The sequence below is a fragment of the Oncorhynchus keta genome, chromosome 26, assembly GCF_023373465.1.
Source record: "Oncorhynchus keta strain PuntledgeMale-10-30-2019 chromosome 26, Oket_V2, whole genome shotgun sequence".
NCBI lineage: Eukaryota > Metazoa > Chordata > Actinopteri > Salmoniformes > Salmonidae > Oncorhynchus > Oncorhynchus keta.
In genome coordinates this window covers 39,244,539-39,388,717 of record NC_068446.1, presented here as the reverse complement: position 1 = coordinate 39,388,717, position 144,179 = coordinate 39,244,539, and the positions used below count along the sequence as shown (strand labels likewise).

Here is a 144,179-nt window from a genome sequence, read left to right as displayed (position 1 = left end):
CATTATCCTCCGGGTTGTGCCATTATCCTTAGGGTCATGTCATTATCCTCAGGGTTGTGGTTATTATCCTCAGGGTCGTGAATATTATCCTCAGGGTTGTGGTCATTATCCTCAGGGTTGTGGTCATTATCCTCAGGGTCGTCGTTATTATCCTCAGGGTCGTCGTTATTATCCTCAGCGTCATGAATATTATCCTCAGGGTTGTGGTTATTATCCTCAGGGTCATCGTTATTATCCTCAGGGTCATCGTTATTATTCTCAGGGTTGTCGTTATTATCCTCAGGGTCATCGTTATTATCCTCCGGGTTGTCGTTATTATCCTCAGGGTCGTCGTTATTATCCTCAGGGTCATCGTTATTATCCTCAGGGTCATCGTTATTATTCTCAGGGTTGTCGTTATTATCCTCAGGGTCATTGTTATTATCCTCAGGGTCATTGTTATTATCCTCAGGGTCGTCGTTATTATCCTCAGGGTCATCGTTATTATCCTCAGGGTCATCGTTATTATCCTCAGGGTCATCGTTATTATTCTCAGGGTGGTCGTTATTATCCTCAGGGTCATCGTTATTATCCTCAGGGTCATTGTTATTATCCTCAGGGTCGTCGTTATTATCCTCAGGGTCATCGTTATTATCCTCAGGGTCATCGTTATTATTCTCAGGGTTGTCGTCATTATCCTCAGGGTTGTCGTTATTATCCTCAGGGTCATCGTTATTATCCTCAGGGTTGTCGTTATTATCCTCAGGGTCGTCGTTATTATCCTCAGGGTTGTCGTTATTATCCTCAGGGTCATCGTTATTATCCTCAGGGTTGTGGTTATTATCCTCAGGGTCATCGTTATTATCCTCAGGGTCGTTGTTATTATCCTCAGGGTCATCGTTATTATCCTCAGGGTCATCGTTATTATCCTCAGGGTCATCGTTATTATCCTCAGGGTTGTCGTTATTATCCTCAGGGTCGTTGTTATTATCCTCAGGGTCATTGTTATTATCCTCAGGGTCATTGTTATTATCCTCAGGGTCATCGTTATTATCCTCAGGGTCATTGTTATTATCCTCAGGGTCGTTGTTATTATCCTCAGGGTCGTCGTTATTATCCTCAGGGTCGTCGTTATTATCCTCAGGGTTGTCGTTATTATCCTCAGGGTGGTCGTTATTATCCTCACGGTGGTCGTTATTATCCTCAGGGTCGTTGTTATTATCCTCAGGGTTGTCGTCATTATCCTCAGGGTTTTGGTTATTATCCTCAGGGTCATTGTTATTATCCTCAGGGTGGTCTTTATTATCCTCAGGGTCATCGTTATTATTCTCAGGGTCATCGTTATTATTCTCAGGGTTGTCGTTATTATCCTCAGGGTTGTCGTTATTATCCTCAGGGTTGTCGTTATTATCCTCAGGGTTGTGGTTATTATCCTCAGGGTCATCGTTATTATCCTCAGGGTCGTTGTTATTATCCTCAGGGTCATTGTTATTATCCTCAGGGTCATCGTTATTATCCTCAGGGTCATCGTTATTATCCTCAGGGTCATCGTTATTATCCTCAGGGTCATCGTTATTATTCTCAGGGTTGTCGTTATTATCCTCAGGGTTGTGGTTATTATCCTCAGGGTCATCGTTATTATCCTCAGGGTCATCGTTATTATCCTCAGGGTCATTGTTATTATTCTCAGGGTTGTCGTTATTATCCTCAGGGTTGTCGTTATTATCCTCAGGGTTGTCGTTATTATCCTCAGGGTTGTGGTTATTATCCTCAGGGTCGTCGTTATTATCCTCAGGGTTGTCGTTATTATCCTCAGGGTCGTGAATATTATCCTCAGGGTCGTCGTTATTATCCTCAGGGTCGTCGTTATTATCCTCAGGGTTGTCGTTATTATCCTCAGGGTCGTCGTTATTATCCTCAGGGTCGTCATTATTATCCTCATGGTTGTCGTTATTTTCCTCAGGGTTGTGGTTATTATCCTCAGGGTTGTCGTTATTATCCTCAGGGTTGTGGTCGTTATCCTCAGGGTCTTCGTTATTATCCTCAGGGTCGCGGTTAATATACTCAGGGTGGTAGTCATAATCCCCAGGGTCGTAACAGCAGTAAGGATACTGGATGTAAATGGCACAAAAGATTCACAAAGTAGCTTGGGAGTTAAAACCTATTTAGTATCCATCCTCAGCACGCACATTTTGTGGAAGGTTGTCCTCTATCCTATCTCCACCCTGGACATAAAATAGGCAGGGTCACATATGAAGACCTCGTCTGATGTATAAATTCAAGAAAAATATATATTTTTGCACCAAGAACCTTTCCTGTGCCAGGGACAGAGGGGTTTTATTCCTTGAGGAACATGTGTGTGGTATTTGAGAAAAGGGAGAGTGACATTTGACATCATGTTTCCACTTTTCCCAAGGGGCTGGTATCACACAGTACACAACCAGCCTATACTGATTTACAAGGGGCTGGTATCACACAGTACACAACCAGCCTATACTGATTTACAAGGGGCTGGTATCACACAGTACACAACCAGCCTATACTGATTTACAAGGGGCTGGTATCACACAGTACACAACCAGCCTATACTGATTTACAAGGGGCTGGTATCACACAGTACACAACCAGCCTATACTGATTTACAAGGGGCTGGTATCACACAGTACACAACCAGCCTATACTGATTTACAAGGGGCTGGTATCACACAGTACACAACCAGCCTATACTGATTTACAAGGGGCTGGTATCACACAGTACACAACCAGCCTATACTGATTTACAAGGGGCTGGTATCACACAGTACACAACCAGCCTATACTGATTTACAAGGGGCTGGTATCACACAGTACACAACCAGCCTATACTGATATACAAGGGGCTGGTATCACACAGTACACAACCAGCCTATACTGATTTACAAGGGGCTGGTATCACACAGTACACAACCAGCCTATACTGATTTACAAGGGGCTGGTATCACACAGTACACAACCAGCCTATACTGATATACAAGGGGCTGGTATCACACAGTACACAACCAGCCTATACTAATTTACAAGGGGCTGGTATCACACAGTACACAACCAGCCTATACTGATTTACAAGGGGCTGGTATCACACAGTACACAACCAGCCTATACTGATTTACAAGGGGCTGGTATCACACAGTACACAACCAGCCTATACTGATTTACAAGGGGCTGGTATCACACAGTACACAACCAGCCTATACTGATTTACAAGGGGCTGGTATCACACAGTACACAACAAGCCTACCTCTCCCGAGTGGCGCAGCGGTCTAAGGCACAGCTATCTCAGTGCAAGAGGCATCAATCACTACAGTCCCTGGTTCCAATTCAGGCTGTGTCACATCCGGCAGTGATTGGGAGTCTCATAGGGCGGCGCACAATTGGCCCAGCGTCGTTGGCCGTCATTGTAAATAAGAATTTGTTCATAACTGACTTGCCTAGTTAATTAAAGGTTACATTTTTTTTAAATACTGATATACAAGGGGTTGGTATCACACAGTACACATCCAGCCTGTACTGATATACAGTAGACTTTTGCCTGTGTGAATATAGTGGGACTTAAGGGGGAAAGGAGTTGTGGTGTATGGGAGCATGAATAAACTCTGCTAAAACTCTTCCCACCAGACCAGCTGGAATCATTCAATCAAATGTATTTATAAAGCCCCTTTTTTTTTTTTTACATCAGCAGAGGTCACACAGTGCTTATGCAGAAACCCAGCCTAAAACTTCAAATAGCAAGCAATGCAGATGTAGAAGCACGGTGGCCAAGAAAAACAACAAATTTTTCATTCATTTGCTTCATTAATTTATTGAAAATTTAATTTCAGTCAACCAATCAACCATTTCAGACAACCAATCAACCATTTCAGTCAACCAATCAACATTTCAGTCAACCAATCAACCATTTCAGACAACCAATCAACCATTTCAGTCAACCAATCAACCATTTCAGTCAACCAATCAACCATTTCAGTCAACCAATCAACCATTTCAGTCAACCAATCAACCATTTCAGTCAACCAATCAACCATTTCAGTCAACCAATCAACCATTTCAGACAACCAATCAACCATTTCAGACAACCAGTCAGCCATTTCAGACAACCAGTCAACCATTTCAGACAACCAGTCAGCCATTTCAGACAACCAATCAACCATTTCAGACAACCAGTCAACCATTTCAGTCAACCAATCAACCATTTCAGTCAACCAATCAACCATTTCAGACAACCAATCAACCATTTCAGACAACCAATCAACATTTCAGTCAACCAATCAACCATTTCAGTCAACCAATCAACCATTTCAGTCAACCAATCAACCATTTCAGACAACCAGTCAACCATTTCAGACAACCAGTCAACCATTTCAGACAACCAATCAACCATTTCAGACAACCAGTCAACCATTTCAGACAACCAATCAACCATTTCAGTCAACCAATCAACCATTTCAGTCAACCAATCAACCATTTCAGTCAACCAATCAACATTTCAGTCAACCAATCAACCATTTCAGTCAACCAGTCAACCATTTCAGACAACCAATCAACCATTTCATACAACCAATCAACCATTTCATACAACCAATCAACCATTTCAGACAACCAATCAACCATTTCATACAACCATTTGTTTTACTGACAGTTCTTTCTTCCATAACAGGTCAACCATGATCACCTTGCTCCTACTGTGTGTGTGTCTTCCCTTCATCACTTCAACTATATCATTTGAAGACCCCGGCGGTAGGTGCAATCTGACATCACTATTATTGATCCCTGATCAAACACAGATAGATGGGTGTAAGAAAGGTTTCGCAATCCCACTGCTTTCGTCCAATCAGATCCAATCCACATCCAGGAAGGAACCAATGGAAGGATGCCTTTGCATTCAAACAGGGGAAGGTTGCAGTTCTAGCTATTCAAGCGGAGCTCCTGTTATATAATGTATGTGTACTGGCCACCGCCGACGGCAAAAAAGGTTTTTTAGACTCTCCGGGATAGGGTTTGGAATAATGCAGGCAGATGACATGACTCTACGGCAGGGGTGTCAAACTCATTTCGCATCGTGGGCCACATACGGCCTAGGGAGATGTCAAGGGGCCGGACCATTAAAATTATACCATATCTGCTATAAATAACCAAAATATCATGTCTTTCCTTTGTTTTGGTGTAAAGAAGCACAAGAACATTAGGAAAATATTGAAATTTAATGAACTATCCTTTTACAAAACATTTCATGAAACACCTCATATTTCCTTAGACAAATGTGCAATTTACTTTTATCATTCACAAATATGCATTGCAACTGATCCCACTGATTGTACAAAGGCACAAAACTTTAATTGGTACTGAAAAATATAGTAATGCACTTTAAGATTAAATGAGACTTTTAAAGAAAGGAATTTTTAAACCACTTACACATACGCATATAAAATCTAAATGTAATCCCTGGACACCTTTGGAACTAAGGAGAGTGATTTTAAATGTGTAATGAAGAAAGTGTTCGCCTGTCCTGTAAATCTGTAAACTTCATACATGAAACATACATACACATACAATACATACTGAAAATGTATGGAGTTGTATGAACAGTAGATGACATCACACAACTTTTGTTTTGAAGCTGCTGACTAACATTAAAGTGCACATTTTTTGCAAATCACCACAGTAAGGGTTCATCTTCACAGAGCTGTATTCTTTCAATGCAAACAGTATCTAAGGCAGCATTTTAAAGGTGTTAGTCTAGTCTGGACTTGTATTTGTACCTGAAACTTGGCATCTTTTGGCCTGTACAAGTGCATCAACACCAGGTGTCATGTCCTGACTAGCTGTCACTTTCAGAATGTCATTTAAGTGCTTGTTTGTGAGCCTTGAACGGGATTTTTGTTTTATTGATATTCATCACTGAGAAATTTGTTCACAAAGGTAGGTTGTCCCAAACATGCAGGCAAAATTTTAGCAGCCAGGGCTGTTAATTTGGGGTACCCTGGTAGTAGATACTGATAAAATCTGTCCAGACCTAGAGGCAAATTTGCTCTTCAAATCTGGTTTCCTCGTCAGGCTAATATTGGCAAAAGCTTGTCTCTCGGGACATAGGGTTCAGCCGCCTTCATCATGCATCGTTTAACAAAGTCACCGTCGGAATACGGTTTGATGCTAATGCTATTTTGGAATAATGCTAGCAATTAGGTAGCTGGCTTTTACCGCTGCTTCACTGACTTTGGCTCTGGATGAAAGTTGACTGCTGTTTCTCAGACCCGCCAGCAATTGTTAATCTTATCTCTTCTCAGTTGTCCTTGCAAGCCGTCATATTTTTGCAGCTGTGATGAGTCTCGAGTGGCTCGAATATTATATTCCTTCAATACCGGCAACTTGTTGCAAACACACCAAGCACAAAGGTTTTCCGTGCATCTCTGTAAATAAATAGGACGTGGTCCATTTTTCTTTGAAAATTCTACACTCATCTACTTTTCTCCGTTTGGATAACGTTTTGGCTAATGATATTAACAACGTCGTAACAAGCAGCAGATGGCGCATTGATACCGTCTGCTGTTTTCAGTCTGTCTCAGTGATGCGGCTTGTCTTCTAGGCTCTGATGGAAAGAGTGACTCTCCGGGATAGCGGATAATCCATGAATTGCAGCGAATTAAAAATATTAATTCCATGTCTTTTATGCATTTTTTCCACTTTCAAATTATCCTGGCAGGCCTGATGAACCTCCTTGGGATAGGGTTTGGAATAATGCAGGCAGATGACACCCCTGCTCTACGGGATAGGGTTTGGAATAATGCAGGCAGATGACATGACTCTACGGGATAGGGTTTGGAATAATGCAGGCAGATGACATGACTCTACGGGATAGGGTTTGGAATAATGCAGGCAGATGACATGACTCTACGGGATAGGGTTTGGAATAATGCAGGCAGATGACATGACTCTACGGCAGGGGTGTCAAACTCATTTCAAGCATCGTGGGCCACATACGGCCTAGGGAGATGTCAAGTGGGCCGGACCATTAAAAGATACCATACTCTGCTATAAATAACCAAAATATCATGTCTTTCCTTTGTTTTGGTGTAAAGAAGCACAGAACATTAGGAAAATATTGAAATTTAATGAACTATCCTTTTACAAAACATTTCATGAAACACCTCATATTTCCTTAGACAAATGTGCAATTTACTTTTATCATTCACAAATATGCATTGCAACTGATCCCACTGATTGTACAAAGGCACAAAACTTTAATTGGTTTGAAAAATATAGTAATGCACTTTAAGATTAAATGAGACTTTTAAAGAAAGGAATTTTTAAACCACTTACACATACGCATATAAAATCTAAATGTAATCCCGGGTATACCTTTGGAACTAAGGAGAGTGATTTTAAATGTGTAATGAAGAAAGTGTTCGCCTGTCCTGTAAATCTGTAAACTTCATACATGAAACATACATACACATACAATACATACTGAAAATGTATGGAGTTGTATGAACAGTAGAATTCCATCACACAACTTTTGTTTTGAAGCTGCTGACTAACATTAAAGTGCACATTTTTTAAATCACCACAGTAAGGATTCATCTTCACAGAGCTGTATTCTTTCAATGCAAACAGTATCTAAGGCAGCATTTTAAAGGTGTTAGTCTAGTCTGACTTGTATTTGTACCTGAAACTTGGCATCTTTTGGCCTGTACAAGTGCATCAACACCAGGTGTCATGTCCTGACTAGCTGTCACTTTCAGAATGTCATTTAAGTGCTTGTTTGTGAGCCTTGAACGCATTTTTGTTTTATTGATATTCATCACTGAGAAAATTTGTTCACAAAGGTAGGTTGTCCCAAACATGCAAAAATTTTAGCAGCCAGGGCTGTTAATTTGGGGTACCCTGGTAGTAGATACTGATAAAATCTGTCCAGACAGAGGCAAATTTGACTTCAAATCTGCCGGTATTCCTCGTTTGGCTAATATTGGCAAAATGCTTGTCGCTCTCGGGACATACAAGTTCAGCCGCCTTCATCATGCATCGTTTAACAAAGTCACCGTCGGAATACGGTTTGGATGCTAATGCTATTTCGCTAGCAATTAGGTAGCTGGCTTTTACCGCTCTTCACTGACTTCTCGGCTCTGGATGAAAGTTGACTGCTGTTTCCTCAGACCCGCCAGCATAGGGTTAATCTTATCTCTTCTCAGTTGTCCTTGCAAGCCGTCATATTTTTCGGGATGAGTCTCGTAGTGGCGGCAATATTATATTCCTTCAATACCGGGAAGGGTTTGCAAACACACCAAGCACAAAGGTTTCTCCGTGCATCTCTGTAAATAAATAGGACGTGGTCCATTTTTCTTTGAAAATTCTACACTCTTATCTACTTTTCTCCGTTTGGATAACGACATTTTGGCTAATGATATTAACAACGTCGTAACAAGCAGCAGATGGCGCATTGATACCGTCTGCTGTTTTCAGTCTGTCTCAGTGATGCGGCTTGTCTTCTACTCTGATGGAAAGAGTGCGCCCCTTAGCGGATAATCCATGAATAATGCAGCGAATTAAAAATATTAATTCCATGTCTTTTATGCATTTTTTCCACTTTCAAATTATCCTGCGGGCCTGATGAACCTCCTTGGGGGCGGTTTGGAATAATGCAGGCAGATGTTTGACACCCCTGCTCTACGGGATAGGGTTTGGAATAATGCAGGCAGATGACATGACTCTACGGGATAGGGTTTGGAATAATGCAGGCAGATGACATGACTCTACGGGATAGGGTTTGGAATAATGCAGGCAGATGACATGACTCTACGGGATAGGGTTTGGAATAATGCAGGCAGATGACATGACTCTACGGCAGGGGTGTCAAACTCATTTCGCATCGTGGGCCACATACGGCCTAGGGAGATGTCAAGTGGGCCGGACCATTAAAATTATACCATACTCTGCTATAAATAACCAAAATATCATGTCTTTCCTTTGTTTTGGTGTAAAGAATGCACAAGAACATTAGGAAAATATTGAAATTTAATGAACTATCCTTTTACAAAACATTTCATGAAACACCTCATATTTCCTTAGACAAATGTGCAATTTACTTTTATCATTCACAAATATGCATTGCAACTGATCCCACTGATTGCATACAAAGGCACAAAACTTTAATTGGTACTGAAAAATATAGTAATGCACTTTAAGATTAAATGAGACTTTTAAAGAAAGGAATTTTTAAACCACTTACACATACGCATATAAAATCTAAATGTAATCCCTGCGTACACCTTACAAACTAAGGAGAGTGATTTTAAATGTGTAATGAAGAAAGTGTTCGCCTGTCCTGTAAATCTGTAAACTTCATACATGAAACATACATACACATACAATACATACTGAAAATGTATGGAGTTGTATGAACAGTAGAATTCCATCACACAACTTTTGTTTTGAAGCTGCTGACTAACATTAAAGTGCACATTTTTAAATCACCACAGTAAGGATTCATCTTCACAGAGCTGTATTCTTTCAATGCAAACAGTATCTAAGGCAGCATTTTAAAGGTGTTAGTCTAGTCTGGACTTGTATTTGTACCTGAAACTTGGCATCTTTTGGCCTGTACAAGTGCATCAACACCAGGTGTCATGTCCTGACTAGCTGTCACTTTCAGAATGTCATTTAAGTGCTTGTTTGTGAGCCTTGAACGCATTTTTGTTTTATTGATATTCATCACTGAGAAAATTTGTTCACAAAGGTAGGTTGTCCCAAACATGCACAAAATTTTAGCAGCCAGGGCTGTTAATTTGGGGTACCCTGGTAGTAGATACTGATAAAATCTGTCCAGACCTAGAGGCAAATTTGCCCTTCAAATCTGCCGAGTATTCCTCGTCAGGCTAATATTGGCAAAAGCTTGTCGCTTCTCGGGACATACAAGTTCAGCCGCCTTCATCATGCATCGTTTAACAAAGTCACCGTCGGAATACGGCTTCGATGCTAATGCTATTTCAGCTAGCAATTAGGTAGCTGGCTTTTACCGCTGCTTCACTGACTTCTCGGCTCTGGATGAAAGTTGACTGCTGTTTCCTCAGACCCGCCAGCAATTCGTTAATCTTATCTCTTCTCAGTTGTCCTTGCAAGCCGTCATATTTTTCGCTGTGATGAGTCTCGTAGTGGCGTCGAATATTATATTCCTTCAATACCGAAACTTGTTGCAAACACACCAAGCACAAAGGTTTTCCGTGCATCTCTGTAAATAAATAGGACGTGGTCCATTTTTCTTTGAAAATTCTACACTCCTTATCTACTTTTCTCCGTTTGGATAACGACATTTTGGCTAATGATATTAACAACGTCGTAACAAGCAGCAGATGGCGCATTGATACCGTCTGCTGTTTTCAGTCTGTCTCAGTGATGCGGCTTGTCTTCTACTCTGATGGAAAGAGTGCGCCCCTTAGCGGATAATCCATGAATTGCAGCGAATTAAAAATATTAATTCCATGTCTTTTATGCATTTTTTCCACTTTCAAATTATCCTGCGGGCCTGATCGAACCTCCTTGGGGGCCGGTTCCGGCCCGCGGGCCGTATGTTTGACACCCCTGCTCTACGGGATAGGGTTTGGAATAATGCAGGCAGATGACATGACTCTACGGGATAGGGTTTGGAATAATGCAGGCAGATGACATGACTCTACGGGATAGGGTTTGGAATAATGCAGGCAGATGACATGACTCTACGGGATAGGGTTTGGAATAATGCAGGCAGATGACATGACTCTACGTTACTGAAACAGAAACAGCCACTACGTCCACCATATTACTTCACTTCGTCAAACATCTTCCTGCGTGTGCTACTCATAAGCAGTGTGACAGTTAGAAAGTATCTTCCAGCCAAGTAGATCCAAATATGTTGTAAAAAAAAAAAATAAAGTGTCTCATACTCTCCTCCCCAGATCTCGACAGTAACCTGAGTGTCAGCATTCCCGTGGAGGTGCCGCTGCGCCCTCTGATGGGCACCAAGGTGGTTGTGCCCTGCTACTTCCAGGACAACATGGTCAACGACCCCGGCGCACCCACTGTCACCCCCCTGTCCCACCGCATCAAGTGGACCTACGTCACCAAGGGCAAGGCCACCCTCATACTGCTGGCGTCAGAGGGCAAAGTTCACGTGGAGACGGAGTACCTAGACCGGGTCACCATGGTCAACTACCCGCTGGTGCCCACCGACGTCACCATGGAGATCACAGAACTGCATGCCAAGGACTCGGGCACTTATCGCTGTGAGGTCATGCACGGCATCGAGAATAACTATGACTGGGTGGACATCCAGGTTCAAGGTATGCACCTAAACCAAATATCAAATCAAATCAAATCAAATCAAATGTATTTATATAGCCCTTCGTACATCAGCTGATATCTCAAAGTGCTGTACAGAAACCCAGCCTAAAACCCCCAACAGCAAACAATGCAGGTGTAAAAGCACGGTGGCTAGGAAAAACTCCCTAGAAAGGCCAAAACCTAGAGAGGAACCGGGCTATGTGGGGTGGCCAGTCCTCTTCTGGCTGTGCCGGGTAGAGATTATAACAGAACATGACCAAGATGTTCAAATGTTCATAAATGACCATCATGGTCGAATAATAATAAGGCAGAACAGTTGAAACTGGAGCAGCAGCACAGTCAGGTGGACTGGGGACAGCAAGGAGCCATCATGTCAGGTAGTCCTGGGGCACGGTCCTAGGGCTTAGGTCCTCCGAGAGAGAGAAAGAAAGAGAGAATTAGAGAGAGCATATGTGGGGTGGCCAGTCCTCTTCTGGCTGTGCCGGGTGGAGATTATAACAGAACGTGGCCAAGATGTTCAAATGTTCATAAATGACCATCATGGTCGAATAATAATAAGGCAGAACAGTTGAAACTGGAGCAGCAGCATGGCCAGGTGGACTGGGGACAGCAAGGAGTCATCATGTCAGGTAGTCCTGGGACATGGTCCTAGGGCCCAGGCCAGTTGAAACTGGAGCAGCAGCATGGCCAGGTGGACTGGGGACAGCAAGGAGTCATCATGTCAGGTAGTCCTGGGACATGGTCCTAGGGCCCAGGCCAGTTGAAACTGGAGCAGCAGCATGGCCAGGTGGACTGGGGACAGCAAGGAGTCATCATGTCAGGTAGTTCTGGGGCATGGTCCTAGGGCTCAGGTCCTCCGAGAGAGAGAAAGAAAGAGAGAAGGAGAGAATTAGAGAACGCACACTTAGATTCACACAGGACACCGAATAGGACAGGAGAAGTACTCCAGATATAACAAACTGACCCTAGCCCCCCGACACATAAACTACTGCAGCATAAATACTGGAGGCTGAGACAGGAGGGGTCAGGAGACACTGTGGCCCCATCCGAGGACACCCCCGGACAGGGCCAAACAGGAAGGATATATCAGGGTTATCGGGGTCAATTCTCTTTCGATTCAGTCCACTCTGGAAGTAAACAGATATTCAAATTCCATGGTTTGCTTAATTATTATTATTATTTATTTATTATATTATATGGGGAAGAGTATTGTATAATTAAGCAATAATGCAAGAGGAGGTGTGATATATGGCCAAAGTACCATGGCTAAGGGCTTTTCCACGGCTGTCAGCCAATAAGCATTTAGGGCTCGAACCACCAAGTGTATAATGTGATATGAATGTGTGTGAAACTCCTCCACAGTGAGTACACATCTTATGTAAATCAGTAGAAAATGATTTTGACACAGTTGGGGTCAATTCCTTTTCAATTCAGGAAGTTTTATTTGATTTATTTTACCTTTATTTTACTAGGCAAGTCAGTTAAGAACAGATTCTTATTTTCAATGACGGCCTAGGAACAGTGGGTTAACTGCCTGTTCAGGGGCAGAACAACAGATTTGTACCTTGTCAGCTCGGGGATTTGAACTTGCAACCTTCCGGTTACTAGTCCAACGCTCTAACCACTAGGCTACCCTGCCGCCTCTACACTCTAACCACTAGGCTACCTGCCGCCTCTACACTCTAACCACTATGCTACCCTGCCGCCTCTACACTCTAACCACTAGGCTACCCTGCCGCCTCTACACTCTAACCACTAGGCTACCCTGCCGTAAACTGTTTCCAATTCCAAATCATTGAGAAAAATTAGAATTTGAATTTCAGTTTACTTCCAGAATTGATTGAATCCAAATGGAATTGATCCCAGCCGTGTCAAACATCCTCTTACTCGTCCTGTTATACACAAAGCCAATCCTCTGAAATGGAATAATACTCAGTACAACATGACGGTGAGGGCGATGTGTTCTCTCTTCTCCAGGTATTGTGTTCCACTACCGAGCCATCTCGACGCGCTACACTCTGAACTTTGAGAGGGCAAAGGCTGCCTGTATCCAGAACAGTGCCACCATCGCCGCCCCGGCACAACTACAGGCTGCCTTTGACGATGGCTTCCACCAATGTGACGCCGGGTGGCTCTCTGACCAAACAGTCAGGTCAATTGTGATATACTAAATTGTGTACTGTCGTTACTGTTTTAGGGAAACCATCTTCGATGTGTTGGCACCCAGTGTGGATATCCAGTACAGTAAAAATGAAGAAATTAGTACAGCCCTGAAGGGTTTTGTGGGGAAAGTTATTCTAGAGCATGGGTTGGCATTGAGCAAAGACATGTTATAACCATTTGGGATTCAAAATAAACTAATTGACGGCCTGACGTGTATGCATTTTTTTCTTCCTTTGCCATCTTACGTGATCTACTCAAGGTACCCCATCCATGAGCCTCGTGAAGGTTGCTTTGGAGACAAGGATGAGTTCCCGGGAGTGCGAACCTATGGCTTGAGAGAGGTCAACGAGACCTATGACGTGTACTGCTTTGCACAGGAGATGTCAGGTACACTACACTGTAGCTGGTCATGGTCATTATACAAGCTGTTTTGTGGTGTACATAGATAAACATCACTGTTAAAGTAGAACTGACAGCATTTTAGCAACATGAGAACTTATTCAAATCTGTTCCTATATACCCCGAGGAAGATTATGACACTTAAAAGAATCTAACCAGCAAGCACTTAGATAATCATTTTTCATACTTTCATAGAATGCTTGCCAATGACATAGAGTAAGGCATTTGTGAAAATTCTATCGCAATATAGAGTGGGAAAGCGGCCGTGCGTTTGGACAAATAATAGACACTGCAGTAAATAAAACCTAATAAAAACGTCTGTCTTGTCCAGGACCAGTGTCTACGCAGACTGGTGCGCCATAGCCAATCAGAGCTAGTAGGCCTATATGCAAATGAGCTATTATTAAAGGCATACATGTTTCTCTGTTACAGGTTTTATTTTATTTGATAAATTATGAATTAATTGTCACGCTTTAATAACCGAAGCTAGACCGCAACATTTTAGCAGCCTAGCTAGGACTGTGGCATGTGTCTGTAAACTTTCCCTCCACTATGGGCTGAAAACGGGACACATGAAGGCAGCGCAATTGAAGTTGAATTCACTGATGCAAGCGCATCAGACTGTCCTTTCATAAAGTGGATGACCAAGTGTTGACTCATTTAGACTCCTTTGTGTGTCCTTGCTTGACACATAGCCTACTAGCCAAGTTATTACTAGCCTATTATTACGTAAGCTAGCCTATTAGCCATGTTATTACTAGCCTATTATTACGTAAGCTAGCCAATTAGCTACGTTATTACTAGCCTATTATTACGTAAGCTAGCCTATTAGCCATGTTATTACTAGCCTATTATTACGTAAGCTAGCCTATTAGCCATGTTATTACTAGCCTATTATTACGTAAGCTAGCCTATTAGCCATGTTATTACTAGCCTATTATTACGTAAGCTAGCCTATTAGCCATGTTATTACTAGCCTATTATTACGTAAGCTAGCCTATTAGCCATGTTATTACTAGCCTATTATTACGTAAGCTAGCCTATTAGCCATGTTATGACTAGCCTATTATTACGTAAGCTAGCCTATTAGCCATGTTATTACTTGCCTATTATTACGTAAGCTAGCCTATTAGCCACGTTATGACTAGCCTATTATTACGTAAGCTAGCCTATTAGCCACGTTATTACTAGCCTATTATTACGTAAGCTAGCCTATTAGCCATGTTATTACTAGCCTATTATTACGTAAGCTAGCCTATTAGCATGATATTACTAGCCTATTATTACGTAAGATAGCCTATTAGCCATGTTATTACTAGCCTATTATTACGTAAGCTAGCCTATTAGCCATGTTATGACTAGCCTATTATTACGTAAGCTAGCCTATAAGCCACGTTATGACTAGCCTATTATTACGTAAGCTAGCCTATTAGCCACGTTATTACTAGCCTATTATTACATAAGCTCGCCTATTAGCCATGTTATGACTAGCCTATTATTACGTAAGATAGCCTATTAGCCACGTTATTACTAGCCTATTATTACGTAAGCCTATTAGCCAAGTTATGACTGACTTGTGATCATTTCCCTTGCTAGTTCGATTGTATTGACATTCCCAGCCTTAGTTAAACAGTTATATTGAGTCATTGAAACTGAAACAGTGCATCCCGAATGGGTTGTGGCAGCAAACAATGTTCCAGGCCAGCTGTGATTTACAACCTGATAGCAATATTTTGGGACTATGAAGAAATCTATTGGTGAATTATATTAATCATGCTGTAACGGTTTTCTTCCTGGGAAGGAGAGGAGGACCAAAATGCAGCGTGGTTATTTACATTTACATTTAAGTCATTTAGCAGACGCTCTTATTTATAAACATCTTTAATGAAAGATGAAAACGTGAACACTATACAAAATAGAAAACGTGGAAAAACCGAAACAGTCCTAACTGGTGCAAAACACAGAGACAGGAACAATCACCCACAAGATACCTAAAGAATATGGCTGCCTAAATATGGTTCCCAATCAGAGACAACGATAAACACCTGCCTCTGATTGAGAGCCACTCCAGGCAACCATAGACTTACCTAGAACACTCAACTGAACACAACCCCATAGACTACAAAACCCCTAGACAAAACAAGACACATAAATCCCCCATGTCACACCTTGGCCTAGCCAACATAGAAAGAAAACACAGAATACTAAGGCCAGGGCGTGACACATGCATTGAACGGCATCCATCTATTCTGCCAACAATCACAGCATTTTTGTCAAACCTTAATAAAAGTTCATTTTGAAAAATAAACTGGGAATTTCTTATATTTTTTTACTGATATTATGAATAACTGATAGTTTCATGTCAGTTCCACTTTAAGTGATTTATAACAGCTATAGTCAATAGGTGGACAGCAGTCCCGCTCCTCACCCACAACATGGTCAAAACGAGAAAAATACAAAAACAATAGGACTGTTTCATATATACTGAACAAAAATATAAATGCAACATGTAAAGTGTTGATCTCATGTTTCTTGAGCTGAAATAAAAGATAATTGATCCGAGAAATTGTCCATACGCACAAAATCCTTATTTTGCTTAAATTCTGTTTACATCCCCGTTATTAAGCATTATCCATCCACTTGATAGGTGTGGCATATCAAGAAGCTGATTAAATAGCATGATCATTACATTCAAATGCAGACTGCAGGAATGTACACCGGAGGTCTTGCCAGAGAATTGAATGTTAATTTCTCTACCATAAGTCGCCTACAAAGTCATTTTAGAGAATTTGGCAGTCAGTGGATGACTCTGCAGTTAAATGGGGATGAATTTTGCTTCTGCTCAGTGTCAAGACAGCTCCCTCAGCTTTGAAGAACAGAGTACATAGTCTACTCTCCTCAATTCGTTATCTGTTTCTGAAATGATTTTACATTGACATGTTATTCCTTTAGCATATTCTCTTATTCAGAGAGATTTACAGGAGCAATTAGGATTAAGTGCCTTGCTCAAGTGCACATTGACCGATTTGAACCTCTTCCCCTAAAAACAAGTATTTTTACTGGCATTAGTTACTGCAAGGACAATTGTTGCACTTTCATATCTATCTGTTTGACCGCCTGAGTCTGTGTTTCTCACTCTTTGCCTTCCCCAGGCAGAGTGTTCTACTCCATGTCCGTGGAGAAGTTCACCTTCTACCAGGCAATGGACCAGTGTGCCAAACTAGGGGCCAAGCTGGCCACCACAGGGCAGCTGTACCTGGCCTGGAAGTCTGGCATGGACGTGTGTAACGCGGGCTGGCTGGCAGACGGAAGCGTCCGCTACCCCATCAACATTGTCAGGCCCCAGTGTGGTGGAGGACTACTGGGAGTGAGGACCGTGTACCTGTTCCCTAACCAGACAGGCTACCCCTACCCGGACTCCCACTATGATGCTATCTGCTACCAAGGTAACCCAGCCACCAGATTATATCTGAAGACTGCATATCAAATCAAATCAAGTGTATTCATATAGCCCTTCTTACATCAGCTGATATCTCAAAGTGCTGTACAGAAACCCAGCCTAAAACCCCAAACAGCAAGCAATGCAGGTGTAGAAGCACCTATCCCACAATGCACCACTGTTGCTGTCGATCTCTTCAAGCTTGAACTACTGTACTTGGTCAAGGCACCAAAAATAGTTTAAAAAAGAGGTCACAAGTATATTGTTATAGTGTTAGAAAAGGAATCACTTCCTTATACAGCAAAAAGGCCCTGTGGATTACATGTGTTGTGTTAAAAAAACAGAGTGATTTCCAGTATGACAGAGTGTGGCTTTAACTTTATCTGCTGCCAATGATCTAATTCATTAGAGGACGACGGTGCAGTCAAGACCACCCCGTTCCCAGAGGTGGCCACCATCACAGCCAGTCCTATGGTCTATCCAGGGCTAACCACCGCCCCTGAAACTGAGGCAAGGGGGGAGGTGCTGACCCAAGCCCCCCTGGACACCATCACCATGGCATTACCCGTCCCACCCAGTGTGACTGACACGGTTACGAAGGTTACCCCGGTCGTTGGGGAAGAGATCATTAGCAGGGTGACAGCTAATCCTGATGTGGGCTTCGAGTTCCCTCATGACAATGACACTGCCATGGCTCCTACAGGTTAGTGTATTGTGCCCCCCAGGTGCACGTTTTGGCTTTTTTCCCTAGCACTACACAGCTGATTCAAATAACCAACTCATTATTTGAATCAGCTGTGTAGTTCTAGGGCAAAAACCAAAACAGGCCCCAGCTTATCCAGATCAATTTATAAGTACCATTACAATTAAGTGCCTTGCTCAAGGGAACCTAGTCAGCTCTGGGGTTCAAACCAGAAACCTTTTGGTTATTGGCCTAACACTCTTAACCACTAGGCTACCTGCCAGCAGTAGTTGCCATTTTCATTTTCAAGTGTAATAACTTAAATTCTGTCTTTGGTTCGGTCTGTCTCTTCCCTGCCTTCTCTCCCCCTCCTTCTCTCCGTACTCCTCCCTCCCTCCCTCCTTCTGTCCCTCTCTAAAGGTGTGGTGTTTCACTACCGTGCTGACTCCAGTCGCTATGCCATGTCCTTCGTGGAAGCCCAGATGGCTTGTCAGAGTGTGGGTGCGGTCATCGCCAGCTCCCAGCAGCTACAGGCAGCCTACGAGGCAGGCCTCCACCACTGTGATGCAGGCTGGCTCAGGGACCAGACTGTCAGGTGAGATAGATAGTGTGAATCTCAGTAGTCAAAAGGTGGCCCTCTCAGTAGGGTTACAACATTCTGCAAACTTTATTCACGGTCCTGGATTTTTCAGAAATCCCTGTTGGAGGATTCCTTGGAGAATTCCTTGGAGGATTCCTTAGAGAATTCCTTGGAGGATTCCGTGGAGAATTCCTTGGAGGATTCCTTGGAGAATTCCTTGGAGGATTCCTTGAAGATTCCTTGGAGAATTCCTTGGAGAATTCCTTGGAGGATTCCTTGGAGAATTCATTGGAGGATTCCTTGGAGGATTCCTTGGAGAATTCCTTGGAGGATTCCTTGGAGGATTCCTTGGAGGATTCCTTGGAGAATTCCTTGGAGGATTCCTTGGAGGATTCCTTGGAGAATTCCTTGGAGGATTCCTTGGAGGATTCCTTGGAGGATTCCTTGGAGAATTCCTTGGAGGATTCCTTGGAGAATTCCTTGGAGGATTCCTTGGAGAATTCCTTGGAGAATTCCTTGGAAGATTCCTTTGAGGATTCCTTGGAGAATTCATTGGAGGATTCCTTGGAAGATTCCTTGGAGAATTCCTTGGAGGATTCCGTGGAGAATTCCTTGGAGGATTCGGTGGAGAATTCCTTTGAGAATTCCTTGGAGGATTCCTTGGAGAATTCCTGCATATTCCCTTATGATTCCAGAAATCTTCTGACTGGGATATCTGAGAAATGTTGGAACTTTGGGAACACTTCCTGAATGATTAAACTCTACTTATAAGACTGCTTTTATTAAAGAGGACAGAAGTATGACTGTTTTCTAACCACACATTTACCACCAACCCTGACCTTCAGGTACCCCATCCTGTCTCCCAGAGATAAGTGTTCAGGCAACCTGGAGAATGTCCCAGGGGTGAGGTCCTATGGCCTGAGACCTGCTACTGAGCAATATGACGTCTACTGCTATGTGGACCGCCTCAAGGGTGAGAGACATGGCCCATGGACCCTATTCTTCTGCTGATTCTTCTTCTTCTGCTTATTCTTCATCATCATCTTCTTCATCTACAGACCTTAGCTTCAGATGTAGTGATTTTTTATTCTTCTTCTTCTACAGACCTTAGCTTAAGATGTAGAGTGACTTCTTCTTCTACAAACTTTAGCTTCAGATGTAAAGTGACTTCTTCTTCTACAAACCTTAGCTTCAGATGTAAAGTGACTTCTTCTTCTTCTACAAACCGTAGCTTCAGATGTAAAGTGACTTCTTCTTCTAGACCTTAGCTTCAGATGTAGTGATTTCTTCTTATTCTTCTTCTACGGACCTTAGCTTCAGATGTAAACTGACTTCTTCTTCTTCTACAGACCTTAGCTTCAGATGTAAAGTGACTTATTCTTCTTCTACAAACCTTAGCTTCAGAAGTGATTTTGTCTTCTTCTACAGACCATAGCAGAAGATGTAAAGTGAACCATCACTCCTGAGTAAAACAACCTGCTCTTTCTTCTCCCTCACTTTCCAGGGGAGCTGTTCTATTCCAGTGACTATGACAGCTTCTCCTATGAGGAGGCCGTAGCCCACTGCCAGAAGCTCAACACCACGCTAGCCACCACAGGGCAGCTCTATGCCGCCTGGAGACAGGGCTTCGACAAGTGCCGTCCAGGCTGGCTACAGGATCGCAGCGTCCGCTACCCCATCCATGTCCCAAGGCCCCACTGTGGAGGCGGCAAGGCCGGGGTACACACCATCTACGCCTTCCCCAACCAGACAGAAAACCCAGACCAGCACTCCAGATACGATGCATACTGCTTCAGAGGTATGAGTTTGGATCTGTTCAGAGTCATGGAGAGAGTTGCGAAAGCCACCAAAGCTTGTGATAATTACAATCTGTGACAATTAGAGGAATTCTTACCAGATTGTGTAATTTACTTAGAACTCTTGTTACCAAAATGGTTCCTGTTAAATCTCAACTGATTAAGCATACATTTATATAAGGCTCTGTGTTAATACATTGAGAAATAATATAGACAACCATTGAGCCATAAGCTTTAATAATGACAAATACAGCCACTGTTAAAAGTGTGAAAATGATATTGTGTTGGTTTTCTTTGTTTTGTAGCGGAACGTGTGATTATTCACACTGAAACCAGACTCAACGTTACTCTAGTTGTCAAGGAGGAAATGATCAACATGACAACCAGAATAGAAAGCCTGATGCCTGGTAATATATATTTTTATTACGAGGTCTACAGTATTTCTATATCCCCACAAGTATTTCCTGTACATGTTTTATTTTATTTTATTTCACCTTTATTTAACCAGGTAGGCTAGTTGAGAACAAGTTCTCATTTGCAACTGCGACCTGGCCAAGATAAAGCATAGCAGTGTGAACAGACAACACAGAGTTACACATGGAGTAAACAATTAGCAAGTCAATAACACAGTAGAAAAAATGGGCAGTCTATATACAATGTGTGCAAAAGGCATGAGGAGGTAGGCGAATAATACAATTTTGCAGATTAACACTGGAGTGATAAATGATCAGATGGGCATGTACAGGTAGAGATATTGGTGTGCAAAAGAGCAGAAAAGTAAATAAATAAAAACAGTATAAAAACAGTATGGGAATGAGGTAGGTGAAAAAGGGTGAGCTATTTACCTATAGACTATGTACAGCTGCAGCGATCGGTTAGCTGCTCGGATAGCTGATGTTTGAAGTTGGTGAGGGAGATAAAAGTCTCCAACTTCAGCGATTTTGCAATTCGTTCCAGTCACAGGCAGCAGAGTACTGGAACGAAAGGCGGCCAAATGAGGTGTTGGCTTTAGGGATGATCAGTGAGATACACCTGCTGGAGCGCGTGCTACGGATGGGTGTTGCCATCGTGACCAGTGAACTGAGATAAGGCGGAGCTTTACCTAGCATGGACTTGTAGATGACCTGGAGCCAGTGGGTCTGGCGACGAATATGTAGTGAGGGCCAGCCGACTAGAGCATACAAGTCGCAGTGGTGGGTGGTATAAGGTGCTTTAGTGACAAAACGGATGGCACTGTGATAGACTGCATCCAGTTTGCTGAGTAGAGTGTTGGAAGCCATTTTGTAGATGACATCGCCGTAGCCGAGGATCGGTAGGATAGTCAGTTTTACTAGGGTAAGCTTGGCAGCGTGAGTGAAGGAGGCTTTGTTGCGGAATAGAAAGCCGACTCTGGATTTGATTTTTGATTGGAGATGTTTGATGTGAGTCTGGAAGGAGAGTTTGCAGTCTAGCCAGACACCTAGGTACTTATAGATGTCCACATATTCAAGGTTGGAACCATCCAGGGTGGTGATGCTAGTCGGGAATGCGGGTGCAGGCAGCGATCGGTTGAAAAGCATGCATTTGGTTTTACTCGCGTTTAAGAGCAGTTGGAGGCCACGGAAGGAGTGCTGTATGGCATTGAATCTCGTTTGGAGGTTTGATAGCACAGTGTCCAATGACGGGCCGAAAGTATATAGAATGGTGTCGTCTGCGTAAAGGTGGATCAGGGAATCGCCCGCAGCAAGAGCAACATCATTGATATATACAGAGAAAAGAGTCGGCCCGAGAATTGAACCCTGTGGCACCCCCATAGAGACTGCCAGAGGACCGGACAGCATGCCCTCTGATTTGACACACTGAACTCTGTCTGCAAAGTAATTGGTGAACCAGGCAAGGCAGTCATCCGAAAAACCGAGGCTGTTGAGTCTGCCGATAAGAATTTGGTGATTGACAGAGTCGAAAGCCTTGGCGAGGTCGATGAAGACGGCTGCACAGTACTGTCTTTTATCGATGGCGGTTATGATATCATTTAGTACCTTGAGTGTGGCTGAGGTGCACCCGTGACCGGCTCGGAAACCAGATTGCACAGCGGAGAAGGTACGGTGGGATTCGAGATGGTCAGTGACCTGTTTGTTGACTTGGCTTTCGAAGACCTTAGATAGGCAGGGCAGGATGGATATAGGTCTATAGCAGTTTGGGTCCAGGGTGTCTCCCCCTTTGAAGAGGGGGATGACTGCGGCAGCTTTCCAATCCATGTATCCTGCCGACTACACTAAATTTAACAGTTTTGGTAGCCTAGGCAGCCAAAAGGTTACTGGCCCAACGACTCCCCGATTCGAATCCCCGACCTGACAAGGTAAAAAATCTGTCATTCTGCCCCTGAGCAAGGCAGTTAACCCACTGTTCCTCGGGCGCCGAAGACGTGGACGTCGATTAAGGTAGCCCCCCGCACCTCTCTGAATCAGAGGTGCGGTTGGGTTAAATGCGGACGACACATTTCAGTTGAAGGCCATTCCGTTGTACAACTGACTAGGTATCCCTCCTCTCAGTTTCCTTTTGCCTCTATTTCAATCAGAATGCACAAGCTGTATTGTAGTCAGTGTCTTACTATTACATGTTCTTCTTCCTCTGTGGTTTCTCAGTGAGCCCCGTCAAGCCACCTGTCTCTGTGGATGTGTCTGGTTCAGCCTCAGCTGATCATTCTGCCAGTGGTAGTGGCAGTGGAACGCCTGGCCATAGTGGATACACATCTGGTAGGGCAAGCGGCGAGGGCTCAGGGTCTGGCTTCCAAGTCACCTTCGAGGGCAGTGGACCTGTCTTGTCCGGCTCTGGCTCTGGAGATCCTCAGGAGGCGGGAGAGGGGAGTACCACTGTCACCTACCTCCCGAAAGTCGGGTCTGGGGATAGTGGGTCTGGGGTGGGAGAGTTCAGCGGGTCTGGGGATAGTGGGCCCGGGGTGGGAGAGTTCAGCGGGTCTGGGGATAGTGGGTCCGGGGTGGGAGAGTTCAGCGGGTCTGGGGATAGTGGGTCCGGGGTGGGAGAGTTCAGCGGGTCTGGGGATAGTGGATCCGGGGTGGGAGAGGTCACTGAGTCTGGGGATAGTGGATCCGGGGTGGGAGAGTTCAGCGTATCTGGGGATAGTGGATCCGGGGTGGGAGAGTTCAGTGAGTCTGGGGATAGTGGATCTGGAGTGGGAGAGTTCAGCGGGTCTGGGGATAGTGGATCCGGGGTGGGAGAGTTCAGTGAGTCTGGGGATAGTGGATCCGGGGTGGGAGAGTTCAGCGGGTCTGGGGATAATGGATCCGGGGTGGGAGAGTTCAGCAGGTCTGGGGATAGTGGATCCGGGGTGGGAGAGTTCAGCGGGTCTGGGGATAATGGATCCAGGGTGGAGGTGGGAGAGTTCAGCAGGTCTGGGGATAGTGGATCCGGGGTGGAAGAGTTCAGCGGGTCTGGGGATAGTGGGTCTGTAATGGGAGAGTTCAACGAGTCTGGGGATAGTGGGTCTGTAATGGGAGAGTTCAACGAGTCTGGGGATAGTGGATCTGGGGTGGGGTTGGGAGAGTTCAGCGGTGGGATACCGTCCAGTGTCCTTCCCCACTCGGGTAGTGGCAGCGGAGTATCTGGGGACCTGAGTGGTAGCGGGGACTCTGTCATCATCATTGTGGACGGAGAGATGGTGGACATCTCCAAACGGCAGCCTACCGGACAGGAGTTTGGAAAAGGAGGCGTGGACATCAGTGGCTCCGGAGGAATGTCTGGATTGTATAGCCTCTTCAGCGGGGATGTTACCAGCACCTCTGGTTCCGGAAGTCCTGACATATCTTTCACGCATTCAGGTCTCATCGACCTGACCGGTCAGCCCTCGGGAGAGCAGGAAGTCTCCGGCTACCAGACCTTCTCTTCTGGGTTTCCAAGCGGTTTCCCCTCCGGTTTTCACAGTGGCTCTGGATTCCCATCCAGCAGGGACAAATCCCATTCAGGCCACGAGGTCATCTTCCTGACAGATGACGTGATGATGGAGGTGACGGCACGTCAAGGGGAGCAGCGTCCGGAGCAGGGACGGGGTTACGTAGAGGTCAGTGGAGGCAGCAGTAGCCAACATGAAGGGAGCACCTCGGCCAGTGGGCTCTCCCTGGGGGAGTCACCATTTGCAGAGGGCCTGTCTGTGGTGCTGCTGCCTGGTTCAACCATGAGTTACCCAGAGAATATTGGCAGCCTTGGCAACATCGACAGAGGGGATGAGCTGGATGTTTTGGAGGAAGGCCAAGAGCAGAAAGGGCAGGGAGGTTCCACAGAGACAATCTATGTCACGGCACCATGGGCAGTCTTCCCTAGCATGACGACAGCATCTGCCGTCTCGATGGTGACCCCTGCTGTGGTGGAGGAGCCTGCTGTAGTGTACGGTATGTTGCTTACAGCAATATTTTATCACTTGGTCATATCTTACTTTAGAAGTGTTCTATAGGTCAATAGTTACAGCATGTATACTAAACAAAAATATAAACGCGACATGCAACAATTACAAAGTCTTTACTGAGTTACAGTTCATATAAGGAAAGAAGTGAATTTCAACTGAAATAAATTAATTAGGCCCTAATCTATGGATTTCACATGACTGGGCAGGGGTGCAGCCATAGCTGGGCCTGGGAGGGCATAGGCCCACCTACTTGGGAGCCAGGCCAAGCCAATCAGAAGCCGGATGTGGAGGACCTGAGCTGGAGTGGTGACACATGGTCTGTGGTTGTGAGGCCGGTTGCACATACTGCCAAATTCTCTAAAACAATGTTGGAGGCCGTTTATGGTAGGGAAATGAACATGAAATCATCTGGCAACAGCTCTGGTGGGCATTCCTGCAGTCACCATGCCAACTGCATGCTTCCTCAAATCTTGAGACATCTGTGGCTTTGTGTTGTGTGACAAAACTGCACATTTTTAGAGCGGCCTTTTATTGTCCCCAACACAAGGTGCACCTGTGTAATGATCATGCTGTTTAATCAGCGTCTTGATATGCCACACCTGTCAGGTGGATGGATTATCATGGCAAAGGAGAAATGCTCACTAACAGGGATATAAACACATTTCTGCACAAAATGTCAGTTCATGATACATGTTGTGTTTATATTTTTGTTCAGGATACCTGAAATGGCACAGTCCTAATGTATATAATAGGTCATGTAGTCTACATATTCTACCACAAGTTATTACTGTGATACTACTTTTTTCGTTACTTGTTCTATTTTTTATTTGACATTTCTTTATTATTGGGATATATTCTGCACTGTTGAGGAGAGCTTGCAGGTAGGCATTTCACTGTACTATTTATACCTGCTGTATCCTGTGTATGTGACAAATCAACTTTGATTTGATTCTCCCAGTAGGCTCCACTCCGTCTCAGTAAACTCCTTTAATAAGAAGGCAGGGAGAGTGGCTGGCTGCTGAGACACATCTAAGTTTCTAAAGTAAACTTGTTAATGTGTCGATCTGTCTGTCCGTGTGTGCAGCGGTGCAGGGCTGCGTCGAGGGCTGGGTAGAATTCATGGGGAGCTGCTACCTGCACTTTGCTGAGAGAGACACCTGGCCTGACGCTGAGCAGCGCTGCCAAGAGCTTAACGCCCACCTGGTCAGCATCACCTCCCAACAGGAGCAGGAGTTTGTCAACTGTGAGTAAAGAGATAGGATGTGTGTGGGGTGGAAGGGGGGGGGGATTACTGTTGAGAGTTAGAATAGTAGAATACAACAATGTCAAAATGTGTTTAGGCATCAGCAGATTTCCCTCCTATGCCAGTCACTCAATTAGCCATGTCGGCTAACATTTTAACATTAGTAAGTTAGTCTAGAAAAGTCTACTGACCGAGCATGCAAGGCACAAGCCAAGAGGCCCTGACCTCCAGGCGCCCTGACCTCCAGGAGCCCTGACCTCCAGGAGCCCTGACCTCCAGAGGGCCCTGGCCTCCAGGAGCCCTGATCTCCAGGGGGCCCCCCATTGATTTTGTTAGTCACTCTCACTCAGATACTAACATGGCATAAGTCATGGCAAAATGTGTAGAATTGCAGAAAGTCATGGCAAAATGTGTAGAATTGCATGAAGTTAGTTATACAATTGCGAAATGTTCTCTCCACAAAATGTGTAGAATTGGAGAAAAGGGTCTTCAAAACTGCAACATTTTCTCTACGCTCATGCATGGCAAAATGTGTAGAATTGCCGGAAATTTACGTAAAAACGTCAAAACTTTCCGCCATCGAGAGGGGCCACTAAAAATGTTTGCCTGCCAATCTCGCTTAGGGCCCCCAACAGGCTAGGGCTGGTCCTGTGTGTGTGTGTGTGTGTGTGTGTGTGTGTGTGTGTGTGTGTGTGTGTGTGTGTGTGTGTGTGTGTGTGTGTGTGTGTGTGTGTGTGTGTGTGTGTGTGTGTGTGTGTGTGTGTGTGTGTGTGTGTGTTTCAGTTATTTTAAGCACAGACATTAACATATCTGATACATACATGACAGTTCACTGCTCTCTTCTCCATCTAGCTAACGCTCAGGACTATCAGTGGATTGGACTCAATGACAAGGACGTGCAGAATGAGTTCCGCTGGACAGATGGCAGTCCATTGGTATGTTGTTTTTTAATCCAGTTCAGGTATCTCCCTACTCTTATCTCCGACTTTACTTTGATTTGATGGTGTGTGCATTGCAATGGGAAATGCTCTCTGCAAATGAAATAGAAGAACAAGAAGAAGAAGAAGAAGAAGAAGCATTTTAATTAGCATTTGACTTGTTAATTCCATTTGATCCTACTTTCTAATCAAACAGTCCTATTTTGATGTGTTCACATGCAGGAATTTGAGAACTGGAGGCCCAACCAGCCGGATAACTACTTTAACTCTTGGGAGGACTGTGTGGTGATGATCTGGCACGAGAACGGCCAGTGGAACTACGTGCCCTGCAACTACCACCTGCCCTTCACCTGCAAGAGTGGACCTGGTAGGAGCAGGGATTTGGGGCTGAGGTTCAGAGGGCACAGCACATTCTTTGAGTCAGCTGTCAGTCACTGAACCAACAGGACAGAGAAATAGAACTACGCTTTTTGACATATAGGGATGTCCGCAGGTGCTCGTCATCACTATGCACCAATCAGGGTTAATCAAGTGTTAAATGAAGTGTTATAGCTGCAATACAACCAAATTCACATAGAAATGTGAGTTATAGATCTGTCATTCTCGTTGAAAGCAAGTCTAAGGAGCGGTAGATCTGTTCTATGTGCTATATTTCTATGCTTCTCGTTTAAAAAAATATCTATGCTTCTTTTTCTTTTGGTTTTGTAAACCAGCTTCAAACTGTTGGAAATACAATATTTTTTGTTGGTTACTGAGGTTTGGATGGTACAGTGATTCTCTACACTGTCCATTGCTTGTTTTGTCATATAAACTGTAATTAGGAGAACCATTAAAAAAATTGCAACCAGGAAATGGTGGACCAATTTCTGCATATTGCACCTTTCAACGTGTTAAAAGTGTGTGTTAAACCTAATTGGTACCCCCCAAGAACCTTATTGTTGGCCCACTCACTATTTGTAGGAAACACATGATGATGATCTTGGCAAATTATTCTGGTTTCCCCTTCTCTTCCCAGTCATGTGCCACTCGCCCCCAGAGGTGGCCAACGCCAGGCCGATGGGCAGCAGAAGAGACCGTTACCCTGTCAACTCTATAGTCCGCTACCAGTGTGACGCAGGCTTCACACAGCGCCACCCGCCTGTTGTACGCTGCCGTCCCGACGGGCGGTGGGAGGAGCCCCAGGTGGAGTGTATAGAACGTGAGTCTGACCTGCTCCTTGTTAAGTCACCAGTGTCTCGTCCATAACCATGCAGATGACATCACACATACGGAGTAACAACACAGGAGACACAACGTCAACACGCGTGACAAATATAGACATCATGAGAAATAAACATCTCTAGGGAAACAAGTCAATAACATTACAGTAAAGTAGGCGAGTTGTGAGAAACTATCAATACCCCACTCACTATGTTCATGATGTCATCAAAATGCGCCTCTCTCTCCCTCAGCCGGTGCCACACCCAGCAACAAGCTACACAAGAGGTCCATCAGAAGACGGTCTAAAGCAGCCAACAGTCGGACATGGAGGAAGCTTCTCTAAGCAGGACTGAAGAGACACACCAAAAGAGAACCAAATGGAGCACTCTTGCATATAAACATTGATACTCAACATTCCCACCAGGGATGGAAATGGACCCCAATGGACCCCAAAAAGTTACCCCAAAAATCCTTGAAATCACCTAAAGCTATTTTTTTTTACATGTCAAAATGATTTCATTCCCCAATTTCCACCCCTGATTCCCACCATATGTGTGTATACATATATAGTACCAGTCAAAAGTTTGGACACACCTACTCATTCAAGGGTTTTCTTTATTTGTAATATTTTCTACATTGTAGAATAATAGTGAAGACATCAAAGCACAAGGAATCATGAAGTAACCAAAAAATGTCAAACAAATGAAAATATATTTTAGACTCTTCAATTTAGCCACCCTTTGCCTTGATGACATCTCTGCACACTCTTAACCAGCTTCATGAGGAATGCTTTTCCAACAGTCTTGAAGGAGTTCATATGCTGAGCACCTGTTGGCTGTTTTTCCTTCACTCTGTGGAGCTCAACTGGGTTGAGGTCTGGTGATTGTGGAGGCCAGGTCATTTGATGCAGCACTCTGTCACTCTCCTTGGTCAAATAGCCCTTACACCGCCTGGAGGTGTGTTTTGGGTCACTGTCCTGTTGAAAAACAAATAATAGTCCCACTAAGCGCAAACCAGATGGGATGGCGTATCTCTGAAGAATGCTGTGGTAGCCATGCTGGTTAAATGTGCTTTGAATTCTAAATCTCTGACAGTCTCTGACAGTGTCACCAGCAAAGCACCCCCACACCATAACACCTCCTCCTCCATGCTTCACGGTGGGAACCACACATACAGAGATCATCCGTTCACATACTCTGCGTCTCACAAAGACACAGCGCTTGTAACCCAAAATCTCAAATTTGGACTCAGACCAAAGGACAGATTTCCACCGGTCTAATGTCCATCATGTTTCCTTTAGTAGTGGTTTCTTTGCAGCAATACAACCATGACGGCCTGATTCCCACGTCTCCTCTGAACAGTTGATGTTGAGATGTGTCTGTTACTTGAACTCTGTGAAGCATTTATTTGGGCTGCAATTTCTGAGGCTGGTAACTATAATGAACTTATCCTCTGCAGCAGAGGTAACTCTGGGTCTTCCTTTCCTATGGCGGTCCTCATGAGAGTCAGTTTCATTATTGCGCTTGATGATTTTTGCGACTGCACTTGAAGAAACTTTCAACTTTCTTGAAATGTTCTGTATTGACTGGCCTTCGTGTCTTAAAGTAATGACGGACTGTCGTTTCTCTTTGCTTATTTGAGCTGTTCTTGCCATAATATGGACTTGGTCTTTTCTGTACACCCCCCCTACCTTGTCACAACACAACTGATTGGCTCAAACCCATTAAGGAAAGAAATTCCACAAATTAACTTTTAACAAGGCACACCTGTTAATTGAAATGCATTCCAGGTGACTACCTCATGAAGCTGGTTGAGACAATGCCAAGAGTGTGCAAAGCTGTCATCAAGGCAAAGGGTGGGTAATTTGAAGAATCTCAGATATAAAATATATTTTGATTTGTTTAACACTTTTTTGTAACTACATGATTCCATATGTTATTTCATAGTTTTAATGTCTTCACTATTATTCTACAATGTAGAATATAGTCAAAATAAAGAAAACCCCTTGAATGAGTAGGTGTTCTAAAACTTTTGACCCGCAGTGTATATATAAACACCAAAGCGCATTCGACATGATTTTTTAGTCCGACTGACAATGTTAATCTCGGAGTGTCACTCTGTGCCTTGGGAAGACCAGGTCTAATTGAGGGGAGACATTGGGCAGAGCAAAGTGTTTGGGGTTGCAGCTGGATACTCTGAAGTCAAGCACATTGTTAAATATAGTTTTTATGATAATTAGGGTATTTTTTCTGTTGTTTTTAATGTTTGTTAATTAGCTTTTTTTTTGCTAGTGTTGGATCTTATGACCAAATAGGGAACAACTCCTGTATGTAAAGAAGAGCAATGTTTGTCTGTTTCTGAATTGTCCAACAGAGTTTCTCCAGCTCTATACCATAATGGCACAGTATTGTGCTGTCATCATGGATATTTCCCCCCCAAAGAATTCAGAACATGGAGATAGATAGAGGGCTCACTAAGCTCAATTGTCCTACTTGAGTAAAAGTAAAGATACCGTCATAAAAAAAACCCAGTAAAATAATACTTGGGTAAAAGTCAAAAAATATTTGGTTTTAAATATACTTAAGTATCAAAATAAATGCAATTGCTAAAATATACTTAAGTAACAAACGTAAAAGTATAAATCCTTTCAAATTCCTTATATTATGCAAACCAGATGGCACAATTTGTGTTTTTTATTTTATTTTACGGATAGCCAGGGACATGCTCCAACACTCAGACATAATTTACAAATTAAGCATTCATGTTTCATGAGCCCCCCCAGATAAGAGGCAGTAGGGATGACCAGGGATGTTCTCTTGATTAGTGCGTGAATTTGATTATTTTCCTATCCTGCTAAGCATAAATAATTTAAGGAAAATGGGTGTCAGAGACAAATTATGGAGTAAAACGTACATACTTTTCTTTAGGATTGTAGTGAAGTAAAAGTAGAAGTTATAAAAAATAAATAAAGTACAGATACACCAAAAAACTACTTAAGTAGTACTTTTAAAGTATTTTTACTTAAGTACTTTACACCACCAACTAAGCCTTTTTTAGCATGACGAAGAGGAAAAATTTCTCAACATTGATGCCCATGCTGTCACAGAAGCGATCAGCGGCTAAGATAGGAGGTGTTCTCTCTTTCCATCTCTCTGCTTCAGAACAATCTAGAGGTGAGAATTCCATGGACACAATTGTAGCTGCATTTTATTCCCACAGGTGGCGCCATTTCTATACAAAATAGCATTATCTGGTGTAAGACAAAAGCTGAGGATTTATGTATGGAATGACATCGATAGAAGAGTTGACGACAGCACATGCAGTGTGGGAACAGGCTAATGTCCTACAAGCCATGTGACCTTACAATACATCCAAAAGTACACAGACGACCAGTCACTTTGGGGCCAATCCTTGAGATCTACTCTTAGTGAATTGAGTCGCCGATAGATTCTCGGTTTGTGTTTGTCTATTTCTCACTGTGAATTCTCTCAAACTACGCTTCTGAGTCCTATCAGATTAAAAATAAACATACATTTATTTTATTCACAACCCTAAGTCCCTTTGTATTCAGGAAGGGAATTATCTTATTCAAAACCCCAAATCCCTTTGTGTTCAAGAAGGGAATTATCTTGTTCAGGAAGGGAATTATCTTATTCACAACCCCAAGTCCCTTCGAGTGCAGGAAGGTAATTATCTTATTCACAACCCCAAGTCCCTTTGAGTGCAGGAAGGGAATTATCTTATTCACAACCCCAAGTCCCTTTGTGTTCAGGAAGGGAATTATCTTATTCACAACCCCAAGTCCCTTTGTGTTCAGGAAGGGAATTATCTTATTCACAACCCCAAGTCCCTTTGTGTTCAGGAAGGGAATTATCTTATTCACAACCCCAAGTCCCTTCGTGTTCAGGAAGGGAATTATGAGGGGTTGAATGGGTACTGGAGCATTTGAAAATGAATTGACACCAGTAGCATAACAAGCTGTGAAGGCTAAAAGAGAAGTAGGAGTAAGACAATGTGATAGGTTGACGAGGATCCTTTTGGGCAGAGACATGTTCACCGTTTGGGGAGCAGGGTCCTGCACTCAAGCTCCCCTCCTACCAGACTCATTCAACAGAACAACACAATGCTCTCACAGAACAACACAACGCTCCCACATTGCAACGTGATGTCAACGTCTGGTGAATGGTTGACTGGTTTATGGAAGTCTCTCTCTCTCTCTCACACACACACACACACACACACACACACACACACACACACACACACACACACACACACACACACACACACACACACACACACACACACACACACACACACACACACCAACACCACTACGACACCTTTAAAATAAGCAAGACTGACACAAATATCACATAATTGTGTGAGAAGGGTGTGTGTGTGTTTGTGTATGAGACAATGTCCATGTACGTGAGTATAAACTGTGTGTGTTTATACAACAACTACTGTACACGTGATAAAGTTTCATGCAGCGTGTGACAACGTTCTGATGACGGATTCTGATGTCAACAAATATCAAATCTGAACGCCTCAGTAGTTATATTAGAGATTAAGAAAGTATATGTCCTGCAATTGTGATTGAATGAATCCAAGCTATCTTTGATTTAGGTATTGTATTTAAATGTATTACATTTTACACAGTATTATACCAGGTATATCATATGGCAATATTGCAAAAACCTTAATCCAACATCTAGCAACATTGACGAGGGGTTCAGATATCAACAACCTTAATCCAACACCTAGCAACATTGACGAGGGGTTCAGATATCAACAACCTTAATTCAACACCTAGCAACATTGACGAGGGGTTCAGGTATCAACAACCTTAATCCAACACCTAGCAACATTGACGAGGGGTTCAGATATCAACAACCTTAATCCAACACCTAGCAACATTGACGAGGGGTTCAGATATCAACAACCTTAATCCAACACCTAGCAACATTGACGAGGGGTTCAGGTATCAACAACCTTAATCCAACACCTAGCAACATTGACGAGGGGTTCAGGTATCAACAACCTTAATCCAACACCTAGCAACATTGACGAGGGGTTCAGGTATCAACAACCTTAATCCAACACCTAGCAACATTGACGAGGGGTTCAGGTATCAACAACCTTAATCCAACATCTAGCAACATTGACGAGGGGTTCAGGTATCAACAAACTTAATCCAACACCTAGCAAAATTGACGAGGGGTTCAGGTATCAACAAACTTAATCCAACACCTAGCAACATTGACGAGGGGTTCAGGTATCAACAAACTTAATCCAACACCTAGCAACATTGACGAGGGGTTCAGGTATCAACAACCTTAATCCAACATTGACAGTGTGTGTAGAAACTCGCTATTCAGTATATTTGTGACCCCTCCTGGAATAGCAAGGTGGATAAAGAAGCAAGTCAATATCTCTCTTAGGTCTCTACAGTGCATACCTTCATCGCCTGCAGGCTCGCCAAACAAGCATGGCCTGTGTGTGTGTGTGTGTGTGTGTGTGTGTGTGTGTGTGTGTGTGTGTGTGTGTGTGTGTGTGTGTGTGTGTGTGTGTGTGTGTGTGTGTGTGTGTGTGTGTGTGTGTGTGTGTGTGTGTGTGTGTGTGTGTGTGTGTGTGTATATTTTGGCAGCTGGTGTAAATTAAACATGCCTTTGAGGCCCTAGCAATCAAACAATTACAGGGACCTCTGTTTGCTACTCAAGAGAGGGAGGTTACTGGTGTAGTACTTCATACTGCCTTTCACTCTGTTCAACTCTCCCCTTCCATTCAAAATGCTATAGTTCAACTCTCTCCCCTTCCATTCAAAATGCTATAGTTCAACTCTCTCCCCCTCCATTCAAAATGCTATAGTTCAACTCTCTCCCCTTCCATTCAAAATGCTATAGTTCAACTCTCTCCCCCTCCATTCAAAATGCTATAGTTCAACTCTCTCCCCCTCCATTCAAAATGCTATAGTTCAACTCTCTCCCCTTCCATTCAAAATGCTATAGTTCAACTCTCTCCCCCTCCATTCAAAATGCTATAGTTCAATTCTCTCCCCCTCCATTCAAAATGCTATAGTTCAACTCGGTGGTCAACATCACCGGCCTTCTAGCCATCATTGATCAATTTTTCATTTTCCATTGGTTTTGTCTTGTCTTCCCACACACCTGTTTTCAATCCCATTCATTACCTATTGTGTATTTAACCCTCTGTTTCCCCTCATGTCTTTGTCAGAGATTGTTTTATGTCAAGTGTTGTTTTATGTTGTATAGGTGCTTGACGGGTCCTCGTACCCATGTTCGTTTATGTACGTATTTAGTGTTTGGAGCATGTTAAGTGGACTTATATTAAAAGACTCCATTTACACTCCGTTTGACTCTCCAGCGCCTGACTTCCCTGCCACCTAAACACACGACTCTGACAACAGGGTTATGTTCAAGGCACAATACTGAAGAGAAAGGGAAAGGCAACTGAAACAGGAAGATATTACCTGGACAATAAACACACATTATTATATTCCCGTTGCAAAGCGTAAAAAACTAAAATAATGTTTTCATTGTGTGACCTAATGAACAGGACCTAGCTCCCGAGTGGCAAAGCGGTCTACGACACTGCATCTCAGTGCTAGAGGTGTCACTACAGACCCTGGTTCGATTCCAGGCAGTATCACAGCCGGTCGTGATTGGGAGTCCCATAGGGCGGCGCATAATTGACCTAGTTAAATAAAATGTTAAAAGCAAGCACACAGACGTTTTTAATGTTTCTATATATGGCGTTTGGGTCAACTTCAGCGATTACAACACCTATTTAAATGTTGAAAGCAGTTGTTTCAGTAATGGACTACTAAAAAAAACTTCAGTAAAGACTTGACCATTGACATTATTTTATTCATTTGGTAGAACACTTAGTCAGACAACCTGATTTAAAGTAGAATGATTTAATTCAAGTCAGACAACCTGATTTAAAGTAGCATGATTTAATTAGTCAGACAACCTGGTTTAAAGTAGCACAATTAAATTCAAGTCAGACAACCTGATTTAAAGTAGCATGATTTAATTCAAGTCAGACAACCTGATTTAAAGTAGCACGATGTAATTAAAGTCAGACAACCTGATTTAAAGTAGCATGATTTAATTAGTCAGACAACCTGGTTTAAAGTAGCATGATTTAATTAAAGTCAGACAACCTGATTTAAAGTAGCATGATTTAATTCAAGTCAGACAACCTGATTTAAAGTAGCATGATTTAATTAACGTCAGACAACCTGATTTAAAGTAGCATGATTTAATTAAAGTCAGACAACCTGATTTAAAGTAGCACGATGGAATTAAAGTCAGACAACCTGATTTAAAGTAGCACGATGGAATTAAAGTCAGACAACCTGATTTAAAGTAGCACGATTTAATTAAAGTCAGACAACCTGATTTAAAGTAGCATGATTTAATTAGTCAGACAACCTGGTTTAAAGTAGCACAATTAAATTCAAGTCAGACAACCTGATTTAAAGTAGCATGATTTAATTCAAGTCAGACAACCTGATTTAAAGTAGCATGATTTAATTAAAGTCAGACAACCTGATTTAAAGTAGCATGATTTAATTAAAGTCAGACAACCTGATTTAAAGTAGCATGATTTAATTCAAGTCAGACAACCTGATTTAAAGTAGCATGATTTAATTAAAGTCAGACAACCTGATTTAAAGTAGCATGATTTAATTAAAGTCAGACAACCTGATTTAAAGTAGAACGATACACATGGAAGCCTTTTAACACTGAGCTCCTCTACAAGGTCACAGAATACTGTCAAATCCCCTTCCAACATGACAGTCTACAGTGCATTCGGAAAGTATTCAGAACCCTGGACTTTTTCCACATTTTGTTTTACGTTACAACGTTAATCATATTGTTTATTGTTCCCCTCATCAATCTACACACAAAACCTCATAACGACAAAAGCAAAAAAACAGTTTTTGTATAAAAAGAAAAAGTATTCATAGTCATTAATTTCATCATTCCATTCCAACCCTTATAAAAACAAGACATGAAAAGACATTCTAACACAAAGAGGATCATCCAGAAATGTGCCCTAGACTATGAATGACATACATTGAACTGAAATGACTTCAGGAACAGTGAGACACAGCAAAACACAGTTCAACAAAACACCAAGGGAAAGACCTTGGTTGGATTAAAAAAGAAATCACTGGCGAAGCATCACGAGGGCAATGCTGTGAGTTTAACACCTTCCCTGAGTTTACTGTGAGCCAAACCCGACAACACTACCCTAAATAGCCAGTATACAGTATGTGTATCAGTACTGGTTGGAGTCTCAGCGGGGAGTATGACTGATCGTATGTTCAATATGAGGAGATTAAGACAGTTCACTATGACTATACAGCGGACGCTGTAAGAGCAGAACTAGCTAATGCTAAGTAGCATGCAGGCTAGTGTGGTGTCTGTGGTGAATAGAGAAGTTCACTAGTAGAGGCTATCTGTCATACTGTAGTACTGCTTCATACTGATATTCGTTGAGGGGGGTGGGGGGGTTTACCGATAGCAGTAGACAATGTATTTCTGCTGCTGAGGGGGGAATCCGAAATGACGCACCCCTGGCTCTGAGGGGCCGCAGTTAGGGTGGACCTTGGCGATGGGGTAACGGACGCTCCCATCGGCCAACCAGCCCGCGACGCAGAGGTCCAATCCCATGAACCTCCAGGCAGCGTAGAGTTGGCCCACCTTAGCGATGTGACCCCCGTCGTCAACACACGCTGCCACCGCCTCGGTGAAGTTGAACTTCTGGGGTTGTTTCAGGAAGTATACTGTCCCTGTGACAGAAGAGACAGAGGATTAGTAGTACTAAGCACGTGTAAGTAGAGGACTGCTTAAAACACGTTTAAGTAGAGGACTGCTTAAAACACGTGTAAGTAGAGGACTGCTTAAAACACGTGTAAGTAGAGGACTGCTTAAAACACGTTTAAGTAGAGGACTGCTTAAAACACGTGTAAGGAGGGGACCGCTTAAAACACGTGTAAGTAGAGGACTGCTTAAAACACGTGTAAGGAGGGGACTGCTTAAAACATGTTTAAGTAGAGGACTGCTTAAAACACGTGTAAGTAGAGGACTGCTTAAAACACGTGTAAGGAGGGGACCGCTTAAAACACGTGTAAGTAGAGGACTGCTTAAAACATGTTTAAGTAGAGGACTGCTTAAAACACGTGTAAGTAGAGGACTGCTTAAAACACGTGTAAGTAGAGGACTGCTTAAAACACGTGTAAGGAGGGGACTGCTTAAAACATGTTTAAGTAGAGGACTGCTTAAAACACGTGTAAGTAGAGGACTGCTTAAAACACGTGTAAGGAGGGGACCGCTTAAAACACGTGTAAGTAGAGGACTGCTTAAAACATGTTTAAGTAGAGGACTGCTTAAAACACGTGTAAGTAGAGGACTGCTTAAAACACGTGTAAGGAGGGGACTGCTTAAAACATGTTTAAGTAGAGGACTGCTTAAAACACGTGTAAGTAGAGGACTGCTTAAAACACGTGTAAGGAGGGGACCGCTTAAAACACGTGTAAGGAGGGGACTGCTTAAAACATGTTTAAGTAGAGGACTGCTTAAAACACGTGTAAGTAGAGGACTGCTTAAAACACGTGTAAGGAGGGGACTGCTTAAAACATGTTTAAGTAGAGGACTGCTTAAAACACGTGTAAGTAGAGGACTGCTTAAAACACGTTTAAGTAGAGGACTGCTTAAAACACGTGTAAGTAGAGGACTGCTTAAAACACGTGTAAGTAGAGGACTGCTTAAAACACGTTTAAGTAGAGGACTGCTTAAAACACGTTTAAGTAGAGGACTGCTTAAAACACGTGTAAGTAGAGGACCGCTTAAAACACGTGTAAGGAGGGGACCGCTTAAAACACGTGTAAGGAGGGGACTGCTTAAAACACGTGTAAGGAGGGGACCGCTTAAAACACGTAAGGAGGGGACCGCTTAAAACACGTTTAAGGAGGGGACCGCTTAAAACATGTAAGTAGGGGACCGCTTAAAACATGTAAGTAGGGGACCGCTTAAAACACGTAAGGAGGGGACCGCTTAAAACACGTAAGGAGGGGACCGCTTAAAACACGTAAGGAGGGGACCGCTTAAAACACGTGTAAGGAGGGGACCGCTTAAAACACGTAAGGAGGGGACCGCTTAAAACACGTAAGGAGGGGACCGCTTAAAACACGTGTAAGTAGGGGACCGCTTAAAACACGTGTAAGGAGGGGACCGCTTAAAACACGTAAGGAGGGGACCGCTTAAAACACGTAAAGAGGGGAACGCTTAAAACACGTAAAGAGGGGACAGCTTAAAACACGTAAGGAGGGGACAGCTTAAAACACGTAAGGAGGGGACCGCTTAGAACACGTAAAGAGGGGACCGCTTAAAACACGTAAAGAGGGGACCGCTTAAAACACGTAAAGAGGGGACCGCTTAAAACACGTAAAGAGGGGACCGCTTAAAACACGTAAAGAGGGGACCGCTTAAAACACGTAAAGAGGGGACCGCTTAAAACACGTAAAGAGGGGACCGCTTAAAACACGTAAGGAGGGGACCGCTTAAAACACGTAAAGAGGGGACCGCTTAAAACACGTAAGAAGGGGACCGCTTAAAACACGTAAAGAGGGGACCGCTTAAAACACGTAAAGAGGGGACCGCTTAAAACACGTAAAGAGGGGACCGCTTAAAACACGTAAAGAGGGGACCGCTTAAAACATGTAAGGAGGGAACCGCTTAAAACATGTAAAGAGGGAACCGCTTAAAACACGTAAAGAGTGGACCGCTTAAAACACGTAAAGAGGGGACCGCTTAAAACACGTAAAGAGGGGACCGCTTAAAACACGTAAAGAGGGGACCGCTTAAAACACGTAAGAAGGGGACCGCTTAAAACACGTAAAGAGGGGACCGCTTAAAACACGTAAAGAGGGGACCGCTTAAAACACGTAAGGAGGGGACCGCTTAAAACATGTAAGGAAGGAGGGGACCGCTTAAAACATGTAAAGAGGGAACCGCTTAAAACACGTAAGAAGGGGACCGCTTAAAACACGTAAAGAGGGGACCGCTTAAAACACGTAAAGAGGGGACCGCTTAAAACACGTAAGGAGGGACCGCTTAAAACACGTAAAGAGGGGACCGCTTAAAACACGTAAGAAGGGGACCGCTTAAAACACGTAAAGAGGGGACCGCTTAAAACACGTAAAGAGGGGACCGCTTAAAACACGTAAGGAGGGGACCGCTTAAAACACGTAAAGAGGGGACCGCTTAAAACATGTAAGGAGGGGACCGCTTAAAACATGTAAAGAGGGAACCGCTTAAAACACGTAAAGAGTGGACCGCTTAAAACACGTAAAGAGGGGACCGCTTAAAACACGTAAAGAGGGGACCGCTTAAAACACGTAAAGAGGGGACCGCTTAAAACACGTAAGAAGGGGACCGCTTAAAACACGTAAAGAGGGGACCGCTTAAAACACGTAAAGAGGGGACCGCTTAAAACACGTAAGGAGGGGACCGCTTAAAACACGTAAAGAGGGGACCGCTTAAAACATGTAAGGAGGGGACCGCTTAAAACATGTAAAGAGGGAACCGCTTAAAACACGTAAAGAGTGGACCGCTTAAAACACGTAAAGAGGGGACCGCTTAAAACACGTAAAGAGGGGACCGCTTAAAACACGTAAGGAGGGGACCGCTTAAAACACGTAAAGAGGGGACCGCTTAAAACATGTAAGGAAGGAGGGGACCGCTTAAAACATGTAAAGAGGGAACCGCTTAAAACTCGTAAAGAGTGGACCGCTTAAAACACGTAAAGAGGGGACCGCTTAAAACACGTAAAGAGGGGACCGCTTAAAACACGTAAAGAGGGGACCGCTTAAAACATGTAAGGAGGGAACCGCTTAAAACATGTAAAGAGGGGACCGCTTAAAACACGTAAAGAGGGGACCGCTTAAAACACGTAAGGAGGGGACCGCTTAAAACACGTAAGGAGGGGACCGCTTAAAACACGTAAGGAGGGGACCGCTTAAAACACGTAAGGAAGGGACCGCTTAAAACACGTGTAAGTAGGGGACATGTTGGTCAACTGCATTCATGTCCATTCATTCAAATTTTTCAATTGTCTTGTTACACATTTATTTTGCTGAAGTGTTTAGTCTGTGTTTTTGGAGACTAATATTGACATATATACACACACACACACACACACACACACACACACACACACACCCTTGGGGGCGGCTGAGAAACAGAAGGCATCAAAACGGTGGAGGTGGCGGTGGCGTTGTCCATAACTACGGAGACCAGGGGCTAAGTCCACGCCCCCACAGGGCTCCCGCGGTGTGGTGATTGGGTACTGAGCCGTCCCATCAGCCAACCATCCGGCGTTGCACCAGTCGAGCCCCTCCTCCCAGGCGACAAAGAGCTGGTCAAAGGTGGCCAGGGTCGAATCCTGCTCCTCACAAGCACGCTGGGCCCCCAGGAAGTTGAAATGGTATCGGCCCTTCTGGGAGTGGTAGGGAAATACCACTCCTATAATGGGGAAAACATTTTGTTAATGTTCTATAGGGGTTAAATTGCTATAGGGGATAAATTCAACAACTGTCCTTGCAGTGACAAATGCCAGTATAGACACTTGTAAGGACACTATGTTCAAGGTCATTTCAAAAACAGATTGAACAGAGTGGACTGTGTTCTGTTCAGAGCTGAGGGGGCTGTCTAGACACATACACATACACACACACAAACACAGACACACAACACACACCTCGCAGCTCCAGCTCCACCGTCACGCTTTCGTCCTCCAGTCCGTCGATGACCTCACAGCGGTAGCGGCCTGTGTCGTTCAGGTGCAGCTCCTTGATCACCAGCGACATGTCCCCTGGAGCAGCCCGACGCAGGCGCACCCTCCCCTGGAAGCTGCCGTAGCTACGGTGACGGTTGCCCATGGCGACCATCACGTCGGTCTCACGGGTGGTCTTGCCGGCGCCGTTGGTGGGCAGCCAAGACCATTTGACCCGAGTCCGACGGGGGCCGTTGATCTCGGGTTCGTAGCGGTAGTGACAGGGCAGGGTAACATTACTACCCCTGGCCGCCGACACCGAGGCCTGGGGGGACTCCACATGGAGACGCACCCCGTTGAAATAGACTGGAGAAGACACAGTAGAGACAAGGACACAGGATAGACCTGAGTTATACAGTAGAAACAGGATAGATAAGAGTTATACAGTAGAAACAGGATAAGAGTTATACAGTAGAAACAGGATAAGAGTTATACAGTAGAAACAGGATAGATAAGAGTTATACAGTAGAAACAGGATAAGAGTTATACAGTAGAAACAGGATAAGAGTTATACAGTAGAAACAGGATAGATACGAGTTATACAGTAGAAACAGGATAAGAGTTATACAGTAGAATCAGGATAAGAGTTATACAGTAGAAACAGGATAAGAGTTATACAGTAGAAACAGGATAAGAGTTATACAGTAGAAACAGGATAAGAGTTATACAGTAGAAACAGGATAGATACGAGTTATACAGTAGAAACAGGATAAGAGTTATACAGTAGAATCAGGATAAGAGTTATACAGTAGAAACAGGATAAGAGTTATACAGTAGAAACAGGATAAGAGTTATACAGTAGAAACAGGATAAGAGTTATACAGTAGAAACAGGATAAGAGTTATACAGTAGAAACAGGATAAGAGTTATACAGTAGAAACAGGATAAGAGTTATACAGTAGAAACAGGATAGATAAGAGTTATACAGTAGAAACAGGATAAGAGTTATAGGGTAGAAACAGGATAAGAGTTATACAGTAGAAACAGGATAAGAGTTATACAGTAGAAACAGGATAAGAGTTATACAGTAGAAACAGGATAAGAGTTATACAGTAGAAACAGGATAAGAGTTATACAGTAGAAACAGGATAAGAGTTATACAGTAGAAACAGGATAAGAGTTATACAGTAGAAACAGGATAAGAGTTATACAGTAGAAACAGGATAAGAGTTATACAGTAGAAACAGGATAACAGTTATACAGTAGAAACAGGATAAGAGTTATACAGTAGAAACAGGATAAGAGTTATACAGTAGAAACAGGATAAGAGTTATACAGTAGAAACAGGATAAGAGTTATACAGTAGAAACAGGATAAGAGTTATACAGTAGAAACAGGATAAGAGTTATACAGTAGAATCAGGATAAGAGTTATACAGTAGAAACAGGATAAGAGTTATACAGTAGAAACAGGATAAGAGTTATACAGTAGAAACAGGATAACAGTTATACAGTAGAAACAGGATTAGAGTTATACAGTAGAAACAGGATAGATAAGAGTTATACAGTAGAAACAGGATAAGAGTTATAGGGTAGAAACAGGATAAGAGTTATACAGTAGAAACAGGATAAGAGTTATACAGTAGAAACAGGATAAGAGTTATACAGTAGAAACAGGATAAGAGTTATACAGTAGAAACAGGATAGATAAGAGTTATACAGTAGAAACAGGATAAGAGTTATAGGGTAGAAACAGGATAAGAGTTATACAGTAGAAACAGGATAAGAGTTATACAGTAGAAACAGGATAAGAGTTATACAGTAGAAACAGGATAAGAGTTATACAGTAGAAACAGGATAAGAGTTATACAGTAGAAACAGGATAAGAGTTATACAGTAGAAACAGGATAAGAGTTATACAGTAGAAACAGGATAACAGTTATACAGTAGAAACAGGATAACAGTTATACAGTAGAAATAGGATAAGAGTTATACAGTAGAAACAGGATAAGAGTTATACAGTAGAAACAGGATAAGAGTTATACAGTAGAAACAGGATAAGAGTTATACAGTAGAAACAGGATAACAGTTATACAGTAGAAACAGGATAAGAGTTATACAGTAGAAACAGGATAAGAGTTATACAGTAGAATCAGGATAAGAGTTATACAGTAGAAACAGGATAAGAGTTATACAGTAGAAACAGGATAAGAGTTATACAGTAGAAACAGGATAACAGTTATACAGTAGAAACAGGATTAGAGTTATACAGTAGAAACAGGATAGATAAGAGTTATACAGTAGAAACAGGATAAGAGTTATAGGGTAGAAACAGGATAAGAGTTATAGGGTAGAAACAGGATAAGAGTTATACAGTAGAAACAGGATAAGAGTTATACAGTAGAAACAGGATAAGAGTTATACAGTAGAAACAGGATAAGAGTTATACAGTAGAAACAGGATAACAGTTATACAGTAGAAACAGGATTAGAGTTATACAGTAGAAACAGGATAGATACGAGTTATACAGTAGAAACAGGATAGATAAGAGTTATACAGTAGAAACAGGATAAGAGTTATAGGGTAGAAACAGGATAAGAGTTATACAGTAGAAACAGGATAAGAGTTATACAGTAGAAACAGGATAAGAGTTATACAGTAGAAACAGGATAACAGTTATACAGTAGAAACAGGATTAGAGTTATACAGTAGAAACAGGATAGATACAAGTTATACAGTAGAAACAGGATAGATAAGAGTTATACAGTAGAAACAGGATAAGAGTTATACAGTAGAAACAGGATAAGAGTTATACAGTAGAAACAGGATAAGAGTTATACAGTAGAAACAGGATAACAGTTATACAGTAGAAACAGGATAACAGTTATACAGTAGAAACAGGATAAGAGTTATATCATACAGTAGAAACAGGATAAGAGTTATATCATACAGTAGATAGTGTATAGGGGACCAAGTATTTTTCCTGACCATGTGATTAGACCAGAGCCCCAAATACACCTGGGTCTACCTGCAGAATATTTGGGTTTTGCCAGGTTACCAGACCCCATATGGAGCCCTTGTGAATGCTGTGCAGGTTTATGTACATACAGTGCTTTCAGTAAGTATTCATACCCCTTGACTTATTCCACATTTTGCTACATTACAGTCGGAATTAAAAATGGATTACATGGGGGGATATCTAATTTTACACAAGTACTCACACCCCTTAGTCAATACATGCTAGAATCATCTTTGGCAGTGATTACAGCTGTGAGTCTTTCTGGGTAAGTCTCTAGGAGATTTGTACACCTGGATTGTACAAGATTTGCATATTATTATATTTTTATAACCAACTCTGTCAAGTTGGTTGTTGATTGTTGCTACACAGCCATTTTCTGGTCTTGCGATAAATCAGCTTGAAAATCTAAGTCAAAACTGTAACTCGGCCACTGAGGAACATTCACTGTCTTCTTGGTAACAACTCCAGTGTAGATTTGATCTTGTGTTTTAGTTTATTGTCCTGCTGAAAGGTGTATTCATCTCCCAGTGTCTGTTGGAAAGCAGACTGAACCAGGTTTTCCTCTAGGATTATGCTTGTGCTAAGCTCTATTCCATTAATTTTTATCCTAAAAAACTCCCTAGTCCTTGCTGATGACAAGCATACCCATAGTATGATGCAGCCACCATCATGATTGAACATATGAAGAGTGATACCCAGTGATGTGTTGTGTTGGATTTGCCCCAAACATATCACTTCGTTTTCAGGACATAAAGTAAATTGCTTTGCCATATTTTTTTGCACTATTACTTTAGTGCCTTGTTGCAAACAAGATGCATGTTTTGGAATGTTTGTATTTTGTACAGACTTCCTTCTTTTCACTCTGTCAAATCCTCTGTTTTCTTCCATCACAGCCATCAAACTCTGTAACTGTTTTAAAGTCACCATTGACCTCATAGTGAAGTGGTTTCCTTCCTCTCCGGCAACTGAGCTGGAAAGGACGCCTGTATCTTTGTAGTGACTGGGTGTTTAAATACACCATCCAACGTGTAATTAATAACTTCACCGTGCTCAAAGGGTTATTCAATGTTTGCTTTTATCTTCTTCTTTTTTTTTAACCTATATACCAATATGTGCCCTTCTTTGCGAAGCATCGGAAAACCCCCCTGGTCTTTGTGGTTGAATCTGTGTTTGAAATATACTGCAAGACTGAGGGACCATTATATATAATTGTATGTGTGGGGTACAGAGATGAGGTAGTCATTAAAAAATAATATTAAACACTATTACTGCACACCGGGTCCATGCAACTTATTAAGCTAAACTTATTTAGGCTTACGATAACAAAGGAGTTGAATACTTATTGACTCAAGACATATCCGCTTTATATTTGTAATTATATTTGTAAAAAATGTTTAAAAACATAACTCGACTTTAACATTATCGGGTATTTTGTGTAGGCCAGTGAAACAAAACCTCAATCGAATCCATTTTAATGTCTGTAACACAACAAAATGTGTAAAAAGTCAAAAGATGTGCCTCCAAAGATGTCACTGCAACAAACTATAACTAAGTTCATACCACTCCAGACTGTGCTGTCTGCTACATCGTGTGGCATGGTCAAACTGCCCGCATTCTTCTGACGTAGACAATGGAATGGTATTTGATATCATGTGGATGCCCCTCCCCCCCCACCCCCGCACCCTCCCCTCACTACCTCCCTCTCAAGAACAGTATACCGTGTTCACACTACAGCGCCAATCCAAACCATACTGTGCTCTAATAAAACATGTTTTTTCCCACACTCTCTGTTCGGGTTTCAGCAACTTTGGTGGATGCGTATTAAGGCCAGCCGCGCACAGCGCTGCACGGCTTGGCTCAATAGTGAGAAAAATGTATAACAATGGCTGTATGACCTACTCTCTCCGTTGCCATCGCCGTGCATGATGTCGTGGTAGAAAAAGCCGTTGTTGTATCTTGGGGCGGCGTGGCTGGAGACGAGGTGGTACATCCAGACGACCAGTAGGGGGCGTAGTAGGTTCAACATCCTCCCCGCGGAACACTGGATCTGATTTCTTCTGTGAGGGATTCTTGTCATACAGGCATCAAAAACACCATTTATGATTGGTTATTCCACTCAATTGTTCCCTATTAAATCACATGTGTACATTTGGTATACATTTCCTTAATTCATAGGGGATTTAATGCAGATCTGATTATATTTCAGACATATGCTGTTGTAAATTAATCTCAATTTTAATTGGATTAAACAAGATTTGACCTGTTATTAGTTTAACAACTGTGTTCAAATAATGTATATAATCATCAGTAGAGGTCGTTAAAACCTTATATTATAAATTAATTATGTGAAATTGAGTCGCAGACGCACTCTTGGTCTCTTTGTCAAATATACTTTAATCTGTGCTTGGAGGTTTATGACATTCATACCTCATAGAACATCATTAAATATTATACTTCCAAAATAAAATGTATAAGTTAAAACGAATTACTATTAAAATGTTTCACCCACAAGTGTCAAATAAATGTCAAAATACTAAATTGATGCGGTAAAACAATAAGTACAGCACATGACAAAAAAAGTCACGAAACCACGAAATAATTTGTCCTTTTATTTTGAAGTATTTGATTTCATAAAATATAATTTTGCAGTTTAACCAAAGGACAAATCAAGTGCTATGAATTTAAAAAACGGTCTTATAAAAGGAACCAAAATACAGGCTATTGTTCAGTCAGAATATGTATTTTTGTTACAAGTTTTTTGTTGTAAATATTAGACTAGACCGTGCAGCCTATGGTTGTCTGATTCTCTTTAACAAATCTTCTCTAATCGTCCAGCTACTTTGATTGTTTTATCACTTTCAAGTAGGTGTCAAAGTTATTTTTATTCATGTATCTATTTGGCATCACTATTTGGCATCACAGTTAAGTTTCGTTTATCTCAAACCATTCACAGGACACATTCCAATATCCCAAAGTCGTAAAAATAAGACTACTTACAGATGTAACGTCGTGTCAGTTCAGGTTCCCCCTGATGTGTCTTTGTGAAATAGCTACACGCCTGGTCCCAATTCTTCCCATTGCCATTTTTAGGGAGAATAAGAGATCCGACGTCATCCAGAGCAATCCTCTTGAAATGAACGAAAGTGACCTCATCGTAAAAAATCAAATAAAAACGCCCATGAGACCATCAATGCTGCAAGACGTTAAGCCTACTATTGCAGTCATGCGGATACAAACCGACAACGATTAAAGTACTTAATAATCTTTATATTTCCTTTACTAGCTTACATTACAGCTCCATTTAAAACTGCATTGTCATGCAATTTTGATTCTTGCTTTCATTTCCCATATTTCCTTATGGCTGTTTCCCATATGTATTAACATCAGGGCAACATCAATGAGGATATGTTCCTGGTGACTGAGCCTGTACATGAATATTCATATTAAGTATTTTATCTCGTGAAATGAACCAACCTTGTTTCATTACTTTGAAACACTATATGCCAATGCATATCAAAAATAATTTCCTTAATGAACTAACTCAACTTCCAGTTTAGAGTACATATTAGACCTAGGCAAATATAAAATGAGCTACAGTATCTGTATTCACGTGTTCTCTCAATGAGGCTTTGGTTCATGGGTATTCCCTGATGTTGAAGTGGTTAGCGGTCCTGTATTTTGGGTATGGTAAGGGTTATGAGGCATATTCCTTGATTCACAGTTTTCCTCCACCTTGAATAACACTGACAAAAGTATTGTGTGGACTCATTTCAGTGAAAGGCAATTCAATAACAGCAGCAGCCGTGGAAAACAAAGATAATTCCAGTTCTCAGAGACCTCTGGAACTTGTTGATTCTGTAAATAGTTGAGTGAAGTCTATGTATCACTGAAGATGTTGGATGTTTTTTCTCCCTACTTGATTCACGTGCTAAAGCCCCAAAGGGAATTAGAGGGTATGCCCTACAAACCATCCTCAACATATAAAACACTAATGCACGCACGCTGGTATGTACACACACACACACACACACACACACACACACACACACACACACAAAGTCAAGAGCAATACCCTACACATGCCACCCTCTGGAGAAAACCCTGTCTACATTCAGCTGTTATTTTAGAGTTCCTGGTGCCTGAAATACAGGAGGAAAAAGCTGGTCTGAGCCCTTTGAAACCAACAGGATGTCAGACTACCACCACCCCACCCCCTTCCCCATCCCTATAGACAAACCCCTGACCATCTACATTCTAGACCCTCACCACACACACTCACACACACACACGTGTACGCACAAACAACCCATCCTAGACTGCCCCGCCCTCCCCGCCAAAATCACTCTGCTTATAACCCACAGCCATTCCCCTCTGTGCTTGCCTGGGAGACACCCTTTCACCTTTCACCATCTCACTGACACAGCCATTACTGCTGCGTTTGAAGAGCCCTAGTCGCTGCTATTCTCAAAGCCCAGATGAAAGCCTATGCCTGGGGCTCTGAATACCAGGTCCCTGTGAACTGCAGGGGGGGGGACTGGATCCAGGGGTATAATCTATACCTTCAACAGCAAAGCTAGTTTGTGTTGGATGAGATGACACATACACAGGCAGTCACAAAGATGTACGCGCACACACACACACACACACACACACACACACACACACACACACAGCCCAAATGTGTGGTTTGACAATGACATAAGTAGCTCTTGCTGTCACATTTGTTGAAACTAAGAGGAGACACTCAGACGGCAGGGTTGGTCACAAAAGGGGATGTGAGTGTTGAGTTAGAGGGTTTGAAGGCTGATAATGACATGGGACAGTAACGGTGAGAAAGACAATATTCAAACGCATAACAGACGTGACGATAAAGACGAATGAGCTGGATTTCTACCAGGTCGACCTAAACTATAGAGAATAGAATGGGTTATTTCTATCAAGGGTAGAGTCTTTCACAATAACACCACATAAATCGGATACACCTTTAGCTCCTCAGAACTGAAATCCTTACTTGTTGACCTACTTTCCTTGCTTTACTCACATATTTGAGGGTGACTTGCACTGTTATACATGGTTATGGATGACTACAACATGAAGTTATACACGCAACTGCACAGGAGGCTGGTGGGGAGGACGGGCTCTTGGTATTGGCTGGAGCGGAATAGGGGGAATAGTATCAAATACATCAAACACATGGTTTCCATTCCGTTTGGCCGTTCAAACCATTGTTATGAGCCGTCCTCCCCTCAGCAGCATCCAATGCTATATAGCCATATCCTTCAGTAGAATAAATCAGTTTAATATAACAAATATGATAATCAGACAGTACAAAAAATATCCACTCAAATCAGCAGTGTTTTAAAAAAAAAAATGTTTTAAACCCTCTACTGGAGAAAAAAATGACTGTTTAGAACTGCCAAAAATGACTGTTTAGAACTGCCAAAAATGACTCCAGGATCATTCTTCTTCTTCGAGAGAAAAAAAATGTGCTTGGGTGGCAGAACTGGTCAGAAATAGCTGTTTTTCCAGGAGAGAGTCCTTCCTGAAGAGCCCCCCCATTGCACCCCACAGGCCCTTCATTCTTCCTGCTATTCTTCAGCCCTGCATTCTTCACTCTCTCTCCAGCCTCCCACTTGGGCACCAGGTTAAGGGTAAAACCTTGGTGGAGGGCTGGGGCACCAGTAAAACCTCTTGGTGGAGGGCTGGGGCACCAGTAAAACCTCTTGGTGGAGGGCTGGGGCACCAGTAAAACCTCTTGGTGGAGGGCTGGGGCACCAGTAAAACCTCTTGGTGGAGGGCTGGGGCACCAGTAAAACCTCTTGGTGGAGGGCTGGGGCACCAGTAAAACCTCTTGGTGGAGGGCTGGGGCACCAGTGACAGTAAAACCGCTTGGTGGAGGGGCTGTATTTACCAAATTAGGACCTGGCAAACTTCTGGGGCCGGGGGGAGGGAAGGTAAGAACCTCTCGACCCAGGAGTGTAGTCATTGATGTGAGACATTCTGAATGTTGCAAATAGAACGATTATAGCGGACGTGGATTTCCCATCTGACAGACATTCAGATCTGTTCTACACAGTAGATTTATATCTGAATATTCTAACGACATCCTCCTGAAGAGACCCCTGGGGATGCTTCATTAGGGATCGGTCTCCGTCGTTTTAAGAAACTCCGCCCTCTCCTCCCCTTCATCTGTTGTGATTGGAGACTTGACAGGTGAAAACAGTACGGCGGAAGCTTAAATCATTAGGCTGGCTATCACCTGGTCAGTTCTATCAGTTATCTTTTAAAGGCAAATGGAAACTGAGCTTATGAGTACACAAAGACAACAACCTGACAACCTTTATCCCAAATAGTGCAGGCAATGTTGACGGGCACACTTTTAGACAAGATCAAAACACCACACCCACACAGTCTTCCTTTATCTGGTGGCTCCATCCATGTGATATCACTTTGTAGTCCGGGCTGTAAACAGAGAGACAGCCATAGGCACAATTAAGGCGAGGAAGACGTGGAATGACAAGTTTAGAAAAGGTGTGGTGGAGGGCTGGAGGCCAAGAGACAAGTCATTAGACCTTCTCTCAACACAGCTGAAAACTGACTCCACATCCACCAGTCTTTTATTTACCCTGTATTCACTCCAGTTAGTTGGGTGAATGGTAATTACATGTTAATTACCTAATAATTACTCATTTCTTTGGGGTTCATTTAAACAAGCGCCATTACAAACTATTTGGTACCGTGTAGTTACCAATTGTGGTACATTTTTTAAAGCAACCAAACAAAAATATCCCTTATAAAATAAGTCATTTATTTTTTAATTAAAAAGGTTAAACAGGACAATAAATGCTACAATTTGAGCATCTTGGAATAAGAGGTGTTTATGGAATTACTGCTGTGATATTGCCATGCAACTGTCCTGGATGGGGATAGTGGTGTGAATCTCACTGTATTATAGTCAATGTGTGTCCATCCAGACAAAAGGATTCTACAGAGGACAACATTGGAGGGTTTTTGAAAGGTGCTGTGGGTAATGATTTAGATAACGCCGTCATATAGGGAGGGAGAGATTAGCCTTCAGGGCGTAAAAAAAAATGCTAAACAGGCAGATTGACCCAAAGATTTCAGCCCTTTTAATCTTCTCCTTTTGAAATGAGAACGTCTGAAATGGATTCAGGTTACTGTAGGGTTAAATCTACAATGTGGGATTTGTGTTTCTGCCCATTGAGGACTGACCAAAAATTGCAGCAAACATCTCAGATTGCAGCTTTAACCCAATACAGGTGAAATGGAGAAAGTCTGACATTTAAACCAGTTTATTTACTGTACGATAAACAAACTATCTGCATTTAAGTCCTTTATTATCTATGTCGTGAGAGTTACAAAAGGCCAAACAAGGGAATTCTCTTAACAGAAACATGAACAAAATGAATCGGATCCAGTCAGAATACTGTGAGATGTAAAAGTATGTGTAACTAATAATATGGCATAAAAACACATCAATTGTATATTTTTTCATGACTCATAAAACCAGGACATTGTGGAATGAAAGAACCGGAAACAACTAGTCTGATGAACAATCTTTTTTTTTTTTTAAGTGTACAGAGAAAAACTATAAATGAAAACTTCTCTGTTTGAACTGAGAAATCACAGACAATACAATGCATGCAGACATCAGATCACTGTTTTGAAACAGTCTGCAAAAGATCAGAAATATTTGGACAGTGTTTGACACTAGCATCCATCCATAGCCTTAACTGCGTCGTTGTCTGCGTGTACATCTATCGCTCACATGTCCAGCTGTTCGTGTTTGATTCAGATTCATTCATATCAAAACTAATAACTTATTGCACGAGCCCATAATTCAAGAGGGATCTTTACAATGTTAGCTATGACCGAGGAGCAACATGGAGATAGCCGGTCATGTGATGCGTTCAGTGCAACCGTATAAATCTTTTTTTAATTACATTTTTTTTCATTTTCTATCTTATCAGTGTGGACACAGCCTTCGAATTCTACGCATAATTTTGGCCCTCTTGTGAGAAATGGATGGTATTTGATTAGTCTGCTGCAAAACATTCCATCTTCTAGGAACAATTTATAACAACAAGTATTTACACTAGGAAGGATAACCAACTCCGAAATAAAACTGATGGAAATGTGGTTTTGGCTGCTATTGCCAGTCAGAAATCTACAGAGAAATCTAAATTGCTTCCTGATAACTTATGGAAGCCATATATACCGTTCTCCTATGCAGTGAAACGACAGATGCCTAGTATTACAAAGCTTTGTTTTCCAACACTCAATCTACATGTATGGTCAATATGTATGCTGTATTTCCTCAATGTACAAAACTTTGGGTTTCACAATTTCACATATTTACCTCAGCAAAGAATAATCAAACTGACTCTGAAAGTGCCTTAAAAAAATATATAATACAAAAAAACAAAAAATATATATATAAAATAAAAAATGAAAACATGGCTGAGTGATATTGAGTTGAGCTGTGTAGTATCATGGAGTGTTATAACAACATCAGTAGCACATACAAAATGAATAGATCTACCTTGTCCCAGATCAGTTGTGCTGTCTTGACAACTCGTATGTTTGTGTTTAGCAAGACAGCACAAACAGATCTGGGATCAGACTAGAATGGATCTGCCTAGACCTGAGAAAGACATTTTGGCAGCATCGTCAATGTGCTAACTCGATATTTTCTACTTTATAATATTTGTCAATTAGTAATAAATGCATTACATTGAGTTGTGATAAAACCATTCTTGTAGGACAGAGTACATCAAGTTATAATACACAACGTACTTTAGTTATAACACATGTTATAACACCACATACTGTAAGGTAGTATTTCTGCACTTTAAGCTTCTCTTTGGCAAAAAATAATCAACTAAAATAGAATTCAACTACTTTGGGGTTTTGGAATGTCACAAGATTACAGAATAAGAGTCTCTATGCTTTCTAAATGTTAAGTCTGCTACTACGCTGAACAAAAATATAAAAGGCAACGTGTAAAGTGTTGGTCCCATGTATCATGAACTGAAATAACAGATCCCAAAAAATTATCCATATGCTTAAAAATATTATTTCTTTAAAATTTTGAGCACAAATGTCTTCACATCCCCATTAATGATACTCGATCACCTATCAAGAAGCTGATTAAACAGCATGATCCGTGGACCTTGTGCTGGGGACAATAAAAGGCCACTAAAATATGCAGTTGTGTCACACAACACAATGCCACGGATGTCTCAAGTTCTTAGGGAGCGTGCAATTGGCAAGCTGAATGCCAACCAGAGGTGTTGCCAGATAAATTAACATTTTAAATTATCTACCATAAGCCGCCTCCAACATCGTTTTATAGAGTTTGCCAGTACATCCAACCGGCCTCAACTGCAGACCATGTGTATGGCGTCGTGTGGGCGCATGGTTTGCTGATGTCAACATTGTGAACAGAGTGCCACATGGTGGAGGTGGGGTTATGGTATGGACAGGCATAAGCTACCGACAACGAACACAATTGCATTTTATCGATGCCAATTTGAATGCACAAAAAAATACCGTGACGAGATCCTGAGGCCCATTAGGAGGCCCATTTTTTGTTTAAGGAATCTGTGACCAACAGATACCATATCTGTACTGCCAATCATATGAAATCCTTAGGGTTCGAGCAATTGATTGATTTCCTCATTAAAATCGTTGCATGTTGCGTTTATATTTCTGTTCAGTACACTTAAAAGAAAACGTTAATTTTGTAAAAATGCAAATAATAATGAATCATAATGCATTTATGACTAAAGTTAACTAAGACCATACACGTAAAAACAAAGCAAAATACATTTGGTATACATTTCTTAAAAATTAAAAAAAGAACGAAATTCGTATAAAGTCCATGGTCACACGAGGAATCTTCATTAAGCAAACACAAACAAAGTAGTTCAAAACATCTACCAAAGCACTGCAGAGTCACAGCTTGGAAGCTAACAATACACACGAGTGTGTTCAATAACAATATTACTCACTTCAGGACAGTCAGGTGAAAACCCTCTATTGGGAAAAAACATCTCAGCTAAATGAGCTACTATTGTACATCATCACTGGGTTTCAGGTTCAGCCCGTATACAGTAGCAGTGCTGATCTAGGATCAGTTTTGCCTTTCGTGAAAAAAAAAAAAAATAAATGATGATAATGAATAAGATCAACACTCCTACTCTGAAACTCTGAACACAGAGGCCTTGATCTAGGAAGGACAGTTTCAGAGTCCATGCAGTTCACAGCAGTAGTCTGTGTGCTCGAGGTACAAGTTGACCTTAAGCACAGATCTAGGATCAGATGACCCCTACCCAATTCTAGCAGTAACCATTAGGTGGTTTTGTACCTCCTCAGTCGGGGCAGGGTTGTGGTGGTGGCGTGGTGTTTTGCTGCCCTCTACAGATCTGAGCAAGGCAGTGCAGGTGTGGCTCAGGAGGTTTTGGAACGAAAGGAAGAGGGGGGCGGGGAAAGAGGAGACCTGGGCGGGGCTACTCGTCACAGCCCAGCAGCTCCATTCGCAAGGTGATGCGCCCGTGCCAAGCCCACGGCAGGATGCGGACGAATCGGGCGTAGAACGGAGGCTCGAACAGGTTCTTCTTGTGGACATTGTTGTCGCTGTTGCCTGGGAAGATCTGGTGGTTGGAGAGTCAAATCACACGCACAGAGACAGATGGGAGTTAGTTAAATTAGCTACTTAGTTAACTAGCTACTTAGTTAGCTAGCTACTGAACACCCATCACAGAATCTATAGAACATCATGAAATCTATGGCATATGTTGAAGTGTCTGTATCTCATGGCAACTGTTTATTGTGTGAAAATAAAAAAGGAGTCAATTATAACTGGGGGAAGAAAAAAATCAAATTAAAATAAACTCTTAATTTAATAGCCAAGAAGTACTTTGCTTGGTCCATATTCCTACACAGCCACACGTTGGGTAAATTCCTATTGGGCTCAGTTCTTTGGATATCAAGATGCAAAAAATAAATAAAACAGACCTTGTCTGTGCTGGTGACATCGTCCTTGACTATGCTCCAGAATTGCCCATCGTCACTGTAGGACACCTTGAAGGCAGAGACAAACTGGACCGCGCCAAAGTCCTTGGCCCCCTGGGTGATGATACCTGTGATTTTCTTAGGAGACTCCAGGTCCACCTGTTACAGAAGGAGAACGTGTCAGAACAAGCAGGACTCCAGGTCCACCTGGTACAGAAGGAGAACGTGTCAGAACAAGCAGGACTCCAGGTCCACCTGGTACAGAAGGAGAACAAGCAGGACTCCAGGTCCACCTGGTACAGAAGGAGAACGTGTCAGAACAAGCAGGACTCCAGGTCCACCTGTTACAGAAGGAGAACAAGCAGGACTCCAGGTCCACCTGGTACAGAAGGAGAACGTGTCAGAACAAGCAGGACTCCAGGTCCACCTGGTACAGAAGGAGAACAAGCAGGACTCCAGGTCCACCTGGTACAGAAGGAGAACGTGTCAGAACAAGCAGGACTCCAGGTCCACCTGTTACAGAAGGAGAACAAGCAGGACTCCAGGTCCACCTGGTACAGAAGGAGAACAAGCAGGACTCCAGGTCCACCTGGTACAGAAGGAGAACAAGCAGGACTCCAGGTCCACCTGGTACAGAAACAGGGCTTCTCGAGCGGCAAGGCTGCTGATTTCGATGTACACATCCCCGTGGCAGCAGCGGTGGCCTGTCTGTATCCCCCACTACATCTCCCCATCATGAAAATTAAGCATCTTGGGCTAACCTAGATAAATCAAGTTCAAAACTAATTGTCAGTAATTTGTTGGTAAACAGTGAGAGAGAATCTTTGCGAAGGGCTGACTTAGATACATCAAATTCAAAAATGGTCAGTAATTTGTTGGTAAAGTAAACAGGGAACGTACTGGAAGAGTCTCGCTCACCAACACAAATCACCCCCAAAATAGAAATAGATGTTATTGTCACACACCAGATAGGTGCAGTGAAATGTGTTGTTTTACAGGGTCACACACAGTAGTGTGACACCTCTGGAGTAAATAGCGGTTAAGTGCCTTGCTCAAGGGGCTCAACGACAGATGTTTCACATTGTTGGCTCGGGTAATCGAACCAGCAAACTTTTGGTTACTGGCCCAATGCTATAACCTCCAGGATATCTGCTGCCCACTAAGTGACCCCACCACCCACACCTTGACTTGGTCAAAATTTGATTTCACTGTGTTACCTGCAGCCACTTCACTGCGTTTGGTGGTGTCCGCTGTGGCGTTAGTGCTGCTTGTCCAGCCGAGCTGTGTGGTGCTGATTTCGCTGTGCCCCAGGTGCGGTGATTTCGCTGGAGGCCGAGATCTGGCGGTCGCTGTGCAGTGCTGATTGTGCCCAGTGCTGATTTCACTGTGTAGTGTTTGAATTCACTGTGAAGTGAGACCACAAGCTGTGGGAGGGAAAGTGCTGATTTCACTGTAACGACGGAGTAGAGAGAACACATAGTAGACCGATTTCACTAAGGAATACAGACATAAGGAATACAGACATACAGACATAAGGAATACAGACATAAGGAATACAGACATAAGGAATACAGACATAAGGAATACAGACATAAGGAATACAGACATAAGGAATACAGACATAAGGAATACAGACATAAGGAATAATAAGGGAATACAGACATAAGGAATACAGACATAAATACAGACATAAGGACATACAGACATAAGGAATACAGACATAAGGAATACAGACATAAGGAATAAGGAATACAGACATAAGGAATACAGACATAAGGAATACAGACATAAGGAATACAGACATAAGGAATACAGACATAAGGAATACAGACATAAGGAATACAGACATACAGACATAAGGAATACAGACATAAGGAATACAGACATAAGGAATACAGACATAAAGACATACAGACATAAGGAATACAGGCAGTACATGACATACAGACAGTTACAGACATACAGACACTAAGGAATACAGACATACAGACATAAGTACCATGACATAGGTTAGATTGGACTGAGACATACAGACATTCATACAGACATCAGTACAGACATAAGGAATACAGACATACGGACATAAGGAATACAGAGTTCGCCCAACTTATCTTCCACGCTGGCTCTCTGATGATAGAATGCAATTGTTCTTGGGAGCTTTTTGGCGGTCATTTAAAATGCTACATTTTCAAACCGAGTTGGCCGAACTTTGTACAGCCCACATTATGACTTTGAAGGGTTTCCTGAACTCGGTCCTGGTTTTTGTCCTAGAAATACACAGCTGACTCAAATAATCAAAGCTTGATGACGAGTTGGTCATTTGATTTCACTGTGTAGTGCTGATTTCACTGTGTAGTGCTGATTTCGCTGTGTAGTGCTGATTTCGCTGTGTAGTGCTGATTTCGCTGTGTAGTGCTGATTTCACTGTGTAGTGCTGATTGTAGTGCTGATTTCACTGTGTAGTGCTGATTTCACTGTGTAGTGCTGATTTCACTGTGTAGTGCTGATTTCACTGTGTAGTGCTGATTTCACTGTGTAGTGCCGATTTCACTGTGTAGTGCCGATTTCACTGTGTAGTGCCGATTTCACTGTGTAGTGCTGGGGGGGAAAGGAAATGTGCACCCCTTGGAATCCCCAGGACAGAGTTTGGAAAATGCTGGAGTAGAGAGAGACAGATGGACAACATATGGCAGCCAACTAGTGGGCCATGTAGGTTAGTTGGACTGAGACACTGAGTCTTTCATCCACATCAGTACCATGTAGGTGAGTCGTACATCCACATCTACAGCAGTCTCAGTACCATGTAGGTTAGTTGGACTGAGACAGAGTCTTTCATCCACATCAGTACCATGTAGGTTAGTTGGACTGAGACACTGAGTCGTACATCTACAGCAGTATCAGTACCATGTAGGTTAGTTGGACTGAGACACTGAGTCGTACATCTACAGCAGTATCAGTACCATGTAGGTTAGTTGGACTGAGACACTGAGTCGTACATCTACAGCAGTATCAGTACCATGCAGGTTAGTTGGACTGAGACACTGAGTCTTTCATCCACATCAGTACCATGTAGGTGAGTCGTACATCCACATCTACAGCAGTCTCAGTACCGTGTAGGTTAGTTGGACTGAGACAGAGTCTTTCATCCACATCAGTACCATGTAGGTGAGTCGTACATCCACATCTACAGCAGTCTCAGTACCGTGTAGGTTAGTTGGACTGAGACACTGAGTCTTTCATCCACATCAGTACCATGTAGGTGAGTCGTACATCCACATCTACAGCAGTCTCAGTACCGTGTAGGTTAGTTGGACTGAGACAGAGTCTTTCATCCACATCAGTACCATGTAGGTGAGTCGTACATCCACATCTACAGCAGTCTCAGTACCGTGTAGGTTAGTTGGACTGAGACAGAGTCTTTCATCCACATCAGTACCATGTAGGTGAGTCGTACATCCACATCTACAGCAGTCTCAGTACCGTGTAGGTTAGTTGGACTGAGACACTGAGTCTTTCATCCACATCAGTACCATGTAGGTGAGTCGACTGACATCCACATCTACAGCAGTCTCAGTACCGTGTCGGTTAGTTGGACTGAGACAGAGTCTTTCATCTACAGCAGTCTCAGTACCGTGTAGGTTAGTTGGACTGAGACACTGAGTCTTTCATCCACATCAGTACCATGTAGGTGAGTCGTACATCCACATCTACAGCAGTCTCAGTACCGTGTAGGTTAGTTGGATCCACATGAGACCATGTGAGTCGTACATCTCTACAGCAGTCTCAGTACCGTGTAGGTTAGTTGGACATGAGAGTCAGTACCGTGAGTGAGTCGTACATCTACAGCAGTCTCAGTACCGTGTAGGTTAGTTGGACTGAGACACTGAGTCACATCTACAGCAGTCTCAGTACCGTGTAGGTTAGTTGGACTGAGTCTCAGTACCATGCAGGTGAGTCGTACATCTCTACAGCAGTCTCAGTACCATGTGGTTAGTTGGACTGAGTCTCAGTACCATGCAGGTGAGTCGTACATCTACAGCAGTCTCAGTACCGTGTAGGTGAGTAGTTGGAGTCTGAGACCATGCAGGTGAGTCGTACATCTCTACAGCAGTCTCAGTACCGTGTAGGTTAGTTGGACTGAGACACTGAGTCGTACATCTACAGCAGTCTCAGTACCGTGTAGGTTAGTTGGACTGAGACACTGAGTCCACATCTACAGCAGTCTCAGTACCGTGTAGGTTAGTTGGACTGAGACACTGAGTCCACATCTACAGCAGTCTCAGTACCGTGTAGGTTAGTTGGACTGAGACACTGAGTCTTTCATCTACAGCAGTCTCAGTACCATGTAGGTTAGTTGGACTGAGACACTGAGTCTTTCATCTACAGCAGTCTCAGTACCATGTAGGTTAGTTGGACTGAGACCACTGAGTCGTACATCTCTACAGCAGTCTCAGTACCGTGTAGGTTAGTTGGACTGAGACACTGAGTCGTACATCTACAGCAGTCTCAGTACCATGCAGGTTAGTTGGACTGAGACACTGAGTCCACATCTACAGCAGTCTCAGTACCATGCAGGTTAGTTGGACTGAGACATGCATGAGTCATCACATCTACAGCAGTCTCAGTACCATGCAGGTTAGTTGGACTGAGACACTGAGTCACATCTACAGCAGTCTCAGTACCATGTAGGTTAGTTGGACATCTACAGCAGTCTCAGTACCATGCAGGTGAGTCGTACATCTCTACAGCAGTCTCAGTACCATGCAGGTGAGTCGTACATCCACATCTACAGCAGTCTCAGTACCATGTGGTGAGTCGTTCCACATCTGGCAGTCTCAGTACCATGTAGGTGAGTCGTACATCCACATCTACAGCAGTCTCAGTACCATGTAGGTTAGTTGGACTGAGACACTGAGTTGTAAATCTACAGCAGTATCAGTACCATGTAGGTTAGTTGGACTGAGACACTGAGTTGTACATCTACAGCAGTATCAGTACCATGTAGGTTAGTTGGACTGAGACACTGAGTCGTACATCTACAGCAGTATCAGTACCATGTAGGTTAGTTGGACTGAGACACTGAGTCGTACATCTACAGCAGTATCAGTACCATGCAGGTTAGTTGGACTGAGACACTGACTTTCATCAGTCTCAGTACCGTGTAGGTTAGTTGGACTGAGACCCATCCACATCTACAGCAGTCTCAGTACCGTGTAGGTTAGTTGGACTGAGACACTGAGTCTTTCATCTACAGCAGTCTCAGTACCATGTAGGTTAGTTGGACTGAGACACTGAGTCGTACATCTACAGCAGTCTCAGTACCGTGTAGGTTAGTTGGACTGAGACACTGAGTCGTACATCTACAGCAGTCTCAGTACCATGCAGGTTAGTTGGACTGAGACCCAGTGAGTCGTTCACTTCACTTCGTCAGTGTGTTACAGGATGTTTGTAAGGTGCATGTGTGGTGAGTGTAGTACGAGGTACACGTGGAATCATCATAACCAATAACAAACTGCATAGCATGCAGTTTGACAGAGTCAAAGATGGACATTTCTGACCACTTTTAAAACAGACACATTTTTCCCTCCCAGTAAATTAAACCAAGCCAGATAACCCATGGCATCGGGATACAACCAAGCCAGATAACCCATGGCATCGGGATACAACCAAGCCAGATAACCCATGGCATCGGGATACAACCAAGCCAGATAACCCATGGCATCGGGATACAACCAAGCCAGATAACCCATGGCATCGGGATACAACCAAGCCAGATAACCCATGGCATCGGGATACAACCAAGCCAGATAACCCATGGCATCGGGATACAACCAAGCCAGATAACCCATGGCATCGGGATACAACCAAGCCAGATAACCCATGGCATCATGATAAATGCTGCAGAGGACATAAAGACAGTCCAAAATCTCACTAGCATGGATACAAGGTTGTGATGATCAATATGACTTGGTTACAACCCCCCCCCCCAAAAAAAAAAATATGTATTTACACGATAGATGTCGTTGCCAATGTTTCCCCCGCAAAAATGTCCATATGTTGTTGATAAATCACTTTTTCAACCAGACAGGACTGATGCAAAGTGGGCAGTGTGTATGAGTATCTGGACAGGTACTGAGTCAGACTGGATCAGACTGACTTCCCACAATATCATTTCAGTCAGACCTCAACCAAAAACATTCTGGTAAAACGCAAAACCCTCTGTACCATAGAACCATCCGACACTCTGAAACCAAACCCCATTCTGTTTGAGTTTGTTAACATTGTTATCGGAGTGTCCGCATGCGCCTGAGTGTGTGCGCGCACGTCTGAGTGTGTGTGCGAGAGCGCGCTTGTGTGTAAAGTAAGCATGCACGTCTGTGTGTTTACCATTGAGCTCACAGCCCACCAGCTCAAAGCGCAGGGTGCAGGCCTTGCGACAGACCACGGGGATGATGCGGAAGTACTGGCTGATAATTGGAGGGTCAAACAGGTTGGTCTTGGTGCTGTCGTTGTCCACGTTCCCCACAAACACCTGGAAAAGTAGAAGAAATGAAGAATATTATACTTGATCTCAAGTGACTTAGTCATGCATGCATTAATTTTTCATACGGGTGGCCCCGGCGTGACACTGTAGAAGGCAGAGTTCACCAACCCAAACAAATCTATGCCTTTTTCCATATCCAGGGAAATGGCACCCTATTCCCTGAATAGAATGTATAAACTATTCCCCTTAAACTCAACCCTGGATGTCGAAGCCAGTTCCACTACATATTTTCACTGTTCCCCCTCTAATCAGGGACTGACTTACACCTGGGACAACAGGTGGGTGCAACTAGTAATCAGGTAGAACAGAAACCCAGCAGGCGCCGGACCTCGTAGGGTCAGAGTTCGAGACCCCTGCCCTAGACCCTAAATAGAACACTGAATACATGCACTATATGTAGAAGATGGTGCAAATGCAGAAATCTGCCATAGTGTGTGTGTGTGTACTCAGAGGATGAGAGTGTTTTCACTCACAGTGTCCTTCGTCTGTCTGTCCAGGCGGTACATAGTGTAGGTCCTTCCGTCCAGACTGGACGCCACCTTAAAGGCCTTGATGAACTCTGCTGACCCCATGCGGCTGGCGCCCTGCGTCACGATGCCCGTGAAACGCATCTTCCTCTGCATGTTAATCTGCACAAAGGACAAACACACATGGTTTACTGTCAGATCTATCACTATATACTAGTCAACATGGTTTACTGTCAGATCTATCACTATATACTAGTCAACATGGTTTACTGTCAGATCTATCACTATATACTAGTCAACATGGTTTACTGTCAGATCTATCACTATATACTAGTCAACATGGTTTACTGTCAGATCTATCACTATATACTAGTCAACATGGTTTACTGTCAGATCTATCACTATATACTAGTCAACACTATATACTAGTCAACATGGTTAACTGTCAGATCTATCACTATATACTAGTCAACATGGTTTACTGTCAGATCTATCACTATATACTAGTCAACACTATATACTAGTCAACATGGTTAACTGTCAGATCTATCACTATATACTAGTCAACATGGTTTACTGTCAGATCAATCACTATATACTAGTCAACATGGTTTACTGTCAGATCAATCACTATATACTAGTCAACATGGTTTACTGTCAGATCAATCACTATATACTAGTCAACATGGTTTACTGTCAGATCAATCACTATATACTAGTCATCACTATATACTAGTCAACATGGTTTACTGTCAGATCTATCACTATATACTAGTCATCACTATATACTAGTCATCACATATACTAGTCATCACTATATACTAGTCAACATGGTTTACTGTCAGATCTATCACTATATACTAGTCAACATGGTTTACTGTCAGATCTATCACTATATACTAGTCATCACTATATACTAGTCAACATGGTTAACTGTCAGATCTATCACTATATACTAGTCAACATGGTTTACTGTCAGATCTATCACTATATACTAGTCAACATGGTTTACTGTCAGATCTATCACTATATACTAGTCAACATGGTTTACTGTCAGATCTATCACTATATACTAGTCATCACTATATACTAGTCAACATGGTTAACTGTCAGATCTATCACTATATACTAGTCAACATGGTTTACTGTCAGATCTATCACTATATACTAGTCAACATGGTTTACTGTCAGATCTATCACTATATACTAGTCAACATGGTTAACTGTCAGATCTATCACTATATACTAGTCAACATGGTTTACTGTCAGATCTATCACTATATACTAGTCATGACTATATACTAGTCAACACTATATACTAGTCAACATGGTTTACTGTCAGATCTATCACTATATACTAGTCAACATGGTTAACTGTCAGATCTATCACTATATACTAGTCAACATGGTTTACTGTCAGATCTATCACTATATACTAGTCAACATGGTTTACTGTCAGATCTATCACTATATACTAGTCAACATGGTTAACTGTCAGATCACTATATACTAGTCAACATGGTTAACTGTCAGATCTATCACTATATACTATACCCCGAATAGTAGCACTGTAGAAACTATTACACTCAACGGAACGACTTGATTAGTGTAGTGTCAACAACGCAGCTACTGCCAGCTAGCCTACTTCAGCAGTACTGTATCATTTTAATCATTTTAGTCAATAAGATTCTTGCTACGTAAGCTTAACTTTCTGAACATTCGAGACGTGTAGTCCACTTGTCATTCCAATCTCCTTGCATTAGCGTAGCCTCTTCTGTAGCCTGTCAACTATGTGTCTGTCTATCCCTGTTCTCTCCTCTCTGCACAGACCATACAAACGCTCCACACCGCGTGGCCGCGGACACCCTAATCTGGTGGTCCCAGCGCGTACGACCCACGTGGAGTTCCAGGTCTCCGGTAGCCTCTGGAACTGCCGATCTGCGGCCAACAAGGCAGAGTTCATCTCAGCCTATGCCTCCCTCCAGTCCCTCGACTTCTTGGCACTGACGGAAACATGGATCACCACAGATAACACTGCTACTCCTACTGCTCTCTCCTCGTCCGCCCACGTGTTCTCGCACACCCCGAGAGCTTCTGGTCAGCGGGGTGGTGGCACCGGGATCCTCATCTCTCCCAAGTGGTCTTTCTCTCTTTCTCCCCTTACCCATCTGTCTATCGCCTCCTTTGAATTCCATGCTGTCACAGTTACCAGCCCTTTCAAGCTTAACATCCTTATCATTTATCGCCCTCCAGGTTCCCTTGGAGAGTTCATCAATGAGCTTGATGCCTTGATAAGCTCCTTTCCTGAGGACGGCTCACCTCTCACAGTTCTGGGCGACTTTAACCTCCCCACGTCTACCTTTGACTCATTCCTCTCTGCCTCCTTCTTTCCACTCCTCTCCTCTTTGACCTCACCCTCTCACCTTCCCCCCCTACTCACAAGGCAGGCAATACGCTTGACCTCATCTTTACTAGATGCTGTTCTTCCACTAACCTCATTGCAACTCCTCCAAGTCTCCGACCACTACCTTGTATCCTTTTCCCTCTCGCTCTCATCCAACACTTCCCACACTGCCCCTACTCGGATGGTATCGCGCCGTCCCAACCTTCGCTCTCTCTCCCCGCTACTCTCTCCTCTTCCATCCTATCATCTCTTCCCTCTGCTCAAACTTTCTCCAACCTATCTCCTGATTCTGCCTCCTCAACCCTCCTCCTCCCTTTCTGCATCCTTTGACTCTCTATGTCCCCTATCCTCCAGGCCGGCTCGGTCCTCCCCTCCCGCTCCGTGGCTCGACGACTCATTGCGAGCTCACAGAACAGGGCTCCGGGCAGCCGAGCGGAAATGGAGGAAAACTCGCCTCCCTGCGGACCTGGCATCCTTTCACTCCCTCCTCTCTACATTTTCCTCCTCTGTCTCTGCTGCTAAAGCCACTTTCTACCATTCTAAATTCCAAGCATCTGCCTCTAACCCTAGGAAGCTCTTTGCCACCTTCTCCTCCCTCCTGAATCCCCCCCCTCCTCCCTCTCTGCAGATGACTTCGTCAACCATTTTGAAAAGAAGGTCGACGACATCCGATCCTCGTTTGCTAAGTCAAACGACACCGCTGGTTCTGCTCACACTGCCCTACCCTATGCTCTGACCTCTTTCTCCCCTCTCTCCAGATGAAATCTCGCGTCTTGTGACGGCCGGCCGCCCAACAACCTGCCCGCTTGACCCTATCCCTCCTCTCTTCTCCAGACCATTTCTGGAGACCTTCTCCCTTACCTCACCTCGCTCATCAACTCATCCCTGACCGCTGGCTACGTCCCTTCCGTCTTCAAGAGAGCGAGAGTTGCACCCCTTCTGAAAAAACCTACACTCGATCCCTCCGATGTCAACAACTACAGACCAGTATCCCTTCTCTCTTTTCTCTCCAAAACTCTTGAGCGTGCCGTCCTTGGCCAGCTCTACCGCTATCTCTCTCAGAATGACCTTCTTGATCCAAATCAGTCAGGTTTCAAGACTAGTCATTCAACTGAGACTGCTCTTCTCTGTATCACGGAGGCGCTCCGCACTGCTAAAGCTAACTCTCTCTCCTCTGCTCTCATCCTTCTAGACCTATCGGCTGCCTTCGATACTGTGAACCATCAGATCCTCCTCTCCACCCTCTCCGAGTTGGGCATCTCCGGCGCGGCCCACGCTTGATTGCGTCCTACCTGACGGGTCGCTCCTACCAGGTGGCGTGGCGAGAATCTGTCTCCTCACCACGCGCTCTCACCACTGGTGTCCCCCAGGGCTCTGTTCTAAGCCCTCTCTTATTCTCGCTATACACCAAGTCACTTGGCTCTGTCATAACCTCACATGGTCTCTCCTATCATTGCTATGCAGACGACACACAATTAATCTTCTCCTTTCCCCTTCTGATGACCAGGTGGCGAATCGCATCTCTGCATGTCTGGCAGACATATCAGTGTGGATGACGGATCACCACCTCAAGCTGAACCTCAGCAAGACGGAGCTCCTCTTCCTCCCGGGAAGGACTGCCCGTTCCATGATCTCGCCATCACGGTTGACAACTCCATTGTGTCCTCCTCCCAGAGCGCTAAGAACCTTGGCGTGATCCTGGACAACAAACACCTGTCGTTCTCAACTAACATCAAGGCGGTGTCCCGTTCCTGTAGGTTCATGCTCTACAACATCCGCAGAGTACGACCCTGCCTCACACAGGAAGCGGCGCAGGTCCTAATCCAGGCACTTGTCATCTCCCGTCTTGATTACTGCAACTCGCTGTTGGCTGGGCTCCCTGCCTGTGCCATTAAACCCCTACAACTCATCCAGAACGCCGCAGCCCGTCTGGTGTTCAACCTTCCCAAGTTCTCTCACGTCACCCCGCTCCTCCGCTCTCTCCACTGGCTTCCAGTTGAAGCTCGCATCCGCTACAAGACCATGGTGCTTGCCTACGGAGCTGTGAGGGGAACGGCACCTCAGTACCTCCAGGCTCTGATCAGGCCCTACACCCAAACAAGGGCACTGCGTTCATCCACCTCTGGCCTGCTCGCCTCCCTACCACTGAGGAAGTACAGTTCCCGCTCAGCCCAGTCAAAACTGTTCGCTGCTCTGGCCCCCAATGGTGGAACAAACTCCCTCACGACGCCAGGACAGCGGAGTCAATCACCACCTTCCGGAGACACCTGAAACCCCACCTCTTCAAGGAATACCTAGGATAGGGTAAGTAATCCTTCTCACCCCCCCCCCCCCTAAAAAGATTTAGATGCACTATTGTAAAGTGGCTGTTCCACTGGATGTCATAAGGTGTATGCACCAATTTGTAAGTCGCTCTGGATAAGAGCGTCTGCTAAATGACTTAAATGTAAATGTAAATGTACTAGTCAACATTATATACTAGTCAACATGGTTAACTGTCAGATCTATCACTATATACTAGTCAACATTATATACTAGTCAACATGGTTAACTGTCAGATCACTATATACTAGTCAACATGGTTAACTGTCAGATCTATCACTATATACTAGTCATCACTATATACTAGTCAACATGGTTAACTGTCAGATCACTATATACTAGTCAACATGGTTAACTGTCAGATCACTATATACACAGTTGAAGTAGGAAGTTTACATACACTTAGGTTGGAGTCATAAAAACTTGTTTTTCCACCACTCCACAAATTTCTTGTCAACAAACTATAGTTTTCACGCATGACACAAGTAGTTTTTCCAACAATTGTTGACAGATTATTTCACTGTATCACAATTCCAGTGGGTCAGAAGTTTACATACATTAAGTTGACTGTGCCTTTAAACAGCTTGGAAAATTCCAGAAAATTATGTCATTGCTTTAGAAGCTTCTGATAAATCATGTCAATTGGAGGTATTGACTCCAAGGTCAAGGCCTACCTTCAAACCCAGTGCCTCTTTGCTGGGAAAAATCAAAAGAAATCAGCCAAGACATCAAAAAAAATAATTGTCGACCTCCACAAGTCTGGTTCATCCTTGGGAGGAATAACCAAACACCTGAAGGTACCACGTTCATCTGTACAAACAATAGTACGCAAGTATAAACACCATGGGACCACACAACCATCATACCGCCCAGGAAGGAGACACGCTGTCTCCTAGAGATGAATGTACTTTTGTGCGAAAAGTGCAAACCAATCCCAGAACAACAGCAAAAGACCTTGTGAAGATGCTGGAGAAAACAGGTACAAAAGTATCTATATCCACAGAAAAATGAGCCCTATATCGACATAACCTGAAAGGCCGCTCAGTAAGGAAGAAGCCACTGCTCCAAAAACGCCATGAAAAAGCCAGACTACGTTTGCAACTGCACATGGGGACGAAGACCATACTTTTTGGAGAAATGTCCTCTGGTCTGATGAAACAAAAATGGAACTGTTTGGCCATAATGACCATCGTTATGTTTGGAGGAAAAGGGGGAGGCTTGCAAACCGACGAACAGCACCCCAACCATGAAGCATGGGGGTGGCAGCATCATGTTGTGGGGGTGCTTTGCTGCAAGAAGGACGTGCACTTCACAAAATATATGGCATCATGAGGCAGGAAAATTGTTTGGATATATTGAAGCAACATCTCAAGACATCAGTCAGGAAGTTAAAGCTTGGTCGCAAATGGGTCTTCTAAATGGACAATGACCCCAGGCATACTTCCAAAGTTGTGGCAAAATGGCTTAAGGACAACAAAGTCAAGGTATTGGAGTGGCCATCACAACACCCTGACCTCAATCCTATAGAACATTTGTGGGCAGAACTGAAAAAGCATGTGCGAGCAAGGAGGCCTACAAACCTGACTCAGGTACACCAGCTCTGTCAGGAGGAATGGGCCAAAATTCACCCAAATTATTGTGGGAAGATTGTGAAAGGCTACCCGAAACATTTGAACCAAGTTAAACAATTTAAAGTCAATGCTACCAAATACTAATTGAGTGTATGTAAACTTCTGACCCCACTGGGAATGTGATGAAAGATATAAAAGCTGAAGTAAATTACTCTACTATTATTCTGACATTTCACATTCTTAATAATAAAAGTGGTGATCCTAACTGACCTAAGACAGGGAATTTTTACTAGGATTAAATGTCAGGAATGATGAAAAACTGAGTTTAAATCTATTTGACTGTACTAGTCAACATGGTTTACTGTCAGATGTGCTACCATATACTAGTCAACATTAACGAAGATAATGTTTCGAATGACTGATCCTAGAGAGTCATGAAACTTTCACTGCACACAGAGGGGAATGACATCGTTCAATCTATGTAAAAAGGGCAAGAAATGTGACAAGGTCAACCACATTCATCAATGCAATGAGTCTCAGAGAATAAAACACATTTGACATTTGTCAGAATTAAAAAGTATGTCCAAGTCTTCTCTGCACTGATATGGAAACAAACAGACTGGTGGAAGTTATTCCCTTGTAGGCAGCCACAATATATTGCTTTGACCTATCCTCCATAAAGTGTCTCTTCCTTGCCCTGCTAGACTAGATCAGTAGATAAGGGAGAGATACCCTGCTAGACTTGATCAGTAGATAGGAGATACTTTACTATGGAGATAATCTGCTAGACTAGATCAGTAGATAAGGGAGAGATACTCTGCTAGACTAGATTAGTAGATAAGGGAGAGATACCCTGCTGGACTAGAACAGTAGATTAGAGATACTTTACTATGGAGATATCCTGCTAGACTAGAACAGTAGATTAGAGATACTTTACTATGGAGATATCCTGCTAGACTAGAACAGTAGATTAGAGATACTTTACTGTGGAGATATCCTGCTAGACTAGAACAGTAGATTAGAGATACTTTACTGTGGAGATATCCTGCTAGACTAGAACAGTAGATTAGAGATACTTTACTATGGAGATATCCTGCTAGACTAGAACAGTAGATAAGAGATACTTTACTATGGAGATATCCTGCTAGACTAGATCAGGATCATGTTCATTAGGAACTGCACCAGATTATTATCACAATTTGCAAAGCAGAGAAAAAGCCTCTCATTATACAACACCAGGTAGTCTCTTGGCTTCAGTTAGTTTTCTTCTGTTTTTATGCTTAAAGAACACGAGCCAGACAGTGGTATTGGAACCTGACTGTTGTACCGTACTGACCTCAATCCAGGGGTTCCTGTCATAGGAGGCTGAGGTCCAGGCGTTAACCAGGCCCTTGTTGTTGAGGCGTGCCAGCTCAGACCCCCAGCGCTGCAGGCCCAGGAATCCGTAGTGCACCGACGAGGCCGAGATCTGAGACTCAGCAATGCCTCCGCCCTCCATTCCCAACAGAGAGATACAACCTGAGTGACGGACAGAGACAGACGTCAGAAAAACAGACAGACAGGACAGATGCACTCAGATGCAATAGATAGAGAAACTAAAAAAAAAAAGGTAACATATACTTAAGACGGTCTGGTTAATTATTTCATACAGTATGGACACATACACGCCCCACAAAGTCAGGCAGACTGCATCCAGCCCAAGCGTAGTCCACTGACTGAACTACAGTAGCTCCTACCACTGTCCCACACAGCCATAATTCAGGCTGACGGACAAAAATATTGACCATCTTAAAGCATCCCAACTCTTTTGCTTAAGAACATCAATTTAACTTAAAATTAAAATAAAATAACCTAGGCCAGCTTTGGACGGTCCCACAAACTACATTAATGTATTTCTTAATCACATTCAGGCTAATGCATTTTATTGCACTTAGAAATAACATGGCAGATTGCAGCTAATAGAGAACCAGTGTGTGTGTGTGTGTGTGTGTGTGTGTGAGTGAGATAGAGAATGGTACTCACGCAGTTGGCAGTGCTTGCCCACGTAGGGGGACGGACAGCGGCAGTTGAAGTCTCCATTCAGGTCCCTACAGGAGCCACCGTTTTGGCACGGCTGGTTGGCACAGTCATTCACATCTGGAGAGAGACATCATGATCACTATCAGGCACTGGCATTCCATATGTACAATCAACAGAACAGAATAAAGTATGAGTAAGATAAGGACAGAATAAAGTATGAGTAAGATAAGGACAGAATAAAGTATGAGTAAGATAAGGACAGAATAAAGTATGAGTAAGATAAGGACAGAATAAAGTATGAGTAAGATAAGGACAGAATAAAGTATGAGTAAGATAAGGACAGAATAAGTACTCCAATTCCAACATACGCTTTTCCTGAATCTAAAATATATATATTTTGTTTTAGTTATTTAACTTGGCAAGTCAGTTGAGAACACATTCTTATTTACGTTGACGGCCTACCAAACCCTAACGATGCTGGGACAATTGTGCGCCGCCCTACGGGACTGCCAATCATGGCCGGTTTTGATACAGCCTGGAATCTAAAAAGGGTCTGAAGTCACGTTTCGAGCACTGAGATGCAGTCGTTAGATGGAGAAAAAAAATATATGTTCTAAACCTGATAAATGTGTTAATAAAAGCAAAGACCTATCTGAACAGCCAAATTGGCTCAGATGAGCAGTTGTGTGGTCCAAATCTCTGCAACTCCCTGAAATAACCCTAGATGGCACGCTTTCCAACAGTATACAACTGGAAGTGTACGTTTTAGAGAGGGTGCTTGGCAACCGGCTGCACCCTAGGAGGACAGCTTGTATTCAGAAAAATGGAATGAGAACACACACTTTTTAATCCCTCGCCCGCAAGATTTGATTAAACTTCCTTTGAACACAGCTCTAGATTGACAGTGTGTGTGTGTCCCCGAAATGGTAGCATATTCCCCATGGGCTCTGGTCAAAAGTAGTGCACTACATAGCACCCTATTCCCCATAGGGCTCTGGTCAACAGTAGTGCACTACATAGCACCCTATTCCCCATAGGGCTCTGGTCAAAAGTAGTGCACTACATAGCACCCTATTCCCCATAGGGCTCTGGTCAACAGTAGTGCACTACATAGCACCCTATTCCCCATAGGGCTCTGGTCAAAAGTAGTGCACTACATATGGAGCCGTTTCAGACAACACGTTTACCATATCTGTGTAGAATATGACCCAAATCTCCCTAGTAGCCATCAGTGAAGAGTGTGATTCTGTGCCAGGCAGGCACCCACGAGTGAGGCACACACACACACACACACACACACACAGAGGGTTACACACAGCCTCAATTTTGCCAGACCCCAGGAAGTGTAGCTGCTGCCATAATGGGGATCCATAGTAAATACACACTGTTACTCATAACCAGTGGTGAAAAAAAAGTTGCCATACCGGAGTAAAAGTATAGATATCTGAATAGAAAATGACTCAAGTAAAAGTGAAAGTCACCCAGTAAAATACTACTTGAGTAAACGTCGAAAAGTGTCTGGTTTTAATACGTATTTAAGTACAGTGGTGGAAAAAGTACGCAATTGTCATGCTTCGTTTGCTTATAACCCCACCCCCAAAAAGATCCTCACTCTCAACTTAACACATGTAAATATTTGTATGAACAACATATGATTCAGCAACTGAGACATAAACTGAACAAGTTCCACAGACATGTGACTGACAGAAATGGAATAATGTGTCCATGAACAAATTGGGGGGTCAAAATCAAAGGTAACAGTCAGTATCTGATGTGGCCACCAGCTGCATTAAGTTCTGCAGGGCATATCCTCCTCATGGACTGCACCAGATTTTTTGGTTCTTGCTGGGAGATGTTACCTGGACATTTCTGGGGGAAATGGCCCTAGCCTTCACCCTCCAATCCAACAGGTCCCAGACATGCGCAATGGGATTGAGATCCGGGCTCGTCGCTGGCCATGGCAGAACACTGACATTCCTGTCTTGCAGGAAATCACTCACAGAACAAGCAGTATGGCATTGTCATGCTGGAGGTTCATGTCAGGATGAGCCCGCAGGAAGTGTACCACATGAGTGAGGAGGATGTCTTCCCTGTAACACACAGTGTTGAGATTTGCCTTCAAAGACAACAAGCTCAGTCTGATGATGCTGTGACACACCACCCCAGGCCATGACGGACCCTCCACCTCCAAATCGATCCCACTCCGGTGTACAGGCCTCGGTGTAACAGTCATTCCTTCGACAATAAACGTGAATCCAAACATCACCTCTGGTGAGACAAAACCGCGACTCGCCAGTGTCTGGTCCAGCGACGGTGGAGTTTGCCACAGAGGCAGTAGGGTTGACAATGTGTTATATTGACATGCGTGTGTACTGGACCATATTGCTGTCATGCCTGAGCATTTATAACGTACTAAGTGCTTTTGGGTGTCAGGGGAAATGTATGGGAGGAATGTAGTGGAGTAAAACATGGTGGTCTGCGCCTTAGCAATCTCACTGGAATTAAAGACCTACTGAATTAGTCATTATTGAAAAAGATCGCAATAATACCGCACATCACTAAATAGGACTACTTAATGTTAGATACCTCACTTCCAAGGCAGTCATAGTTCAAGCCTGATGAATTTACTGTGTTTAATAAGGCCTCTCCTCCTGGTTACACTAGTGACCATATCCCCTCGCTCATCCCGCAAAGGCGGAGGTGTTGCTAACATTTGACAGCAAATTTCAATTGAAGTCCACAGACACACTCCAAAAGTGTTTCGGAGTCATCATTGACTCCGTGTGATTAGTCCAACATGTCTCTGGACTTACTCATTGCCACAATCATACCCTGGCTCTAGTTTTGTCCCACGGAATAGATATTGTAGATCAAAATAATTTACCTCAGAATCCTGCACTATCGGACCACCATCTCAGTACGTTTGCAAACAAATAATTTGCTCACACCCAAACCAAGGATTCAAAAGGTGCGCTATAAATTCTGACAATAGAAAGACTAGATATCCTTTCGGACTCCACCTACCCAAAGACATCGGAGTACAAAAATCAGTTAATGTTGCGTAAAAACCAAAAAGAAATTGACACAAGAAAATCGCTCCCTGGTATACAGAAAATACCTGAGCCCTGAAGCAAGCTCCCAGACAATAGTCACAAGAAAATAGCTCCCTGGTATACAGAAAATACCTGAGCCCTGAAGCAAGCTCCCAGACAATAGTCACAAGAAAATAGCTCCCTGGTATACAGAAGACACCAGAGCCCTGAAGCAAGCTCCCAGACAATAGTCACAAGAAAATAGCTCCCTGGTATACAGAAGACACCCGAGCCCTGACGCAAGCTCCCAGACAATCGGAAATAAAATGGCGCTCCACCAAACTGGAAGTCTTCCGGCTAGCTTGGAAAGACAGTAGCGTGCAATATCGAAAAGCCCTCGCTTTTGCTCGATCAGCCTACAATTCCAACCAGATTGAGGAGAGTAAAAACAAAAATCAAACATTTTTGATACTGTCGTAATGCTAACTAAAAAGTTTCATTCCCCAAGTGAAGATGGCCTTCACTTCAGCAGTGATGAATATATGAACTTCTTCCAAGATCATGACCATTAGAAAGCAAAATTACGGTCTCCTTTTTGAATATGAGCATTACCTCAGGAGTAAATGTCAGTTGGCTTTTCATAGCCGAGCGTTCAAAGGTAGAGGGAGGTAAAGAGGGAGGTAGAGGGAGAGAGCACATCCTGTGAACAGGAAAGGGTTCCATGGCCGCAGGCAGAACAGCAGAAACTGGACCAAAGATTACGATAACTAACCCTTTCATCTTTGGTGTTAGCTAGCTCGCTACATTAGCTCCAAAGCTAGCTAGCTGGCTAGATAAACACGGTGCTAAGATATCAGATAGGAGCTCAAATATCCAACGTAGCTAGCTAACGTTAGCTTGTTATAATTTTGAACATGCACCATCTTTCCATCAACAAGCCATCTGACTTGCAGTGTAACGTTGAGTTTTAAGACTAAAGGACTTAAATTGACCCAGTTTTTTCAAATGTTGTTGTCGTTATGTAGTGAGATTGGTAAAAACAAAGTCAAATGTATTGTTTGATTTTAAAATGATAGAGCAGCACAGGTCTATTCCTTTAGTGTTGCGGAGGTCTATTCCTTTAGTGTTGCGGAGGTCTGTTCCTTTAGTGTTGCGGAGGTCTATTCCTTTAGTGTTGTTCAGGTCTATTCCTTTAGTGTTGTTCCTTTAGTGTTGCGGAGGTCTATTCCTTTAGTGTTGCGGAGGTCTATTCCTTTAGTGTTGCGGAGGTCTAGTGGTGCGGAGGTCTATTCCTTTAGTGTTGTTCCTTTAGTGTTGCGGAGGTCTATTCCTTTAGTGTTGCGGAGGTCTATTCCTTTAGTGTTGCGCAGGTCTAGTGGTGCGGAGGTCTATTCCTTTAGTGTTGCGGAGGTCTATTCCTTTAGTGTTGCGGAGGTCTATTCCTTTAGTGTTGCGGAGGTCTATTCCTTTAGTGTTGTTCAGGTCTATTCCTTTAGTGTTGTTCCTTTAGTGTTGCGGAGGTCTATTCCTTTAGTGTTGCGGAGGTCTATTCCTTTAGTGTTGCGGAGGTCTAGTGGTGCGGAGGTCTATTCCTTTAGTGTTGTTCCTTTAGTGTTGCGGAGGTCTATTCCTTTAGTGTTGCGGAGGTCTATTCCTTTAGTGTTGCGGAGGTCTAGTGGTGCGGAGGTCTATTCCTTTAGTGTTGCGGAGGTCTATTCCTTTAGTGTTGCGGAGGTCTATTCCTTTAGTGTTGCGGAGGTCTATTCCTTTAGTGTTGCGGAGGTCTAGTGGTGCGGAGGTCTATTCCTTTAGTGTTGCGGAAGTCTATTCCTTTAGTGTTGCGGAGGTCTATTCCTTTAGTGTTGCGGAGGTCTAGTGGTGCGGAGGTCTGTTCCTTTAGTGTTGCGGAGGTCTATTCCTTTAGTGTTGTTCAGGTCTATTCCTTTAGTGTTGTTCCTTTAGTGTTGCGGAGGTCTATTCCTTTAGTGTTGCGGAGGTCTATTCCTTTAGTGTTGCGGAGGTCTAGTGGTGCGGAGGTCTATTCCTTTAGTGTTGCGGAGGTCTATTCCTTTAGTGTTGCGGAGGTCTATTCCTTTAGTGTTGCGGAAGTCTATTCCTTTACTGTTGCGGAGGTCTATTCCTTTAGTGTTGCGGAGGTCTAGTGGTGCGGAGGTCTATTCCTTTAGTGTTGCGGAGGTCTATTCCTTTAGTGTTGCGGAGGTCTATTCCTTTAGTGTTGCGGAGGTCTATTCCTTTAGTGTTGCGGAGGTCTATTCCTTTAGTGTTGCGGAGGTCTATTCCTTTAGTGTTGCGGAGGTCTATTCCTTTAGTGTTGCGGAGGTCTATTCCTTTAGTGTGACAGAGGTCTATTCCTTTAGTGTTGTTCCTTTAGTGTTGCGGAGGTCTGTTCCTTTAGTGTTGCGGAGGTCTAGTGGTGCGGAGGTCTATTCCTTTAGTGTTGCGGAGGTCTATTCCTTTAGTGTTGCGGAGGTCTATTCCTTTAGTGTTGCGGAGGTCTATTCCTTTAGTGTTGCGGAGGTCTAGTGGTGCGGAGGTCTATTCCTTTAGTGTTGCGGAGGTCTATTCCTTTAGTGTTGCGGAGGTCTATTCCTTTAGTGTTGCGGAGGTCTGTTCCTTTAGTGTTGCGGAGGTCTGTTCCTTTAGTGTTGCGGAGGTCTGTTCCTTTAGTGTTGTTCAGGTCTATTCCTTTAGTGTTGTTCCTTTAGTGTTGCGGAGGTCTATTCCTTTAGTGTTGCGGAGGTCTATTCCTTTAGTGTTGCGGAGGTCTATTCCTTTAGTGTTGCGGAGGTCTATTCCTTTAGTGTTGCGGAGGTCTATTCCTTTAGTGTTGCGGAGGTCTATTCCTTTAGTGTTGCGGAGGTCTATTCCTTTAGTGTTGCGGAGGTCTATTCCTTTAGTGTTGCGGAGGTCTATTCCTTTAGTGTTGCGGAGGTCTATTCCTTTAGTGTTGCGGAGGTCTATTCCTTTAGTGTTGCGGAGGTCTATTCCTTTAGTGTTGCGGAGGTCTATTCCTTTAGTGTTGCGGAGGTCTATTCCTTTAGTGTTGCGGAGGTCTATTCCTTTAGTGTTGCGGAGGTCTATTCCTTTAGTGTTGCGGAGGTCTATTCCTTTAGTGTTGCGGAGGTCTATTCCTTTAGTGTTGCGGAGGTCTATTCCTTTAGTGTTGCAGAGGTCTATTCCTTTAGTGTTGCGGAGGTCTATTCCTTTAGTGTTGCGGAGGTCTATTCCTTTAGTGTTGCGGAGGTCTATTCCTTTAGTGTTCAAATCAAATTTATTTATATAGCCCTTCGTACATCAGCTGATATCTCAAAGTGCTGTACAGAAACCCAGCCTAAAACCCCAAACAGCAAACAATGCAGGTGTAAAAGCACGGGATTTGGGATTTGTACATTCATTTTGTGACTTGTAAAATTCATGATATAGAAGCCATATATTCTTCAAGAATCAAACTTATAAATTCCTCATGAGCTTATTAGATCAAAAGAGTGTGCTCAATTCTCTAACACCATCCCTCAGCTGTTGACCAAAACAAAATGACAGGGACAGTGCTCTATCCAATCCCAACAGTTCCAGGTCCGACAAGTTCCTGGCATGGGGGCACAGCTAGGGGGTGTCCCACTGGTAGTATGCACAGCCAAGTCTAGCCACACAACCGCCAAATTAAAGTATATGAAGTTGTAATTTGCTTTGTGAAAGCCTTTTGGGTACTGACAGATCCTGATAGTGTTGCAGAGGTCTATTCCTTTAGTGTTGCAGAGGTCTATTCCTTTAGTGTTGTGGAGGTCCCCGAGTCATGGCATGTTTATGTGATCCTATGCTCGCTGATAACGGGTTAAACTGGCCGGGTTAAACTGGCCATCTGTATTTAAAACGGGGAAATCTGGGATTTGTACATTCATTTTGTGACTTGTAAAATTCATGATATAAAAGCCATATATTCTTCAAGAATCAAACTTATAAATTCCTCATGAGCTTATTAGATCAAAAGAGTGTGCTCAATTCTCTAACACCATCCCTCAGCTGTTGACCAAAACAAAATGACAGGGACAGTGCTCTATCCAATCCCAACAGTTCCAGGTCCGACAAGTTCCTGGCATGGGGGCACAGCTAGGGGGTGTCCCACTGGTAGTATGCACAGCCAAGTCTAGCCACACAACCGCCAAATTAAAGTATATGAAGTTGTAATTTGCTTTGTGAAAGCCTTTTGGGTACTGACAAAAGACCTCAGAGGACCAAAAAGAAAGTCCTAGAATAGCCCTGGCTCCGACCGTGGTGTGAGGCCATGTGTTTTGCGTTATGACTGAGGGTTTTTAGAAAATGTCCTAAAATTAAAACATTGAGATTTGACAGTATATTGTAGGTCAGAGATCCTATAATTCAGGGTTACAGGGTTCTATAAGTAATTATATGACCATAATATTGTAGGTGGTCCGACCATAGACAATACTGTGTGACAGAGCATTACAAAAACATTATAGCAACTGAAAAGTAATTGTGTTGATGCTTAGTGCAACTGACCTGAACTGACCTGAACTGGTGTTAGCAAATTCCTTTCCATGACCAATTTAGGAAAATGGCCTCCCCTTGCTGAAAGGCTACCAGAAACGACTGTAAACAGAACAGTGTGACTTGCAGAAACTACTAAACAAAGTATTGAATCACAAAAATGCAAACACCCACAGACCTCCCCAGGGGGTGCAGAGCTTAATCTGTCCACTTTAGACTAGCTACATACTGTGTGTGGTTGAGGCACCTCCTAAAAACAACCAGAAATGAGTGAGTGGCAGGCATATAATCCCACTCTCTCTCTCTCACACACAAATCCAAACCTCTAATTACCGACACACACAATAATCTGTTGACAAACATCTCAAAATAACCAACACAGAATAAATCAGAGGCGATCACCAGTTTAACGTCTAAACTCGAGACCACTTCAGTCTCAGCTGCAGTCGTCTAATCTGATTTAGGTGCCGATGCTAAAGTGAGTAAACAGCGTCAGACACGGCTTTCAGTCTTGGTCACTGCCTCCCCATTGAAGCTTTCAGGCCAATTTCACACGGTGGGTAGAAGTGCTTGGCGTCAGACCTTTAGCGGAGGCTGTGACATTGTCAAGGCAGACTTCATTCACTTTTCTGCCTCCACTTCCCTCTTTACCCCGGCAACAGGGCAGCTGATGTCTTGGGAGTGCTGCGTTCGTGACCACTTTCCATTGGCTGGATGAGCATGAGAGAGAGAGTCCGGTTTGCGTGTACGGTGGGGTTTGCCATGTTTGTGTATACCAGTGTGTTTTAGAATGCAAGTGTGTGTATGAGTGTGAGGATGTCAACCTTTAAGCAGCAGGGCAGATGTTGCTACTGCTGTACGCATCCGGGTTGGCTGCTTTCCAAGAGCCTTACCGTCACAGAGCCTCGGTCGCCTTGTTCCCACCACACACTCTGATCCCAGCCTGTAGGAGCTGCCGAGGATGCGACTCACTCACTGCCCACACACACACTCTTTCTAGCACACACACACACAGAACACCTTCCCCAATACACACACTAATTACTGAGCAATACAAAAAATGTAAATACATAAAAAACAGGCATCAGGAGTTCGAAATGAGAAGTTTGGGGGCAGAGAAAGACAAGCCCAAGGAACCTCACATACATCCGCAGCCAAATGAATGATCTTTACAGTCCTCACAAAAACATTATTTAAGTAGCGTAAAAAGCTAGCTGACGCTTTACCTTGTCTTTTCTGGGAGGTGGGTAATGTACTAAGGAGTCAGAGCTTGGTTAAGTACTCTTTTGTGGTGCACATAGATAAACATTGCTGTGAACTTTTAAATTATTTATAGGGGCATGAACATTTAGGGGCATGAACATTTAGGAGTATGAATAGAATGTTGTCCCTGGCTGAAAAACGAAGAAGAAATCCGAACTGACAGATTGAACTGCATATTGCCCAGTAGGCAGTACCACAGAAGATTCACTTTGGTGTGAGGAGGGCGGGGGAAAACTGATAAGTGTTGTTGACATGATGGGACTGTTTCTGGTTTCTGTGACACGCTGCTGTGGACGACTCTGCAGATAAAAGGGATAAATAGTGTCGACAACTGCAGTCCTCTCTGTGCGTGTCCCTCTGCCCCACGGGCAGCATCAGCTAGCAGAAGGACCGAACACGTAGGAGCAAAGCGCCTGGATCCAAACCGAGAACAAGAGGGGAAAAGTACATTCCCTGCCTGAAGGGGACCATTTCATGGGTTGCACGTTTTGTCACAATGCCCATGGAACATTCCACTCAATGCTTTGTCAAATGTGCGCTGATGAAGATTCCATAAAAAGTGCATTACAGTGGCTTGGAAATAAAAGGACATTTATAAAATGGAGATAAATAATAAGCAGGAAAACCTTTTGGCATTATGTTGATGTCACCAGGTTGACTATATATGCAGTATAACATTAGCTAGCTAAATAAGATCTGAGGGGAGACCATACTATAACGACCATACTATAATGACAACATTGCCGTCTGTCGAAAGTAAATTTGCCGACATGATTTTGATGGCAAACTTTTGGGCCCAAATATAGATGGCTGTGGCGCCTGTAGAACATTCATAAGGTCCCGTGTCGCTCAGTTGATAGAGCATAGCACTTGCAGCGCCAGGGTTGTGGGTTCGATTCCCAGAGGGGACCAGTACAAAATAAGTATTACAATTCAAATGCATTTCCTCACTACTGTAAGTCGCTCTGGATAAGAGCATCTGCTAAATGAAGTAAATGTAAATAACAATGGCAATGACGCGTAGCTACCAGAAACTACTGTAAACAGAGCAAGTGTGGCTACCAGAAACTACTGTAAACAGAGCAAGTGTGGCTACCAGAAACTACTGTAAACAGAGCAAGTGTGGCTACCAGAAACTACTGTACACAGAATGCTACCAGAAACTACTGTACACAGAGCATGTGTGGCTACCAGAAACTACTGTACACAGAATGCTAGCAGAAACTACTGTAAACAGAGCAAGTGTGGCTAGCAGAAACTACTGTAAACAGAGCAAGTGTGGCTAGCAGAAACTACTGTAAACAGAGCAAGTGTGGCTAGCAGAAACTACTGTAAACAGAGCAAGTGTGGCTAGCAGAAACTACTGTAAACAGAGCAAGTGTGGCTAGCAGAAACTACTGTAAACAGAGCAAGTGTGGCTAGCAGAAACTACTGTAAACAGAGCAAGTGTGGCTAGCGGAAACTACTGTAAACAGAGCAAGTGTGGCTAGCAGAAACTACTGTAAACAGAGCAAGTGTGGCTAGTGGAAACTACTGTAAACAGAGCAAGTGTGGCTACCAGAATCTACTGTACACAGAATGCTAGCAGAAGTTACTGTAAATAGAGCATTTGAGTCACAGAAACGGGGGTGCAGAGCTTAACCTGTCCACTTCAGACTAGCCATATCCTGTGTGGTTGTGGCACCTCCTAAAAACAACCAGAAATCTGCCTGCCACTCACGGTCACACATATTCTCTCACACAAACCCCTAATTACCGACAAGCCATGGATAGCTCAACACATTGCATCATTGTGTTTGTCATAATCAACCACTTTTTAATCTGTAGACCTAATAATGTTCACCATGCATACTTTAAAACATTTGACCTTGATTTGTTTTTTTTAAAGCCGTACATTTGGGAACGTACATGTATACAATTCCTTCCAAACTAAATGAACTTTTCCCATATTTTGTGGTTGCTCCCTTTTTCTGTTACATAGCAGCACACAGTCACCACCTGTCTCTTATGTGCAGTGCTTTAGGCTGCTCGGGGGCCAAGCGTATGCTGCCAGCTGGAAGTTGAACCTTGCCATATCCGGAGAGACGCTCCCGTAAGGACAACAGCTGCTTGGGTTGAAAAACCCACTTACCGCCGCCTGGGCCCCCTACCGCCGCCTGGGCCCCCTACCGCCGCCTGGGCCCCCTACCGCCGCCTGGGCCCCCTACCGCCGCCTGGGCCCCTACCGCCGCCTGGGCCCCTACCGCCGCCTGGGCCCCCTACCGCCGCCTGGGCCCCCTACCGCCGCCTCAGCATCAACACCAATACCAGAATAACAGTTTTTTCTGTATCAACACCATGTCAGAAGAAATGGTTTTCTTCAAATCAAACGCCGAATACAACAAGTGTAGACTTTACCGTGAAATGTTTACTTACAAACCCTTAACAGTGCAGTTCAAGAAGAGTTAAGAATATATTTACCAAGTAGACAAATTAAAAGTTATAATAAAAAGTAACACAATAAGAATAACGAGGCTATATACAGGGGGCACCGGTACCGTGTCAGTGTGCGGGGGTACAGGTTAGTTGAGGTCATTTGTACATGTAAGTGGGGGTGAAGTGACTATGCATAGATAAACATTGAGTGGCAGCAGTGTACAAACGGGGGGGTGTAAATTGTCCAGTGGCGATTTTATTAAACTGTTCAGCAGTCTTATGGCTTGGGGGTAGAAGCTGTTGAGGAGCCTTTTGGTCCTAGACTTGGGCGCTCGGGTACCGCTTGCCGTGCGGTAGCTGGGGAAAAAACAATCTATAACTTGGGTGACTGGAGTCTGACACCACCTATTATAGAGGTCCTGGATGGCAGGAAGCTTGGCCCCAGTGATGTACTGGGCCGTTGGCACTACCCTCTGTAGCTCCTTAAGGTCTGTTGCTGAGCAGTTGCCATACCGGGTCAGGTTGCTCGATGGTGCAGCTGTAGAAACTTTTGAGGACCAGGGGACCCATGCCAAGTCTTTTCAGTCTCCCGAGGGAGAAAAGGTTTTGTCGTGCCCTCTTCACGACTGTCTTAGTGTGTTTGGACCATGTTAGTTCATTGGTGATGTGGACACCAAGACACTTGAAACACTCGACCCGCTCCACTACAGCCCCGTTGATGTTAATGTGGGCCTGTTCGGTCCACCTTTTCCTGTAGTCCACGATCAGCGTGGCAAACGTGTAGTTGCCTACTCTTACCACCTGGGGGCGGCCCATCAGGATGTCCAGGATCCAGTTGCAGAGGGAGGTGTTCAGTCCCAGTCCTTAGCTTAGTGATGAGCTTCGTGTGCACTGTGGTGTTGAACACTGAGCTGTAGTCAATGAATAGCATTCTCACATAGGTGTTCCTTTTGTCCAGGTGGGAAAGGGCAGTGTGAGGTGCGATTGCGTCATCTGTGGATCTGTTGGGGCGGTATGTGAATTGGAGTAGGTCTTGGGTGTCCGGGAGGATGCTGTTGATGTGAGCCATGACCAGCCTTCCAAAGCACTTCATGGCTCCCGACGTGAGTGCTTTGGGGCAGTAGTCATTTAGGCAGGTTACCTTCGCTTCCTTGGGCACAGGGATGATGGTGGTCTGCTTGAAACATGTTGTTATTATAGAGTCGGTCAGGGAGAGGTTGGAAATGTCAGTGAAGACACTTGCCAGTTGGTCCACGAATGCTTTGAGTACACGTCCTGGTAATCCATCTGGCCCAGTGGACATAGAGAAAGAATGGCAACCCATAGGGCCTCTATATTCAGCTATTAATAGGCTACATTTGGTCATTATGATATGTATTAAAAAGCTGTGTAATATAAGTTAGCAATGTAAGTCATTACTCTATTCTTTAGAATTACATTTCTCAAAATAGGACGCAGCCCCTTTAAGACAAATGTTCCAAAAGACAGACTGTCATGGCTACAGTAGGCTAGGGAAGACAAATGCTAGGTGTCTTTTTGTAGCCATCTTTTAGCAGACTATCAACAGTAGCCAGGATATTGCTAGTATTTTCACTATTGAAGGTTCACTTTTGTATATCACTTTCCTGAAAAAGTGAATAGTAGATTGATGGGCACTTCTTTTTGCTTTGGACAGCTCGCGTGTGCTGTGTGAAGGCATCAACTCATGTTGGCTACTGCTGCAGAAGTCAGCTGACTCTTACTGCCCTGGCAGAGGACCCTTACTGCCCTGGCAGAGGACTCTTACTGCCCTGGCAGAGGACTCTTACTGCCCTGGCAGAGGACTCTTACTGCCCTGGCAGAGGACTCTTACTGCCCTGGCAGAGGACTCTTACTGTTCTGGCAGTGGACTCCATCAAAGCCATCCTGGCACTTGCAGATGTACTCGCTGAAGACGTCCCCTCTGCGTTTCTGGCCAGTCACGTCGCAGAAGGCATCGTTCTTGCAGGGGTTTGGGTTGCAGGGCCCTGGGAAGCAAATAGAACTTATTATTAACTCTCATTGTACCAGGTAGGTGGGACCGCGATCACGTTCTCTTTCTACAGCAACGATTTGGGTCAAAGAGAGGCAAGGGAGGAGAATAGGGAAGAATAGCATTAGGGCAATACCTTGTAGTACAGAGACAGCCTCACAGAAGCTTCCTCTAACACTGCCCATGTACCATCTGTCGGAGTAACACCTTAAAATGAACCCTCAACACACCCATAGTGCTTCAGAAAGACTTGCTATAGGCCTTCATAACAGCTTGGGACTCCTTATAACTGGCCTACAAATAACTTTACAATTTAATAACTATACATGATACTAATTAAAATACCTAGCTATAATGGGACGGCAGGCAGCCTAGTGCTTAGAGCATTGGGGAAGTAACCGAAAAATCTGTCATTCTGCCCCTGAACAAGGCAATTAACCCACTGTTCCCCGGTAGGCAATCATTGTAAATATGAATGTTGTCAACTGACTTGCCTAGTTAAATTTTAAAAAATACATTTTTAAAATTATGCTTTTGTGCAGATATATTGCTCCGTTGCCCTTACCAGTCTCAGTGTCATTGCACGTGTCCCCAGTATAGCCATCAGGGCAGATACAGATGAAGGAGGATCTGGGGCCAGTCACACAGCTCCCCCCATTACTGCAGACATTTATCTCACAGTAGTCACCTGGGAGAGAGGAACAGTGACCAATATTTAATCAGGAAGCCTAAGTCAGAAGACCCTCTTTCCAAAACAAAGGTTAAAAAGGAAATTGGTTATTCAACAATGTATTCAATCGTTTACCCCGTAGTGGCACACAGATCAGCATTGACACAATGTTTTGTTGCCTTGTAATTCCTACAAAGAGGCCTGGCATTTCCTGGTGACTCAGTAATAGAGTTAACAACGCACTGACACCTACCACACTGTCTACTCCTATTAGGCCAGTGGACTTGATTTGGACAGGTCAAGAGATGACACAGCACTGACTGTCATGAGTGGCTTGTCTGATTGCGCTAGTCTGCTGACACAGCGTTTCAAGACACACAGATACTGGAGGTTTCCAGTCACTAATGAGTCTGGCTCCAGCCTGGTCAGTCCACAGTGTTTCGAGCTTTTGGCATGAGGCTCACGGGGGGAATTCAGACCGTGCCTCCCAATAATCTCTACTTTCTCCTGAAGTGTGCACTTGTACACTCCTCCCCCCACAGAAACCATTGGATTGGTGTAGACATGGTGGAAACTCCCTATAGCCTATATTTCTTACAAGAGGAAAAACAATGCCACTAGGGGAAAAGGAAGCTATGTGGGGGAATTTGTATTTAATGCTGATGTTAGATTAGACTGGAGAAAGTCTAAATTTAGAACGAACTGACAAGTGAAAGAGTTATTTGTGAAGGAAGTGGGGAATAATAGCTGGTAACTGCCAACTGATCGCTGTGGACTATGTGAACCGATTGCTTTGAATTCGGGGGTCTGCGGACCCCACATGGTGAAAAATGATGGCACGTTGGTGAGACTCAAAGCGTTCCGTCTCAGTGTTTCCCCTCGTTCTCTGGCATCCAAACACACCACAACCTCTGGGCAAGTTTATCCAGGGTGAACATGGCTCTAACCTGTGCCAGTGGAGCTTGCGTCTTCATATCCTGTTTTGGGAACAGACTATATAAAAAAAAAAGGTGGTTTCAGTACAGTTCCCTCGAGCCAATCACAGATTAGAAGTGTTTGATTTCGATCGGATAAAGAAAACCTGCCACCTAATTGCCTTCCCCAAACCAACAAATTTAGATCGGAATTCTTCAAGGAAGGAAGGATGCCTTTTCAAAGTAATCAAAGGCCATCCAATGATATACATATATACACACATACATATACATGTATTTGGAGAGTTTCTCAAATTCTTCTCTGCAGATCCTCTCAAGCTGTCAGGTTGGATGGGGAGCTATTTTCAGGTCTCTCCAGAGATGTTTGATCAGGTTCAAGTCTGGCCTCTGGCTGAGCCACTCAAGGACATTCAGAGACTTGTCCTGAAGCCACTCGTGCGTTGGCTTGATTGTGTGCTTAGGGTTGTTGTCCTATTGGAAGTTGAATTTTCATCACGGTTTGAGGTCCTGAACACGCTGGAGAAAATCTTCTTTCTCATGGTCCGAGAGTCCTTTAGGTGTCTTTTGACAAACTAGTGATAATCTTAATAATATATAATAATATATATCAGGATATTAGTTTTGATAAAACATAAAAATATTTTTGCACTGATTGGCTGTACTCGTACCAAAATTGTTTCCTTCATAGCTTGTTAGTAATCTTTTCAAAACAGGAAGCCAATGCGTTTTCAGCCCTTTTATCTCCATGAATGATCAAAACTTGTTTTAATCGTGGCTCTCTCATCCCTCTGCAGCAGACATATGGTGAGCAATATGTTTGGAACATCAAATCGCAATACACATAAAATATTAAAACTCGGCACCTAAGTATTGTGGTATTACTGTAGCGTGAGGTCCGTGGCAATTCCCAGCCCTACTTCCTACTACGCAGCAGACAGCTCCTTTCGAAAAACATTGAGTGCCAAGCAAAATGTAGCCCATGTTGAAAGAATGACCATCAGAACAATGACCTAACTCATTAGGGTACACCGAAGCAAAATGTTTTGCAATGAAAACAAAATGGAGTTTCGGAGTTCTCTTCCATTTCATGCCTTACTGAACACAGCCCTGGTCTTCGAAACTGAAATGTGGATCATGTGCTACTTACTGGGTTTATGTGAGTAAATTCAATTAGAGACACATTTGTCAAGGTGGTTGCAGCTTTAAAACGGTGGTCTAACCACCACGACTCCCTAGAAATGGCCTAAATAAACTGGGACATCAAATAGCTACTTAACTCATGTTCTTCTCCAAATAAAAACAGCTCATTCAGTATTGCTGTTCTGCAGAAGCTACCCAACCAACATCAAGTGATCATAGGGAAGTGGTTTATTAACTTCTATGTTGTCAACACATTTCAGTGATAACCTGTGGCTTTCTTTATAGCCAAAGTTTCACTTTCATTTATTGAGAAATCATTTCGCTTCCACAAATAGTTCCTTTACAAAAATGTTCCTTTACATTTTTTTTTTTAAATACATCTGTTGATAAAACAAAACTAAGTGGTGCACTCATTTGTGTCTATTCAAAAAGTATTCAAGATGTATTTGCATTTAACCTTTATTTAGGCATGGGGAGTCCAGCCACATCAATTCATAATCTTTCTCTCCTCAGTAATGAATAGGAATGGAGAAGGAGTTTAGACAGGGTGGAGTTTAGACAGGGGTTTTCTGACTCATCGGCAGTTGGTCATGGAATTGGAATTTCCGTATACTTCCTGAATGGACAAGAAATTAAATTGGCCCCAACTCATGGGGAGGCATGGGGAGTCCAGCCACAGCAATTCATCATCCATCTATCCTCAGTATTAAATGGGAATGGAGACGGAGCATAGGTTAGAAATACTTTGCTGACTCATTGGCAGCAATGGGGGGTATCAACATGTTTGATCAGCTGATCTGGTTGATTAGTCTCCCTCTCTCAACAGCTGAAATTTGAGTCAAGTGTTAAGTCTGAGGAGACTATAGGCTAGAGACACTTGTATCACCCTCGCCGATTAATATTCAGTCTCCGTGAGAGAATATAAAAAGGAGGTCAATGATTAAGAGTTAATAGCAGTTGAATAAACATGCCCTGATAAGTGTCTACAGTGGCGGTTTTAGGTGTTGACCTCTGCTCAACAACAGGATCCCACCACACCAGGACCCCACTACTGCCACTAAATGTAACTAGTGTGTACTTGATATACTCTGAGTGGACAAAACATTAAGAATGTCTGACCAGGTGAATCCAGGTGAAAGCTATGATCCCTTATTGATGTCACCTGTTAAATCCACTTCAATCAGTGTAGATGAAGGAGGAGGAGACAGGTAAAAGAAGGATTTTTAAGCATTGAGATAATTGAGACATGGACTGTGTATGTGTGCCACTCAGAGGGTGAATGTCTAAGACAAAACATTGAACAGGGTATGTTAGTAAGTTCCAAGCTTTGTTTCAAGAACTGCAATGCTGCTGGGTTTTTCCACACAAGAGTTTCCCGTGTGTATCAAGAAATGGTCCACCAACCAAAGGACATCCAGCCAACTTGACACAACTGTGGGAGTCAACATGGGCCAGCATCCCTGTGGAACGCTTTCGACACCTTGTAGAGTCCATGCTCCGATGAATTGAAGCTGTTCCGAGGGCAAAATGGCAGGGTGCAACTCAACATTACCAAGGTGTTCCTAATGTTTAGTATACTGGTGTATGAGAAGGCATGTCCCCTCATTATACGCCAGTCATTCAGCTCAGTGTGGCAGCCAGGGGTGACAGGCCCACATGGCAGTTTGTTACTGTTATTGTAAAACTCTAGTGAGTAACAGCCCGACTCTTTCAGGTATTTTTATGCCATTGTAATTCTTGGGCGGGCCGCCTAAGTGTATTTTCGGGTTGCCTCAGTCCAAACAGTGTAAACATTTTTTACAAAATAATAACAAAAAATTAAAAACATTTGGGTTGGAGTGTAAACTTAAAAACGGAAAAGATAATGGACCGATAATATATTGAAGCAATAAGGCACGAGGGGGCTTGTGGTATATGGCCAATATAACACAGCTAAGTTCTTAAGCCCGACACAACACGGAGTGCCTGGATATACAACCCTTAGCCTTGGTATATTGGCCATATACAAAAACCCCCACAAAAACAGAGGTGCCTTGTTGCTATTATAAACTAGTTACCAACGTAATTAGAGCAACAAAAATAAATTGTGTCATACCCGTGGTATACGGTCTGATATACCATGGCTGTCAGCGAATCAGCTTTCGGGGCTCGAACCACTCAGTTTATAATTATAAATAATATAATCTTTGAGAACTAACAATCACCAAAATAAAATAGACAGTCAGGGAGAATTGAAATATCCAAAAACAATGAATATAGCCGCATTCATTTTGTTCTTATGTTTGAGCAAAATAACATGTCAAAATGCATAAATTCACAGGAAACGACCTTTTAAAACTGCAGACTATGTAGGATCGCATTAAATTGGCGACAGACAGACAGACAGACAGACAGACAGACAGACAGACAGACAGACAGACAGACAGACAGACAGACAGACAGACAGACAGACAGACAGACAGACAGACAGACAGACAGACAGACAGACAGACAGACAGACAGACAAACAGACAGACAGAGACAGACAGACAGAGACAGACAGACAGACAGACAGACAGACAGACAGACAGACAGACAGACAGACAGACAGACAGACAGACAGACAGACAGACAGACAGACAGACAGACAGACAGACAGACAGACAGACAGACAGACAGACAGACAGACAGACAGACAGACAGACAGACAGACAGACAGACAGACAGACAGACAGACAGACAGACAGACAGACAGACAGACAGACAGACAGACAGACAGACAGACAGACAGACAGACAGACAGACAGACAGACAGACAGACAGACAGACAGACAGACAGACAGACAGACAGACAGACAGACAGACAGACAGACAGACAGACAGACAGACAGACAGACAGACAGACAGACAGACAGACAGACAGACAGACAGACAGACAGACAGACAGACAGACAGACAGACAGACAGACAGACAGACAGACAGACAGACAGACAGACAGACAGACAGACAGACAGACAGACAGACAGACAGACAGACAGACAGACAGACAGACAGACAGACAGACAGACAGACAGACAGACAGACAGACAGACAGACAGACAGACAGACAGACAGACAGACAGACAGACAGACAGACAGACAGACAGACAGACAGACAGACAGACAGACAGACAGACAGACAGACAGACAGACAGACAGACAGACAGACAGACAGACAGACAGACAGACAGACAGACAGACAGACAGACAGACAGACAGACAGACAGACAGACAGACAGACAGACAGACAGACAGACAGACAGACAGACAGACAGACAGACAGACAGACAGACAGACAGACAGACAGACAGACAGACAGACAGACAGACAGACAGACAGACAGACAGACAGACAGACAGACAGACAGACAGACAGACAGACAGACAGACAGACAGACAGACAGACAGACAGACAGACAGACAGACAGACAGACAGACAGACAGACAGACAGACAGACAGACAGACAGACAGACAGACAGACAGACAGACAGACAGACAGACAGACAGACAGACAGACAGACAGACAGACAGACAGACAGACAGGATTAGAGTTAGGACATGAGTTGACCATGTAAGTAAACGCCTCCTGCGTCGTAGTCGGAGGAAATACATTTCCCTGTATAGAGACCATCTGAGGTTTTGGGATTAAGAGATCCAGGAAATGAGGCGTCACCCAACAGGCACGCACCGACAAGGGTGACCAACAGGCACGCACCGACAAGGGTGACCAACAGGCACGCACCGACAAGGGTGACCAACAGGCACGCACCGACAAGGGTGACCAACAAGGGTGACCAACAGGCGTCGACAACGGTGAATGTTGAGTAAGGGTGCACACCTAATTACACATCTAGAAGTAGGCCTAGGCTACCTGGCCTATGCACATGTCTATGTCTATAAATGTGCCAATTTCAGGATGTCTGATAGTATTTCTGATTGTCCACCACTAATGAGCTGTGGAGCTTCTCAAAGTCATTTTTCTTCACCTCAAACAGCAAGTAACAAAGTCTGTTAGAATGATAATATTTCCTCAATGTATTGGACAAATATTTGTAATGCGTCATAAATAACCGATTATGTTTTCACATTTACATTTGATTCATTTAGCAGAAGTTCTTATCCAGAGTGACTTAATTAACAGGAGCAATTTAGGGTTAAGTGCTTTGCTCAAGGGCACAGAGATTTTTTTTCACCTTGTCAGCTCGGGGATTCGAACCAGTGACCTTTTAGTAACTGGCCTAAAGCTCTTAAACGCTAAGCTACCTTCCGGCCCTACTTCTTATCGCTTGCACAGGTAACCTACAGCTGTGTCTGTCCCGAGTTCACTGGAGCAAGTAACCTACAGGTGTGTCTGTCCTGAGTTTACTGGAGCAAGTAACTGTGTGCCCAGAATATTTTATAGAATGCTAGCGGGAGCTTCTACTGGACACAGTTGACAGTTTACAGACAGGCCATCAAAGCCGATGTGATTTGTAGGAAATTTGTCACATGTAGAGCACCAGCCAAAGTGGGAACCGGGGGGGTTGATATTCATTAAGCACCAAAGAAGGAGAAAGCACAATGAAATGAAGGGAATATACCTGAACTTAGGCTACAGTAGCTTCTATGAGTTTCATGCAAAACACTAGTATATTATTATTTTAACTAGGCAAGTCCGTTAAGTACACATTCTTACTGACAATGATGGCGTACCGGGGATCAGTGGGTTAACTGCCTTCTTTGGCTGAACAGATTTTTACCTTGTCAGCTCGGAGATTCAATCAACAACCTGTCGATCTCTGCATGACTACCATTTTTCTGTGTTACACTTCAGGTGGTGTATAACGAGCAGAAACGTAACTTGGAAAAACGTCTCAACTGTGGAAAGTTTTAATCAAGTGAGCCTCATTGGTGGCCACAAAATAACACTGCGAAGTTTGAATGGAGTTTGGCTACATCATGGGATGGCGTTTAAAATATTTAACACAGCAGATTGGAATGTGGGACGAGCGACAATGATTGAAGCCCGAATTAGAATGTTCCATACTGCGATGAAAGATTCATTAGCCGGTCGTTATTCAAAATTAATATGAGACCCAAATCGGTTGACATTAAAAGCAAAGTCGTCAGAACAAAATGAGACAGGTCCCCAAAGGCTGGACCATACTGGAACTGTAGATGGCAAGGGCTATGGCAGGCAGCAGCCTTTTGAATGGTTCATAGGACAAACACACACTAGAAATCGAGCAATTGGCCCTGCAGTCCAGCTATATTTAGCCTCGTCTCTCTCAGCTGACTGGAGTGGTCTTGTTGTGAGAAGAACTACGCCTCAGCATGACACAAAACATGGCTTTGCACTTCCCTCCCCACAAGTCTGAAGACAGGGGACCAGTGACCCCGATTCCTACCATGGAACCAACCCAAACTATACTGGCTCTGATATTGTCCTTTGCAGCAACTATTGTAGATGCATAACCAGGCTAGCCATGTAAAGGTCAGCTCCTGTCAAATCAGGCACTGAATCTTACACTGAGCCTTCCCAGTCAAAGCTACCTATAACAAACTCCCTGCCTTCATTCCCAGACCCTTCAGTTCTTCCCTGGTCTTGAAGACATTTTATATGACACTGCTGGGGCAGGATGAAGACCAAAACAGTGGCCTTTCCTTGGCTCCCTGGTGCAGCAGGGCTGCTGGTGGTTCAGTAACATGGAAAGGGTTCAGTAAGGAAAGTGTAGGGACAGGTATAGTGCCTTCAGAAAGAATTCACACCGCTCGACTTTTTCCACATATTGTTATAGGCCAAATTTCTTTTCTTTTTTACTGGCCTACCCTCACAATACCCCATAATGTTGAGGTGGAATTATGTTTTTAGAAATGTTTACAATTTAATTAAAAATTAAAAGCTGAAATAAGTCAATAAGTATTCAACCCCTTTGTTATGGTAAGCATAAATAAGTTCAGGAGTAAAAATTATCTTAACAAGTTGCATGGACTCACTGTGTGCAATAATAGTGTCTACCGCATCTCTGTACCCCACACATACAAATGTCTGTAAGGTCTCTCAGTCAAGCAGTGAATTTCAAAACACAGATTCAACTACAAAGACCAGAGAGGTTATCCAATGCCTCGCAAAGAAGGGCACCTATCGGTGGATGGGTAAAGATAAACAACACTGAAGCAGCCTTTGAGCATGGTGAAGTTATTAATTACGCTTTGGATGGTGTATGAATACCCCACGTCACTACAACAATGCAGGCGTCCTTCCTAATTCAATTGCCGGGGAGGAAGGAAACCGCTCAGGGATTTCACCATGAAGCCAATGGTGACTTTAAAACAGTTAGTTTAATTGCTGTGATAGGAGAACTGAGGATGGATCAACAACATTGTAGTTACTCCACAATACCAACCTAAATGAAAGTGAAAAGGAGGAAGCCTGTACAGAATGCAAAAATTCCAAAACATGTATCCTGTTTGCCATAAGCCACTAAAGTAATACTTCAAAAAAATGTGACAAAGCAATTCACTTTTTGTCCTGAATACAAAGTATTGGATTTGCCCCAAACATACAACTGAGTACCACTCTCCATGTTTTCAAGCATAATGGTGGATGCATCATGTTATGGGTATGCTTGTAATCGTTAAGGACTGGGGAGTTTTTCCAGGATGAAAAAAAAAAGCTAAGCACTGGCAAAATCCAGGAGCAAAAGCTGGTTCAGTAAGCTTTCCACCAGACAAGATGAATTCACCTTTCAGCAGGACAATAACCTAAAACAAGGCCAAATGTACACTGGAGTTGATTACTAAGAATACATTGAATGTTCCAGATTGGCCGAGTTAGATTTTCAAGTAGATTGATGTCAAAACTATGGCAAGACCTGAAAATGGTAGTCTAGCAATGATCAACAACCAGAGCTGGAAAAACATAGAAAACAATACATGGGAAAATGTTGCACAATCCAGGTGTGGAAAGCTCTTAAAGACTTACCGAAACACTCACTGCTGCTCTTAAAGACTTACCGAAACACTCACTGCTGCTCTTAAAGACTTACCGAAACACTCACTGCTGCTCTTAAAGACTTACCCAAACACTCACTGCTGCTCTTAAAGACTTACCCAAACACTCACTGCTGCTCTTAAAGACTTACCCAAACACTCACTGCTGCTCTTAAAGACTTACCCAAACACTCACTGCTGCTCTTAAAGACTTACCCAGAAACACTCACTGCTGCTCTTAAAGACTTACCGAAACACTCACTGCTGCTCTTAAAGACTTACCCAAACACTCACTGCTGCTCTTAAAGACTTACCCAGAAACACTCACTGCTGCTCTTAAAGACTTACCGAAACACTCACTGCTGCTCTTAAAGACTTACCCAAACACTCACTGCTGCTCTTAAAGACTTAGCCAAACACTCACTGCTGCTCTTAAAGACTTACCCAGAAACACTCACTGCTGCTCTTAAAGACTTACCCAGAAACACTCACTGCTGCTCTTAAAGACTTACCCAGAAACACTCACTGCTGCTCTTAAAGACTTACCCAAACACTCACTGCTGCTCTTAAAGACTTACCCAGAAACACTCACTGCTGCTCTTAAAGACTTACCGAAACACTCACTGCTGCTCTTAAAGACTTACCCAGAAACACTCACTGCTGCTCTTAAAGACTTACCGAAACACTCACTGCTGCTCTTAAAGACTTACCCAGAAACACTCACTGCTGCTCTTAAAGACTTACCCAGAAACACTCACTGCTGCTCTTAAAGACTTACCCAGAAACACTCACTGCTGCTCTTAAAGACTTACCCAGAAACACTCACTGCTGCACTTATGTAAATTCCATTTCTGTATTTCATTTTCAATAAATGTGCAATAATGGAATTGATTTTGAATTCAGGCTGTAACACAATACAAAGTGGAACAGGCCAAGGGGCATGATGAATACATTCTGCATGGCTTAGAGTGGTCATTTGTGGCAGGAAGTTCCCAGATTTTTGGCTGAACTCTGAAGTCTGCATCTGCCGGCAACATCCAGAGAAGTGACTCAATGTTTGGGTTGCTGCAGCCGCCACACCTATTTACCGTGGCTAGTCTAAAATGCCCTTGAGAAGAAAATTGAGTGACTGTATTTTAGGGCAGGGACTTTCTCCTTTAAAGCTGCAATCCGTAGCGGTGAAACTGCCACGTCCGTTTGCGATATTACTTCACACAACTAACAGTTTCCCCCCCCCCTCATCATTGAATGCACAATAACACAGCAGAGTACTATGATTATTTTATTTTTTTACAACGATGCTGGATGCTCATTTTCTCAAAACAAAAACAAAATGTGCCTGGGGGCGCGGACGTTGTTTTGCGGATTTCTCAAAATTATACAGTCTATACAAACGTGTGTAGCATTAAACCAGAGCTTAAATTAAAATCTGAGAAAAGCAAACCCAATGTGTGACCCGTTTCAAGAAGCTTGGTGAATGTCGCACATCACTACTTCACAGGAGACATTTGAATGTTTTTTAATCAAAATGTGTTTTTGGCAGAAATGTGTTCTGGAACATGTGAACTTTAATGTGGCTTAATAACAAACATGTATGCCATCTGTAAATACAAATAAAATCATTAAACTACAAGCCTAATTGGTTTAGCCACAGAAAAAGACAGGAACCTTCCCGCTAGCCATGATTAGCTGAGATAATGAATGGGCTGGACATGCTGAGAGATGAGTTCGGATTGGTCTGCCATGTAGCACGCTTCTGTTTATAACATGAGCTGCTCAGTATGTGTAGATAATCCTTGCTACCGCTGCTTTTTTTGAAAGATAACGTTAGCCATGGAGATATGCAAAAGTGTTGCTACTGCTCTCAACATTGCTGCACAGAATTTAGCAGGTGCTATCGACAAAGATCAGTGGGAAAATGGTTGTGATGGGACTACTTTTCTGCACAAGGTCACTGTGAACCGGTGTGACTTGACACAACGGGCCAAACAAGCTGCAGTAACCTACAAACCAAACGAAAAAGACACACTACCCGTGAAGCGTTCATCCATGTTCATCCAAGAGTCTAATTCCATTTTCAGATATTGTACATTTCTAATTGTCAGAAAGTAATTTTCATGCAAGTTACATCTATGATTGGTTCAGATATGATCCGGTCTGGACCAACCAAATTTGGTCTTGCTTGGGGGCAGAGGTCATTGAAAGAATAGTCAGTGTTACGCTTGGGCGGTATCCAGATTTTAATATTGTCATTACCGTCCTTCTCTCATCCTGGGATTTACGTTATTACCAACATAGCACACAAGGGGGCACTAAAACGCAAGACAAGTCCATTTGGCCTCTTACCAGAATGCTAACAAAATTAGCACAAACAATGAAATCACAGACGCTGTTAGCAGCAGCAGATGGGAGAACAACAGACAAGGGGGAAAAAAAACACTAGTAAGATGCACAGGGATAAAATGGCAACTGTACAGAGCTCAACCAGAGCCCTTTGACTTCTGGCATTAAAGCCATTATAAGATATCTGATGGCAAACATTTAGTAATATATTGTATACATATGTAACTTCATCACCTCCCATGGGCCACACACACAAAAGAAACTAGCTGATATATACAGAACGCTATGGACTCACCAGCTCCCACGTTCTCCCGTTGTGCTATTTACAAACAAACACATGACTGGCTCAACTGTTCTGGAGGACTACGGTAAGCATTATAATGTAAAATAAGGTGTAATGAAGAACTCAATCTACTTTATCTCTTAAGGTATTGCACAAGTTAACTGCAGGTATTAACTTTAAAAGTAGCTACAGATATTCACATCTATTGAATTTTTTTTTTTTTTAAATAGATGACAGCATAAAAAAAAAATATCATCCCTTGGCTTTTCCCAAATACCCCAGGATACGGTATACCACCGAGCCTAGTCAGTGTGTAGAATAAGACCCAAATAAGCAAAAGAGGATATTGCATATTTATACCTGTTAGAATCTATTTATAATACATCACCATGAAGAGAATGACATTCATTTCCATAATTATGCATTTCTGTGTAGTACAGATCAGGGAACCATAATGAAATTCAGTTATCGGGTGTAAAGCCACTTCACTTACTGGAGTTCAATCACCAAAATATATTTTTTATTAAGTCAGGGTGTCATGTCGTCGCTGACACCCCATTCTTTCTGCAGACATCTTAAATAAGAGCAGATATAAGAGTTTTTGGGAAACAAATTCAAGAAAACTTTCCATTTTCAGTTCTTCCAGTAAATGTGTATTTGTCAAATGTTCAGTGTAAATTTTTAAAATGTGTCCTTGTGCCTAGAGTTATATGGTGAGATAAACTTCGAAATCGGAGACTCGATTGCTTTAGGCATATCAAACTGAAAAGTAGGATAGCGCTGGTCACAAAATGTCCACTTTTCTGACGACAGTTGAGGATGAAGGCAACAGTCCTCTGTATGTCCTTTCTAGTCGCCCACATCTCCTGGGCGCAAACAAAGCAGTGCCAACGACATGCGGATGAGAGTTGGACAAACATAATGGACACTACTGTGAACAGCACTTTGAACAGAATGCCCTTAGGTGTGTGTGTTCTTTCATAAAGGATGTTTTTATACTTAGCTACTCATGCCTTAAGATTTTTTGAAAAGCTATCCAGAATAGGTTTCCTGGTTCCTGAGGCACTGTAACCAAGGCTTATGTTATCTTTAAACCTACATAGAATAGTAGTTGGCTGATAGTAGTTTAAGCAATATTGCTACCGCGGGAGTGATACAAATTAGATTAGCCACGTCAGACTTAACCACTCACTACTGTAGATAACAAGTGTGTTAAAAACTGTCCATTGCATATTGTTAGAGCAAATAAAGCAATATATATATATATTTTTTTTTTTACATATTCAAATGAAAACGTGCTCGATTCGATGCGGCAATGTGTTCCAATGACTCACTCAAATAACTCTCCAATTCCCAACACAGGAATGCGCGGTTGTTACTTTGGGAAAGGAACTGAATTGGTATTGCCACTTATGCCAGGCTTGGAATGTCTACCTCTTACTCACACACTGTCGAAATATATAAATTGCACCACTTTCCGAAGAAAAACACTGATGACACCATCGACTGATGTCAACCGACACACGGCATGCTAAACGCATTATAAAGATTAACTATAAACAAACAAAACATTCTTACCATTCACCATGTAAATGGCACCAACCAGAAAACAAATAGCAAATAGTTGTATGGAGAAGGCGAAACAAGTTTGGGTCTTCATTGTGGACTCTTTCTTTTAACTCTTGCGGACGTATGGACGACTCCTCAGCTCTGACAAAAACACAGCTGCTCGGTGTAGTGTTGCTTGTGTTGAGATTGGGCGAGTTCCTTTTTTCATGGCCCGGTGCTCCGGGTAGGTGGTCATTTATTTAAGGGCCTGGACCGCTCACCCGGGGCACCGGGCCATGGAAAACGAAATCGCCCAATGTGCGCTAGCATGCGTCAGAGTGAGCACGTGCATCTCTGCTTCCATCCAATTACATTATGTTTTATAATTTTAAGCGCTCCCCGGGGGTGTGATTTAAAAAACGGTTGAACGTAAATATAGCGCTGTGAAAAGGCGTGGGCAGCAACTGTCAGAGTGAGAATGGTAAATTGATTGTAAATGTACTGTTGATGCATAATTAGGTATACTACAGTGGTCTAAGGCACTGCATGTCAGTGCTAGAGGTTTCACTACAGACCCTGGTTCGATCCCGGGCTGTATTTACAACCGGCCGTGATCTCCCATATTGGGGTGCACAATTGGCGTGGGCTGTCATTGTAAAATAATATTTTGTTCTTAACTAACTAAATAAATAAAGGTTAAATAAAAACATCTGTCTATAGTAAGGGGGGTTTACCTGCCGGAGATTTGGTGGAATGATATTTCACTTCACACGTTAGAATAGGAGATAATATGGAATGGAGAGAACAGAATAGAATAAGATACTTAGATACTTTACTGTCCACCTGGTTAGAACGGAAAAAGCTCATGGAAAAGTGTATATATATATATAATGTTTATGCAAAGCTTTTTGAATGTGTTTTGTATCTGATAAGCCAGGAATGTGGCTTAACATTGCCACCGGATAAACTGGATAACTAACTACTGTACTCTCTCTCTCTCTCTCTCTCTCTCTCTCTGTCTGTGCCTGTGTCTGTGCTCTCTCTCTCTCTCTCTCTCTCTCTCTCTCTCTCTCTCTCTTCTGTCTGTCTCTCTCTCTTCTGTCTCTCTCTCTCTGTCTGTCTCTCTTCTGTCTGTCTGTCTCTCTCTCTCTCTCTGTCTGTCTCTCTCTCTGTCTGTCTCTCTCTCTCTCTCTCTCTCTCTCTCTCTCTCTCTCTCTCTCTCTCTCTCTCTCTCTCTCTCTCTCTGTGTCTCTGTCTCTGTGTCTCTGTCTCTGTGTCTCTCTCTCTGTGTCTCTCTCTCTGTGTCTCTCTCTCTCTGTGTCTCTCTCTCTGTGTCTCTCTCTCTCTCTGTGTCTCTCTCTCTCGCTATAAGACTGAGTATGGGTGTTGCACGGGCTGAGATCTATCCGTGGTGTCAGAGGTGATTTGTGTTGATAGAGTGAGTGAGTTGTAAGTAAACAGAAATCACTATGATCTCTCTTTAAAAAAAATATTTTAGGTCAACTTAAAGACTGTGTTCTGCTCACTTTGAGATACATGATAGTCAATGCCAGCTTTAGGGGCATTCCAAGTGACTACCTAATGAAGCTGGTTGAGAGAATGCCAGGAGTGTGGAATGCAGTCATCAAGGCCAAGGGTGGCTACTATTGAAGAATGTCAAATATAACACATATAATAATAATAATAATAATAAATGCCATATAACACATATAACATATTATGATTTGTTTAACACTTTTCTTGGTTGCTACATGATTTCATATGTGTTATTTCATAGTTTTGATGTCTTCACTATTATACTACAATGTAGAAAATAGTCAAAAATTAAGAAAACCCCTTGAATGAGTAGGTGTGTCCAAACTTCTGACTGGTACTGTACATGAGATACGATACCAGCTTTAGGACTCTCAGATAAACTCATTCTAAAAACAATGTTGGTGAGGCTCGGTGGTTATAAGCAATAACCCACTGTAGCCATTAATTAAATTGTCCTTTTGATTGACGGACACATACATTATATTCACTGTCACCACATTTACCGACGTCACATCGAAGGACATCACCATTTACTGTAACTTAGTAACTGGTGGAGTTCGGATCTACAAATGGATCTCTGGGATACAGTGCATTTTCCAGTAGGGAGCTCTCCAGAAGGGATCTTCTAGTAAGGAGCTCTCCAGAAGGGATCTTCTAGTAAGGAGCTCTCCAGAAGGGATCTTCTAGTAAGGAGCTCTCCAGAAGGGATCTTCTAGTAAGGAGCTCTCCAGAAGGGATCTTCCAGTAGGGAGCTCTCCAGTAAAGCTCTTTGATGACCCCTTCTAAGAACTTCAAACACATATTTCCTGATCTCTCCAATAGTAGGCCTATGATATCTAAGCTCCATATGCTCCTCATTAGCGTACACTACGCAGCAGGTGAGGGAGAGGGTCAGTATGTTAACTGCATGAGTCATCTGTAATGACTACTGTTTCTAACTGAGCTGTGAAGAGGTTTTCAAATGATAAACACTTGTTATATCTGTCACCATAGCCTACTGTGTTTATCATTATACTGAAGTTTGCTACTGTCATTGTATTCAACTCTATTCTATTTGTTTTTACTTTATTTTAATATATTGTCTTTAATAATTTTTCCCCTAACCCTCCCTTAATTGGAGTAAGCTAATGGACAACAATATTTGGACTTCTATTTCCAGTTTATACATACTATATACATTTTACAGACACAGTATATTTTACATTAGTTGTCTTTTACATTATTCTATTTTAATCTTGGGGCGGTGTGTAAGAATTGCCCTGGCATATTTTGGGTCCCAGTTTATCCCTGGGGTTAATTGGTTCACTAAACGAATATCTATGATAATTCCTGATTCCTTGGTCCAGTCTAATCTTGGTGGGTTTAAATGAATGAGAAGTGAAGCTTTATTGTAATGTTTGAGTTAATAATCTTGTGTCTGGATGTAAATGGCAATAGTTCATGTAAATAGTATTATATCATAGGAAATACTATCTGTGTAAAACGTTTAACGTATTTTTCCAGACCCCTGATGTGCAGAGAAAAAAAATGATTTGTTTAGCAATATTTTCAAACTTGTATTTATTATACAAATATTTATCAATTAAGATACATATTTTCTCAATAATAATAATAATGACTTTATGCCATGGCAGAGCCCAGGGGGAAATTTCCCTTTAAGATTCAAATATTTATCATGGTTACAGTATTTCGAACTGTTTATTTGCTGCAGCAGATGTTAGTTGCCCTTGTTCTCATAACGGATTAATTCTCACATTGAGTGAATATCCTACTTTAGTAAATGTTGCCCCCTAGTGGTCAAATTGTATTGATTAGAAAGTAATCTCATTCCTCGACGCTTCAGCTCCAAATGCGCTATTCAATGAAAGGCCCATTGTAAACAAAAGCACTGCACTTTACTTTTAAAGGTATTTTGCTCTTGAGCAGATATCCGCAGCGTTTAACGTGAATGTGATCTCCTCACTTGTCAGGGTTATTGCATTTAAAAAGGCGTACTGTCGACCAGTGCGGTGCGTTTTGTCGAAAATGCGCCTTTGATTGAATTCCGGCCGCCGTCTTCTTTTATATTGTCACTACAGACCCTGGTTTGATTCCAGGCTGTATCACAACCGGCCATGATTGGGAGTCCCATAGGGCGGCACACAATTGGCCCAGTGTCGTCCGGGTTAGGGTTTGGCCGGGGTAGGCCGTCATTGTAAATTAGAATTTGTTACTAACACACCTAGTTAAATAAAGGTTAAATAAATCAAAAATAAAAATATTTTGCTTGTCTGTATTCTATTCGATGGTAGAAAAGGGACCACAAGTAGCTGTGTGTTTATTGGGTTGATGGGAGATGAGTTGCGGGCCTGAGAGCCTTGATGAGAGAACTAAGGTCATAACATAACTAGCCCCGCCCCCTCATCTTTCCCTATGGAATTATTCCTTTGTCTTTTTCCTTTGTTTTGTTTACAACTCTTATAGATGTACAATGATGTCCTTAGAATGTAGAATCCCAACTTGGCATGATGTAATAAGTCATCATGTGTGTTTTTTGGTTAGGGTTAAATTAGGGTGAACACAACACAATACAGTTATGTGTGGGGGAGGGGATTGTATTGTGTATTCCTTGCTAACCTGTGTTTGTGTGCAAATATCCTGCAAACCAAGGTGAACAGAAATGATCATCATTCATGGTTCTTTCCATACAGTTTATTGTCCACAATGTGGTGACATGCTCATGCCTCTGCATTGATCCACAGAGGATAAAACTGATGATATTCATCTCTTAGCACGGTCAAAAACAAACAGAGACAGGAACTTGTTTGACTCATGGCCTTGTATCACCCTGAGGAGAAAAGGGAGGTGGATAGAGAACTGGGTCCTATCAGGTTTAACTAGTGCTAGCTGTATGTGTCAAAGATCAGCCTGGTCTCATAGATTAGATGTAACAGAGTAAATGTAAATCTGAGATGCTCAAATTGGCATGATATGTTCAGTTTGGTATGGTTACATAAGACAGACGGTTACTGTATGGTGATTGGTCAGAGTGGATGGGTGGCGTATGACGTGAACGTCTAGCAACTCAAAGGTTGTGTGTTTCAATCTCATCACGGACAACTTTAGCATGTTAGCTAATTAGCATGTTTTGCAGCTACTTACCCCTTTTTAGCAACTTTGCAACTACTCAGCATATTAGCTAACCCTTCCCCTATAACCCTGACCTTAACCCTTTAACCTAACTCCTAACACTAACCCTAAGCCTAGCTAACGTTCGCCACCTAGCTAACGATAGCCACAACAAATTGGAATTTGTAACATATCACACGAAATGTATGATGGAAATCCACAAATGAATACATACCATACGAATTGGAGTGTCACGTTTTTACATTTCCTATGTGTTACCTCTACCCCTGAGTCCAGGTTGCAGAGATGGGTTACACAGAGAACAGCTCCATGGTCAGGGCTGTTAAGTATCTCAGGTAAGGCCCGAGCCAAGGCTATATAGTCATCTCTGTGCTGTTGGGAGTGCTTTGGGTGTTTAATAATTAATACTTAATAACTCTTGGAAAACAACAACAGTACAATACCACGCTCATCTTTTACATTCATTTTCTAATAAATCCACACTCCTATGTTTTCACAGTTTCTGTCTGTGTTTGTGTGGAGGTCCCAGTCGGGTTGGAGGAGTGGCGGAGGGTGAGGAGGGCGTGTTCAGTCGAACAGCTTGGCTGCTATGGCTTTGCCGTCGTACTTGGAGTTCTTGCCGTTGAACTCGGAAGGCAGGATGTCCGCGTCAAACTCCTTGTAGTAGTTGTCCAGCTCGTCTCCGTGGACAAACACCTGATTGGCAGACAGAATGTTGGACCTGTGAACTAAAATGTTCTCACCAAATATGATTTGTTATTTGTATTCGTGTATTTACCGTTACCTGTATATTACCGGTTGATTAAGAACCCATTCACCTTGTTATGTAGTGACATAAGGCAGGTAACCTAGTGGTTAGGGCGTTGGGCCAGTAACCGAAAGGTTGCTTGATTGAATCCCTGCGCTGACAATATAAAAGTCTGTCGTTCTGCCCCTGAACAAGGCAGTTAAACCCACTGTTCCTAGGCTGTCATTGTAAATAAGAATTTGTTCTTAACTGACTTGCCTCTCTCTCTCTCTATATATATATATATAAAAAGGATGAATTCATTCTTTCATGTTCTCTCTCAGGGCCTGTTTCACTCACTCTCTCCAGCAGCTTGCCCTTCATGAGTGGCTTGACCACGTTGTAGGTGGTGGTGAAGTACCAGGGCTGGTGGATGAAATGGACCGCTTTGAAACGGGCAGGGAAGGAGTCCTGAAACACACAAGTGGAAGAGAGGGTCAGAAGAGTTACAGATCTCACCACCACTATGGCCATAAGCATCCTTATCACGCCAAGAACGGAAAGGGAAAGTTGAACTGTTGAACTTTGCCATAAAGAAAAAAAACAGCAACCACTTTTACCAGAGAGTGAATTAATGTGCTGCGTGAGTAGAATCAGATCCTACCACTACCACCATTGGTGCAGGTAAAGTTTTCAGGCCCATAAAAATAGAATTCAGGCCATCATTGGGAAGACAATCCATTGGTTTAAAAATGATTAAATGGATTAAAAATCCATTGTTTTGTATCCTAATAAGGTAATGTTCTGCTCAGTATTCCCCCGGAATGGGTTTGTGAAAGTGACCTGCAACATGTCCACCATCTTCTTGAGCTCAGTGGGTTTGATGCCGGAGGCCTGCTGCATGGTGAAGCCCTTGAAGTTCTCAATGATGCAGAATCCGTTGATCTGAGTCTCCTCGTTCTCTAGCAACTTCTCCAGGATTACACAGTAGGCACGGAGGATCTGGTGAACACACACACACACACACACACACACACACACACACACACACACACACACACACACACACATAGTGACACAACACACACACACACACATTCACACAACACACACACATAGTGACACGACACACACACACACAGTCACACACATACACACAGTTGTCAACATTTCAGAAGAATTTATAAAAACCAAACCACTCTCTTGATTATGATTTTCAATAATAGAGGCTTTGTTTTAATTGTCTTTCATAGCAACATGACTTAATAGACCACACGCTGGGGCATACGTTTCAGGCCAGAAAGACAACTAAAACAAAGCTTCTATTATTGAAAATCATAATCAAGTGATTGTTGGCCTTTTTTGTAATTTTTTAAAAACATTTTTATGTGATCTATTTTTTGGTTCCAAGCACCCTTTTTACTTGTCTACACAAATGCATTTAGAGTTGTAAAAAAAAATATATATTTTGAGCACGTCAAACATTCTGTCTGCCAATCAGGTGTTTGTCCACAATCCTTCACTGAACGTGAGCTAGGCCTTTTGATAACCACATATTTCAATTTAAATTCAAGCTATTATTATCAAGGGCTTGTCCACCTGATTACAATTATCAATAACTCCCATTGCTGCTGTATGTCTATTAAAACATTGCTCCTGTCATGTTTTAGTGCCTTGTGGAGACCACCAATGTATCTCAAATGGATGCCTTGTGGAGACCACCAATATATCTCAAATGGATGCCTTGTGGAGACCACCAATATATCTCAAATGGATGCCTTGTGGAGACCACCAATATATCTCAAATGGATGCCTTGTGGAGACCACCAATATATCTCAAATGGGTGCCTTGTGGAGACCACCAATATATCTCAAATGGATGCCTTGTGGAGACCACCAATATATCTCAAATGGGTGCCTTGTGGAGACCACCAATATATCTCAAATGGATGCCTTGTGGAGACCACCAATCTCAAATGGGTGCCTTGTGGAGACCACCAATGCTCAAATGGGTGTGTGGAGACCACCAATATATCTCAAATGGATGCCTTGTGGAGACCACCAATATATCTCAAATGGATGCCTTGTGGAGACCACCAATATATCTCAAATGGGTGCCTTGTGGAGACCACCAATATATCTCAAATGGATGCCTTGTGGAGACCACCAATATATCTCAAATGGATGCCTTGTGGAGACCACCAATATATCTCAAATGGGTGCCTTGTGGAGACCACCAATATATCTCAAATGGGTGCCTTGTGGAGACCACCAATATATCTCAAATGGGTGCCTTGTGGAGACCACCAATATATCTCAAATGGGTGCCTTGTGGAGACCACCAATGTATCTCAAATGGGTGCCTTGTGGAGACCACCAATATATCTCAAATGGATGCCTTGTGGGAACCCAGGTCCCCGCTAGACACCTCGTCGAAGGTGATCTCTTCGTAGTCCCAGTTCTCGATGTTGAAGAGCAGCACGATGCGGCCGTACTTGTCTCTGCTGGACAGGATGCCTGGGTAGCCGGCCTCGATGGTGCTGCGGACAGCCTCGGGGGTCAGGTTCTCGAACAGCTCAGGATAGTCTCTCCTGAAGCGCACATAACCTGAACACGGACACAGGGTCATCAACATCAGATAGACTCTGGCCAAGTCAGGATGACTTAAGCAGACAGGAACTTCAACACACACATATGTTGGGTTTAATCAAACTGTACATTTCATTCCAATGGTAAGGTTCAAAATGATCATGTGCATAGCTGACTTAAGCCGGGTACCAAATATTTTTGTGCTCCCTTGGCAACTCCAACAGTACTTGGCTATACAGCAACATATTGAGGTGGCAGGTAGCCTAGTGGTTAGAGCATTGGGCTAGTAACCCAAAGGTTGCTAGATCGAATCCCTGAGCTGGCAACGTAAAAATCTGTCGTTCTGCCCCTGAACAAGGCAGTTAACCCACTGTTCCTAGGCTGCCATTGTATATAAGAATTTGTTCTTAACTGACTTGCCTAGTTAAATAAAGGTAAAAAATATGTATGTATTCGGGACCAGGCTATTGTAAATAGCCTGTCATTGGAAGATAAAACAATTTTAACACATCACCTCAGCTTTAATGAAATAGACAGAAAACTTTACCACTGAGCTGCACTACATACAGTACAGTAGTTTGTGGGGACCCACCCTTCATGAGGTCAAAGGCTCGGGGCACGTCGTATTTCCTGGCACGGATGAAGCGGACCAGCATGCCGTCAGGCTTCTCTCCGAAGGTTTCCAACACCCCCTTGGCCAGGTCGTCCCCAGCATCCGCCGTCTCCTTGATAATTCCCCTCAGCTCCTTGACCGCCAACGCCCGCTTCTCGTCTGTCTCATTCAACTCATCCTTGGCCTGTAGGGAACCAACAACGCATCAGTCAGTCAATCTCAGACCTGGATGAGGTCTACAACCCCAGAACCTGGATGAGGTCTACAACCCCAGAACCTGGATGAGGTCTACAACCCCAGAACCTGGATGAGGTCTACAACCCCAGAACCTGGATGAGGTCTACAACCCCAGAACCTGGATGAGGTCTACAACCCCAGAACCTGGATGAGGTCTACAACCCCAGAACCTGGATGAGGTCTACAACCCCAGAACCTGGATGAGGTCTACAACCCCAGAACCTGGATGAGGTCTACAACCCCAGAACCTGGATGAGGTCTACAACCCCAGAACCTGGATGAGGTCTACAACCCCAGAACCTGGATGAGGTCTACAACCCCAGAACCTGGATGAGGTCTACAACCCCAGAACCGGATGAGGTCTACAACCCCAGAACCGGATGAGGTCTACAACCCCAGAACCGGATGAGGTCTACAACCCCAGAACCGGATGAGGTCTACAACCCCAGAACCGGATGAGGTCTACAACCCCAGAACCGGATGAGGTCTACAACCCCAGAACCGGATGAGGTCTACAACCCCAGAACCGGATGAGGTCTACAACCTCAGAACCGGATGAGGTCTACAACCCCAGAACCGGATGAGGTCTACAACCTCAGTACCGGATGAGGTCTACAACCTCAGTACCGGATGAGGTCTACAACCTCAGAACCGGATGAGCTACACAACCCCAGAACCGGATGAGGTCTAAAACCTCAGAACTGGAGAGGTTTCAGCTTCCAGAGCGTCCATTTTTAGGACATACATTGTACTGTGTGCAGAGGATAGTGTTACATGTTCATGTGGCATCTACATATTATACTGTCATGACTGTCCTTGTCAGTACGCTGTCATGACTGTTCTTATCAGTATGCTGTCATGACTGTTTTTGTCATTGCCCTTTGCAAAGAAATGGCCCTTTTGGGAAAAATTCTGTCACAATTAAGTGTAGTTCTTTTGGAGACCAGAGAGGGAGTTTGTACAGGTTGTCTGGACTCCAGTTGAACAAGACGGTGTTAGGCCTGATGACCGACGGCGATGAGTCAGCCTACAAGGAGGAGGTTAGAGTCTTAGCCAGGACAACATTCTCTCAACAACCTCTCTTTGGTCAGTCAGACAAAGGAGCTGATCGTGGATTATAGGAGAAAGAGGTCAGAGCACGGCCCCATAAACATCAACAGGGCTGTTGTGGCGCGAGTTGAGAGCTTCAAGTTCCTTGGTGTCCACATCACTAAGGACCTAACATCGTCCACACACACCTGCACAGTCGTGAAGAGGGCACGGCAGTGCCTCTTCCCCCTCAGAAGACTGAAAAGATTTGGCATGTGCCCCCGGATCCTCACAAAGTTGCACAGCTGCACCATCGAGAGCATTGTGACTGGCTGCATCACCGCAATGCGCTACAAAGCGTGGTGCGGACAGCCCAGTACATCATTGGGGCCGAGGTCCCTGCCAGCCAATACCTCTATATCAGGTGTTGTCAGAGGAACGCCCGAAAAATTGCCAAAGACTCGAGCCAACCAAGCAATAAGACTGCTAAATATCCAAACTGCTAACTAGTCAATCAATGGTACTATCTGCACTGAGCCTATGCACACTCACTAGACTTTTAACAGTGTATCGAAAAAGTATTCAGACAACTTGACATTTTCCACATTTTGTTACGTTACAGCCTTATTCAAATGAATTAAATAAAACTATTTCCTCAGCAATCTACACACAATACCACATAATGACAAAGCGAAAACAGGCTTGATCATCCTTGAGATGTTTCTACAACTTGATTGGAGTCCACCTGGGGTAAATTACATTTATTGGACATGATTTGGAAAGGCACACACCTGTCTAAATAAGGTCCCACAGTTAACAGTGCATGTCAGAGTAAAAACAAAGCCATGAGCTTGAAGGAATTGTCCATAGAGCTCCGAGACAGGATTGTGACGAGGCACAGATCTGGTGGAAGCTTAACAAAACATTTCTGCAGCATTGAAGGTCCCCAAGAACACAGTGGCCTCCATCATTTGTATGTGGAAGAAGTTTGGAACCGAGAATCTTCCTAGAGTTGGCCGCCTGGCCAAACTGAGCAATCGGGGGAGAAGGGCCTTGGTCAGGGAGGGTTCAGGGAGCCTGAATGCCAAGTGTCACGTCTGGAGGATACTGGGCACCATCCCTACAGTGAAGCATGGTGGTGGCAGCATCATGCTGTGGGATGTTTTTCAGCGGCAGGGACTGGGAGACTAGTCAGGATTGAGGGAAAGATGAACGGAGCAAAATGCAGAGAGATACTTGATGAATCTGCTCCAGAGCGCTCAGGACCTCAGACTGGGGCGAAGGTTCACCTTCCAACAGGACAACAAACCCAAGCACACAGCCAAGACAACGCAGAAGTGTGTGTAGATTGATGAGGGGGGGAAAAGCTATTTAATCCATTTTAGAATTAGGCTGTAACGCAACAAAATGTGGAAAAAGTCAAGGGGTCTGAATACTTTCTGAATGCACTGTATACAAACCATATACACACACATTACATTGACACTCCCACACAAAACCCAAACACGTTCACAAACACTACATACGCACACACATAACACACTGACACAACACAAACACACATACATACACATTACACACACACACACTTTTACGCTCATCATTTGCCGCTGCTACTCTGTTCTTTATACTCTTATTATTATCTATCCTGATGCCCGGTCACTTAACCCTGCCTTCATGTACAGATCTACCTCAAATACCTTATTATTATCTATCCTGATGTCTAGTCACTTTACCCTGCCTTCATGTACATATCTACCTCAAATACCTTATTATTATCTATCCTGATGTCTAGTCACTTTACCCTGCCTTCATGTACATATCTACCTCAAATATCTTATTATTATCTATCCTGATGTCTAGTCACTTTACCCTGCCTTCATGTACATATCTACCTCAAATACCTTATTATTATCTATCCTGATGTCTAGTCACTTTACCCTGCCTTCATGTACATACCTCAAATATCTTATTATTATCTATCCTGAAATATCTTCATTACATTATCTATTATTATTATCTATCCTGATGTCTAGTCACTTAACCCTGCCTTCATGTACAGATCTACCTCAAATACCTTATTATTATCTATCCTGATGCCCGGTCACTTTACCCTGCCTTCATGTACATATCTACCTCAAATACCTTATTATAATCTATCCTGATGCCTGGTCACTTTACCTTCATGAACATATCTACCTCAAGTACCTGGTACTGCTACTCCCTGTATATATATATATCCATTCTTTGGTATTTAATTTGATTCCTTGTGTAAATTATTTCACTGTAATGTCTACACTAGTTGTATGTGATTTGATTTGTGGTTGCACTTGAGTTTGTGGTAGGGCTTAAGATGTGAAGTGAATCTACAGCGTGAGGCTTGTGTGAGACAGTGACCACAGACCTTCTGCACTGTGTGGTCAGGCAACTTGGCGCAGAGTCCGAACACGGGACCGTGGTCCTTGACCGTGAGGCGCTCCAGCTTGGCCCTGAGCGCCTGCTCCTCCTCTGACACCATACGGAACGTTCCACTCTGGGTAGAGAGGGGGGATAATGAGAATCATGACTTGCCAACAAAAACACTATTTGCTCACAAGGCTACCTCACAAAAATTAGGTTTAAACCTAGTTTAATCCAGGGCGTACGCCCAAAAACTCAATCCAAAAGGAGGCCTGTATCAATGGGCTTCAGTGTTAGCATTGGCTAATCTCCCTCACATGAGCGCAGCAAAGCCTGGTAAACCTGTGACTGGGATCTGTGATTAGGGGTTAATGCTAGCGATTGACAGCACCCAGTGCTAATGTGCCTGAGAAATGTGGAACTGCCATTGTCCGTGGCACAGGACGTTATGTGGTGTTGGAGTCCTAGAAACACAATCTATAGAATAGATATCCCCGTTCAAGTCAACGTTCCCTGACGGTCGGGCTTTTCTGGCGGCCATTTTGAGTGTCATTCTGTTTCTGCTGTTTGACTAACCATGATGTGGAACGCGAAGGAAGAAAATAATGACGAAGTCAGAGTGTCTATTGTGGATTGCATCCTCCTAAGGACCTTGATGGTAGATTGTTTCTGCTCTGCAATGGATGAAAAATAACCACCTGAACAGAACATGTCAGAACTGACTCCTAAACTCAACATGTATCTACATTCATCAGACTTGATACTTTTGACATTGATCTGCAATACAAACGCCACTGAATGTGTTTGAATTATTGCAGTGGGGCATGTAAGCCTGTTGCACACCAAGAGAGGAGCTTCGATGTACTTACCACGACAGCCATTTCTTCAGTTGTTTAGAGCCGCTACGTACTCACTGGAAAATAAGATGGATCTGATTATTCACGGTTGGAGAACATTGGATTCCAGGACAGCTTGAAAAAATAAAACAATGAATTTATTGTGCCCCAGGCTTACGCTCCATCTCAACCCCCTCAGCATTTGTTACACTTCAGCTCCTACACCTTTTTTTCCATCTCATTCTCCTTCTATTTTTAGGTTACCTCCATTTCAAGATTATTCTCCTGAAGTACATGTTTTGATCCAGCTGCCAACAAAACTTATCTACGTTTTCGAATTCTATGTGTCCCAAATGGCACCATATTCCCTAAATAGTGCACTACTTTTGACCAGAGCCTTATGGGACTTGGTCAGAAATAGCTCACTACGTAGTGAATTGGATGCAATTTGAGGCCTATCTTGTATCAAATACAGCACTAGACTCTATATATAGCAGGCTGTATCTAATACAACACCAGACTCTATATATAGCAGACTGTATCTAATACAACACCAGACTCTTTATATAGCAGGCTGTATCTAATACAACACCAGACTCTATATATAGCTAGCAGGCTGTATCTAATACAACACCAGACTCTTTATATATAGCTACTCTATATATAGCAGGCTGTATCTAATATAACACCAGACTCTATATATATAGCTAGCAGGCTGTATCAACACCAGACTCTATACAGACACCAGACTCTATATATAGCAGACTGTATCTAATACAACACCAGACTCTATATATAGCAGACTGTATCTAATACAACACCTGACTCTTTATATATATAGCAGACTGTATCTAATACAACACCTGACTCTATATATAGCAGACTGTATCTAATACAACACCTGACTCTATATATAGCAGGCTGTATCTAATACAACACCAGACTCTTTATATAGCAGGCTGTATCTAATACAACACCAGACTCTTTATATAGCAGACTGTATCTAATACAACACCTGACTCTTTATATAGCAGACTGTATCTAATACAACACCAGACTCTTTATATAGCAGGCTGTATCTAATACAACACCAGACTCTTTATATAGCAGACTGTATCTAATACAACACCAGACTCTATATATAGCAGGCTGTATCTAATACAACACCAGACTCTTTATATAGCAGGCTGTATCTAATACAACACCAGACTCTTTATATAGCAGGCTGTATCTAATACAACACCAGACTCTTTATATAGCAGGCTGTATCTAATACAACACCAGACTCTTTATATAGCAGGCTGTATCTAATACAACACCAGACTCTTTATATAGCAGACTGTATCTAATACAACACCAGACTCTTTATATAGCAGGCTGTATCTGTATCTTTATATAGCAGACTGTATCTAATACAACACCAGACTCTTTATATAGCAGACTGTATCTAATACAACACCAGACTCTTTATATAGCAGACTGTATCTAATACAACACCAGACTCTTTATATAGCAGGCTGTATCTAATATAACACCAGACTCTTTATATAGCAGGCTGTATCTAATACAACACCAGAGACTGTATCTAATACAACACCAGACTCTTTATATAGCAGGCTGTATCTAATACAACACCAGACTCTTTATATAGCAGGCTGTATCTAATACAACACCTGACTCTATATATAGCAGACTGTATCTAATACAACACCAGACTCTTTATATAGCAGACTGTATCTAATACAACACCAGACTCTTTATATAGCAGGCTGTATCTAATACAACACCAGACTCTTTATATAGCAGGCTGTATCTAATACAACACCTGACTCTATATATAGCAGACTGTATCTAATACAACACCAGACTCTTTATATAGCAGACTGTATCTAATACAACACCAGACTCTTTATATAGCAGGCTGTATCTAATACAACACCAGACTCTTTATATAGCAGGCTGTATCTAATACAACACCTGACTCTATATATAGCAGACTGTATCTAATACAACACCAGACTCTTTATATAGCAGACTGTATCTAATACAACACCAGACTCTTTATATAGCAGGCTGTATCTAATACAACACCTGACTCTTTATATAGCAGGCTGTATCTAATACAACACCAGACTCTATATATAGCAGACTGTATCTAATACAACACCAGACTCTTTATATAGCAGGCTGTATCTAATACAACACCAGACTCTTTATATAGCAGGCTGTATCTAATACAACACCAGACTCTTTATATAGCAGACTGTATCTAATACAACACCAGACTCTATATATAGCATGCTGTATCTAATACAACACCTGACTCTATATATAGCTAGCAGGCTGTATCTAATACAACACCAGACTCTATATATAGCAGGCTGTATCTAATACAACACCAGACTCTTTATATAGCAGACTGTATCTAATACAACACCTGACTCTTTATATAGCAGGCTGTATCTAATACAACACCTGACTCTTTATATAGCAGGCTGTATCTAATACAACACCAGACTCTTTATATAGCAGACTGTATCTAATACAACACCAGACTCTTTATATAGCAGACTGTATCTAATACAACACCTGACTCTATATATAGCAGGCTGTATCTAATACAACACCTGACTCTTTATATAGCAGGCTGTATCTAATACAACACCAGACTCTTTATATAGCAGGCTGTATCTAATACAACACCAGACTCTTTATATAGCAGACTGTATCTAATACAACACCAGACTCTTTATATAGCTAGCAGACTGTATCTAATACAACACCAGACTCTATATATAGCAGACTGTATCTAATACAACACCTGACTCTTTATATAGCAGGCTGTATCTAATACAACACCAGACTCTTTATATAGCAGGCTGTATCTAATACAACACCTGACTCTTTATATAGCAGGCTGTATCTAATACAACACCTGACTCTTTATATAGCGGGCTGTATCTAATACAACACCAGACTCTTTATATAGCAGGCTGTATCTTTTTTTTTTTTTTTTTTTTTTTTTTTTTTTTTTTTTTTACCTTTATTTAACCAGGCAAGTCAGTTAAGAACATATTCTTATTTTCAATGACGGCCTGGGAACAGTGGGTTAACTGCCTGTTCAGGGGCAGAACAACAGATTTGTACCTTGTCAGCTCGGGGGTTTGAACTCGCAACCTTCCGGTTACTAGTCCAACGCTCTAACCACTAGGCTACGCTGCTGGCCCTGACTCTTTATATAGCAGGCTGTATCTAATACAACACCAGACTCTTTATATAGCAGGCTGTATCTAATACAACACCAGACTCTTTATATAGCAGGCTGTATCTAATATAACACCAGACTCGATCATGATATCACTGACTCTGTAGCACAGTTGTTGTATGAACAGTGTCAGGCAAAAAAGTCTGAAAACCAGTCAGTGTGCAATTGATCTAGTGCATTCAGATAGACAAAGCTATTATTAAAATCATCCTGAGCTTCACATGCAGCCAAAGCTTCCCTGGATTTGTGACTGAGCTTCACATGCAGCCAAAGTTTCCATGGATTTGTGACTGAGTCAACTAAAGGGCTCCGCTTCCAAAGCTCTGAAAGCACTGGACTCAGATGCATCGTTAGTCAGAGCTACAGGCAGTGGATTCCCAGGTCCTCAATCAGGCACAAGGAAGCTAAAACATTCCCACCTGTCCAAGTTGAGATATGAACGATCAACCACAAAGTATTATCTGTTAAGCAGATTTAACCGTCAGCTTTCAACAATCGAACCTGCAGACAAGGCACTGTTCTGCCTTGTAAAATATGAGAGCAAGATTTAATGCAACACCAATCCATTTTTACTTCTTCCTCTGAGCAAAGAAACTTCCTCATCTGGGCTCCACTGGGTCCATCAGAACTGCCAAACCCCCAGCAGGGTTTGGAATGCACCACCCCCAAGGTGTCAGGGAGACGGGTCACAGTTGGTACCCCACATCGGCGGCTCCCTGGTCGGGGAAGAGGTAAAGCCTTACCTGGGGATGGAAGAGGCCGGGCACTGCCGAAAGTCACAGGAGTCAGTGTGTGGAGCAGGACGGCGGAGCCCTGTGATTGTTAACTTGGGGATTAGTGTCGTCACACTGGATTACGACCATCAGATTTCTCTAATAATCAGCATAAAGTGGAAGGAGGGACAAGAAAGGAGGGCAATGACAATGGGCCAATAGAAGAGGTGAAGGAGGGGTTAGGGCAATGACGATGGGCCAATAGAAGAGGTGAAGGAGGGGTTAGGGCAATGACAATGGGCCAATAGAAGAGGTGAAGGAGGGGTTAGGGCAACGAAGATGAGCCAATAGAAGAGGTGAAGGAGGGGTTAGGGCAATGACAATGGGCCAATAGAAGAGGTGAAGGAGGGGTTAGGGCAATGACAATGGGCCAATAGAAGAGGTGAAGGAGGGGTTAGGGCAACGAAGATGAGCCAATAGAAGAGGTGAAGGAGGGGTTAGGGCAATGACGATGGGCCAATAGAAGAGGTGAAGGAGTGGTTAGGGCAATGACGATGGGCCAATAGAAGAGGTGAAGGAGGGGTTAGGGCAATGACAATGGACCAATAGAAGAGGTGAAGGAGGGGTTTGGGCAATGACGATGAGCCAATAGAAGAGGTGAAGGAGGGGTTAGGGCAATGACGATGAGCCAATAGTAGAGGTAGGGATTAGGGTGGACTATAGTGACATGTGGGTGAAGGTAGGGGTTAGGGTGGACTATAGTGATGTGGGTGAAGGTAGGGGGGACTTAGTGACATGTGGGTGAAGGTATTAGTGACTATAGGGTGAAGGTAGGGGTTAGGTGGACTATAGTGACATGTGGGTGAAGGGGATAGGGGTATAGTGACATGTGGAAGGTAGGGGATAGTGACGTGATGTGGGTGAAAGTAGGGATAGGGTGGACTATAGTGACATGTGGGTGAAGGTAGGGGTTAGGGTGGACTATAGTGATGTAGGTGAAGGTAGGGATTAGGTGACTATAGTGACATGTGGGTGAAGGTCAGGGTTAGGGTGGACTATAGTGATGTGGGTGAAGGTAGGGGTTAGGGTGGACTATAGTGACATGTGGGTGAAGGTAGGGGTTAGGGTGGACTATAGTGACATGTGGGTGAAGGTAGGGGTTAGGGTGGACTATAGTGACATGTGGGTGAAGGTAGGGGTTAGGGTGGACTATAGTGACATGTGGGTGAAGGTAGGGGATAGGGTGGACTATAGTGACATGTGGGTGAAGGTAGGGGATAGGGTGGACTATAGTGACATGTGGGTGAAGGTAGGGGGTGAGGTGAGATGAGATGTTGTAATTGAAAAAGGATACACTTTTACGTAAGCGGTGGTTTGAGGAGAGTTGAAAAGGGGGGGAGACATTTAGAAGGTGAGGGGTAGTTGATGGCACTCCAATGCTTCATGGAACAAGTGAAAATGAGCGACTGTAAATAGTCTCTCTGTGGCCTGCAACGTGAACAGAGCTCTGGAGAGAGGGAGGTTCAGACCCACCCTTTACATGTAGCACCATATATGTGATCTGTCTATTTGTACGAAAGATCCCATCGCTGCCACCAATTGCACAGCCAGGTAAAGTGTTCAGGATATCAATAGAACTGGATTATCATATAAAGGAGGGATCATCAACTAGATTCAGCCGCGGGCTTATTTTTTTCTTGTGCGGATAGCAGAGGGGCTGGAACATAATTTGAAAATATTTGTAGAGTGCAAATTGACCACAAGAAGCCCAAACATATATGTTTGACTAAAACACAATAATTTCAAACCTTCCTTACATTTGTATACGACCACGTGTCTATCTATTATGCGTGGGAATACTTGGGAACAAATGTATTAAATTAAATTCACTTGAAGCTGATTATCCGGTGTTCTACAGTCTATTATGTCCAACAATAAAAATTACACAATTATTTTTGGGGGGGCTCAGAAAACTTGGTGGGCCAAATAAAACCACTCGCGGGCCATATTCGGCCTGCAGCCTGCTAGTTGGGGAACCCTGATATAAAACAACAGCATATTTTCAGTTCTCATTAATTATTTGAATTAAACAACTTCATAGTAGAGCATTAGAAATCAATCGTTCTCAACCAGTTTGAGTTGGCAATATTATATCATTGACAATGAAAGTCGCAAGCCAAGAAGGAAGTGTCTTCATGTATAGACAAAACCTGTTTTTCAAAAGGTCAAAGGTACACTTCACAGCTACACATATAAACTCACAGGGTACAGTTCAGTACCTTGTAGGTATGGAAGATTTTTTCTAGAATATAAGGCACAATCAACACTGTGCTTTAGAATACAGCTGGGGCAATGTGCTGGTTAGGGCTTATTAGCATATTTGGGGGGGTGTTTAACCATATGTGTTTTTGTGCCAACCATCAGTGGAAGTGTTGGAGCAGTTTAAATGTTTGATGTTTATGCCAATGCAAGTTGAGCAACTCCTTTGACCCTGTTCTGCAAATTTTGCAAGAAAATAAGTCAGTAATGAGCTGCGCTGTAAAGAGGATATTGGACATTTTACAGAACCTTAATTGAACTTATTGTCAGAAGTTGCTGTGAATTTGTCATTTTTTTAAAGTGGAAACTATTGTAGCAGCGTCAGCCTATCAGAAGATTGCAAGAGTGGCTTATTTGAGGCGTGGCTTTTTTAGTCTCCCATGATAGGGAATGTTATCCCAGTTAATGTGCCATGTTGTATTCTGTTCATAAACATTAAGCTTGTATACTGTCAGTTCTGTAGCATTATTAAATTGTTAGCAATGCCCCTAACTACCTTACAAAGTGCAGCAATGATTGTAATGAATCCTGCGTTTGTAGCCAAGTGGGATGTGGGAATTTATCACATACAACTGGAAAACAGTTCACCTGAACAGCCCTCCAACTGGTAATTACTAGTGGGAAATGCATATATGATCACTGTAAAACCGTGTCTTTTTTATACTTAAAATGTGACATTTCACATGGAAAATCATGGAAAACCGTGTTTTTTTATACTTAAAATGTGACATTTCACATGGAAAATCATGTAAAACAGTGTTTTTTTATACTTAAAATGTGACATTTCACATGGAAAATCATGTAAAAATGTGTTTTTGGAACACTTCATGTGATCACGTTTCGTTAAAATATGACCCAACCTGGGATTTAAACTCACACCTTTTTGATTTGAAGTACACTGACCTTTTTGCTGTGCCACAAAGTCTGTAGTGTTCCCAATCATATTAATTACATATACTATTTTAGTATTTAGCAAGAGTGCCATCTTTACTGCTATTTTAGTTATAAGTTATTCTGTCTATACTCTCATCATTGATTTAACTGAATTATTTCAGAAATGCTAGTGTTTTCTGTATAGTCGTCTAATGTTGGTGTGTTAAATTATTCTGTTTTAATTACTCCTGAATCACCATGATAAATATAAATTGTTTTCTAAAGCTAATATTCGCTTTGAGGTCCAAAGTGTAGGAATATTGTGTAATATAATGTAGCTATTGACACAGACATGGTGGTGTAGTAGGAAGATTGGAATGCAGTGACCCAAGAGGTTGTGAGTTCAAATCCCAGATAAGGACATGTTGTAATAATAACTACTCTATAAAATATACACACAGTGTAGTCATATATGTCAATGTGGGTCAAATATGTAAATTAGGAAACGGTATGTTAGAAGGACTGTGTGTATGATAGAGGGGGCATCCCCTGTGAAATCTCATGTGAAAATGTGAATTCACATATGTAAGGTTATGTGATCACATGTGGAAATCGACATGTGAAAAATCAACATGTGAAGTGTTCCTAAAACACATGGATTTCACATGTGAAATCATGTGGTTTTTCCCATAGGGAATATAACATTCTTATGTTCTATATCGTCAAAGTGTTACACACATGCTCTGTGGTGACACAATGCAAAGCCTGTAGAATAGTGCCGTGTTTATATAACGTAGAGTTTGTTACATAGTCCCCTATTTTAACCGTGATAAGAACGAGGGTTAGAAAACGTGAAAGGGTGGTTGAAGTGAAATGAACTGAGTGATTCAGCATTCCAGAGTTAAATACAAATCTAGGTATTAGTTGTGGTCTTTGGTTCTTAGCATGGGAAACATTGAGGAACAATGCAATTAGCGAGTGTGTCAGTGGGTGGGGAAATAAATGACTTAGGAAGTGAAGTAGAGAGCTACAGGGCGAAGCATGTGTGTTACAGTATAAAGCAGATGAAGGATATTTGGTAGTGAGCCCCTTCAACCCCAAAATGTAACTGATGCAATGGTGGAGCAGGAGTAATCTCTTAAACCAGGTCTGATCCGCTCAATGGGGGAGTCTGTGTGACGAAATCAACCCGAATGGCAGCACAATGCCTGGCTCCGTATTCCCATGCTCGGGACTGGTGTGTGTGTGTGTGTGTGTGTGTGTGTGTGTGTGCAAGCAAACCGGCAGCACCACAGATAGTGGCACCATATATAATCAAAGGTCTTAAAGAACTTTATACAGTAAAATGAGTAAACGAACAAAGAAAGACATCCAGCATCACGACTGGACAAATTCTGAGAATATAATACACCTACTGTATATAATGCACCTATATAATACACCTACTGTATATAATGCACCTATATAATACAGTCTAATAATACTGTATATAATGCACCTATATAATACACCTACTGTATATAATGCACCTATATAATACACCTACTGTATATAATACGTATATAATACACCTACTGTATATAATGCACCTATATAATACACCTACTGTATATAATGCACCTATATAATACACCTACTGTATATAATGCACCTATATAATACACCTACTGTATATAATGCACCTACTGTATATAATGCAGCTATATAATACACATACTGTATATAATGCACCTATATAATACACCTACTGTATATAATGCACCTACTGTATATAATACACCTACTGTATATAATGCACCTATATAATACACCCACTGTATATAATGCACCTATATAATACACCAACTGTATATAATGCACCTATATAATACACCAACTGTATATAATACACCTACTGTATATAATGCACCTACTGTATATAATGCACCTACTGTATATAATGCACCTATATAATATACCTACTGTATATAATACACCTACTGTATATAATGCACCTACTGTATATAATGCACCTATATAATACACCTACTGTATATAATGCACCTACTGTATATAATGCAGCTATATAATACACATACTGTATATAATGCACCTATATAATACACCTACTGTATATAATGCACCTACTGTATATAATACACCTACTGTATATAATACACCCACTGTATATAATGCACCTATATAATACACCAACTGTATATAATGCACCTATATAATACACCAACTGTATATAATACACCTACTGTATATAATGCACCTATATAATACACCCACTGTATATAATGCACCTACTGTATATAATGCACCTACTGTATATAATGCACCTATATAATACACATATAATAAACCCACTGTATATAATGCACCTATATAATACACATACTGTATATAATACACCTGCTGTATATAATGCACCTATATAATACACCTACTGTATATAATGCACCTATATAATACACCTACTGTATATAATGTTCCTATATAATACACATATAATACACCCACTGTATATAATGCACCTATATAATACACATACTGTATATAATACACCTACTGTATATAATGCACCTATATATAATACACCTACTGTATATACTGCACCTACTGTATATAATGCACCTATATAATATACCTACTGTATATAATGCACCTATATAATACACATATACACCCACTGTATATAATGCACCTATATAATACACATACTGTATATAATGCACCTATATAATACACATACTTTATATAATACACCTACTGTATATAATGCACCTATATAATACACCCACTGTATATAATACACCTACTGTATATAATGCACCTATATAATACACCTACTGTACATAATGCACCTATATAATACACCTACTGTATACAATGCACCTACTGTATATAATGCACCTATATAATACACCTACTGTATATAATGCACCTATATAATACACCTACTGTATATAAAAATACTGTCTATAATGCACCTACTGTATATAATGTACCTATATAATACACATATAATACACCCACTGTATATAATGCACCTATATAATACACATACTGTATATAATACACCTACTGTATATAATGCACCTATATATAATACACCTACTGTATATAATGCACCTATATAATATACCTACTGTATATAATGCACCTATATAATACACATATACACCCACTGTATATAATGCACCTATATAATACACATACTGTATATAATGCACCTATATAATACACATACTGTATATAATACACCTACTGTATATAATGCACCTATATAATACACCCACTGTATATAATACACCTACTGTATATAATGCACCTATATAATACACCTACTGTACATAATGCACCTATATAATACACCTACTGTATATAATGCACCTACTGTATATAATGCACCTATATAATACACCTACTGTATATAATGCACCTATATAATACACCTACTGTATATAATGCAGCTATATAAAAATACTGTCTATAATGCACCTACTGTATATAATGTACCTATATAATACACATATAATACACCCACTGTATATAATGCACCTATATAATACACATACTGTATATAATACACCCACTGTATATAATGCACCTATATAATACACATACTGTATATAATGCACCTATATAATACACATACTGTATATAATACACCTACTGTATATAATGCACCTATATAATACACCCACTGTATATAATACACCTACAGTATATAATGCACCTATATAATACACCTACTGTACATAATGCACCTATATAATACACCTACTGTATATAATGCACATACTGTATATAATGCACCTATATAATACACCTACTGTATATAATGCACCTATATAATACACCTACTGTATATAATGCAGCTATATAAAAATACTGTCTATAATGCACCTACTGTATATAATGCACCTATATAAAACACCCACTGTATATAATACACCTATATAATACACCTACTGTATATAATGCACCTACTGTATATAAGGCACCTATATAAAACACCCACTGTATATAATACACCTACTGTATATAATGCACCTATATAATACACCTACTGTATATAATGCACCTATATAAAACACCCACTGTATATAATGCACCTATATAATGCAACGACTGCGTGAATCAGACATTCATGGTCAAATTGCTGTAAAAAAAAAAAAAAAAAAACACTACTAAATGACACCAATAAGAAGAAGACTCGTTTGGGCGAAGAAACACAAGCAATGGACATTAGACTTTTGGAAATCTGTCCTTTGGTCTGATGAGTCCAAATTTGAGATTCTGGGTTCCAACAGCAATGTCTTTGTGAGACGCAGACATGGTGAACGGATAAACTCGGTATGTGTGATTCCCACTGTGAAGCATGGAGGTGGTGTGATGGTACTTTGCGGTTGACACTATCAGTGATTTATTTAAAATTCAAGGCACTTAACCAGCATGGCTACCACAGCATTCGACAGAAATACACCATCCCATCTGGTTTGTGATTTGTTTTTCAACAGGACAACGAACCAAAACACACCTCCAGGCTGTGTAAGGGCAATTTGACCAAGGAGAGTGATGGAGTGCTGCATCAGATGACCTGGCCTCCACAATCACCCGACCACAACCCAATCGAGATGGTTTGGGATGAGTCGGACAGCAGAGTGAAGGAAAAGCAGCCAACAAGTGCTCAGCATATGTGGGAATTTCATGACTGTTACAAAAGCATTCCTCATTAAGCTGCTTGAGGAAATGCCAAGTGTGCCAAGCTGTCAAGGCAAAGGGTGGCTACTTGAAGAATCTCAAATATATATTTTGATTTAACACTTCTGGTTCCATGATTCCATATGTGTCATTTCATAGTTTTGACATCTCCACTATTATTCTACAATGTAGAAAATAGTACAAAATTCAGAAAAACCCTTGGTGTCCAAACTTTTGACAAGTACTGTAGATCTGACGCATCATGCTGCAGCGTACATCCAGAAGAGGCACTGCAGCACCTGCCCAAGACCGGTCTGCTCGTCCGTTTAACATCAGTGGACATTTGATTTCCCATAGTAACTGCATCTGCAGTCGTGCCTTTCACCTGAACAACTTATAGGGTCTCTAGAGGAAAGCTGATTATATGAAAGACAAGAGGACATACATTTGACATGTCACCAAAGGTTTTGAAACAAAAAGATTGAAACCATTATTTTTTAAGGCTTGCACTCCCACATAGTTTGAGGGTAAAAAAACTAAAACAAGTGGGAGTCAGGAAATCAGTATTAAAGACTGGGGGGAAAAAAACTATTTCCATCAGAGGAAACAAAAGGCTTTCGAGACTGGGGACAAAGTATGTGTTCTGATGTGGAACATTTAGAATTCTAAATTCAGAAGGGACAAAGTATGTGTTCTGATGTAGAACATTTAGAATTCTAAATTCAGAAGGGACAAAGTATGTGTTCTGATGTGGAACATTTAGAATTCTAAATTCAGAAGGGATAAAGTACGTGTTCTGATGTGAAACATTTAGAATTCTAAATTCAGAAGGGACAAAGTATGTGTTCTGATGTGGAACATTTAGAATTCTAAATTCAGAAGGGACAAAGTACGTGTTCTGATGTGAAACATTTAGAATTCTAAATTCAGAAGGGACAAAGTATGTGTTCTGATGTGGAACATTTAGAATTCTAAATTCAGTAGGGACAAAGTATGTGTTCTGATGTGGAACATTTAGAATTCTAAATTCAGAAGGGACAAAGTATGTGTTCTGATGTGGAACATTTAGAATTCTAAATTCAGTAGGGATAAAGTATGTGTTCTGATGTGGAACATTTAGAATTCTAAGTTCAGTAGGGACAAAGTATGTGTTCTGATGTGGAACATTTAGAATTCTAAATTCAGAAGGGACAAAGTATGTGTTCTGATGTGGAACATTTAGAATTCTAAATTCAGAAGATGTGCTAGTAGGTCAAGACTCCAAAAGAGAAAATGAAAGAGAAATTTAAAAACAAATTTGCAGTTTAAGTCCAGTTCAGACAGTGCACAATACATTTAGTAGATTATTTTAATATATTGATATTCAATTAGGGCACAGCAGGACCTTCCTGGAGTAGCGACAGAAAACACGAAGTTGGCAGTATTGTTCACTAACTTGAATAAGTTACACAGCATCAACTCTAAAAGTACAAGAGGAAACATTCTGCTTAACAACCTCTAAGTCATTTAGGACCACAGAAGGTTGGTTGCACCTTAATTGGCGATGACCGGCTTGTAGTAATGCCTGGAGCGGAATGGTATCAAAAATACGTCAAACACATGGTTTCCATGGTTTCCATGTTTTTGATGCCATTCCATTGGCACCATTCCAGCCATTATTATGAGCCGTCCTCCCCTCAACAGCCTCCATTTTTTTTTTACTGAATGTACGTCCAGACAGAACCATGATTTCACCTTGCATAAAACCTTAGTCCAGAGTTTGGTACAGCATGGTGCTTGCAATGCCAGGGTTGTGGGTTCGATTCCCAGGGCCACTCATACACAAAAATGTAAGCACTTGACTAAGTCGCTTTGGATAAAAGTGTCTGCTAAAGGGTACGTACGTACACACACACCTCGTACACACACACCTCGTACACACACACCTCGTACACACACACCTCGTACACACACACACACCTGTTGTCCCCAGCGGCTGCCGGGCTGAACGCTGCAGGCTACACCAAATGGCTGAAGAGACAACCCCTCCTAGCTTGGATGATTGAGTTAATAACCAGTCAGAAAAACACTTGTTACTGACTAAACCATACTGCCAGGCTTGGCAACTTTAATCATTTGACTTATTACCCTTGGCCTAGTACTATCCTCACCGACTGCCCTCAGTCAAGTCCTCTGGCCAGTATTGGTCCTGCATGTAGTGATTTGAGGTAGCGGGGTCTGGGAGAGTGCCTATGTCCCAGTCCCTCATTCTGTCTCGCATGTCCTGTTCCCACTCCCTCTCCACTAGTTTATACAGGTCCAAAGAAGCCAGAGCATCCTCCACTGAACTGTGGCCCTTTCTTCCAACCTGTTAGGGAAGAGAAAGATCATTGGTCCTCAGAGTCAAAATGACAAAGTTTGACACCCCCCTGACCAACCCAAACACTGTCAAGGCTGTTATGATCTGTCGTTCTATTCAGATCTCTAACCTCAAGATGTTTTAAAAAAAATGGTCACCAAAAAACACCTAGAAGGCAGGGAGCACTCACCTGTATTTTCCTGTTTAGGAGGCCGTTTGTCAGGATCTTGAGTGAGACGCAGCGCTTTGTGGAGAAGCCAGACAGTTGTCTGAGCAGACGCGTGCCACTGGTGTCCCTGATCATGTGACCTGGGTGTGTCAAGTCTAAGGCCTGGAAGTCGTTATACAGAGCGTGGCCAATCACTACTGTCCCCTCCAGTATTCGTAGTATCTGGACAAGGAAAGCAGACTGGTTAGTATTGGTGTCCATTACCATTGGGGCGGCACGTAGCCTGGTGGTTAGAGTGTAGAGGTGGCACGTTGCCTGGTGGTTAGAGTGTAGAGGTGGCACGTAGCCTGGTGGTTAGAGTGTAGAGGTGGCAGGTAGCCTGGTGGTTAGAGTGTAGAGGTGGCAGGTAGCCTGGTGGTTAGAGTGTAGAGGTGGCAGGTAGCCTGGTGGTTAGAGTGTAGAGGTGGCAGGTAGCCTGGTGGTTAGAGTGTAGAGGTGGCAGGTAGCCTGGTGGTTAGAGTGTAGAGGTGGCAGGTAGCCTGGTGGTTAGAGTGTAGAGGTGGCACGTTGCCTGGTGGTTAGAGTGTAAAGGTGGCACGTTGCCTGGTGGTTAGAGTGTAGAGGTGGCAGGTAGCCTGGTGGTTAGAGTGTAGAGGTGGCAGGTAGCCTGGTGGTTAGAGTGTAGAGGTGGCACGTTGCCTGGTGGTTAGAGTGTAAAGGTGGCACGTTGCCTGGTGGTTAGAGTGTAGAGGTGGCAGGTAGCCTGGTGGTTAGAGCTTTGGGACAGTAACTGAAAGGTTGCTAGATCGAATCCCCGAGCTAACAAGGTCTGGAAGTCGGGTCCTGTAGTCGGTCACATCTGTAATTCTGCCCCTGAACAAGGCAGTTAAACCCACTGTTCCTAGGCAGTCATTGTAAATAAGAATTTGTTCTTAACTGACTTGCCTATTTTAATAAAGGTTCAATTTTATAAATAATTACCAATGAGAGTATGCACACAAAATAAACCAAATCATAAATGGTTGCATTTGCTTAGAGACTAACAGTTGAAATCTATGTCCAGTTGGGCTTTCTAGCATACAGATTGCTCTTTTCCCACAAAGTAAAGAACTCAAAAGAAGAGTTAATGCCAAAGCCAGGTGGTTATGGTCTCATTGCTCACCTCGGTCCTAGCCTCTGGGAAGGGCAGAGCGTTCTGTAAATGGTGCCTCTGGATGCCACTCCAACGGGTCCTGTAGTCGGTCACAGGCTGGCACGGACGGATGTACTTATCGTACAGGACGTTGCCATGGTAATCCACCAAGCTACAGCGTGCCAATTCACTAGTGCGCCCACCTAGCCCAGTGCCAACCATCTCACAGTCTATAGCCACCACATTGGTCGGGCACATGTTGTGGCAGGAAGAACGGTGTCCACTAGCTGGTGGGCTGGCCTCAGAAAAGAACCCACTGTCCACCTCCCATCGTTTACTTAGAGCAGCCGCAACCAGCTTTTTGCCTACTGAAGTCTGCAGGTTGGCTACCCTGTTGTCCCCAAAAGCAGGTATTAGCGAACCCTGTACAATAGGGGTTACTCCCCATTTAACCAAATTAGTCCATGAGTCTGTGGGTTTTAGGGTGCTACCAACTTCTAGACAGGTGTGTCTCTCAGGTAATTTGTCCAGCATTTCAATGTTTTCCTCTGTCCCTTTCCTTGGATTGCTGATTTTATCATTTGTGTTGATGCTTCTTTCGTGTTCTGGCATTCTCAACATTATGAAGGAGCATTGCGTTCCGGGATAAATATCTATAAATATCTATACTTGTAGATCAGTCCCCAATAATTGCGATGGGTTTTACTTCTAATTGAAGTCCCCGCTTCAAACATTGTTCTTGTTCTTGTAGTTTATCTGCAACAAACAAAACAATGCTGCCAGCTCATTAATTAATTATTTTATTTTTAAACGCTAAATAGATACGCAAGTAGAGAATCTGCAACTTTGACCTCACATCGTTACTTAAAGGGAAAATACATTAGTCCACTGATGATACAACCCCGAAATGTTTGCACCTCATTGTGACGCTTACTGTATTTGGAAAGTTCTACATCTTGAAAACTTGACCGCTGATCGGCAAAACATGTTGGGACTGTATCCGCGAACTAATGAAACAAATATTAAAAGATCGTTTGAGTGGTATTTTCCTTTAAATATACATGTGTGTCTTACCATGACGCAAACACTAGCAACATTGTATCTGTCATCATTGGCTAAGCTAACGCGCGTGCTCTGACAACGTGTTACCAACGTGGCAAAATCACATGAACAATCAAAATGCCGTCAAAAACCACAACCATACGATACATGCTTAGCTAGCTTGATAGAGACATTGACTAACCAAAACGCTTTGCAAACAAATAATATCCTAAAACATTGGTAGCATACCATACCTCTACTGGCATGTGCGCCCGTCTGGAACACTCTACAAATGTTAATAACTTGGCACTGATTGGCTTGTGCGCTGGTAAATCCCGCCTTTGGGGTTCGCATTCAACTCTGATTGGATTATATAATTTACCTTTCATGCATTTCTACCAATCAAAGAAGAATACCAACTCCTGAGCCGCTGTCAGTCATTTTACGGAAGAACATTCACGTCAACAAATTGTATTGAAAAACAGCAACAATGTTGCCCTCTCCTGGATACATGCGTTGCAATTACCTTAACCTTAAATGTTAAATACAAATAAAAATGTATTAAAAAATCCTGTTTAAAAATCGACACATCTGAAATCAGGCTACCTGATGGCACTCTGATAAATGCAGAACATCGCAAATCAACTTTCTACCACAGCTACAGTACCATCCTAGGCAGTAACATCTCAGGCAGTAACATCTCAGGCACCATCTAAGGCAGTATCATGTCAGGCTGTACCATGTCAGGCAGTATCATGTCAAGCTGTACCATGTCAGGCAGTATCATGTCAGGCTGTACCATCCTAGGCAGTACCATTCCAGGCTGTACCATGTCAGGCAGTATCATGTCAGGCTGTACCATCCTACGATTTACTGTAGAAAAATTCTGCAGTAGCTGTTTTCAAAGCATTTCTGCTGTGTTGCTTCATTGCTGCTAATTGCACAAATAAATAGGAATCCTATATCCCACCTCAGGCAGCAACACCTCGCATTGTTCTGTGGCAACACTGCCTGGCAGGAGACTTTTGTGCTCTGAGTGAAGTGCTGATAGATTCATTTTTGGAGGCGCTGTACACAGACACAAACGTTGGTCTTATTTACTCTAAAGTGTACAATGTGAGACTTTGTCCGCGTGTTTCTTGGCTCTTTACATTGTTTTGTTCACAAGCTCGATTGTTTTTCAACGTTAGTTTGAGTCTGCTGCTTCAACTGACAGCGAAGAGATGCCCTAGCAGTCAGATCTCACAGACACTCGTGACACGACTCAAGTGGCCACGGTAACCTCCAGCCCTTAAAGGGGCAGCTGAACATTTTGTCTCATCTAATATTTTGGTTAAAATACACTGGTCATTTCTTGTTTTAGAAACATTAATGAATGGGCATCTGTTTTTTGTTTTTTGGGGGAATGTAATCTGAGTGGCCTGCCACAGTGTCTGGTAAAACAAAAAGTACATTTTTGCCCCTGGCCTGTGTTTGAATGAACCAGTGATGATTCGCTCACCCCTCACTGACCAGGTCAGTTAAGAACAAATTCTTATTTACAGTGACGGCCTACTCTGGCCAAACAAAAACCACACTGGGCCAATTGTGCGTTGCCCTATGGGACTCCCAATCACAGACGGTTGTGATACAGCCTGGAATTGAACCAGGGTCTGTAGTGACATCTCTAGTACTGAGATGCAGTGCCTAAGACCGCTGCGCCACCGTCTGGAGGGTAAGATACAGCATATAGGTCTCTCCATGGATGGGAGATGGATATTTAAGCTTATCAACGTTCTCGTTATTTTACTGACTTGTTGAATGATTGATGAATTGATCCTTCCGTCCCTCCATCCCTCCGTCCCTCCATCTCTCCGTCCCTCCATCCCTCCCCAGCCTTCCTCTCGTCTGAGGACCCAGTGAGGGTGGAGCTCATTCTGATAACTGTTGAGCGATTGGCTAGTCAGAACACTTCTACAGCCAGTGAGGTGAGAGGTTACACATGGTTTAAATGGTAAATATTTGTCACCATAGCGATTCATCTCATAAGAAAAAGGGAATATGTTCCATCATCTATGTTCATTTACACTAATGCAAGTTGTCCACCGATATTCATGTAATTTCTCACCCCTGTTGGGTTGTATAAAAGTTTATTTCCCATCAGACACACACGTGTTCTTTGTTATTATCAAGGTCATTTGTATATAATGTGCTTTTCCCCACATCTCTGTTCATTGCTTGTTCATATTCAGTGGCCTGATTGCATCTAGACTCAATTCCGAGCGCAATGCCTGTCCTGGCAGATATTGACCTATTGCGAACACAATGTGACTTTCGCATATCCACACCTAATGCAGCTTGGAGTGATCGGATGACAGAAGTTGCATTTACGTACCCGGGTATAACCGAGGCCATAGATGCCACATATCCATTACTTTGAGTGTTTTATATACTATAACTAAAGGTTTATTTCTGTGTTGCAGGGGCGGTCAAGAAATGCAATGGCAAAGGCACAGAACATGACATGTTGTACGCAGAGCTGTGGGAGAGCACTTCAAGCGTGCCCCTGGTAAAGCCGGGAGTGATGTCACACCCACTTGGGAGAAGTTTTTATTTCTGGAGGCAGATTTCTTGTAGAAAATGCCAGTCTCTGAACAGCAGGAGGGGGCTTCAAGGCCTCTGGGTTTGGGTGGGGTAGCCTGGGTGGGTAGCCTGGGTGGGGTAGCCTGGGTGGGGTAGCCTGGGTGGGGTAGCCTGGGTGGGGTAGCCTGCCAGTTGTTGGGCTCAAAGGCTTCGACACCTCTCGCTTCACAAGTCAGTGCTAACTGAAGTTGTATCTCTTTGCCCTGGCAAGATTGGTAGCTTTCAGTCCTTTATAAAGTAAAATATCATTGTAATGTATTTTCCTTCTTGGCTTTTGAAAGTAAAAAATAGCTTCAGACTAAGCATTACTCACTCGGTTCCAGGTTGGATGGAGTTTTCAGGTTTCTGTTTGCTTCCTAGAACATTTGCTGTATAGTTTGGGAATAATAATCCTTGGGTGTAAGAAGCATTCCAGGTAATATCGTCCAAAATCAGGTTGTAGGTTTGGAGTTTTGATTTGGAGTGAAGGTTGTTGTTTAGTTAAATCCTTTGACATATTGTTGATTTCTCAATTTTTAATTTAACAAAAATGCACTGGATTGGTTGAAAAGTGATATTAAATTTACTGAGTGTGCAAAATATTAAGAACACCTTCCTAATATTGAGTGCACCTACTACCCCGTTCATAGGCACTGAAATATTTTTGTCTTTCCCATTCACCCTCTGAATTGCACACATACACGATCCATGTCTCAAGGCTTATAAATCCTTCAGTAACCTGTCTCCTCCCCTTCATCTACACTGATTGAAGTGGATTTAACAAGTGACATCAATAAGGGATCATTGCTTTCACCTGGTCAGTCTGTCATGGAAACAGCAGGTGTCTATAATGTCTTGTACACTAAGTGTATATCATGCACAATTTTGACAAGGTGAAAGATATATACTGAATTTTTACTGTTTTTCACATATTTGTTCATTGGTTTATCAATATGTTGATGCCATTGATTAAGGGTAAAAATATAAACTTGTTTTACTCCATTATTTGTAAACAGTATAATTGTTGGTTTGCATAAATAATGATTAAATGTTACATGAAATGTAAATATAAAATAGCAAAACCGAATGAAAACCCCTTTTGTTAATAACTATTGGCACTTAACGAGGCATGGAACAATTAATGCATTTTGGATGTTTGAAATATCAGGTGATTTGAGTCAGGCTTCTTCAGTAGTGAAATAAATAAAATTAGCTCTTGAATGTTGTAAATAAAAATGAATACTGGAGTGATGTATGATGGTTAATAAAATTGTTCATAGACCAATTTTTGATACCGTGTCCATGAGTATGCAAGCATGTTTGGGCTCCCAAGTGGCCCATCGGTCTAAGGCACTACATCTCAGTGCTAGGGGAGTCACTACAGACCCTGGTTCCATCCCAGGCTGTATCACAGCGGTCTAAGGCACTGCATCTCAGTGCTAGAGGAATCACTACAGACCCTGGTTCCATCCCAGGCTGTATCACAGCGGTCTAAGGCACTGCATCTCAGTGCTAGGGGAGTCACTACAGACCCTGGTTCCATCCCAGAGGTCTAAGGCACTGCATCTCAGTGCTAGGGGAGTCACGACAGACCCTGGTTCCATCCCAGGCTGTATCACAGCAGTCTAAGGCACTGCATCACAATGCTTGAGGTGTCACTACAGACCCTGGTTCAATTCCAGGTTGTATCGATTCCAGTCCCATAGGGCAGGTCAAGGTTTGGCTGGTGTAGGCTGTCATGGTAAATAAGAATTTGTGCTTAAATGACTTAGTTGAATAAAGGTCCAATAAAATGTTGAAATTACATTTAAGTCATTTCCCCTTTTAATCAGAACCAAATGTAGATGTTGGGTATTGTCATCTTTTCAACAACTTTTCCCTAGGTGGGAAAACCCAGGGTCAGGTAATCATGGCTGGCTCAAATCCATTTTGACTTCCAGAAAATCAGTTGTCAAATTTAGGGTGTTTTGTCTTGCTAGTATCTCTGCCCTGCACCACCAGTCACGTCAATAGGAATTGTCAGTGGTCAAAGCAGATTTTCACACCTCTGCTCTGGGATCAATGAAATTACACAGCAACATCTACAATGTGTAAACTATTCAATTTCGTTGAGAAGCAAGGCAGTGTTTCACTAGATGAAAATAAACCATGATACTTTACTTTAGTACAAAGACTGAGCACAGTGTCTGGAAGTAGCCTCTTCCAATGAAGGCCAGTTTCCTGGAAACAAGCAGATACCAGGTCCAAAACAACCTTTCAGTAGCTCTGTTGAGCATTTCAGTACAGGAGTTAGCCAGGGCTGTGTCCAGGAAACAGGCCCGTTAGAAGTGCAACACTACATTTATTGAATGGGTCCCGTGTAATTTAATGTACCATTTAATTAGGCAAATCAGTTCGATTCTTATTTACCATGACAGCCTACCCCGGCCAAACCCTCGCCTGGAAGACACTGGGACAATTGTGCCGCCCGCCCTGTGACTCCCAATCACGGCCGGTTGTGATACAGCCTGGAATCGAAACCAGGGTCTTTAGTGACTTGGACCGCTGTACCAATCAGGAAGAATATAGTTTAGAAATACCAGATTTTTTTTATTTCGATCACCACCACTCCCCCCTCAAGGAATTCAGAAACGAGCCACATCTCATAAATTCAAACAAAACATACTGGTTTTGTGGGCCTTTTTATTTCACAATCCTTTCAAATGTACAAAAACAAAGACGTGGCACAAAATAAAAGGAATTCACCATAACTCCCCTCTTCCAGAAATAATAAACTAATAGATGACTGGAAATTGTTATTGTACCAAAGTGCATCAGAGGTACAGACAGACCAGGGGAAATAAACTCAATTTCATTGAGGCAACAAAAAAAATAAAAATATTCAGGCAGGCCCTGGACACCATCGCCACTTTCCACAGTGTTCGCAGAGCGGCAGGACCCTCATCTCAACTGGGCTCAGAGCATTCTGTAGTTCACTAAAGATTGGAATATAATTTAGTTGTCAGTGTTTTCCCCTCCTTGGAATGTGGGCTCCAGTTGAGCTTCTATAGCTCGATCTTCTTCTTCTTGGACGTCTCCTCTTCCTGAGCCACCAGGGGGTTGGTGGCCTCCTCCTTCAGGTAGGAGATGAAGTCACTGACCTCACGACCTCCCTGAAAGAAAGAAAAACATCGACAAGCCAGGTTAGCTGCAGCATCAATGTGACACAATAAGACCTACATGTGAGTAGAGTATCCTTGGAATCTTCTATGAACGATGTTTATTAACAGTGAGAGTCGCAGAATGGTGAACTTAACTAAACAACAGAGTTTGACTGTGATATTAGATTGCTTCTTGTGTAAATATTTTGTCTGAATTTTAATGATTTGCATTTATATCAAAGATTTATTTTTATTTTTACAACTAAACCAAGCTAGACCAAAGCAGTTGTTTCAAATGGGAACAAATGAGTTGTAGTGGGCAGAACAAGTAGCAGTTAGCGAGAACCTATGGGTATTCTAGTCCACATTTGCATATTTCCGTTAGGGAACACCTACTCTGAAGAGCGTGTGCGCAATACCTCAATTTGCCTTTTCACTCCTAAACAATAAAAACTTTTTTTTTTTAAATAATTTTTTAAACAAAGAGTGAAGTCGACAAAATAAAATGTAATATAGAAAATACTCTGTTCATAGCAGATTCTAGTTTTGGGAACAGAAAAACAGTATTGAGATCAAAGGTTGTTTCACCGATGAGAAAATGTGCAGAATGTAAACCAAAATTCATCTCCTTCCATATCCTCCCACTGGTAACCAATGAGCTTCCTCTCATCACCATATTTGGTCGTGAGTGGAAACGCCAAACGGATGCTTCACATTTATACATCCGGTGAAATACGCGTCATTGTTCTATCTGGGGTTGTGTGTGTACTCGGGACAAACCTCGTATTTCTTCGGGCTCATTTTCTGTCCAGCTGGAGAGAAGAAGATGGTGGGGAATCTGAAACATGGAATTTAAAAGCATGATGATTAAGGAGCAACAGCCATGATGTGTACACCGCCTGCATGTCAAACACTTGCTAAATAGTGATGACTGTTGGAAATGTATCACTCACCCTCTGACTTCGTATTGGGATGGCACGTCATTGGCTGTGGCATCCATCTTTGCGATGACAATGTTGGGATCACTGGACAGCTGCGAGGTAGAAAGGGGGGGGGTTAGTATCACATGCCAATGAAGAATGGCCATTATCACAATTTCAAATCAGTAGCCCTTACCTTCTCTCCCAGCTCTTTCCACTTGGGCTCCAGGCTCTTGCAGTGACCACACCAGGGGGCGTAGAACTCAATCAGCACGTCCTTGTCCTCCTCGTTCACAATGGCGTCAAAGTTCTCAGCTACCACAGTCTGGAGGACAACAAAGGATGGAAAGGGTTGGCCTTGGTAAGAATGGTTTACACAGACAAACCTAGAAAAGCCATGCCTCTTTGTAGAGTAAAACAGGGACATCTGTCAGACAGTGCAACACAAACAGATCCTCCCCCAAACACACTGCTCCAATTGGAAACCATCGAAGTTGCTGCTTCGATTATACATTTTGTCCGATTTGAGCGCGCCCAACCACTTGCAATGTCAGTCTCAAGCGCCGACTCACCTTGACTGGGCCGTCGTTGTTCTCAGGGATTGGCTCAGACTTGAGGTAACGCTTCAGCTTGCCGTCAAAGTAGTCCTGCAGAAAACGCTCCAGGGCCTTGCCGTCACGTCTGTAAAAACCCAAGGCATTGTACTGAACCAGTAGAGAAATAAAACCCAGACACAGGAAGTTTCTACCTGTAGGAGGGCACCATGACCCATTAGAGCTGCTATATTTCAGTAGAAAGTGTACATTGAACTTGCTGGTAGTAAGACAATACGTGTATAAATCTTTGTCTGCTTTTAAACTGCAGTTCTGGCTGATATCCTTTGTTGCAGAGTTTCAAACGTCAAACTTGGCAACAAAGCCCCAAAACCTTTAACATTTTTTCAAGGGATGCTTGAAAATCTTCCTTTTCTATGGCAGATTAGACTGAGTGAGTGAGAGCACACACAAACAGTAAGTGAATTCCCTAGTTAAATAACAGGTAGCACTTGTCTGATCAATAAACTCTTAACCAGTAAATTATCCACCAATGTCCATCACCCTATCCTAAGGGATACCATGTCCGAAGTGCCATTTGGAGTCGTGTGGTGATAAGTGACACTTACGAGAACTCCTCGGTCATGACGTATTTGTCTCCCTTGGCGGTGCGGATACCGACCACGGGAAGCTCCCCGGAGCTGGCGTCCAGGCCCATCTCAGCAATGTCTTGGCTAAAGCTGTTCTTGCTGGCCACGGCAAAGTTCAGCTTGTTCCCCTGGTCCAGGAAACCCTTAGCCACCTTCATTACCCTATAGAGGAAGTTGGGTTCATTGCATATAACAACGCCTTGGAACATTTATCATGCATCCCAAGTAGGCCACTGAAATGCAAATCTGTTGCAAATCTCCATTGAACATGATTTACCATCCGTGTCCAGGAAACCAGCCTTCAGAGTACACAACATGAGGTACAAGTTGAGTCTTAGGGACTGACAGCTGGAGAGATTACACGTTAATAAGACATAGCACACGAGACAAAAGGAAGCTTCCCTCCTGGGATTAAGTGTTATTTATTAGGGACCCTACCGGTTCCTCCAGTAGTTGGAGCCTTTGGGATTCTTCTCGTAGTCCACATCGTAGTAGGCCACCAGCAGGTCCTTGCCCTTCATTTGGTCCTTGTTGTCGTCAGTCATGTGGGGGCACATTCCAAAGCTGACGGAGAAAGAGAAACATGCAGTGTAAGAGGTACAACTTGTTTCATAAAATGCCAGCATGCAAGACGCAGTAGACTAGAGGTACAACTTGTCAAGAAAAACAACAATCCCCTCATTCTAGACCGTGGGATTGAACAAAAACATTTTTTAAAGGCTTCTCTTGACAGAGAAATTGGTCTTAACTGGTCCATGCGTCTCCCAAGAATTAATTCAAGAAGAATCCCTTGAAAACTGCCTAAAAAAAGAGTCACCAGTGCCAGCAACACAAAAGGGAGAACATATTGTGGTAAAACTCACATGTTGTCCTGGATGAAAGGCTTGATCTTGGCGTTGGTAAACGTGTCCTCGCTGAACTTCACACTGCTCTCTTCAAATTTGTTGTTGAGGCGTGATGGACGGAACAGAATGATTCCCCTGCAATAAAACAGAACACGAGATGATACTGGCATCAGATTACACAAAACCAGGGACGCAAACACAGTGAGCATTATTAAACCAGGGACGCAAACACAGTGAGCATTATTAAACCAGGGACGCAAACGCAGTGGCCATTATTAAACCAGGGACGCAAACGCAGTGAGCATTATTAAACCAGGGACGCAAACGCAGTGAGCATTATTAAACCAGGGACGCAAACACAGTGAGCATTATTAAACCAGGGACGCAAACAGTGAGCATTATTAAACCAGGGACGCAAACGCAGTGAGCATTATTAAACCAGGGACGCAAACGCAGTGAGCATTATTAAACCAGGGACGCAAACACAGTGAGCATTATTAAACCAGGGACGCAAACACAGTGAGCATTATTAAACCAGGGACGCAAACACAGTGAGCATTATTAAACCAGGGACGCAAACACAGTGAGCATTATTAAACCAGGGACGCAAACGCAGTGAGCATTATTAAACCAGGGACGCAAACGCAGTGAGCATTATTAAACCAGGGACGCAAACACAGTGAGCATTATTAAACCAGGGACGCAAACACAGTGAGCATTATTAAACCAGGGACGCAAACACAGTGAGCATTATTAAACCAGGGACGCAAACAGTGAGCATTATTAAACCAGGGACGCAAACACAGTGAGCATTATTAAACCAGGGACGCAAACGCAGTGAGCATTATTAAACCAGGGACGCAAACGCAGTGAGCATTATTAAACCAGGGACGCAAACGCAGTGAGCATTATTAAACCAGGGACGCAAACGCAGTGAGCATTATTAAACCAGGGACGCAAACACAGTGAGCATTATTAAACCAGGGACGCAAACACAGTGAGCATTATTAAACCAGGGACGCAAACAGTGAGCATTATTAAACCAGGGACGCAAACATAGTGAGCATTATTAAACCAGGGACGCAAACATAGTGAGCATTATTAAACCAGGGACGCAAACTGGTGAGGGTCCAAAAAGGTGACACTTCATTTTTGCACTGAAACATAGGGGGGATGCAGGAAAATGCAGGTTTTAACTAATTAAACAAAGAATGTTCTACATGATCAGTCTGTAAAATAAAGTGGTTCGTGTGACCCTGACTCCGAGCTAAAATAATGTAAGAAAGCAACCCAATGTCATTTGTTGCCTAGACTTTACTGCAAATGACACAAGTCTTGAGAAGAAGAAAAAAACACAATACACTACTATTGCAGTTGGCCATGACAGCCTTTATAATAGAACATTTGATCACACATTTCTAAATATCACACTTGTGAAAAAAAATCATCTTAAAGTATAAATAGAATTGCTCTATTATAGTGGCCACTATAGTAGACATCTATCAAGTGCACAAGGCTACATGTGTGCAAAAATAAAGTTCACTGAGTAAAAAAAATGAAATAACCACCCCCTCACTCACAAAAGTAATATCTGTGTGCTACACTGCACATTACTACATTGTTCACTGTCTGCCTGTGGACATCTGTTCTACAATAGGGTATCATGCTCTGCTGGCACGATACCCTATGTTGGCATAATCTATTTCATGCAGAGAGGACACCTGGCATACCTCTTTTTATCCACTGTATTTAAAGAGGGAAAGTGTGTGGTGTTCCTTTCAACTCTACAGTGGCATCCAGTTTAAGACAGGCTCCAGCTACACTTGAAACTCCTAATTTTCACTTAATTCTCTCATTCTGAAAATTAACCACATACTGTAGAGGGAAAACATTTGATCACAGATAGTAGTTAGTTCGTTAGCTAGGTAACATTTCACACAGATTGCCACGGTCCAGTAAGCAACTAACGCGTTATAACATGAGGAATGGCAAGGAGTCGTATACCAGTTAACACTATAGCGAATTGGTTAGGTTACTAACGTTAGCTAACTATCTGACTTTATTAGCCAGCTAATTTTCAAACAATAGACTCAATTATTTGACTCAATTATTTGATATGCTAAGTTACCTAATGTTGCTCAACATTTCTCTGGCTAGCTTGAGGAGAATTCGATCCAGCTAACAAGATACTTAACAATGCTAATACTTGTTCCACCACACTTTCTCCCTCATCTCAAACTTTCCAAATGCCAGTTGTTTTTCCAGTTACAGCTCATGAAGTACGCTTCATCACCTTCATTTCACCCCGTCTCCGTGGTCAGGCTTCTCACCTACCTCTTCGTTATTGTTCAGGGGACGCGCTGCAGTAAATTAACTGGCATACTGCCTTTGCACCCTACTGCTGTATTTCCAGAGCGCTCACTGATGCTGTTAGCAGCACATTGGCTGTGTCTCCTCTCTTCAGTCACGTGCTGCATTCTGTTATGTAACGATTGGCTGAGCCTTGGATACAGCCAGTATTGCTCCAAATGTGCATCACTCGTTCGCTTACAGCCAGTAGTGATAAACCCCCCCCCCTAAGCGTCTCATTGGATTTACGTACGTCACCTATTTTGGATTCAAAACAGCGAATTTCACCAGAAGGTGACTAGTTTGTGTCCCTGATTAAAGTGACAGTTCACTTAAAATACAAGTTAACATGATTTTCCACTTACCTTACACCTACAGTGGAGAAAACATGTTTGTATTTTGAGTAAACCATCCCTTTACAGGGATGAACAAGCCAATGATCAGAGAACACTCACTCTCCCTCTACGCCATGTTTCTGGAGAAGATCCTCTGAGTTGGTGTGTGCAAAGCGGAAGGACTCTCGAAGGGCACTGGCCGACTTCAGGAACTCTGCTTTGGCTGGGCTTCCACTGTCGGCAAAGAAACCTGGACATGACAGACACAGGAAACACAGCATACAGTGAAATATCAGATGACAAAGGCAAATAGCAGACATTTTACTCAGTCATTTGGTTTTGTTTATTCATGCAGAACTCAACGTTAAGGCAAAACCTACCCACAACACTTGCGTCACGGTCTCCGACATACTTTGTGAAATCTGCCTCGGTCTTGAGCTCCACAGAAGCTGGGCCGGCCTGCTTTTTAAGATGGCTGACAATTCCATCTGACGAGAGGAACAATTGAAATACAAAAACATGTAATTAGGTGGATAACAGGCAGTGACTCAGCCCATCAGGACAAGACGATATTGAATGTTAAGGCGAAATACCCGCATTTCTGGGTCCATCGTAGGCACCAGCGTCCTCTCCATCTCTGAAGATCTTCAGTGTTGGGTAACCGCTGACTCCGTATTTCTGGCACACGTTGTTGTGGACTGTGCAGTCAACCTAAAGCACGATGTCAGGTGGCCATTACTTAAGTGTGACCTAGAGCACAAACTGTGCAACTAGCTCAGTTTATAGAAACCTTATGGACATGGCTGTCTTTACATAAGTGTGGGGTATTACTACACAACCTTTTAAGACCAAAAGGTCAAAAAAAGTAAGGTGCATTAAGTGGCTGAAGTACCTTGGCCAATCCGACGATGCCTTTCAGACGTGTGGCTGCCACCTCATACTCCGGAGCTAGTTTTTTACAATGGCCACACCTACAGGACAAACAAGCGAGGTAAACTGATCATCTGTAAAAACAATAAAATCTTGGACTTTATGTTGCCTTTCCAGGCAGTGAACCGTTCAGGCCTTAGTGGTAGTTAAAAGCAGGGAGAATTTGATACCACGGTGATAGATCAAATTGACGTGTAAATGGACAGTGAAATAAATGCAGCAGCAATGGTTTGAGAGAAAGGAAATCCACATATTGCTTGGAAAATACAAACCTGTATGAAGTAATCAAATCTGATCACCCATCTTGAAAAGGATAGATTGCTCTGATTATCTGAAAAAGCCCTGCCCAAGTTTGACAGCATTGTTTAAATATGTAAAAGTTTTGGGGACCAATCGGGAGTAGCCACCCAAGCTTCACTGACCAATCATAAGGTTACAACTAAACTAATATTGTCACTGGTATAGAATTTAGCAGGGTCATCGCCAGAAGAGATCCAGCATTTGTCGAATTAACAGATTTGACAGGTTAGGAAAATGTATGCAGCGGGTTAGGAGAATTAGGTTAAGGTTAGGACTAGCTTTAAATAAAAATGCACAAAATAAATTGACAAACGCTGGATCCTTCTAGCAATGACCACGTAGCAGGCGTAAAAAAATAAACCCCTGAGAAGAAGCCACATTCAGTTTAGTTGCATCCTTGAAATCCGGATGCATCGGAATTTTGGCAACTCTGCTAAGAGTGGATCGTCACTCGGCATAATTATGTCTACGCCCCGCCCATTTCTATAATTTATCTTTTTAAAATCTGATTATAAACCTAACCCCCTACATGTTTCGTTTTCACCCATTTTTAAGATGGCCAATGTTTTACTTTGTGGCTGCGTTAACGAGTGACAACCCAAAAGAGAGGGTTACAACAGTGGCAGGCCAAGCCCCCGACGTGGTTATTGTTAACTTCATTTTAAGGTCATTTCCAATAGTAATAGCTAATAATTTAGCCTTAAGGTTAAAGTCAGAGGTAGACAAGATACCTTAGTAAACTAATGATCAAAACAAACTACGAATTAGGCCATTTATTATTAAAACATGAAACGTTCTGGATAGCCAGGCTCAACTAGTTAGCCAACAAACCAGACACCTTAACTTAACTAGTTAGCGAACACATTTAATAACGCGTAGTAAAGTGCATTTAACAAATGGGAGCAGAAAAGAGAGTCACAAGGCTAGGCTGTGGCAAATTAGATATATTAGGAAGTGCATGGCTATGAGCTAACCATTATCAGCCAGGTAACAGTACCTAGCTAGCTAGATGCAGTTGGAGGACACAATTTTGCGAACGTTAACACACGTTTATATCAATTCTAAAAAGGCCCATTAACCTTTTGGACAAGCCAATGTTATTCCTCTTGCGTGAGTAACTGAACAGTATAAGATATACAGAAACGCACAGCTAGTATATCTTACCATGGCGCAAAGAATTCCACGAGAATCATCCCGTGGTCTCCAATTTTACTGTCAAAATCGTCATCCGTGAATTCAATCACATCACTCGCCAGAGCAACCCGGGCGAGAACAACAATGAAAAACAATTTCAACATTGTAAAACGCGTCGACGTCTCCTAAATACTGCAATAATAAAAAATAAAAAAGAGGCGCAATTAGAAATGTAAAGCTTGTTTTTAAAATGGGGGGGGGGGAAACCTAATGTACAAGGCTTTCTCGCTAGGCCCAATGTTGGTGGCACTGTTCGAAAGAGAGAAAAGGTTAGTGGTGAGGATGTGTATTACCGGGGCTTCTCAAAGGAACCCAAGTGTGGCATCTTACCATTGGAGTTTAAATCAGCGTCATACTGTCTTAATCAGCCAATAAGAGTCCGGCACACGTTATTTCCTTGTTCACGACCAATCTCCATTCATCTCCTTGGCTATATCGTGAATAATTGTATTGAAAAGAAATCATACTGCTATTGATCCCTTAGCTCAATTAATTAAAATACAGTAAAACAAACGTTATTTTTTTGGAAAAATAACATACAATCACAGATATTAAAATAGTCTATATTGTTATGTTCATTGCCTATTCATATCTGTTCATAACAGTCTATGACTTGGGTGACTGGAGTCTCCGACAATTTTATGGGATTTCCTGGATTACAGGAAGCTTGGCCCCAGTGATGTACTGGGCCATATGCAAAACCCTCCTATCGGTCAGATGCCGAGCAGTTGCCATACCAGGCGGTGATGCAACATGTTAGGATGCTCTCGATGTAGAACTTTTTGAGGATCTGGGGACCCATGCCAAGTCTTTTCAGTCTCCTGAGGGGAAAAGGTTTTGTCGTGCCCTCTTCACAACTGTCTTGGTGTGTTTGGAGCATGATAGATCGTTGGTGATGTGGACACCAAGAAATTTGAAACTCTCGACCCGCTCTACTACAGCCCCGTTGATGTTAAAGGGGGCCTGTTCGGCCTGCCTTTTCCTGTAGTCCACGATCAGCTTCTTTGTCTTGCTCACGTTGAGGGATTGGGGGTTGTTGTCCTGTCACCACACGGCCAGTTCTTTGACCTCCTCCCTATAAATCAAATGTTATTTGTCAAATACACATGGTTAGCCGATGTTAATGCGAGTGTAGCGAAATACTTGTGCTTCTAGTTCCGACAATGCAGTAATAACCAACAAGTAATCTAACTAACAATTCCAAAACTACTGTCTTATACACAGTGTAAGTGGATAAAGAATATGTACATAAGGATATATGAATGAGTGATGGTACAGAGCAGCATAGGCAAGATACAGTAGATGGTATCGAGTACAGTATATACATATGAGATGAGTATGTAAACAAAGTGGCAAAGTTAAAGTGGCTAGTGATACATGTATTACATAAGGATGCAGTCGATGATATAGAGTACAGTATATACGTATGCATATGAGATGAATAATGTAGGGTAAGTAACATTATATAAGGTAGCATTGTTTAAAGTGGCTAGTGATATATTTACATCATTTCCCATCAATTCCCATTATTAAAGTGGCTGGAGTTGAGTCAGTGTCAATGTCAGTGTGTTGGCAGCAGCCACTCAATGTTAGTGGTGGCTGTTTAACAGTCTGATGGCCTTGAGATAGAAGCTGTTTTTCAGTCTCTCGGTCCCAGCTTTGATGCACCTGTACTGACCTCGCCTTCTGGATGATAGCGGGGTGAACAGGCAGTGGCTCGGGTGGTTGATGTCCTTGATGATCTTTATGGCCTTCCTGTAACATCGGGTGGTGTAGGTGTCCTGGAGGGCAGGTAGTTTGCCCCCGGTGATGCGTTGTGCAGACCTCACTACCCTCTGGAGAGCCTTACGGTTGAGGGCGGAGCAGTTGCCGTACCAGGCGGTGATACAGCCTGCCAGGATGCTCTCGATTGTGCATCTGTAGAAGTTTGTGAGTGCTTTTGGTGACAAGCCAAATTTCTTCAGCCTCCTGAGGTTGAAGAGGCGCTGCTGCGCCTTCTTCACGATGCTGTCTGTGTGAGTGGACCAATTCAGTTTGTCTGTGATGTGTATGCCGAGGAACTTAAAACTTGCTACCCTCTCCACTACTGTTCCATCGATGTGGATAGGGGGGTGTTCCCTCTGCTGTTTCCTGAAGTCTCAGGCTGTCTCATCATTGTCTGTGATCAGGCCTTACACTGTTGTGTAATCAGCAAACTTAATGATGGTGCTGGAGTCGTGTTTGGCCATGCAGTCGTGGGTGAACAGGGAGTACAGGAAGGGACTAAAAACACACCCGTGAGGGGCCCCAGTGTGTTTAGGATCAGCGTGGCAGACGTGTTGTTGCCTACCCTTACCAACTGCGGGGGCGGCCCGTCAGAAAGTCCAGGATCCAGTTGCAGGTGTTTAGTCCCAGAGTCCATAGCTTAGTGATGAGTTTCGTGGGCACTGTGGTGTTGAACGCTGAGCTGTAGTCAATGAAAAGCATTTTCACGTAGGTTTTATTTTTGTCCAGTTGGGAAAGGGCAGTGTGGAGTGCGATTGAGATTGCGTCATCTGTGGATCTGTTCGGGCGGGATGCGAATTGGAGTGGGTGTAGGGTGTCCGGTAGGATGCTGTTGATGTGAGCAATGACCAGCCTTTCAAAGCACTTCATAGCTATCGACGTGAGTGCTACGGGGCGGTAATAGTGTAGGCAGGGTACCTTCGCTTCCTTGGGCACATGGACTATGGTGGTCTGCTTGAAACGTTGGTATTACAGACTCAGTCAGGAGCGAGGTTGAAAATGCCATTGAAGACACTTGCCAGTTGGTCCGCGCATGCTTTGAGTACACGTCCTGGTAATCCATCTGGCCCCGTGGCTTTGTGAATGTTGACCTGGTTTAAAGGTCTTGCTCACATCGGTTACCGAGAGTGTTATCACACAGTCATCTAGAACAGCTGGTGCTCTCGTGCATGCTTTAGTGTTGCTTCCCTCGAAGCGAGCATCAAAAGCATTTAGCTCGTCTGGTAGGCTTCCGTCACTCGGCAGCTTGCGTCTGGGTTTCCCTTTGTAGTCCGTAATAGTTTTCAAGCCCTGCCACATCCAACAAGCGTCAGAGCTGGTGTAGTAGGTTTGAATCTTAATCCTGTATTGAGGCTTTGCTTGTTTGATGATTCACCTGAGGGCATAGCGGGATTTCTTATAGGCGTCCGGATTTGTGTCCTTCTCCTTGAAAGTGGCAGCTCTAGCCTTTAGCTCGATGAGGATGT

General features: G+C 42.8%; 4 protein-coding genes, 1 long non-coding RNA gene and 2 pseudogenes across 55 annotated transcripts in view; 2 read left to right on the top strand and 5 right to left on the bottom strand.

The window, feature by feature from the left end:
- LOC118358793 (aggrecan core protein-like) overlaps positions 1–28,729 on the top strand; it is a 33,171-nt gene extending 4,442 nt beyond the window's left edge. Inside the window, exons 2-18 of the mRNA XM_052480798.1 lie at positions 4,673–4,752; positions 10,941–11,324; positions 13,303–13,477; positions 13,748–13,875; positions 17,040–17,333; positions 17,736–18,029; positions 18,429–18,603; positions 19,434–19,561; positions 20,093–20,386; positions 20,690–20,791; positions 23,009–23,283; positions 23,893–24,769; positions 25,868–26,026; positions 26,879–26,961; positions 27,187–27,331; positions 27,980–28,162; positions 28,416–28,729. Coding sequence (XP_052336758.1) covers positions 4,680–4,752; positions 10,941–11,324; positions 13,303–13,477; positions 13,748–13,875; positions 17,040–17,333; positions 17,736–18,029; positions 18,429–18,603; positions 19,434–19,561; positions 20,093–20,386; positions 20,690–20,791; positions 23,009–23,283; positions 23,893–24,769; positions 25,868–26,026; positions 26,879–26,961; positions 27,187–27,331; positions 27,980–28,162; positions 28,416–28,507 — 3,861 coding nt within the window. The 5' untranslated portion in view covers positions 4,673–4,679 and the 3' untranslated portion in view covers positions 28,508–28,729. The remainder of the gene's footprint in view (positions 1–4,672; positions 4,753–10,940; positions 11,325–13,302; positions 13,478–13,747; positions 13,876–17,039; positions 17,334–17,735; positions 18,030–18,428; positions 18,604–19,433; positions 19,562–20,092; positions 20,387–20,689; positions 20,792–23,008; positions 23,284–23,892; positions 24,770–25,867; positions 26,027–26,878; positions 26,962–27,186; positions 27,332–27,979; positions 28,163–28,415) is intronic.
- A 6,347-nt stretch (positions 28,730–35,076) lies between these two features.
- Positions 35,077–47,315, bottom strand: LOC118359374 (hyaluronan and proteoglycan link protein 3-like). Of its 19 annotated transcripts, XM_052480793.1 has the most exons (8): positions 46,990–47,315; positions 45,892–46,061; positions 40,960–41,340; positions 40,422–40,724; positions 35,898–36,991; positions 35,781–35,819; positions 35,664–35,741; positions 35,319–35,548 (listed from the first exon to the last, which is right to left on the bottom strand). In XM_052480793.1, the coding sequence occupies exons 2-5, from the start codon at positions 46,016–46,018 to the stop codon at positions 36,714–36,716; spliced, it is 1,089 nt and encodes a 362-aa protein (XP_052336753.1). In that variant the 5' UTR covers positions 46,019–46,061; positions 46,990–47,315; the 3' UTR covers positions 35,319–35,548; positions 35,664–35,741; positions 35,781–35,819; positions 35,898–36,713. The 19 variants fall into 19 exon arrangements, with proteins under 19 accessions (XP_052336754.1, XP_052336757.1, XP_052336756.1 ...); XM_052480794.1 differs by lacking the exons at positions 35,319–35,548; positions 35,781–35,819 and adding an exon at positions 35,077–35,238 and having other exon boundaries at positions 35,588–35,702; XM_052480785.1 differs by having other exon boundaries at positions 35,319–35,392; positions 35,471–35,548; positions 35,664–36,991.
- A 4,018-nt stretch (positions 47,316–51,333) lies between these two features.
- On the bottom strand, positions 51,334–97,758 carry LOC118359373 (EGF-like repeat and discoidin I-like domain-containing protein 3; annotated as a pseudogene). The gene is made up of 10 exons (XR_008080592.1): positions 97,545–97,758; positions 84,170–84,292; positions 83,468–83,599; positions 70,360–70,473; positions 69,674–69,855; positions 62,047–62,202; positions 61,403–61,561; positions 56,247–56,404; positions 55,033–55,188; positions 51,334–54,668 (listed from the first exon to the last, which is right to left on the bottom strand). The product of XR_008080592.1 is annotated as an EGF-like repeat and discoidin I-like domain-containing protein 3 (transcript).
- On the top strand, positions 57,088–61,209 carry LOC127912088 (uncharacterized). 32 transcript variants are annotated; one of them, XR_008080595.1, is made up of 7 exons: positions 57,088–58,194; positions 58,239–58,472; positions 58,668–58,761; positions 59,157–59,212; positions 59,494–59,549; positions 60,035–60,090; positions 60,303–61,209. It is a non-coding gene; the product is annotated as an uncharacterized LOC127912088 (long non-coding RNA). The 32 variants fall into 32 exon arrangements; XR_008080615.1 differs by lacking the exons at positions 59,157–59,212; positions 59,494–59,549 and having other exon boundaries at positions 58,239–58,332; XR_008080626.1 differs by lacking the exons at positions 58,668–58,761; positions 59,157–59,212; positions 59,494–59,549 and adding an exon at positions 59,923–59,978 and having other exon boundaries at positions 58,239–58,380.
- Positions 97,759–101,719: 3,961 nt separating the features above from the next.
- On the bottom strand, positions 101,720–114,719 carry LOC118358764 (retinaldehyde-binding protein 1-like). Its single transcript, XM_035736689.1, has 8 exons — positions 114,619–114,719; positions 110,644–110,687; positions 109,779–109,907; positions 106,088–106,292; positions 105,335–105,513; positions 103,750–103,908; positions 103,267–103,377; positions 101,720–102,875 (listed from the first exon to the last, which is right to left on the bottom strand). The coding sequence occupies exons 2-8, from the start codon at positions 110,653–110,655 to the stop codon at positions 102,747–102,749; spliced, it is 924 nt and encodes a 307-aa protein (XP_035592582.1). The 5' UTR covers positions 110,656–110,687; positions 114,619–114,719; the 3' UTR covers positions 101,720–102,746.
- A 9,078-nt stretch (positions 114,720–123,797) lies between these two features.
- On the bottom strand, positions 123,798–127,400 carry LOC118359371 (apoptosis-enhancing nuclease-like; annotated as a pseudogene).
- A 5,018-nt stretch (positions 127,401–132,418) lies between these two features.
- Positions 132,419–141,257, bottom strand: LOC118359370 (protein disulfide-isomerase A3-like). The gene is made up of 13 exons (XM_035737918.2): positions 140,920–141,257; positions 139,418–139,496; positions 139,119–139,236; positions 138,906–139,013; positions 138,646–138,775; positions 135,860–135,976; positions 135,435–135,560; positions 134,976–135,158; positions 134,386–134,494; positions 134,010–134,138; positions 133,847–133,926; positions 133,674–133,731; positions 132,419–132,905 (listed from the first exon to the last, which is right to left on the bottom strand). Exons 1-13 carry the CDS (start codon positions 141,051–141,053, stop codon positions 132,798–132,800), a joined length of 1,479 nt encoding a protein of 492 aa, XP_035593811.1. The 5' UTR covers positions 141,054–141,257; the 3' UTR covers positions 132,419–132,797.
- Between the last annotated feature and the right edge of the window lie 2,922 nt (positions 141,258–144,179).

Bases quoted from the DNA above. Each gene is read 5' to 3' on its own strand.
- LOC118359374 (XM_052480794.1), bottom strand. From the start codon at position 46,018: ATGTTGAACCTACTACGCCCCCTACTGGTCGTCTGGATGTACCACCTC. The intron at 41,341-45,891 runs GTAGGTCATACA...TGTCTTCTCCAG, and splicing joins CGGCGATGGCAACGGAGAGA to TCTATTTCAACGGGGTGCGT. The intron at 40,725-40,959 runs GTGTGTGTTGTG...TCCCCATTATAG, and splicing joins GGTGGAGCTGGAGCTGCGAG to GAGTGGTATTTCCCTACCAC.
- LOC118358764 (XM_035736689.1), bottom strand. The intron at 103,378-103,749 runs GTCACTTTCACA...TGTGTGTTTCAG, and splicing joins AGATGGTGGACATGTTGCAG to GACTCCTTCCCTGCCCGTTT. The intron at 102,876-103,266 runs GTGAGTGAAACA...TCTGCCAATCAG, and splicing joins AGGGCAAGCTGCTGGAGAGA to GTGTTTGTCCACGGAGACGA.
- LOC118359370 (XM_035737918.2), bottom strand. From the start codon at position 141,053: ATGTTGAAATTGTTTTTCATTGTTGTTCTCGCCCGGGTTGCTCTGGCG. The intron at 138,776-138,905 runs GTAGGTTTTGCC...TGTCATGTCCAG, and splicing joins CCGTGACGCAAGTGTTGTGG to GTTTCTTTGCCGACAGTGGA. The intron at 134,139-134,385 runs GTGAGTCGGCGC...GTTGTCCTCCAG, and splicing joins ACAACGACGGCCCAGTCAAG to ACTGTGGTAGCTGAGAACTT.